A 144,179-nucleotide genomic window follows, 5' to 3' on the forward strand; every position below is an offset into this window, starting at 1 on the left:
TGAGACTATCATGTCAATGTTTGAATGAATTAGTGCTATTTAGACCTATCTGTGAAAAAAGTCTTCTTCTTCAGTCCATCACACCTACTGGGGCATTGGCCGCAGAAAGCAGCTTATGAGACTCATCTGTCTTAGGCAAGTCTTTCAAGTTGCTCCAGGTGTAGCCCATCTTTTGTCTACTAGGTTCAAAGTACAAAATTCAAATTAGATTTACGATAAAAGTACATATATATTACTGTATACAACCCTGAGATTCATTTTATTGCATGCATACTCAGTAAAACCAATAACTGTAATAGAATCAATGAAAGACCGCATCAACAGGCAGATAACCAGTGTGCAAAAGACAACAAACTATGCATATACAAAAAGAAACAAAAAGAAGAACTAATACTAATAATAAATAAATAAGCAATAAATAACGAGAACATGAGATGAAGAATCACTGAAAGTGATTCCGTAGGTTGTGGAGTGAAATTATCCCATCAGGTTCAACAGCCTAGTAACTGTTCCTGAATTTGATGATGTGAGTCCTGAGGCTCCTGTACCTTCTTCCTGATGGCAACAACAAGAAGAGAGCATGACCTGGGTGCTGGTGGTCCCTGATGAAGGGTGCTGCTCTCCTGTGACAATGTTCTGTGTAGATGAGCTCAGTGATGGGGAGGGCTTTACCAGTGATGGACTGGGCCATGTCAACTACTTTTTTGAACAATTTTTGGTCAAGGACATTGGTGCTTCCAAACAAAGCCGTGATGCATCCAGTCAACATACTCTCCACAACACATCTACAGAAGCTTGTCAATGTTTTTAGATGTCATGCTGAATCTTCACAAACTTGTAAGGAAATAGAGGCGCTGCTGTGGTTTCTTCATAATTGCATTTAAGTGCTGGGCCCAGGGCAGGTCTTCTGAAATAATAACACCAAGGAATTTAAAGTTGCTGACCCTCTCCATCTCTGATCCTCCAATGCGGACTGGTTCATGGCCCTCTAGTTTTGTTCTTCTGAAGTCAATAACTAGCTCTTTGCTCTTGCTGACATTGAGTAAGAGGTTGTTGTTGGGGCATCATTTGGCCAGATTTTCAAACTCCCTCCTAAATGTCGATTTATCACTGTCTTTTAATTGGGCCTATGACAGTGGTGTCCTTCCTCTCCAACGGTGATGTCTTCAACACTTCTGTTGGCATTTCTGTAGCTCTGTGTTTTTTTTATGGGATGGGGTTGTTAGCCCCATGCCCAACCCTCCTTCTTTCACAGCTGGGCTTGGGACCATGCATGGTGGAGTTGTGACAAACCTGAAGACTCAATAAATCATAGTTTGACTCTGAAAAGAAAATCACCTTTACAAATGTGCATTTAATAAATGTGGAAAATACATTATAATAAATAAATTATACCTTGTCCTTTCAAGCTGCCAACTAATATTACAAAGGTTCTCTTTATATATAATGCAGAGGTTAGAGGCAGTACTGAAACACGAGGATAATTAAACTGAACAAAAAAGAAAGAAAATATTGCACACCTCTGGCTGTTTATAGAAAAAAGTACTATTTCAGTAACAAAAGACAATTTATACGGTCCGATTAATTGCTAATATAGTATAAAATCCTAAAATAATGCAGTGACGTGTGTTAGATCAGTTAATAATCTTACATATAGCAAATTATTTTAAGTCTCAAGAGAGCTCAAGAATGATGATTCACATGAGCTATGGAATCTTTAAATTTTAGAATAACGAAAGCTGTCTGAGGACATACCTTTCATAGCAACTGCTTCCTTCTGAGGGATTTTGCTTTCTTAGACTTCAGCGGGAAGGAGAAATTAAACCAGGGGTGTTTGGAATTTCCAGATGTCAAGTTTAAGTTCGAGTTTATTGTCATTTAACCAAATGCATGTACGGTATACTGCCAAACAAAACGATGTCCCCCAGACCAGGATGCAAAATACAGAACATATAATTCACACACAACTCATAAAGTGATATTACCACAAATGAATTCACAAATAATAAAATATATTCCAGAAGATTGACATTTAACGTAAAGTGCATTTACAATACAAGTTAAATTGACAACACATGTTAAATTGACACATGTTAAATTGACATTTAACATAAGGTGCATTTACAACACAAGTTAAAAAGTAAAAAAAATAACACAACTGGCACTTCACACTTGATGAGACCTGGGTGGTGGCAGGGAGTTCAGTAATCTCTTGGGTTGGGGAAGAAGCTGTTTCCCATCCTAACAGTCCTTGTCCTATTGCTATTGTACTTCCTGCCTGATGGTAGGGGGTCAAAGGGATCGTTGGTTGGATGGGAAGGATCGATGACAATGCTAGGAGCTCTGTTCATGATAACTATTTTGGATGATCCTTTTAGCAGTCCTTGCAGTCAGATACCTGTAAAGATGGTGATGCAGCTGGTCAGGACATTCTCAAAGGTGCTTCTGTAAAAATTGGTTAGAATGAGGAAATGGAGCCTCGCTCACTGCCTCAATCTCTTCAGGAAGTAGAGACGATGCTGTGCTTTCTTGGCTAAAGAGGAGAGATCATCTGTTACGTGCACTCCCAGAGACTTTGCACTCTCTCTATGGAGGAGCCACTTATGTGCAGAATGGAGAGGTCAGCCTGCACCTTCCGAAAGTCCACAATCATCTCTTTAGTCTTGGTTACATTGAGACTCAAGTTGTTGTCTTGCACCATTATATCAGCTGCATTACATCCTCTATATATGCCATCTTTCTGTTGTAGCTGATGAGACCAACCACTGCTGTGTCATCAGCAAACTTGATGTTTCAGTTTGCACTGGAAATAGCAGTCAAGCGTCAACAGTGGGCTGAGCACACAGCCCTGGGGGGCACCAGTGCTCAGCGTGATGGAGCTAGAGATGTTGCTGCCAACACGAACTGTTTAGTCATTTGGTCAAGAAATCCAAGATCAAGTTACAGAGAGAAGCATTGAGACCCAACGAGGACAATTTTCTCACCAGCTTCTGAGGAATGATTATACTAAACACTGAGCTGAAGCTCATAAATGGCAGTGTGGTTTATGAGGCACCATTTTCCAGATGGGACAGGACAGAGTGGAAGGTAGAAGCTATGGCATCGTCAGTGAGCACTAAGTTGCATTGATTCACAAAATGGAGAGGCAACATGGTGTTGGGAGGCTGTACTGAGGACAAATGACAAGCTTAATCGAGATCTTTTATACTTGCACAACTTTATTTTGATCAGAGATGGTTTACTTCTGGAAGTGTACTTAGAACTTGATCTGTTTCCTTTGGAGGGTTTACCAAATACCCAGTAGACTTTACCTAGACTTGCTACTTTAGCGGTCTGCCTTTGACCATAGACCTTTTGCTTCTGGTCTCTACTTTTATTTGTGGATTCTGCTTTTAAGCAGAGAAGTTATCACACTCTGGTCACACTGATTACTTGGAATTCAAAGGTAACAATTCAGGTCGTCCATAGCATTTTATATTTTTACACTACTCTCGTAATAACAGTTTGCACGCTGTTGGAGCGGTGCTGCCAGGATAAGCAAGGACATGACCCACCCAGCCAACACAATTTTCGTCCCTCTTCCCTCCGGGAGAAGGCTCGGGAGCTTGAAGACTCGTACGGCCAGATTTAAGAACAGCTTCTTTCCAACTGTTATAAGTCTGCTGAACGGATCCTGACCCGGATCTGGGCCGTACCCTCCAAATATGCGGACCTGCCTCTCAGTCTTTTTGCACTACCTTACTTTCCATTTTTCTATTTTCTATTTATGATTTATAATTTAAATTTTTAATATTTACTATTGACTTGTAATCCAGGGAGCGGGTAGCGCAGAATCAAATATCGCTGTGATGATTGTATATTCTAGTATCAATTGTTTGGCGACAATAAAGTATGAAATATAAAGTATAAAGTATAAAAGTATACTGCTCACTGTAACTCGGTGTGGGTGGGAATACTGAGGTACCAGGGGTGCGTGCAGTAACAAGTGAGAGAAGACCAGAAAGTACGAGTGCATAGAGTGTCAGAACTGGATGCTGAGCAGAGAGATGACTTTACCTGGAAGAGGAAGCTTATAATGAGCAACATTACAACTGGATGCAGAATAAAGGCAAGTTAGGGAGGATCACACAAAACGCTGGAGGAACTCAGCAGATCGGTCAGTGGAGAGGAATAAAGAGCTGATGCTTTGGGCAGAGACCCTTCATCGGGACTAGAAAGGAAGAGGAAAGAAGCCAGAATAAGTAGGAGGAGGTGGATGGGGAAGGAATACAAGATGGAAGGTGATAGGTGAGGCCAAATGTGGGGGAAGGTATGATTATTATGATTATGATTATGAGGACACGCAGTCCCCTTTTATTGTCATTTAGTAATACATGCATTAAGAAATGATAAAAATGTTTTTCCATAATGATATCACGAAAACTCATGACAAACCGACTTAAAAACTAACAAAAACCATATAATTATAACATATAGTTACAATAGTGCAAAGTAATACCGTAATTTGATAAGAACGGACCATGGCACAGTAAAAGTCTCAGAGTCTCTCAAAGTCCATCATCTCATGCAGACGGTAAACCTCCAGTGTCGCCAACTTGCCGATGCAGCATCCCGGAAGTACTCGGCCACAGTCTGACTCCGAGTCCGCCCGAAAAACTCCGAGCCTCTGACCACCTCCTGACACCGAGGCACCGAGCACCATCTCTGCCGGGTGTTTCGACCCTGGCCCCGGCAACAGGCGATACGCAAAGCCGAGAATTTGGGGCCTTCGTCTCCGGAAATTCTCAATCGCACAGTAGCAGTGGCAGCGAAGCAGGCATTTCAGTAGTTGCTCCAGATGGTCCTCTGTGCTTTCATGGCTGTCCCCATCAAATCCGAATTGATGCACGGCCCCTAGTTACACATATCGATATCATTCGGAACGGCCGCGCGCGCTGCGTTGTACTGCCATCTTCTCCTCCTTCATGGGTTGGTGGGGAGAGGGTTGAAGAAAGAAGCTGGGATGTGACAGACAGAAGAAATAGAGGATTGAAAAGAAGGAATCTGTGCTAATGTTAGGAGGAACAGTGTCAAAGTGTTTACACTACCGAATTACTATTCTAGAGTCACACATTAAAAATCTAGAGCCATGAATTTGAATGCTATAATAATATTTGGAAATATGAATTTAAATTCTGCTAGTTAAGTAACAGGCCATTTTTCAAATGGCTTGAATCTGTAAAGCTGCTAATGATGTTGCTGGATTACTGTAAATAATGTATCTGGTTCAACTAAAAACCCTGATTAAGAGAATTTACCAGGTTTATTTGGTCTAAATGTGACATCTAATACACAAGTATGTGGTTAATTATTATCTTACTGCTGGTATGGTCGAGCAAGCCTGTCACATGAAGCTACTTTTACCATGGACTAAATTTTTAAGGATCAGTTTTTATAGTCACTGACTGAGAAAACATGCATTATTACTTCAGATCACAATCATGTAGAGATGAATCAGAGTGACAGAGTCAAACGGAATTGACACAAGCTCTTCAGCCCACTGACTCATGCTAACCATCAAGCACCCATTCATATAAATTTAAAACTTGTCCTATTTTATTCTTTCTACATCCCACTAACTCTACTATTTGCCTATCAGAATCTGATTATTTTTCTTAACACTGACATATGTTGCGAAATTTGTTGTTTTGCAGCATCAAGACAGTGCAAGACAAAAAAAATTGTAAGTTAGAAAAATAAATAAAAAGTGCAAAAGACATATAATGAGGTAGTGTTCATGGGTTCATGGATTGTTCTGAAATCTGATGGCAGAGCGTAAGAAGTTATTCTTAAAACATTGAGTGTGGGTTTATACACTAGAAGGAATTTAGTTTTAACATTGAAGATTCAAGATTCCAGATAGTTTAATGTTATGTCCAGTATACAAGTGTAAAGGTGAAGTAATAATTGTTACTCCAGATCTGATGCAGCACTAAAGAAACACAATAAGACAAAAAACACAATAACTAAAAAAAATCTTATAAATATATAACATAACTTACATACATAGGTTGATTGATGTCCATAAAGTGATGTTAGGCACAGGAGTGTCTGTACATAAGGTGACTCTGACAGGAAATGATAAAATAGTGGTGTTGGGGATGTGGAGGGATGGGATAGTGAGTGGAGGTGTTAATCAACCTTACTACTTGGGAAAAATAACTGTTTTTGAGCCCGGTGGTCCTGGCGTGGATACTTTGCAGCCTCCTCCCGGATGGGAGTGGAAAAAATTTAACCTAATAAATTTAGCTAACAGTAAATGAACTAAAAACCTACATCTTTGGGATGTGAGAGGAAATCTGAGGAGCTGAGGAAGCCAGCATGTTTACAGGGAGAATGCATAAAATTCTACCAGTCAGTATTGGAGGCTTCCTCTTACATTGTGAGAGTACCTTCAACTCAAAAGCAGCAACAGGTCAAGGGTCAGCTTTTTCCAAGAACAATCAGCAACCGGCTATACACGTACATACCTACTATTCTGGTGGTTCCTGTATTTGAAAATGAATAATGCAAAATAATTCCATACATTTTCTACTTGGAGTAAATAATTATGATTCTCAACTGAGATGAAATACTTTGACTCTTGCATATCTTACACTCACCTAAAATAAAAGCAATAATAACAACCTTAATGGCACAGTGTTTCGTGCAGAAGATGCATGGATGTTGAGATAAATGTGTTTTTAAGAAAATTTATTCTGATATTAGACTTCTGCATTAATTTCAGATCCAGACTGTAAAACCTGGTTGTTGTAGTTGGAATGTGTGATGCATTAATGTGTGGGAAATACTTCCAAGTGTTGTACAAAGGAGCAGGACCTGAGCACTTATTTGTTGCCACAATGTCCCTGGCTAATTCTGATGAGTCCTGAAGAAGACACAGTAATCTTTGATCTTTTCATTTGGAGAATGTTGTTAGTTCAGGGAATATTGCTGAGATGAGGATGAGGGTGGACAAGGGGGCTTAAGAAATGAAGTTATCTGAATCCAATAGTGAGCTTTTTAAATTTTAGGCATTGGGAGATGGCAATAGAATGGAGTAAAATAAGATTTGGATATAGGTTAGTAGGGGAGAAAGAAAGAAGACAAGAATTTTGAGAAAAAATCTGTAGAATTCTATTAATTTGGCACACTGAGGACTGATAGCGCTGGACTGATCAAGCTTGGACAGGTAGGCACCCCCCGGTATCCATCCAACTAACAGGAATCACCTGCCACCTGTTTCCAACTCATTACTTGCAGCCTATTTAAACTCAGCTTTCATCTACAGCTCTCATTCACTCATCACACCAACCAGCCACTCCTAGCCTTCAGTTATCTTGCTTGCTGTGGTGTTTAGTCCTCTCTTGTTTCATGGCCCTTCATGGCTTATTATCTTGCTGTTTATTATTAAAGTTATCGCTTACTGCTACATCGTTCCTATTGCTCTGCCTTTGGGTCAAGCCTCCTCTAAATGTCCTGACAGGACTAGCAAATGTTCTGGACTATTGGATGTTAAGCATACTTCTAATTCATTCATTTTTATGTATAGCAATGTGGGATAATAAAAATTATGGGAAGTGCAGGAATCAAGTCCCTGTGAAATTTTAAGGGAACATGGGAAAGAGCACCATTTGAGTTTCAAGAAAGAGTGGGGATAAAAACAGGATGAGTTTCAAGGAAGTGCAGGAGCATGGTAACTGGGGTGCTGTTATGATAAAAGTGGCACATAAATCAGCTCAAACGATAAGATTTTCAAATGGTTGGATGGAAGATCAGGATTACATAGGTAAGTTGGATGTACAGTATGGTTACTACAACTATGTTATTACTGTTCAAGTAATAATTTTAAATACCAATCTATAAATTAGACTAAACATTTTGAAAATGTGTATCATTAAATTTCATTTACTGTAATTTATTTATTTTCATCTTCTGTTGAAAGATCATCGAATTAATGTGTTAAATTTGTTTCTCACTTCATAGATGCTGACTGGCATAGTGAGTATGTCTAATACTTTCTGCTTCTATTTTCATGTCAGTCTGGTTTATCAGCATCTGTGATCATTGACTAATAGGGAAGCACATAGGTGGAGGCGATGTCAAATTGGCGCTAAATTGCAACTTCTTCTGGCTTATCTACAAAAACAACTTAATTTCTACCTTTGATGTCTGTCCTTTCCCGTTTCAGGGTAGATGGGGTTCTGTTGAAGACCCTGACCTGGAGTTACACTCAAACTTCAGATCTTTGCGGTGATGGGACCCACTCCTGGGGGTTCACATCCGGCTGCTTTTCGATATCCCAAAGACATAGCCTTTAAGATGAGCGTGTCTTCAGGGTTCCGAGGTTTTGCAGCCCTGTGGACGGGCTGATTCTAAGTCAGTGCTGCCAACTGAAGTGTCACGGGAGAGAACGGAACATCTGGAATGGCGAATCAGCTGCTGGAGGCTGTGTACTTGGTGAGTTGTGCTCTCTCTCTCCCCCACGTTAGTGGGCATGAGATTGTTTTCGATACTCGGATCACAGGACTCGGAAATAAAGCGGTGAAACAGATTTTTAACACCATAAGCAGTGAGTTGTTTTGTTATGTCTCTTGCTGTGGAAGCAGACACCTCATTTTCCCTTTATTGAGGAGAGAGAGAGAGAGCCTGTGGCATGTCAAATTGTCAGGTGAATGATTATTTTTTATTGTACTGCAGATCATGGGCTTTTCTAGGGGCTTTGCTGTTGCTTTCTTGGTGGGTGGAGGGTGTTGATGCACTTTCATGGAAGTTGTTGGGGGTGGGGGAGGGTCGTACCTTATTGCTGCTTGTGCATGGGAGGTGTCAGTAGGGGGGCTCTGGGGTCTAATGTTTTTACTATCACTCATTCTTTGGGGCACTCTTCTGTTTTCATGGATGTTTGTGAAGAAAAAGAATTTCAGGAGGTATATTGTATACATTTCTCTGATATTAAATGGAACTATTGAACTATTGTGCCATGTTAATTGAATCCATCTTGACGTATCTGCTAAAGATAGAAAACCAATTTTATGGAGCTCTAATGCCATCAGTTTGCATCAAAGGTACAACTTGTAATAGACTTTAAGCTTGTGGTCAAATTCTGCAATCCATCTAGACCAGGGGTGGCCAACCTCTTACATTCCATGCGTCAATTTTTTCATGCATGAGTTCAGATGCACCATACAACTCTTGTACCCCGACAATTCTTGTAAAAATATGTTAATATAGAACTCGTGCGTGAAAAAATCGCATCTGAGCTCATGCGTGAGAAAATTGACGCATGGAATGTAAAAGGTTGGCCATCCTTGATCTAGGGTATCCCACACACAAGGAATTTATAACAATAGGGCTACATGCTGAGCTTAATCTCACAATTAAACTAAATTTCCAGTACAGCCTCTGAAATACAATCCAACGAAAGAAGTAGAAAAGTTGACCAAAGAAATAACTGAACTTTCAAAACTGGAAAATGTGACTTAGTCTGGGCATAGAGAAAATATTTAAAGATAAAAAGGTCAAAATTACTCTTGTGATTGTAGCAGAGGAAAAGTTTTTTGTAAGATGATCTTTAACTACTTTGAAAGCTTTATTCTATGTAAATTGGTTTACATCGAATTTATAAAAGCAATTGTCTTACCAGGTGTAAGATATCTGAGTGTTTTTGCTTCTGCAAGGCTAACCTGAATAAATACTTTGTCTTCATGGGATTGATTTCACCATCGAGAATGAACTAGTCTTAATGATACCTCTGTGTTATAAATTAATGCTCTATGTCCCTCAGCTCAGTCTATCTTCAGTGCACTTACCTCAAGAAACCAACGAGGATTCTACTGCAAATCTGAGAAGTCCTTGGCTGAGTCCCAAGTTGCTTGTCCATAACAATTCTGGTATCAGAGGTGCAGAAGATATGGAACCTCCAGCACTGGGACTTTCAATATGTTCAGATATCTCCAACAGGTGAGCTGCACCATATGCATGACCAACATCTAAGTCCCAATGCATGAGCCCTACTCCAAGATCTAACAAGGAAAACATTTCCAGGAAGATTAAGAAAATATTTTGAGGCCTCTTTGAAAAAAGTGTAGCATCTTCACTGGTTCATGGGCATCCATAGCCTATGATCCCTCAACAGGTGATGAAACACTCTCTCCAGAATCAAGCACAAACAGTGGAAGATAGTGTCTGATAAAGCAAAAAACACATTTACATTTCTCCACCAAGATCCCTCTATTCCAGCTGTGGCAGATTTTCCAGTTCACATATTAGTCTCAGTAATCCCTTCAGAAACCATAGAACAACAATGAAAGCAAATCATCCTTAACCCTAAAGCACTGTTTAATAAAGAGAAGAATAAAATTTATCACTAACAACACACACAAAATACTGGAAAAACTCTGCAGGTCAGGCAGCATCTAGAAGTGAACAAACAGTCGACGTTTTGGGCTAAGACCCTTCATCAGGACTGGAAAGGAAGGGGGAAGATGCTTGAATAAGAAGGTGGGGGTGGGGAAGGAAGACGAGCTAGAAGGTGATAGGCAAAGCCAGGTGGGTGGGGGAGGGGGAATGAAGTGAGAAGCTGGGAGATGGTAGGTGGAAAAGGTAAAGAGATGGAGAAGAAGAAGTCTAATAGGAAAAGAAAATAGACCATGAGAGAAAGGGAAGGAGGAGGGGCACCAGGGGGAGGTGACAGGCAAGTCAGGAGAAGAGGTAAGAGGCCAGAGTAGAGAATTGAAGAAGAGGGAAGGGGGAGGGGGTAAAAATTATTGGCAGTTGGAGAAGTCGATCTTCACACCATCAGGTTGAAGACTACCTAGACAGAAGAGGAGATGGTGCTCCTCCAACCTGAGTGTGGCCTCATTGTGCAGGAAAAGGAGATTATGGGATTGGGGATTGGAATTAAAATAGTTGGCCACCAAGAAATCCTGCTTAATGTGGGTGGGGTGGATGTGCCGGACAAACCAGTCCCCAACTTATGTTGGGTCTCACCAGTGTAGAGGAGGCTGCATTGGGAGCACCGGATATAGTGCACAACCCTAAGAGATTCACAGGTGAAGTGTTGCCTCACCTGGAAGGACTGTTTGGGGCCCTGATTGCAGGAAGGAGATGAATACTCATCTGTAAAAGAAATGCATCACTTCTGCCACTTATAGGGATAAGCTCCAGAAGGGAGATTATGGGACAAATGGACAATGGAATCATGGAGAGGTTCCTGCAGAAAGAAGACAGAGGGGGAGTGTAATAATGTGTTTGTTGGTAGGGACCCATTGAGAATGGCAGAAGTTTTGGAGAAATTCCTCATTTGTTTACTACGACATTTATCATTAAAGTTAAGCACTTATCATTTGTTGTATTGAATGTGTATATACAAACATACTGCATTTTTGTTTTTTACAGATATGAAATAAACTCCATTGTGGAGAATATATTAAAAATTCAGTAGCCATTCTATATAGGACATTCCTGAACATATGCTTTGACCAAGCATTCAAAGAAAAGTTAAATTACCTTAGTCCATGGTCCAGTGGAACATAGTTTCATTTGGCAGTATACAAGTAAACGGTTGGATGAAAGCAAACTTGAATTTCAGCTAACTTACACTTACCAATCAGCAACCATGATAGAAAACACAGTATCTATCCAGAGCATTCTTACAGTAATACTACCAATATACTAAAGAATCATGGGATATTTTCTATTGTTTGTACAGCTTTGAAGTGTACAGTATCAGAATGATAGTAAAAGAAAGTGAATTGTTTAGAATCACTTAAGAATAAGTTAATGATCAAGATCAATCAAGTGAAAGTGGTGAATGTGGCAACTAGAACTATACTATTGGGGAGCAGAAATCCTGCAAGGTGCTAAAGCAATATTGGTAGATGTACACATAAATGGAGCCTAGTAGGTGTCTTAGTTACTGCATCATTTTTTTGATTAATTGCATCTTTCAGAGAAACCTCATGCTTTGTGCCAGTATCTGTGGGATACCATGGGTCCAATCTTCTTATAAGTTGGAAATTCCTCTCAGACATATTAATTTACTTTACTGGTGGAATTTGGGGATCCCAAATTAGACTGAAGTTCAGCTGTTTTCACAACTAAGTACCATACTAGGAGTAAATGAATTACACCATTGGACTCTTCATGTTGCCCAACAGGAATGTTTAGATCACCTCAGATTACCTAGTACAAAGAGCCAGTGAATCTTTATTTTTTCGCATTCATTTTTCAGGATGTAGACAACATCACCAAAGCCAACATTTGTTCATCCTTGAGGAGAAGGTGGTGGGCCTCTTTCATGAATTACCAGAGCCCTTGTTGGGAAGGGAGTTTCAGGATTTAAACTCAATATCCCTGAGGTAATGAGGTTTAAATTTGGGTCAGAATGATGTGCAATTTGGACAAGAAACTGCAGGGACTGATGTTCCTTTGTGTCTAGCCTCTTGTTCTTCCTGGTGGCAGAGATTGTGGCCTGTTGGAGTCACTGTGGTATATTTTGTAAATGGTGCATACTACAGCCACGATGCATTATTAGTAGCAGGGATATTTAGGATGGTGGATAAGGTAAAAATCATTGGGTTATCTTGCATGGCATTGAAATTCTTTGCAATTGTTGAAATTTCACTTATTCAGCATAATGAATAGGTGCACCACTGACTTAGAACACAGAACATGACAGTACATTAGAGGCCCTTTAGCCCACAATGTTGAACTGACCTCTTAACCTACTCAAAGATCAGTCTAACTCTTCTCTCCTACATAGCCCACCACTTTTCTATCATTCATATGCTTCCCGAAGAGTTTCTTAAATGTCCAAAATGTATCTGCCTCTTGCTTTGACTTTTGGTTTGTAGATGATGGAAAGGTGTTAGGATGTGAGAAATAAATTGCTCACCATATGAGACTCAATCTCCAATCTTCTTTTACAGATCAGTATTTGTAGTCATATCATTCAGTCCATCATGTCCAAGCTGACCATCAAGCACATATTTACCCTAATGCCATTTTTTATTGTCCACAGATTCCCAACAAACCTTTCTAGATTCCATCACTTACTCACACCCCACAGGACATTTACAATTATCAATTATCCTACCAACACATACATTATATACATATAAAAGGAAAACACAGCACCCAGTGGAAGCTTGTGCAGTCCCTATGACGGACATTTGCTTCCTGGGACATGGGGGATTCATGTTTTTGCCAAGCTTTCTAAACATGACAGCTGCCGCTTGTAAGATCAAACAGTTGTAAGTAAACTTCCAACTAATATTGCTTAGCTTCTGTGCCAGAGTTGCTTGGAGTATTCTTTTGTCTTCATGGTGTAATTTTTACCAATTATGACTTGGATGTATATTACTGATCTCTCATTGTCACTGGCTTTAAATCAGGGAATTCCCTAGCCCAATAGCACCATGGAAATACAGAATCAAGTTTAATAGCACTGACATATGCCATTACATTTGATGATCTGTAGCAGCAGTAAGGAGTAATGTTTAAAAATACTGTAAATTACATATGTGTATGATAAGTAGTACAAAAATAGTGAGGTAGTGTTCATTAGTTGATTCATTCTCCGTTTAGAAAGCTGATGGTGGAGCTGTTCCAAAAATATTCAATGGCTTCTGCAAGAGGATAACTCACCATCACCAACAGAGTCTTTTAGGTATACACTAGGGTCTTTTAAGAAACTCTTAGATAGGTGCATGGAGCTTAGAAAAAATAGCGGGCTATACGGTAGGGAAACTCTCGGCAGATTCTAGAGTAGGTTACATGGTCGGCACAACATTGTGGGCCGAAGGGCCTGTAATGTGCTGTAGATTTATACGTTTCTATGTTTCTCAAGAGCAATCAGCAATGGATAATAATTGGGGCATTCTTAATAACAAGATGAATAAAGAAACTAATGGCAAAGACAACACAGGAGATTGAAAAAAAAATCTGCAGAGGGTTGTAATCTCAGCCAGCTCCAGCATGGGAACTTGCCTCCCCATCATCGAGGACATCTCCAAAAGGCAATGCCTCAGGAAAGCAGCGTCCGTCGTTAAGGACCCACCACCCAGGACATGTCCTCTTTTCATTGCTACCATTAGCGAGTATATACAGGTGCCTGAAGACAAGCTTTACGAACAGCTTCCTCTCCTCCGCCGTCAGATTTCTCAATGAGTTATGAAAGCATGAAGACTCCTCACTATTTAGCTCTTTTGCGTCACTTATTTTTATATATTTCTTATAATAATATTTTATGTATTACTTCGTACTGCTGCTGCAACTTTCACCACATATGTCAGCGATAAATAAAATCTGATTTTGAATTCGAATTAACATAATATGCTGGAGATGCTGCCTGACCTGCTGAGTTCCTCCAGCATTTTGTATGTATTACACTGGATTTCCAGTATCTGCAGGATCTCTTGTGTTTCTGAACTAGCATTTGAGAAGTGGTAGAATGGAAAATGTAGAAGGACCACGTTGCAAATTCGGAAATTGTTATTTAAAGCTGCCTGGATGCAACGTTTCGAATGTATCAAAAAATAGATCACGACAGCAACAGATCAGGTCAGGTGCTCTGCAAATATTTTTTTTCGGAAAACAAAACATAGCAGGCAACTTTCCCTGATAGAAAGTGGAACGCAACGTTAATGGAAGATGCAGTACTTGGGCGTTTCGATTAGCTTCGTTTGGCATTGACGGAAGTAAATACAGCGAGTGTGAAGTTAAGGGACATAAACACCAGCTGGTACTGCGGGTAGTATCAGCACGAATATGTAAGACGTTACAACGTCTTATCTCTGTTTCACAGTGAAGTGCACCGCTAGAAGGATTCATATACAATATCACTGTAGAAACGCCAAATTAGTCTACTTCAGTTATGTAGGGGTTCACACTGAGAAGGGAAAGTCATATTCCCCGCTAAGGGGTCAAGACAAATTATTAAATATTTCTGGACCTCATTAACCCTGCTGGAGGAGAGTGGAGCATGCTGGTACTTCAGATTTCGCGGTACTGTCAAAAAAGCATTCTTGAAAGTCTTCACAATGCTCACCTAATCAGAACTAGCCAAAAAAGAACGACGATAAAAGAGTTATTTTTATGATCATCCTTCCAATGCTGACTTGCTTTTCGCAAGACCTTTCTAGTGCTTTACATTTTATATTGTTACTTGTAATTATGATATCCAATGCCTCGAACTGCCCTGTGGCTATGAATAGTTTAATGACCAAACTGGAGGAAACGTTATTTAGTTATCAAATATATACGCTTACGTTTCATTCTGGAAAGAACATCAGCAACGCGCAAGTTGAAGACTCAAGAAAACTAACCTTTAATAATCTTTCAGGTCCCACCAGCCAGAACCAATCGTACAACCTTATATCTGAAGTGATTCAAAAAATAGTACAAGTTCTATTTGCAGACTCTGACACGTGAAAAATGGGGGGCATGTGGTTTTCAAAGCACATTGGGACTTTAAAAAGACAATCTCCCGATACTTACACGACTCATCCTAGTTGAGAGTCGAATCTATGAAGATTTATGATATACAGACGTAAAGAATGTTCTGCATTGTTCTAGCACATGTAAGTCATTTTTATCAATGGATTCCTATACAATTTGATTTTCTTGTATTTTATTAAGTACTTTTGTTTTCGTTAATGTTAACGGGGCAAGAAAGTTCGACTGTCCTGCCAGATGCACAGATCAGGGCGGATTATTAGTTTCAGTAAATTTATTCCTACTTTGTGTAAAGTAGGAACAAGCTTACTGGACTTAAGTTGTGGTCAGTTTGGTTAAGAATCCATTGGACATGCCAGTGAAAAAAAATAACAATCCTTTAATGTTTCAATGGAGAAACTTTATAAAAGGATGGTCATACACTTTTAACATAGCGTCCGAGAGTCCTCATTCCTGGCTATAACTATCTCTGATACCTTATCAGCAATAAATGTTTATTTTGTCTTCAATGCATCGAACCCTCAGACAGACGCAGCGCATTGCTGATGTGAGGGATGTTTTAAAGCGCTTGTCCAAACAGGTAAGGGTTAGCGACTGAGTTTCCAGTTTAAACAGTTCGACTCGCCACCAATGGAATATCAAGAATGGTGTTCTGCTCGGTGGTTAAAATGGATGCAAACCAACATCAAATACGTTCTATGAATTCACATCCCTTGCCATTGTATAGGCATTAGTTATGTTATATAGAAATAACTCCCGGAGCTAAGGGGAGGAGACAGGCGGCTCCTACATACATCTAGTACAGACTGGACAGGCCAAACAAGAGAAAAAAAACATTTCTATGATTTCCCCTTATTCACTGAAATAATAAAATTACTCGTTTAATCGGAGCCCGCGAGTGTTAACAAATGTGATGGCAATAAATGTACGATAAAATTACGTCGGCAGACCAGAAAACTTAATTTTGATTGGGACACATATCAACTCCAAAGTTGCTTTGGGAAAGGATTGAACATTTGGAGGTGCATATGTATAGGGATAACACGCGGGAGCGAACTATTTGCAGGATTATGTTGCTCGCTTGCTAAAGCCGTATGCCTTTACCTGAATCCATGTCGAAAATGCAGAGGGCTAGTGAAAATGTTCACACCTTGTTTGAGAACGCTGGCGTGAAGCGTCTCGGGATACTGTAGCCGCAGATTTGTATTTCTTTGGCACTGAGAAGGCGGGCGATACAGCCCTGTCTCATTTATATCTATTGGTCTCTGTGTGATGCGATGTTTCGTGCCTTTAAAATCTGTCACGGTGGTAATAAGCAATTATTATGGAACCGTTTAGTGACGCGTCGGTGGTGTGTGTGCCCAAACCTGCGATTTAATATGCACGTTTAAATTACTGGAGCAGATTAACGCTGCAGGGGAGAAACACACGCGCGCACACACACACATACACACACACGCGCGCGCGCACCTATTAGGCAGAAATGGGGCAAACCGGAGAAACGTAGCGTTGTGCGGAAAGCCTCATTTGATTGTGTGTGGCCACCTACAATTTATTGCATTGTGTTGTTGTTTGCGCCTCTTTCCGCACAGCCTGAATATACGGGCACTTGGTTTACGGAGAAATAGCGAGGTTTGTCGAGCTACGGACGGCGCTGGGGATTGTAAGCAGCGAGCAGCCCTGCGGAGCGGAGATCGACAAGTCGGACCAATCGATTGCACTAATCGGCGGCGGCGTGTGGCACCGATCTGAGGACCGGACATGTCTTCTAAAGAAAGGCAGAAAGCCAAGCTGACCAAGGAGAGCGTTACCCTGTTGCCTTGCTTTTATTTCGTAGAGGTAAGTCGACGATAGCTAGGCAGCCGCAGGTAAGAAACGTTGGACCTAACGGTTCATGGATGCCAAAACTATGAACTTACAAGTAGTAAAATTCCCAGCCTCTCATTTCAGGGATACATGTTCTCAGCTTTCCTCATCCCAACATCCCCTGCACCGTTAGTAAAACAGGAGACGACCATTGGTACATTAGACCATCGTGCATGGAACTCGCGTCCGCAGTGACAGCAATGTAATTATTCATCAAACAGGCATCGATCCAAGGTAGCCGAGCCTCCAGTGAAGATAACATCTGGTGCAATATTTCCAGCGCTCCCTTTCCAGTTGTTAACATTAAGTGATTTGATTAATGCATAAGAAAAATAGGAACATTTGCATGTGGGCGCGGGATCTGGTCACTGAACGACTTGATTAATAAAAGCTGCAAGAGCGAACTATTCCCCTTTATATAATTTACTTAAATTGAAATAGCAGCATTTCGGGGTAGCTTTTATAATCATTTTACCCCGTATGTCCTGCTGTAATACATAGTATATATATATTTAAAACGCCATTTCTCGCAATCGTGCAATTAAGAAGATGCTGGAAGCCAACCTGAAGCCTTGTAGGGTGTGAAAAGACGCGTGGGCAGGGATGCTTTAGAATTGGCGAATTATTCTAATGTATAGAAAGTACATATCCTATACAAAAATTCCAAAAATAGTTAATAAAGTAAGCCATTATTAGGTGTAATCTTAACATTTTGAGGTGAAAATTAGCTCCAATTCATCCTAAATTGTCGGATGTTTTTGGATCTTCATGTGGTTAGTTTTACTAAGGCCAAATAAAATGTTGTCTTCCCATCTCCATGTTCAGACATGGAATTGTTGGATTTACCCCAGTAATAGGACTGAATAAATATGTTTTATGGCCCTGACATGTCATCGGACATTGGACCACTCAGCACTGAAACTGTGAAGTGTCACTCCTGTCCACAGAAACTCGTTCCTAGTTATTTTAATAAAACTTTCAGAATGGAAATAAATTATATGAAGATACTGGAAATTGAAATGAGAACAGAAACTGCTGGAAATACTCAGAAGGTCAGGCAGCATCTGTGAAAAGAGTAAAAAGAGGTAATATTTCAGGTCAAAGATCATCCATCAAAAATCCCAAACCATTGCCAAAATGACTTTGAATTTAAAAAACATAACATCCCTTTGACTTTCCTTTGCACAGATACTACCTGACCTCTTGAGTGTTACCAGCATATTCTGTATGCATCTTTGGATGCTCTTTTTCATGTTTCTCTCTTCCTCATTCTCTCTCTTAATGCATACAAAATGGTGGAGGAACACAGCAGGTCAGGCAGCATCTATGAAAGGGAATGGACAGTCCATGTTTTGTTTCATAACTCCTCATTGAGACCCAGTGAGGGTCTTGGCCCGAAGCATTGATTGTTTATTATTTTCCATAGATGTTGCCTGACCTGTGGAGTTCCTCCAGTAAATTATGTGTATTACTCTGGACTTTGAGCATCTGCAGAGTTTCTTGCATCTTTAATTTGCTCTCTCTTAATGTAATTTGTTACTCCTTATTTCAATTTCAATAGCTCATTTGGTTATATTCACACACTTGTATCTGTTACTTGCAATGTTCTGTCAATATTTTGGAATCTCATTGGTTATGGTGATGGATCATTAGACAGACTTGGACACATAATGCTTATTGATCTTGTAATTCATTTATCACTACCCATTTATGATCACTTGAGATGCAAACATAATTTTTCATCAATGGCAGGGAGAATAGCAAAAATGTTATACCTTCTCCAAATCAATATCACCAGAGTTGTTGGTCCAGCAAATTGGTGGCTATTTTTGTACTCAGTGAGTGAACGACTCAGTGAGTGTGGATTTGTACACAAGAATTTAACAGGCATCGAGAAGGGTACTTATTATAGTAATCTAATTCCAATTAGAAGAACATGCTTGCCTTTGTCATCTATTCAGATATAAATTTCTTCCCTCCCTTCTTACAATTGCACTGTAGATTACTACCAGATACAGGGCAAAAAAAAAAGCCAAATCTTGATTTGTAGAACATTGTTCCAAAAGGGTTGAACCAGCCATAGTGGTGCTGGTATATAATGATGCCAGCAGTAAATGATGTGTTCAGCATTGTACGTTAATATTCAATTCATTGTAACAGGAAAGTATCCTGGTATAAAAGACCATCTCTCCTTATTCTGCCTACAGTTATAAATTATAAATGCAATAAATTTTGTACGTGGAATCCACCTAACACTTCCCATAAATGCAAAATTTTCCATTGTATATCGGGTGCAATAATTTCTGTATGAAGTTCAGTAACTCTCTCTGGGAATTACTAGTGCTTTGTATAGGTAATGGATTTGACATCTTTGGAGTCCTTTTAGGACGTTCTACAGCCTGGTTGAAATATATAGTACCTTGAATTGCTTGTACAGTTGGTAGAGAATGATTACTGCAATAATTTTATTTGTAGGTGATAGAAGCAAAACTACCCATGTTTGTTTGTTTGTTTGTTTGTTTATTTATTTATTTATCGAGAGACAGCACTGATTAGGCCCTTCTAGCCCATTGAGCTGTGCCCCCCGGTAATCCCCCAATTTAAACCAAACCTAATCACGGGACAATTTACAATGACCAATCAACCTACCAAACAGTACATCTTTGGACTGTGGAAGGAAACTAGAGCACCTGGAGGAAATCCATGTGGTCATGGGGAGAATGTACAAACTCCTAATGGGCAGCGACGGGAATTGAACCTGGGTCACTGTACAGTAAAGTGTTGTGCTAATCACTATGCTCCTGTTCTCCTAATGTGACTGATCACATTTAATTCTAAATAGAAATGCACAATGTTAAAGTCATTGGAAAAGCTTCAAACACTTCACCATCTACAACATACGTGCCAGGTTGATTTAAATAATGTCCGATTTTGCTTCTGATATTTTGGCACACAGTGGCAACTTGTATGCTTATCACCCTAAGCTCCCTGTAAGATATTTAGCAGTATAAGAAATGGGATTTCTGTTTTGATGTCGGTGCACTTGCATTCACAATAAGCCAGAAGGATCTACTATGTAACCAGGAGACCCCCTTGCTGGAGTTAACAGTCCCATTCTGTATCGAACTGATGCTGCAAACCTTATTTTGCTAGGCAATCAATGGGAATCCTGGATCCACAACAGCCCACACAGTTTTAATGTTTTGGAAGTTCTAACATCCTTTTCATTTACAAATTCTTGCATTTACATGTGTAAAGAGATCTGGCCCATTAGTTATTTCCAAAATAAGACGATTGCTATTCCCATGAAGAGCTAAGATTTTGAGATAAATGTATCTCTGCCATGATGAACAGAAGTAACTCATGCCTGCAGCTTCAGGGAAGGGATACTATCAAACCCCTCAACAGGTAGATTTTCCAGTGAACATACTTCAATTCAATAGCAGGTAGTGCTCTGGTCCTAGTTCCACACAATTAAATGAAATGAATATACACTGTTTTATTTTTAACTCAATCCCTGTTGGAGCAACAGAATTAGCATTTGCTTTCCATTTCCCTTTCCTTGTGCCCTTGTAGTCCTTTAACTTTCTGAAGTGCCATCAACTCCACTTTGAGTTTTATTTTTTACAATAAGGGATAGTTAAAATTATTGGCTTTCTTTGAGATGATGGGGGAAATTAGGCACCGAGGGAGACACAGAAAGAAGATGGATGCTCCTATTAGATAGCACCACTGTCCTTGTCCTTAAAGCTATGAGACAGCAATGTTTACTACTCTGCCACTCTTGTGTGAAGTAACTTGAGAAAGTAATTAGCTGAAGGTCATTTATGATTTAGGGACCTAGAATGTGAGGGTCACCTGGAAATTGTCTTTCATAGGGTCATAGACTTTTCTGTGATGCATGTCCTTGAGGTTCTCAATACAACTGTGAATGCTTCTTTTCCAATTTGAGCAGTTGTGGGTTAGAGGTTATAAGGGATGAATGGAGATGTTCCATTACTTCAGAGGACATTCCTGAATCTTTACCTATCTCCTCCCACAGCAGAGCTCACAACAGATTTCAAAGTCTGGTGTCCATTATACAAGTAGCATAGCTTGCCAAATGTAGCTACCTAAAAGTAACTGGGGCCTTAATACAGAGAAGAAACTGATACTGGTTCACTTATTATTCCAGTGAAACAACCATGAGGTGTCTGTTGCAGCTAGAACAAGTCTCAGAAGAAAATAAGAGGACAGGTGTCACTGCTACCCTGTGGACCATAGGTTTCAAGAATATAAGAAGAGGAGCAGGAGGAGGCCATCTGGCCAATTAGATCATATCTGATCCGACTGTGGACTCAACTCCTCCTACCTGCCTTTAATCCATAACCCATAATTCTCCTGCTGTACAAAAATCTACCTAACTTTGCCATAAATACATTTAATGAAGTAGTCTCCACTGTTTCCTTAGACAGAGAATTCCACAGTTTCACTACTCTCTATGAAAAGGTTTTTCCTTATCTCTGTCCCAGATTTACTCCCCTAAATCTTGGGGCTAGGTCCCTAGCTCTAGTCTCACCTACCAGTGGAAAAAACTTTCCTGCCTCTATCTCATCTATCCCTTTCATAATTTTATGTTATTATTAGATGTCTTCTCATTCTTCTGAATTCCAGTGACTATCGTTCCAGGTGACTCAATCTTTCCTTGGAATGCTCTGCCACTGACTGTGGTGGAGTCCAAGTCCATGGGTAAATTTAACGTGACAGTCGATAGTTTCCCGATCGGTCAGAGCATCAAAGGATATGGCAAGAAGGCAGGTGTACGGGTTTGAGTGGGATCTAGGATCAGCTATGATAGAATGGTGGAGGAGACTCGCTGGGATGATGGCCCAATCCTTCTCCTGTGTCTTAGGGTCTTATGGCCTAATCGTAACCTCATAGGTTAACCGCTCATCTCCAGAATCAAAGGTTTTGCGTCAAAGGTTCTGAGTCTTCACCTTCAAAGACACTTCTCCCTGACTGATTGAAGGCTATGGAAGCACATTTAAGGTGATCATCAATTTTATTAGTGTTGTCTGCTTTCACTAAGGAAAACCTTATGGGGTATGGTAAACATAAGAGATTCTTCAGAAGCTAGAATCTTGATCAACACACACAAAATGCTGGAGGAACTTGGCAAGTCAGGCAGTATGGATGTTTCAGGCCAAGACCCTTCATCAGGACTGTAAAGGAAGGAGTTGGAATACCAAGCTCTGGTTGTAGGAGTCTGGGTAACCTCCAACCTAATGACATGAACATACAACTTCAGATAATTTTTCCCCTTCCTTCCTTCTCTCTTTTTCCATTCCTGAACTGGTTACTTACTCACCCCTCTCTTCTCCTCACCTATCCATCACCTCTCTCTGGTTCCCCTCCTCCTTTGTTTTCTTCCATGGTCCAATGTCCTCCCCAATCAGATTCCTGCTTTGTCTTGCAAATCCCCTCCCAGCTACTTACTTCGTTTCCCCTTCCTCACTCACCCACCTACCCCCTCACCCAATCTCAGTATTATCTGCCAGTTTGTACTCTTTCTCCACCTGCCCCCAGCTCTTATTGTTGCTTCTGCTCCCTTCCTTTCCAATGTTGATGAAGGGTCTTGGCTCGAAACCTCAAATGTTTATTCCTTTACATGGATGCTGCCTGACTTACTGAGTTCCACCTGTATTTTGTATGTGTTGCTTATGAGGTATGAGAATTGTCCAAGGTATTATCATGGACCTTTTTGTCAGAGAGCAGATTGGTAGGTGACCTTAACCTTGAGGAGATGGAATAGTTTCTCATTTGTTCAGAAGATCAGCTCTACTCACAGGGAAGTAAGGAGGAACAGAGCAGCATCGTCATGGTAAGAACGATTAAGAACGGGTTTGGGGGCCAAGATGTAGCTTTGCTTGACACAGATTGGTTCTGCTATAGACCCATTTTTAGGATCATGGACTGCATACTGTCATGCAGCGAGTATAAGTAGAAGCAGCAATTCAGTGGGTAGCTGAAGATGTGAGGGGCTATCCACAATCTCTCGTGCCTTTTGCTGTGGTTGATGAAAGCCCTGTGTAGCAGCTGGTGTCCCCTTCTAGGGAGTTGCAAGCAGTAAGCCCAAAAATATTGCACTATTTTGAAAACTGTACATCATATCAATAAATATTGCAGTGGCTTTAGAATCATTGATTGGGATTTAATTCCTACCACTGTCTGTAAGGAATTTGTGCATTTTCCCCCGACCGTGTGGGTTTCCTCCACATGGTCCATTTTCTCTCACATTCCACAGATGTATGATTAGGATCAGTAAAGGCTGTGGGCATACAAATTTGGCTCTGGAAGCATGGCGACACCTGTGGGCAGCCCTTGCTTGTTTGGTGGTTCCATCCGTTAGTCTTGCAAGACCATGGGTCTGCGCCTGGAAATCTCCAGGGCGCAGGCCTGGGCAAGGTTGTATGGAAGACCGGCAATTGCCCATGCAGCAAGTCTCCCCTCTCCACGACACCGATACAGCTTGGCACCAGTGTCATCGCAGGAGTTGCCAGAACGAGGTTGAAGGCAATGTCGGACTGCCTTAGGGACTCCAGCTCCGGATTTGTCCTCAGGGTTTACTCCTGAAGCCTTTCTCATGAGTGGGCACGGCCACAAGGCAGCGGAGGTTTGAAATCAGAGTTTTCCCCCTCTTAGATGGACTGCCTTCCCAGGCTGATGAACTCCATCTGCCCGAAGCACTGGTTTTAAGGCACCAGGACCCACCTTCGCCCCTTCTCCTGTCAGTAGAAACAGTTCTGCCAAGCTTAGAGGCTAAGCCACACGAGAAGGCCAGGAGTTGGACTTGGTTGTCAGAGGCTATTTGAGGCGCATGCCATAAGGAGCACTTTTAGGTAGTGGGAGCTTGTCCCCACTACTACCCCTCGGCTTGACAACCTTGGAACCTTATTTGATTTGACATAAATGACACATTTCACTCTACATTTCGTTGTCCCAATGTACATTTGACAAAAATTAAGCCAATCATAATCTTATCTTAAACATGGCATTTCAGCTCATTAAGATTTTGCAAAACTTTAGCCCAATTTGAATATCATCAACAGCATTTAGGTATTCCGGACCTGCCCCTCGGTTTTTTTGCACTACCTTACTTTCCATTTTTCTATTTTCTATTCATGATTTATAATTTAAATTTTTAGTATTTACTATCCAGGGAGTGGGAAGTGCAGAATCAAATATCGCTGTGATGATTGTACGTTCTAGTATCAATTGTTTGGTGACAATAAAGTATAAAGTATCCCAGTATTTTATATGAGGTTCAAAAGGAAGGATCTGTGTAAAATTATAAATACCTTGACATATTCTAACCTTTCCTGTCCTATTTCTTGCTCTGCATTAAGCGTAGCTATGGCTAGGTATCATAGCAACAGGAGAAAGTGATTTATTTCCCTCTAATGTGGAGTATGGATATCACTAGCAAATTGCTGAATTATTTTGGCTGAAGAATTTCCCTTGAGAAGTTATAGTGAGCTCCCTTACTCATCTGCTGTAGCCTGAATGTTCAGGGTATTCCTGTAGTAACATTCAGGAAGGAGTTCAAGGATTTTGCCCCAGCAGCAACAAATGACCAACCATCTATTTCTCAGTCACTTTGATGTATTACATGAAAGGGAAAGTGTAGGTGCTGATCTTCTACCTTGTGCTGCCGGGTGGTGAAGTGACAGGTCTATGAAGTGGTGTTGAAAAAGCTTTACTGAAAGCTGCAGTGATTTTTTTGCAGAGAGTGCACATTGTATTGGTGTTGCATTGTTGGAGGGAGTAAATGTTTAAGGTGGTGGATGGGGTGTGAATTGAGGAGGCTGCTTTATTCAGGCTGCTGTTGACCTGCAGCTGTGCTCTGAGCTGCAATGTCCACTCTGATGGGCAATATTCCATCACAATACTGATAAGTGCTTTGCGGATGGTGGAAAGACAGTGAGGATTCATGAGGCAAGTCACTCCCACCACCTAACATCGTGGCACTGACTATTTATGTGCTCAGTTGATGGCTATCAGGTTAATGACAGGGGCGACTTTCGCCATACAGGTACAACTACGCAGTTTGACCACTTAATCAGATCACAACAGATTTAAAGCCTCAGGATTTTTCTGCTTTTGCTTCAATTCTCTTGATATCCTTCCTCAATTAAAATCTATTAACCTCAATTTTTAAAATTTCAATTAATCTGCCGTCCACAGGCTTGTGGGAAGGGAGTTCTAGATTTGCACCACACTTTGAAGGAGTGTTGACATGATTTTTTTTTGCCTATGTAGCTCAGCTCTAATTTTAAGTGTATTCCCTCTTGTCCTCTCCTCACACGAAATAGAATTTTTGGTATTGATGCGATCAAAAGATTTCAAACGCAGCAGTGTGGACAGGCAGGGGAGGAGGGGTACAGACCAGGCGCAGGCAGATGTGATTAGTTTAAATTGGTGTCATGGTCAGCATGGACATTATGGGCTGAAGGGCCTGCTGTACCATCTATGTTCTATATATATTAGTGCTGTAGACCTTCTGACAAATCTCAGGATGTCAGAGCAGGACAGGCTTATGAGCCCTGTGTGATGTACATAAAATACTTTGACTCTTACACTAGACATCCCTTTCCTCTCCAAAGCCTCTGAAATCATTATAGTCACAAACATCTATCTCCATCTTTCACAGCTGCACTTGCTTGCAATTATCTAATGAACTTTAGCCCTTTGCCACAGTAACAAAACAACTGTTAGCATAATTGCTAATATCCATGTGATTGTGGCAATGGCAATGCATCTGTCCTTCAGATTCTGATTTACATATCACATCTATATCAAAATATACAGTCAAGTGCATTAACAGCCAGTGATGTGCCGGGGGTAGCCCACAAGTGCTGCTACCCATTCCAGTGCCAGCATAACATGCCGACAATATTCAACACACCAACACAACACGACACACAACATAGAACACGAAAAGCAGCAATGACAGCTTAATGAACATAGAACATAGAACAGAGAATAGTACAGCACAGTACAGGCCCTTTGGCCCACAATGTTGTGCCGACACTTAACCCGTCTCCCATATAATGCCCCACCTTAAATTCCTCCATATACCTGTCTAGTAGTCTGTTAAATTTCACTAGCATATCTGCCTCCACCACTGACTCAGGCAGTGCATTCCAGGCACCAACCACTCTCTGAGTAAGAATGCCTTCCTCTAATATCCCCTTTGAACTTCCTACCCCTTACCTTAAAGCCATGACCTCTTGTATTGAGCAGTGGTGCCCTGGGGAAGAGGCACTGGCTGTCCACTCTATCTATTTCTCTTAATATCTTGTACACCTCTATCATGTCTCCTCTCATCCTCCTTCTCTCCAAAGAGTAAAGCCCTAGCTTTCTTAATCTCTGATCATAATGCATACTGTCTAAACCAGGCAGCATCCTGGTAAATCTCCCCTTTACCCTTTCCAATGCTTCCACTTCCTTCCTATAGTGAGGTGACCAGAACTGGACACAGTACTCCAAGTGTGGCCTAACCAGGGTTTTATAGAGCTGCGTCATTACCCCACGACTTTTAAACTCTATTCCTTGACTTATGAAAGCTAACACCCCATAAGCTTTCTTAACTACCCTATCTACCTGTGAGGCAACTTTCAGGGATTGTGGACATGTACCCCCAGATCCCTCTGCTCCTCCACACTACCAAATATCCTGCCATTTACTTTGTACTCTGCCTTGGAGTTTGTCCTTCCAAAGTCTACCACCTCACGCTTCTCCGGGTTGAACTCCATCTGCCACTTCTCAGCCCACTTCTGCATCTTGTCAATGTCTCTCTGCAATCTTTGACAATCCTCTATACTATCCACAACACCACCAACCTTTGTGTCACCTGCAAACTTGCCAACCCACCCTTCTACCCCCACATCCAGGTCGTTAATAAAAATCACGAAAAGTAGAGGTCCCAGAACTGATCCTTGTGGGACACCACTAGTCACATCCCTCCAATCCGAATGTACTCCCTCCACCATGACCCTCTGCCTTCTGTAGGTAAGCTAACTCTGAATCCACCTGGCCAAACTTCCCTGGATCCCATGCCTTCTGACTTTCTGAATAAGACTACCATGTAGAACCTTGTCAAATGCCTTCCTAAAATCCATGCAGATCACATCCACTGCACTACCCTCATCTATATGCCTGGTCACCTCCTCAAAGAACTCTATCAGGCTTGCTAGACACGATCTGCCCTTCACAAAGCCATGCTGATTATCCCTGTTCAGAACATGATTCTCTAAATGACCATAGATCCTATCTCTAAAAATCTTTTCCAACAGCTTTCCCACTACAGATGTAAGGCTCACTGGTCTATAATTACCCAGACTATCCCTACTACCTTTTTTGATCAAAGGGACAGCATTCGCCTCCCTCCAATCCTCCGGTACCATTCCCGTAGACAACGAGGACATAAAGATCCTAGCCAGAGGCTGAGCAATCTCTTCCCTCACCTTGTGGAGCAGCCTGGGGAATATTCCGTCAGGCCCCGGAGACTTATCTGTCCTAATGTATTTTAACAACTCCAACACCTCCTCTCCCTTAATATCAACATGCTCCAGAACATCAACCTCACTCTTATTGTCCTCACCATCATCAAGTTTCCTCTCATTGGTGAATACCGAAGAGAAGTATGTGTTGAGGATCTCGCTCACTTCCAAAGCCTCCAGGCACATCTTCCCACCTTTATCTCTAATCGGTCCTACCTTCATTCCTGTCATCCTTTTGTTCTTCACATAATTGAAGAATGCCTTGGGGGTTTTCCTTTACCCTACTCACCAAGGCCTTCTCATGCCCCCTTCCCCACCCTCCCACCTCCTCACTTACACCGGCCTCTAAACCCAGGGCAAGCTGCCTCTGGACCTCCAGTTCTTGGCCTCATACTATCATGCTCATAGACATTTGGCTTCCAACCTCCAGTGTCTGGCCTGGACTCCTTCTCTACCTTCGGACTTGCCAGCTTTGGTCATTGACCTTTGCAGCTCTCTGCCTTCGGACTCTCAGAGCTCTGAACTTTGATATTTGGCTTTGCCCTTTGGACCTCACCAACCTCTGGGTATTGACTTTAGGACTTGTGGATCATGAGTTCAACCTTTGGGCTTTATATTTGCCAATTTGGGTTTGATCTTAGAGCCTTGACCGACCTGACCTCCAGAACCACGGTGCATTTCAGGCCTCATCTTCCGGACTCACATGGGAAGGGTGGCCCTCGTGATTTTGACTCAGGAGTTGGCAATTTGAGGATTGCTGGTCTCTTCAGCACCTGTCAACCTGACACAACCCTACCTTCCTTATCACTGACCATTGACTGCGGAGCATTCCAACCTGGACTCTGAACATAGGCTTCTACCTTTGACTCTTCATTCTCCTTCATCTCCGTCCCTGAACCTTAACCTGACCCAACACTATCCCCAGCCCATCCCTATGAATCCTAAAATAAGCACTAAGACTGAGATGCAACATCAGGCATCACAATTCGGTACCAACTTAGCTCAAACACTGTCTCCTGCTCTTGGCTGTTCATTTACTATGCATAACCTCTAACTCTTCCTTATGCCTGTCCCTAAACCTTAATCTGATCCCTTATTCCCCATGATGATCCCCAAACTATCACTGCAAGCCTAATAAGCAACTGAGCCACAATACTGATGGACATTACAGTTCTGTGCCATCTTTACAGAAAGACTCTTAATCCTTGTCACTCTTAATCTTCTTTAACACACAGTTTGGTTAACCAGAGCATCATCATCCAATACATCTCTCCCCATTCAGCTGGCTAGGATCACCTTCCATGGGTTTCATTCTAGTCTATCCAGTCATAGCTGGAGAGTCTGGTGACTTCCCTTGCCTTCTCTTCTCTTAGCTGTACTATTCTTCCCCAAGAGTCATTCTCGCTTGTCCCCATCTTCATACTACCCCATCAATCATTCAAAAATACAGCTTCAGTTACTCAATTTATGCTGAAAATACCTGTTTCTACAGTGGCATCGCCTTTCTTATTTTGTCCACTGTCACTAGATTGTCATGCCACATGTCTTACAGCAACTACTGAAGGAAATCTTGAGCAGATGAGTGTTCAGATAACTGAAGACATTGCTTGTTGTCTCTATCAGAAATTACTCTTTCTAGCCACAGACTCCATCCCTCTTTTTGGCAACTCCATTGAAGTTGCTCTGAACTTTTCAGCTGGGATTGGATGTTATTCCCTGAGATGTGACAATCCTATGACAGCATTAAATGCTATCTCTGTAATATTTCATTTCTCTATTTCTGTCTCAACTCATCTGGAAACTTTCATCCTCTACTACTGCGATGAAACCACACTCAGGTTGAAGGAGCAACACTTTGTATTCCATTTGTGTAGCCTCCAACCTGATGGCTTGTAATCGATTTTCCAAACTTCTGGTAATTAGCCCAAACCACCCCTTCACCATTCCTCATTCCCATTTCCCCCTCTCACCTTATCTCCTTATCTGCCATCACCTCCCTCTGGTGCTTCTCCCCCTTCCCTTTCTTCCATAGCCTTCTGCCCTTTCCTATCAGATTCCCCCTTTTCCAGCCTTTCATCTCTTCACCAATCAGTTTTCAGCTCTTTACTTCACCCCTCTCTTTCTCCCGGCTTCACCTATCACCTACTACCTTGTACTTCTTCCTCCCCTCCTCCCCACCTTCTTACTCTGACTGTCATTTTTTTTTCTCCAGTCCTGATGAAGGGCCTCGGACTGAAACATCAACTGTTTACTCTTTTCCATTGATGCTGCCTGGCCTGCTGAGTTCCTCCAGCATTGTGTATGTGTAATGTATATCCTTGCCCACTCTGGACTTCATTGCCTTATCCAGTAAACTCTCACATCCAAAAATTGCTAGCATTATATGCAGTGAGTTCCACAGCATAACTATTACCTGGTGACAGAGGGCTTTTCTTCACATTGTTACCATTTTCATTATTTTAAGTCTTACCAATTATTTTTTCCAGTCAGATCTATGGAAGTAACTGTGTCCCTCTTATCGAAGGGTATGTTCACTAAACCTTTCAAATATATTTGCTTTTATGCATACCTTTTTATATTTCCCTTCCCCACCTTCTCCAGATGCGTGTGTATCAATAGATGCTGTCTGGCTTGCCGAATTCCTGCAGCATTTTGTGTGTATTGTGTGTATCAACTGTCCTTTGCTCCAGTCCACTTACACTGATGAATTTTAAATTTTGGTATTTAGCAGGGGATGTGCTCTTTTACTCCTTTGAAGAATAAATAACTTGTTGCAGGTCATAGTGTGTCAGCTATCGAAGGAAAAGATTAATGTTGACTGAAATTAGAGAATTATATGTAATTTACCGCAATAAATTGGTCATCTGGTCCAAGTCAGTGTTTATGCACCAAGTGAGCTGCATAAAACCCAATCAAGCACAATCTTCTGTTCCAGTTGGTTCATTTACGTATAGATATACCATATTGTTCTGCGGTGAAACATGGATTAAAAGAAATTACAGATTTTTTTTATTGTGGATTCTTGTGTTGAACAGTATCAAGAAAATCACTGCGACTTCAATTAAAATGAAGTTATTTATGTATCAAAATAATTTAATATCCTTACATACATCCCGTTCATTTAGTTTTTTAAGGACTTAGTTGGAACAGTCCAACTGAAACTGCTTCAAATATTAAATTTACACCCTCAGATTAAAAATAATCATCAATTGCATGATAGCAAATCATCTTTGATCTTCAGAGTTAAAGGGGATTAATACCAGTTGGAATTTTGTAAATCATACTTGTGCATGAGCAAATGAAAGGGTTAACACATGATGGCTCTGTGCCTGTACTCGCAGGAGTTTAGGAGACTGAGGAAGGATCTCATTGAAACCTACCAAATGTTGAAAGGCATAGCTAGAGTGCAGGTGGAGATGTTGTTTCTTATAAAAGGGTAGTCTAAGATCAGGCACAGCCTCGGAATAGAAGGATTCTCATTTGGAACAGAGATGAAGAGGAATTTTTACAGCCAGTGTGTAGTGAATCTGTGGAATTCATTGCCACAGGTAGCAGCAGGGGCTGAGCACTGGGTATATTTAACGTGGAAAATGATTAGTAAGAGCGCCAAAGTTTACAGGGGGAGGAAGGAGAATAGAATTCAGAGGAAAGTAAATCAGCCATTATGCAGAGCAGACTCAGTGGGCCAAATGACCTAATTCTGCTCCTATGTCTTATGGTTTTATCAGTTTTCAGAATGAAAAAGTAGCCCTGACAAGAAATGTGAGATACGTATGCTTGTTGTTGTAAGCAGTAACAGACGCATATGCATGTGCTATTTAGTGATGATAAGTGACACGCATGAAGAAATGTTCAGGTTTGATAAAGGTATCTTTAAATAATTCTAATAACTTTGACTATGCAGTGCCAGTAATATATCACTTCAATATATTCTAGGCTTGAAGTGAGATTTCAGATACAAGCATATGGCACCATTTCCGCCTTACCCACTTTCCATTTCATGAATTCTGTAGTGTTAATTGTATCATATAATAATGAAGTACATGTGATGTAATAAGATTTTGCCCATGGTAATATCCAAATTGGAACCAAAATTATGATTATACTTATGCCCACATGATTCAGTGCAGCAAAGACTGTTGAATGACAGGTGCCAAGCTGGGAATTCTCAAAAACAATCACAATATTAATCTGTGGCTTTACTTGTTTCTGAAGAAAACTACTATAATCCACATCAGGAAACTATAGAATAAAGCTGCTTCCATCTGAGATGGTAAACAAAAACGTAAAGTTACTCATACATAAATAATAAATAATTGCATCTGTCAAGACATGCTCTGAAGACAATTATAGTAACTTTGATGATCCAAATATGCCATGACCCATTTCAAAGAGGACACTAGGGAGAGTCATAAAACACTGGTATATGGAACATTCATTAACTTATAATTGTAGGAGACAATTTTACATTTAAAAGGTGATACTACAGTTACCTATAATCTAAACGATAAATTACAGTATCTCTACCACTAAAATGTAGAGAAATTGGAAACAATGAAACACTTCTTTAAAATGATTTTCAGAATCATAATTCAGTATATGGTCATTCTTTCAGAAGTCTCAAAGTGGGGTCATGGTAGAACTTACAATTCCTTGAGAATACCAGTTGAGGAGGTGCTTGAGTGTAAGAAAACCAAATACCAGGAGCTGGTCGAGCAGTACTAGAGGCAGGAGTGGAGGGCATGTTGCAAGCCAGTAAGAGGTGGGGTGCAGAGGTTTTGCTGGCTGCTTACTATGCAGAACCCACTCTCTCCTTGGTATTACCGGGGCTGCAATTAGAAGAGCCATCAGGACCATCACAGCGGCTGCTGAGTGAGCCTCCAGGTGGCTATGGATCAAGAGATGTGACCTATGAACTAGTGCTCCTGGAACACAGGTCAGGGCCTGATCAACCTGGCTGAGTTGCCTGGGTGAGAGTGTCTGATTTTGAGAGGCCCATAACACCCGATGACCCAGGATACATCACTGATGTGTCTCAGTGCATTCTGGGATGTATGTCAGCATAGTAATTGAAATTGTTGTATCAATATATTTTACAGACTTGTGTCTATTTTTCTGCCATTTTCTCACTGTGTGACTGTCTCAATTTTCAAATTCTATGCTGTTACTGAGTTTGGTTGGTGCACATGAGGTCCCTTCTCTGTGTGTATTTGTTAACTGAGTCAATCACTTTGGGACTAATTTTCATACTGTGCCCTGTTGTATGAAAGGTGGACAGAGAATATGCAGTGGTCACCAGTAGTCAACCATGAACTTGAATGACTTTCAGCTCAGGCTCTTCTTGTAATGTGGTGTGAGCTGATAGTGGAAATTGTCATACAGTCTGAAGGTTAAAGATCTGGAGGTAGGGGCTTGAGCTTTTGTGAAATTAAAGGATCAGCGTATTAATATCAAGAATTACAAGAAGCAAGTAGTTTAGCATGAAAATAACACTTGCCCTTTAACTACATCATTTGGTTCTGATTTTTCAATCAGTGGTTATCAATCATAATTTTCATTGGGATTGCTTTGGACATGTATAAACCTGGACTGCTAAAGCAGCTTTATAGAGGTTGTGGCAGACGTGGGGAAAAGAGTGGTGGGAAGGAATCTGAGGTAATAATTGGATGGAGGTTGGAAATGACTTGGTCGATTGCAGTTACTTGCAACAGGGACTGTGGGATCAGGTTGGAGTGGCGAAAACACCATAGACATATGGTTTGCTGACTGCAGGAAGAAAACTACTGATGTATGCATATGTGGCTTCTGCTTGCTGTCAACCTGGAAATCAGTGTAGATGAGAATGGTGCAGGCAGTTGGCATAGTTATATCATGCTTGTTCATTTCTAGATGGATTAAAGTCCAATCTTTTAAAAAAATGTCCCCACTTTCTCAAAATATTTTACCTTGGCTGATCAATTTTATCATTGGATCAATTACAACAAGGCTTCCATGAGAGCTCATTACATTGCTCCACAGTTATATAATGGAACACCTGTCTAATTATAATGGATAAATTCTTTTGCTATTTTTAAATGAATTATACATTATTCACTGTAAACAATAGATTCATTGACTAATTGTTGCATTTTCTTAAAGCTGTCTTTTAACTCCTATTCTGCACTTGCGATTCCTTCTTGAGTAGAGTTGGAATTGCCGAGGAATGCTGCTGAAACTGAGAGTTGAGCATCGACACCACAGTAAGGTAGTGGTTAGCATGACACTACTACAGCTCTCGGTGTTCTGAAGTTCGAAGTTCAATTCCAGTGCCATCTGTAAAGAGTTTGCATGTTCCACCTGTGAGTGTGTGTGTTTCCTCCCACAGTCCAAAGACATACCGGTTAGTAGATTAATTGGTCATTGTAAATTGTCCTGTGATTAGGCTAGTGTTAAATAGGTGGGTTGCTGGGTGGTGTGGCTCATTGGGCCGGAAAGGCCTGTAACACACTGCATTTCTGAAAAAAATAATAAAACAAGTCTGCAAAAAAGATAAGGGTTGTGTGGGGGCAGGGGGAATAAAGGAGCCATGGATCATGTTGACATATTAGAGAAAACAACATACTAATGGTAAAACATTTAGTTCAGGCAGCAGAAATCTTGAAAAAAAATCAGTCATTATTGGTCATCTTCAGACTCCCTCATAAAGGAAGGGCGATGGACCAGAAAGAAGAATGCAAATAGATTAAAGAGGTGAGAAAAAAGAGAGTAGTTATTCTTTAGGGGTGTTGTTCTGTGGCTAAGTTACTAACCTTTAGGTCAAGGGCTTGAATTTTTGAATCAGAGACTTGAGTTCAAGTCCCAGTACAGCACTGGGGGAATTCAGACTAAATAGATTTGGAACTATACAGCATGTACAGTAATAAAGACCATGAAAAATCTGGACTGTCATTAAAAACCCAGCTGGTTCACTTCAGAAGAGGAAATCTGCCAGTTTGGCCTTTCTGTGACTGTTAATTCCTTTTTGAAATCGCTATCCATTTCAGGAATCACTTGGGGATAGACAACAAACTATTATTTTTACAATTATTGTCATGAGTAATTGTCTATCACTAATTGACACATGAATGAATTAAAACAATACAAGAAGACTGAAAAAGGAATACTCTCTGTTATATGTCAATGACTAAAGATCTAAACTGGGCCTAAATTGGCTGTGGATGATCTGGGTCCCAGTGAGTACTTGTGCTTTCTTCCATGATCTCAGTAGCAAGAGGATGGCAGTTCCATGCTTGATATTTACATATGGGTGAGTCACCCTAACAATGATAGGCATGGATCTGCTGGCAATGCGCAGCTCAACCTAATCTCTGATTTCAGAGTTCATTTCAACTGGGAGCATCCTGTCAGGTTCTGTAGTTTAGTCGGGCTCTACAGACAACTCACTTAATGCAATACATAACCAGGATGACAAAGAAATCTTTAGATCTAATGATGAACTATTGTAGATAAAAGAAGTTAAAGCACAGAAACCTTAAAGCAACTTTGACCATAATATCAGACATCCCACCTCTCCTGGAAGTTCCGGAAGTCTCCCGCATATTAATTGTGGCTCCCTGATGCCTGTAAATTATATACAATATTATGGAAATCAACCTTTTTGAGAGAGAGCGCGTGAGAGAGAGCAAGCACAAGAGCAAGAAAGCAAGCGCGAGTGAGAGCAACCACGAGAGAGAGCGTGAGAGTGCGCGCGCGAGAGAGTGAGTGAGAGTGGCCACGAGAGAGAGAGAGTGGCCACGAGAGAGAGAGAGAGAGCGCGCGCGAGAGAGAGTGAGAGCAAGAGTGAGAAAGCAAGCATGAGAGAGAGTGAGAGCATGCGAGAGCAAGAGCAAGAGCAAGAAAGCAAGCGCGAGAGAGAGCAACCATGAGCGAGCGCGCGCGCGTGTGAGAGAGAGTGAGGGCAAGAGCAAGAGCGAGAGAGTTCCAAAGAAAGTCAGAGTGGCAGAGTGTTCCAAAAAAGAAAATATAAAATGTACATCACCCCAGGCTACACTAAAGTGTACCCCTGCCTAATAGGGGTCAAAAATAATGACAGTGTTGCTCGCTGCACTGTTTGCAACAGTGACTTTTCTATTGCCCATGGTGGATTAAGACTGTAAAAGCCATGTTGAGGTGAGTTTAACAGGTGTCATTCGTTCATTAGCATAGCCAACGTTATTTAAACTAGCTGGCTAGCTGCTAAGGAGCTACTCTATTGCAGACATCCCACCTCTCCCAGAAGTTCCGGGAGTCTCCCGCAAATTGATGGTGCTACCTCCCTGAAATGAGTTTTTGCAGGGTGGGATGTCTGTAATATGATAATAGTGGAGAATAACTTTAAGGTACAGGAGCCTCAGGACCTATGCCACTGGGTTCAGGTACAGTTATTACACCTCAACCATCAGGCTCTTGATTGTTACAGTTATTATTCTATAGATTTGTTGAGTACGCCCTGAAGCAGATGAATCTTGGGGTTGGATATTGTGACATTTTTTGATAATAAACTTATTTTGAACTTTAATGCTGGAGGGGGAGATGTATAAATACTGTTAGTGATGTAGCAACTTCTAAATAGTTGCTCTACAGAATTCATGAAAAAAATACAGTACTGTGCAAAGATCGCAGGCACATATATATAGCTAGGGTGCCTAAGACTTTTGCACAGTACTGTATATTCTGCTGAAGCAAAACAACCTAAATATTGATGAATACTGTGGACAAATAAAATGGTGATATGGAACCTAGGTTAAGGAAGTTAGGGAAAGAAGCAAACATTGAGTATGAGCAAAGGGGATCATAACAGATTCTTTTGAAAGAAGAAAAATAAAGAGGAGCTATGAAATGTAGTCATGGGTCATCAGTTAATATACTAAATAACACTGCAGTGAGCGCATGAGGCTTCCATCGACCAGGGTCGATTATGGATGTTGTGTCCTACCTTGCATGTCTATTCTGCAGTAATGTAATTAAGAGCAAGGAAATTAAGAAGGAGAAAATGGTCTCCAAATGATGGACAGGCTAAATTATATACAGAGATATTAAATAATTGCTTTGGTCCAGTAATTCTGAGAGGCTTGGAACAAACAGACATGGTGTGACATGGGATCAACCCACATACAAATAAAAAAAAGGAGAGTAAGACTCTTGATCTAAAGCTATTACTGCACATACGAGAAGAATCAAAGGCAAAGGATGGTAGGTTGATGGCTGGCCCAGACTCAAGGGGATAAAGGACCTGTTTCTATGATATATCTCTCTATGAAGGAGAAGTAGTATTGAATATGATAGGTACAAGGATAGTAGGGATATGGTGGGCTATGGTTCCAATCAGGTAGATGGGAGTAGGCAGTTCAACTGGCTTTGCAATGGACTAGATGAGCCAATGGCCTGTTTCTGTGCTGTACTTCTCTATGACTCTATGTAATTATGGTTTAGCATAATTTGGTACAGTTGGCTGGCAGATAATTAACATAATAGCAATACTTTAGAAGGGGGAATAGAAGATGTCCAGTGAGCTGCAAATTAGTGAGAGAACTTGATTGTTTTCCTGTGCGTTCACTGCTTATTCTTCTTTGAAAGTAGAAGTTACAGGATTGGGAAATTCTAGTTAAGATGCCTTGATGAGTTTTTATGGTGGAATTTTATCCTGGTGGAGTGAGCAGGTCCATAAGGTGATGAACGAAGTGGACTGACCTATCTTGAATGCAGTACAATATCTTGATTGTTGCTAGAGGTGCTATCATAAATGCAAATAAAGAATATTTCACCATTCTGCTGCCTCAAGACTTACAGATGGTCAGAAAAGAAGTAATTCTCCACAAAGTACCAAGTCTATTTGTAACTGAAACTCAGATTGTTGGCTGGTCCAGTTTCTAGTCAGTGAAAGCAATCAAAATGTTGATTGTAGGTGATGGGAAAGAAAAGAGATTTCAGAATTCAAATGCTTAAATCATTTCAAGTAGCCACATGGACAGTACATCCAGCCTGTGTGCTTCTTTCTTTTTGGATAGGTAGAATTGAATAATAGAGAAATTGTGCTTAACTTGTATTGAATATATATATAGTTGGATAAAAAGAGGACACTTGACTTACCAGTTTGGGCACTGAATATAAAAATCAAAATGTCATGTTGCAGCTTAGGCCATATGTACATTTCTGGTTGTCACCTTCCTGGAAGGATATGAAGGCTTTGGGGAGGTGGCAGAAGTGGTTCTCTACTTTTCTTCCTGGGTGAGAGAGTATTAGTTAAGAGGAGAGGTTGGATAAACTTGGATTGTTTTCCCTGCATCACTGGAGGCTGAGGGGTGACCTGATGGAAAAATACAAATATATAGATAGGACAGATAGAGTTTTCTGCCCCACCCCCCCACCCCAGAGCAGGATGTTGAGGGTGTAGCTTTAAAGTGAGGAAGGTAGGGTGAAGTTTAAGGAAGATGTGCATGGTAAGTTTTCTTTTACAAAGAGAGTGGTAGTGCTAGGAATGCACTGCCAGGGGAGGCAGTAGAATCAGATATAGTAGCAAAGTTTAGGAGGCTTTTAGACAAGCACATGAACAAGCAGCAAATGAAGGTATGCAGACTATGTGCAAGCAGAATTACAGTTCACATTGACATCATGGGCTGAAGGGCCTATGCAGTTCTATATTCGTTGTTTTTGTTCATATGTAGAGGATATTGAGTCAGAAGATATATTGTAGAAGTACATGTTTATGCATACAGGGAAATGAGTTCAGGGTAGGTCACTTTTTTGAGGAACTTTTAAGATCTTTAAACTTATTGAAGGGTGGTGGGCTTAGACACAGTAAACATGAGTATAGTTGAATGAACTTTTCTCGGGCTTCCAGCTGGATCCAGGTATAGATTTTAACTGACGTTTCAATGACAGATTCTGCCATCTTCCTCATGAATGATGCCTGGGCATGTCTAGTCTAGTGGTATTTATACCACGGCTGTCCCATCCCTCCTGATTGGTTAGATATCATCCAATCAGGTTTCCGCTGTCCCACCTTGCTTACAATTGAATTCCAGTTCCTACTTGGAGTGAGACCTTCATCTTTGTGAAATTGTTTTTCCTCTCGTTTTACTTCAATGGTCTCCTTCAGCAAATGGTCCCAAAAGCCAAAGGCGCGGCACATTAGTTCTGTGCCATCAAAGTCAATCCTATTGTCATTGTGAATGCAGTGAATCTTGTGTTTCCAATTGTGGAGTAGAGCAAAAGTAGAAACTATCAACTTAAGGTAGTCAGCAATAGTTAGTATCGGATAGTCAGCCAGAAAACACTTTAGATGGAATATGGAAATATCCTGATTCTGATTCTCCCATGCCTCACCAAGTAGTTGAAAGGAATAGTGCAAATGAATTTTTTAAGGGCAAGAAGGAAATGTAGAGTTACTCTAATCAAGTTGCATTAGGAAGTTCAAGTGAAACGGTGGAGTGTGAATAGGCTGTGGACATCAGAGACATATGACGGGTGATGGATAAGTTCGTGGCTTAAGGTAGAAGGAGTCAATTTTAGAAAACCTAGCACATTTATTTTTCAACATAATCCCCTCCTACATGTACACACTTAGTCCAGCGGTCGTGGAGCATACGGATCCCCTCTTTGTAGCAGTGGTCCACAGCGGGGGTGATTGATAAGTTCATGGCCTAAGGTAGAAGGAGATGAGTTATTAACTTCAAACTTTCTGCATTACCACTCAAAGAGCTAAACTGCACGTGCATGTAACGAGAGCGTCTTGGACCTCCAGGTGGTCCACAGGAGGGGTGATTGATAAGTTAGTGGCCTAAGATAAAAGGAGGTGAGTTATACACTCACTGTACTTTCAAGTAAAAAAAAAACAAATTTATGGTTGCTTGCTAAGGAAATGTCTTCTCTTAGTTTCAAATGGTTGGTTCCTTCTCGTGAGACTATGACTATGCTCCTTGCTTTATGCTCATTGATATTATATCATAAATTTACTTGGTACCCAATATGTAATCCTGCATTGAATTTGATCTTCACTAACAGAAGTAATAATTCCCTCCCAGTCCCTGTCTCAATATTCCCACAAACCATCAGTAGCAGTATGTTTAAGTTCCTAGGTTATCATACATGCAGCCTGACAATACCTTCCACAAACCATAGCCTCCACGTACTAGGGTCCTTGAACAGTTGGAGGTTCATTGGTTTACCTCTTAAACCAATCTAGCAATTTAGTAGCATGATTCACATGATTAATCTCCTAAAGTGTGAAGAATATTTCATTGAATTTGCGCACAGCGTTTAATTTTATCAATAAGAATACTGATGTGCCTGTTGTGTTTCTCAGTTTTTCTTTATTCTGAGTTTTGCTTTCTGGCCTGGTGTCAGGATGCATGGGAAGACGCCTTTCTAGTGTGTTGCATAGGAACCAAGGAAGCAGATGTACAAGTAGGCCATCCGGCCCCTCATTTCTGCTCTGCTATTCAATTACATCATAGCTGATCTTTTACCTCAGTATTACTTTCCTTCCATATCCAGGAATCTTCAGTAAAGAATCTCAAACCATCATGGCTGAACCCCTCAGCATGTCACTGAACCCCAGCTAAGGAAAACATAATTTGTGTATCCAGCAAGACAAACACTTAAAAATTATACGTTTCAATATGTTCACCTCTCATTCTTCTCCTTATAGGACAATCCTTGAAGGTACTCCACTGATCATAGCCTCCCAACCTGAAAATGATCTGCTTCTCCATCTGCGTTCCAATCACTGACTATCCACATTTTTCACTTATTGGTTTTCTTCCCCTTCTCCACCTTGATTTAGCTCTATCTGCCTTTCATTCTCCTCTAATGGTTCCAATTTATTGCCTTCCTTATTATTAGACTTTGTGAGCTCATTATTCTCCTTCACCCTCCTGGCTCCATCTTTTTTTGTCTGCCTCTATATTATCCACATGCCTCTGTCTCCCAACTTATACATTCATTCACACCCCCCCCCCCGCCTTTTCATCCCACAATCCTGGGGTTACCCATTGTCCAATACCCCTTCCCCTCATCAGTGTGCTAATTACCTCTGGTCTTTGTCTCACCACTCCCATAGTCTTTTTTGTACTGATTATCTCCTCTCTTGACTCCAAAATGTCAACAATTCCTTTCTACTCACCGATGCAGTTCAACCCACTGAATTTCTCCAACAGGTTGTTTGTTGCTGTAGCTAGGTTCCAACATCTGCAGGCTCTTATGTCTCCAAAACAGATGTTTATTCCTACTCTCTGCTTTCTGTCCTCAGCCCATGTCACTATATCACACACAGCACCAAGTTTTCCTTAATGACATCTACAGAATGTGACGCCTTATAAACACAGGAGATTCTACAAATATTGGAACTCTGGAGCAAAACACAAAATGCTGGAGGAACTGAGCAGGTCAGGCAGCATCTATGGAAATGAATGTTTCAGTTAATGTTTCTGGCTGAGACCCTTCATCAGGACTGGAAAGGAAGGTAGAAGAAGCCAGAATAGGAGGGATAGGAAGGAGTACCAGTTAGAAGGTGATAGTTGAAGCCAGATGGAAGGAGGGGGGATAAGTAAGAAGCTGGGAAGTGATAGGTGGAAAAGGTAAAGGGCTGGGAAAGAAGGAATCTGACTGGAAAGGAGAGCGGACCATAGGAGAAATAGAAGGAGGCACACTAAGGGAGGTGATAGGCAGGTAAAAAGAGGTAAGAGGAGGGCCAGAATGGGGAATTGATAAAGAGGAGGAGGATTAATTGATGTTCATGCCATTAGGTAGGATGCTACCCAAACCGAATGAAATTTTGCTCCTCCAACCTGAGAGTGGCCTCATCATGGTAGCAAAGGAAGCCATTGACTGGCATAAATGAATGGAAGTGAGGATTGGAATTAAAAAGGTTGTCCACCGGGAAATCGTGCTCCTTCTGCGGATGCGGCAAAGGTGCTCAACAAAGCGGTCTCCCAGTCTTCGTCACGTCTCACCAGCACAGAGAATGCCATGTCAAGAGCAGTGGAAACAGTAAACAACCACAAAAGATTTGCAGATAAAGTATTGCCTCACCTGGAAGGATTGTTTGGAGCTCTGGATGGAGCTGAGGAAGGAGATGAATAGGCTGGTGTAGCACTTTGGCTACTTGCAGGGATAAGTGTTGGAGAGAGACTAGTGGGGAGGGACGAATGGACAAGGGAATTATGGGGGAATGATCCCTGCGGAAAGTGGAGGGTGGAGGTGAGGTAAAGACATGTTTGGAGGTACAGTCCCGTTGAAGATAGCGGAGGTTGCAGAGAAGGATGTGCTGGGTGCAGAGGTTCATAGCTGGTAGGTGAGGACAAGAAGAACTCTATCACTGTTAAGACAGTAGGAAGATGGGGTGAGCACGGATGTCCAGTAAAATGGATGTGGGTGAGGGCACCATCAATGGTGGAGGTGGTGAAACCATATTCTTTAAAGAACGAGGATGAGCTGGAAAGGAAAACCTCACCCTGCAAACAGATGTGGCAGATACGAAGGAACTGAGAAAAGGGAATGTCACGTTTACAGGTGACAGGGTAGAAAAGGGTAGAGTCAAGATAATCGTTAGAATCAGTAGGTTGATAAAAGCTACTGGTAGACAGCTTGTCTCTAAAGATGGAGACAGAAAGATCGAGAAAGGAGAGAGAGGTATCTGAAATGGACCAAGTGAATTTAAGGGCAGAGTGGAAACTAGAAGTAAAATTGATTCAGTTGGTGAGCTCAGCATTGATGGATGAAGCAGCACCAATGCAGATGTCAGTGTAGTGCAGAATGTGCTACATTGTGCTAATATGACAACTTATGTGATGCATGATAAGGTGTCACACGTGACTTCTGAGAATTCAAAAGCCCCACATCTGGTTCATCTTTCTTGATACAACCTCCAGTTTGTTTTCCTCAGAGGAAAGTTTGTGACTTTAGGGTAGAAAAGTTTTCAAGCCCTGTTGTGCATTGCTGACGTCAAAATATAGCATTGGAGTTGTGCTCCTTCAGAAAAGAAGTTATACCAAATTCATTAATTATGGTAGAATCATGCTGATATTTCAAGAAGAACTATGGATTTGTAGTAGGTTAGAATCATATTTTACCATGAAAACAGGCCCTTTGGCCAACAAGTTGATGTTAATGATTTATACTAATCCTATTAAATTTCCCCCTATTCCCATCAATTCTACACAGATACTACAGCTCACTTACACACCTGCAGTTGTTTACAATGACTAACTAACGTGATACCCACACATCATTTACTTTTATTTATTTAGTGACAACGAGGAGTAGGTTTTCCGGCCCTTGGAGCCGTGCCGTCCCAGAAAACCTCGACAAACCTGACTAACCTGAACCTCATCATGGAACAACTTACAATGACCGATTAGCCTACCCAGTAGGTCTTTGGACTATGGGAGGAAACCAGAGCACTCAGGAGGAAACCCATGCATTCAGAACAGCACCTGAACTGAACCCTGACTCCAGAGGGTCCCAAGTTGTCATAGTGTGTGACTAATAGTTACGCTAATGTGGCATTCATATTAATTATTCAGGAATGGGAGGAAAACAGGGCACACAGAGAACACTTGCATGGTCACAGGGAAAATGTGGAAACACCTCTCGGATAGTGTTAGCATGCTGCTCTGAACCTTACCCAGTCCTTTAACCAATGTCCTAAAGTTGATAGAGTACCCAGTCATTATCTCTTTGTTGCTGCTTGCATATTAGTTGTTAAGATTACAGTTCTTTTATTGAGTGTTCTGGACTCCAGCTCTCACTGCTTGGTTACACAATTGTTCCCCTCTTATCTTGAAAATATCAGAAAAAGAATTAATTGCTGGATAACAGCATGTTGGACTCAATAGGCAAGACACTGCCCAGATATTGTAATTAGGTCACATGGGTGAGCAAGGTCAAACCTCCCAGCTCTCCTTCAACAGAACTGTTAAGAACATCTCAAATCTGGGACGTAGATTTGCCTTTTACTGGCCATTCACAGCTGTGATGATTTTTCAATGTTTCTGAATGTCCCTGGTCTCCAGAAGTAATCAGAAGCAATGTAACTGCTGAAAAGTCACAAAAGAAATGCTAACACTTTAAAATGATTAAATCAATTACAATAGACAATAGACAATAGACAGTAGGTGCAGGAGTAGGCCATTCGACCCTTCGAGCCAGCACCACCATTCACTGTGATCATGGCTGATCATCCACAATCATCCACAATCCTCCCTTACCACCATTCAGGGCCCCAAACAGTCCTTCCAGGTGAGGCAACACTTCACCAGTGAGTCGGCTGAAGTGATATACTGCGTCCGGCGCTCCCGATGTGGCCTTTTATATATTGGCGAGACCCGACGCAGACTGGGAGACTGCTTTGCTGAACACCTACGCTCTGTCTGCCAGAGAAAGCAGGATCTCCCAGTGGCTACACATTTTAATTCCACATCCCATTCCCATTCTGACATGTCTATCCACGGCCTCCTCTACTGTAAAGATGAAGCCACACTCAGGTTGGAGGAACAACACCTTATATTCTGTCTGGGTAGCCTCCAACCTGATGGCATGAACATCGACTTCTCTAATGCCCCACCTCCCCCTCGTACCCCATCTGTTACTTATTTTTATACACACATTCTTTCTCTCACTCTCCTTTTTCTGCCTCTGTCCCTCTGAATATACCCCTTGCCCATCCTCTGGGTCCCCCCCCCCCGTCTTTCTTCCCGGACTCCTGTCCCATGATCCTCTCATATCCCTTTTGCCTATCACCTGTCCAGCTCTTGTCTCCATCCCTCCCCCTCCTGTCTTCTCCTATCATTTTGGATCTCCCCCTCCCCCTCCAACTTTCAAATCCCTTAATCACTCTTCCTTCAGTTAGTCCTGACGAAGGGTCTTGGCCTGAAACGTCGACTGCACCTCTTCCTAGAGATGCTGCCTGGCCTGCTGCGTTCACCAGCAACTTTTATGTGTGTTGCTTGAATTTCCAGCAACTGCAGAATTCCTGTTGTTTATCCACAATCAGTATCCAGTTCCTGCCTTATCCCCATAACCTTTGATTCCGCTATCTTTAAGAGCTCTATCCATCTCTTTTTTGAAAGCATCCAGAGACTTGGCCTCCACAGCCTTCTGGGGCAGAGCATTCCATATATCCACCACTCTCTGGGTGAAAAAGTTTTTCCTCAACTCCGTTCTAAATGGCCTACCCCTTATTCTTAAACTGTGGCCTCTGGTTCTGGACTCACCCATCAGCAGGAACATGCTTCCTGCCTCCAGCGTGTCCAACCCCTTAATAATCTTATATGCTTCAATAAGATCCCCTCTCAGCCTTCTAAATTCCAGAGTATACAAGCCCAGTTGCTCCAATCTCAATGCAATTAGTTATAGAATATAAGTTAAACTAATCTTATTTTTCTCTGTTGTAACCACAACATCTCCATTTAACTGAATAGACTTGTATATCCATGTATAGTGGCAGATTCACTGGTAGCAACCTGTCAGCAAGCTATGAACTGCTGCATTCAAATACCTATACAGCAAAAACCCAGATTTACTGTAAAAACAGATGGCTGCCAGTCGCTCATTGCAAAATTGCTGGGCGATGGAAGCAAAATCTGGAGGACTAAAATAGTAACTAAATAAAATCATGAATATCTGATTGCTGTTATACAGACTGTTCAAGACTGTATAACAGTAAAGCATAGGAACAGGCATTGTCTAAACTAATTAAGTAGAAATCAGATACCCATCTAAAATATCCCTCCTGCCTACACAATGTCCAGCACTCCCCCAGGCAGCACATTCCAAGTGCCCATCGCTCTCTGTGTAAAAAGAAATTTGCCTCTCACATCTCCTTTGATTTATTCCCCACCACTTTAAATGCCTGTCCCCTGGTATTTTCAACCACACGAAAAATATACCAGCTGTCTTATCTACCTATGCATCTCATAATCTTCTATCTAACAAGTCTCCCCTCAGCCTCTGTTGCTCCAGAGAAACAACCTGAGTTTGTTCAACCTCTCTTTGTGGCATATGCTGTCTAATCCACATGGCATTCAGGTTAATCTCTTCTGCATCTTTGTCAAAGCCTCAGTATTGTTCCTATAATGGGGCCAGAACTGAATGCAACATTCCAGAGCTTTATAAAACTGCAACATTTCTTCCCAACTCCTGAACTCAATCCCTTGGCTAATAATTGTAAGCATACCATATGCTTTCTTTATCACCCTATCAACTCATGTAGTCACTTTCAGGGAGCTATGGACACGGACCCCCAAAATCCTTCTGACATCAACATTGCTATGTGTCTGGTTATTGCTAATGTATTGCCGCTTTATATTTCATCTTTCCAAGGGTAATACTTCATATATTGTTAGGCTACAGTCCATCTACCATTTCTCAGACCATATCTGCAACTGATCTATATACCCCTCTGTACTCTTTGCCAGTCTTCTATGCTATCCACAACACAGTGAATCTTCGTATCATCTGCAAACTACATTTTCCTCCAGGTCATTTATATACATCAAAAACAGCAGAGGTCCCAGTACATATCACTACAGAACACCACTAATTGTGGATCACCATTCGGAACAAATCACATAAATGACTACCCTGTGTCTGCTGCAGTCAATTCTGAATCCAAATGGCCAATCCACCATGGATCCCAAGCATTTTTCTAAATGAGTCTCCATGACGGAGCATGTCAAATGCCCGACTAAAATCCATGTAGACATCACTTAGACTATGTAGACATAGGGATAAGATGGTTAGGAACAATATAATTAGGAACAAGCTAATAGGGATAAAATTATTAAGAATAATGAAAAATGTGTCAAAATCCACACTATTCCCTATGTTTCAGTGGGGAGAAAAAGGATCTACCTGCCATAAAGGGAACACAGAGAAGGTTCACCACACTGATTCCTGGAATATGAGGGATGTTGTATGAGCACATTTAGGGCTACTACTTCCATATTCTCTTGAGGTTCTCCTGGCTGAAGGGGTCTGGAACAAGGGATTTTAAGATTTTAAGACCAAGATGAAAGGAAGTTTCTTTGCAAGGAGAACCTTAAGTCTGTCAATGTGCTTATCATAGAAGGCTGTGAAGATGAAATCACTGAATATATTTAAGGAAATAATTTTCCAGAAACTAAGCTATCCAGGGAAATGGGGGAAGAGAGAGAGGGTAAATGCTCTGAGACATAGGATTAACTAGGATTGTATTGAATGACAGAGCAGACTTGAAAGACTTAATGACCATCCCTGCTCCTATTTCTGCACATTCTTATGTTATGATTGGTGAAGTGTATTACAAAATCACAACAATCTCTTTGGCTGGTGCTGTGGGTCGTATATGCTGAAAGAAGTGGTAGTAAGCCTCTATGGTATCTTGCTTGAACACAATGCTGCTATATTACTGCATTGGAAGACTATTTTGTATCCGGACATTCAGAATAGGATTTGACTTCACCAACTTCACAATCAGAGGCAGAAATGTAGTGATATAAATCACAATTCACAGCCAAAAGAAGCTCTGGAAGCAGGCATTCTTTTCCTTTCAACTTACAGTATGAAATTTACAATAGGGCAATGTAGAGAAGCCTCAACGATGCTAGTAAGAACATTTTTTTAAAATTTCTATCCTTCCATTAGATTGCAATAAACAATAGATGGTGAATTTTGCTGTGTTGTCTACAAAACCAAGTTATTCAATTAGCTTTACAAAATATAATTTCCTAGTTTACTTAATTCCTATTGTGACCATTTAATTAAACATTTCTAAACCATACACTAATTACATCAGAAGGGATTAAGAGTTTAATGCAAACAGCATTACAGAGTTTTCATATTCATCTATCACAGCAATACAAGCTTGCTCAAATAGAATAAGATCAAAATTGGTTTTAAAACATTTTTTTTGGCCTGGTGATCGGACCAGAGGGTAATGGACTAAGGGTGTTTCTCTGATTAGAAATCTGTGAAAACTGATCAGTGCTGGGACCATCTAGGGGGTCTGATGAGCAAGTTTTCAGATGACGTTAAAGTTCGTGGAGCCATAGGTGATAAAGAAGGTTTTCTAAGGGTAGCATGGGACATAGATTAGCTGTAAAGTTGGGCGGACAGGTGGCAGATGGAAGTTCATCGAAAAAAGTGTGAGTTAATACATTTTGTGAAGTCAAATTCAGGTAGTACCTACGGAATAAGTGGCATGGACCTCAGGAATTTTTATGTATAGAGATACTTCTGGGAGTAAGTACTTAGCTCCCTGAAAGTTGTACCATTTTTTAAAGAAAAGGAGCCTTTGTATACTGGATGGCATCCGTTAAGTCTCGTGAGACCATGGATCCGTGCCTGGAAAGTCTTGCTTCAGTCTCTCCAGGGCGCAGGTCTGGGCAAGGTTGTATGGAAGATGGGCAGTTGCCCAAGCAGCAAGTCTCCGCTCACCACATCACCGATGTTGCCTAAGTGAAGGGCAAGGGCCGATACAGCTTGGCACCAGTGTCGTCGCAGGAGATGCCAGAGCAAGGCTGAAAGCAACGTCGGACTGTCTTAGGGACTCCAGCTCCGGATTTGACCTCAGGATTTACTCCCAAAGCCTTTCTCATGAGTGGGCACGGCCGCAAGGCAGTGGAGGTTTGAAATCTGAGTTTTCCCTCTCTTAGATGGACTGCTTTCCCAGGCTGACGAGCTCCATCTACCCGAAGCACTGGTTTTAAGGCGCCAGGATCTGCCTTCGCCCCTTCTCCTGTCAGTAGAAACAGTTCCACTGGGCTCAGAGGCTAAGCCACACGAGAAGGCCAGGAGTTGGACTTGGTTGTCAGGGGCTATTTGAGGTGCATGCTGTGAGGAGCACTTTTAGGTAGTGGGAGCTTGTCCCCACTACTACCCATCGGCTAGACAACCTCGGAACCTACATAGACTGAGTCATTAAGTATGGGAATGGGAATCAGAATCAGAATCAGGTTTATTATCACCGGCATGGGATGTGAAATTTGTTAACTTAGCAGCAGCAGTTCAATGCCACACATAATCTAGCAGAGAGAGAGAAAAATAAAACATAATAATAGATAAACAAGTAAATCAATTACATGTGTTTGATAGATTTTTTAAAATGTGCAAAAACAGAAATACTATATTTAAAAAAAAGGGAGGTAATGTCCAAAGCTTCAATGTCATATTGCAGTGGTACAAAAACATTGATTAGACAACACTTAAAGTATTATGTACAGTTCGAGTCACCACTCAACAGGAGAGATGTGGTGGAAATAGAATGCAGAAGAAGCTGGATTGGCTGGGTTGATCCTTACTGGCAGAAGGCTGAAGGATCACGTTAAAAAAGTTTATAAAATTATGGAGGGGATAAATTGGATGGAAAGTCAGAATCTTTATCCCAGGGCAGGAGAGTCTAGAACTGATGACACAAGTTTAAGGTAAGCAGAAAAATTTAAAGGAAAGCGGAGGGGTAGATTGTTCCACGCTGAGAATATTGACTACTTGGAACAAACAGTCAGAGGAGGTGTTGGAGGCTTGTACAATCAAAGCATTTGAAATCCATTTTGGACAGATGCTTGGGCAAGAGAAGAGAGATACAGGTCTAACGCAGGCAAATAGGATTAGTGTTGATAGGCATCATGGTCAGCATGGATGAGGTGACCTGTTCACGTGCTACATTTTTTATGATTACATATAAGATTTATCAGGGACTGAACAATTCTCACAGAGGCTAACTAGTTTGTGCACTTTATTTCTCAACTCTTGAAAACACTGTTTTGCATTGTAAGTATTAACCTAAGCAGGCAAAGCTTGAGAGATGCATACAACATTCTGGAAGAACTCAGCAGGTCAGGCAGAATCTCTGGAGGAGAATAAACAGACAATGTTTCAGGCTGAAACCCTTCATCAGCGGTGGAAAGGAAGTGGAAAGAAGGTGAATAAGAATATGGGTTGAGGGGAAGAATTACGGCTGGCAGGTGATAGGAGAAACCAGGTGGGGGTGGGATGGCAAGATTAAGTAAGAGGCTGGGAGGGGATGTGTGGAAGAGGTGAGGAGCTGTGGAGGAATCTGATAAGAGAGGACAGTGAACCATGGAAAAAAAAGGAAAGGGAGGTAGGGTACCAGGGGGAGGTGATGAGCAGGTAACAAGAAGAAAATGGATGAGAGAGTAAGCATAATGGTTAATGGAAAAAGAGAGGAGGAGGAGAGGGGAGAGATTACCAGAAGTTTGAGGAATAGATGCGCATACCATCAGGTTGGAGGCTAGTGGCTCTCTGGACAGAATATGACGTTTTGCTCTTCCAACCTAAGTGTAACTCCTTTGTGGCAGTAGGGGAGGTTATGGACCAACATGTCAGAATGGGAAGTCGAATTGAAAGGGGTGCCCACTGGGAAATCCCATCTTTCGTGGCAGACGGTGTGAAGGTGATTGACTAAACCATCCCCTAATCTATGTTGGGTCTCACCAATGTAGAGGAAGCTCTGAGATTAGTCTTGACATTTTTGATACATATGTTGTCAGAATTTTTGCCTTCAGTTACTGTCAATGTGAATTTTCCAGCAGCTTCTGTGCTATTTTCATTTGAAATCAAAATTGATAAAAAAAAAATCTGTCAGGAAAGAAGGAGTATAACTGAGGAATATTAGCAGAAGTACGTGTTTTGCAGCTTGTGTTAGGTGCTTGTGTTAAGTTGCACCATGGCAACTGTGGGCAATGGAAACAGCAGAAAGTCCTTGGCATGCATGGTTGCTAAGGGAACTGATCAGTCAATCAAAATTCTTTCCAGGTGGGCTGAGGGATTTCATCCTCAGTTCAGTCGCCTTCAGGATGACAGTTTCTTTCCTCCCACAGATGCTGCAGATCCGCTATGTTCCTTAATCACTCGGTTTGTTGCTCTAGCTTGCAAAAATAGTTAGGTTGTAAAATAGTGTCATTCAACAGCATTGTAGCTTAGCACTTAGCATAATGTTATTACAGTACCAGTGACCCAGGTTCAATTCTTCCACTACCTCTAAGCTGTTTGTACATTCTCCCCCATGACCATGTGGGTTTCCTCCGGGTGCTCTGGTTTCCTCCCATATTCCAATGACATACAATAGGGTCTTTTAAGAGACTTTTGGATAGGTACATGGAGTGCTATGGGTAAACCTAGTAATTTCTAAGGTAGGGACATGTTCGGCACAACTTTGTGGGCCGAAGGGCCTGTATTGTGCTGTAGGTTTTCTATGTATGTTTCTATAGGTTAATAGGGACCATTTACACTAATCCAATAATAATTTTATTCTATTCTTCTCACATTCCCATCAACACAATGCTGGTCTCTTACAAAAACTGTTAAACTTTAGATCATAAAGATAAATGAAATGAGTAAACTAATATATGTTTGTATTCGTACAAATGGCCTTATGAAGAGCAGTGGAATGTTGTAAAAGGATGTAGGGATTGAAAGGAAAAGTGAATTCAAATCAGAGATTGAACTTGATTCTGAAAAATGACATTGCACGCTCAGGAGAATGAATGGGCTATTCTGCTTTTCTTTCTTATATCCTTAAAGAAACTGGGAGTTGAGTTAAGCTCCTACAAGCAGGCTTTGGCATTGCATTCTATGTTGTTTGCAGACCTGCAATTTGAGAATGACCAGTGCCTATTAAACAAAAGCACCAATTGTGATACGCCAAAATTGCCAGCCCTTAGTTGATCCCCCAAGTCCTCCTCTCAAACATTTGAGAGTCGGTGCCTAAACTCATAACCATGTCCCATATGCTAGTCAGGCAACAACCTGGCATATCTATACCTGTAAGATGGTATCTAATGCACAGAATGCCAGGTTCCTTCATCAAAATTCTTGGCGACCTCTTGGCTCACTGGCAGAGCAGACTGACCTGCAGTGGTAGCATAGTAGGATACAGGGAGGAACAAATAAGAATGTCTGCTTTTGACATCAGTGACAACTCTTGTCTACCCTTGACAACATTCAATCAAGTATTTTATCTAGAGTGAAACTGAAGCCAATGGCCATCAGCAGGGAAGCAGTCAAGTTGTTGAAATTATAACTTGAAGAAAGAAAATGGTTGCGGTTGATAAAGTCAATCATTCTAGCCCCAGGACATCACTGTAAGAGTACCGTAAGGTAGTGCCTTAAGCCCAAACCTCTTTAGTTGCTTTATCAACAACATTCCTTCCATCACAACGTGAGGAATGGGGATGTCGGCTGATGGTTACTCAATGTTCAATTCTATTTGCAATTCCTTGATAAATGATACACCTAACTTTAACGTTCATTGACATCGCCATTTCTTCATACACAACCATCAATCACCCTGGCAGGGGCTGACAATTATTTTTATGCCACGGATCAATACCATCAAGGAAGGGGTTTGTGGACCCAAGGGTGGGAACGCATGGACCAGATACTCAGATGAACCAGCTGTATAAAAGAAGGTCAGAGCCTGGACATGCTTTAGTGAGTAACTCACCTCGTGACGTCACAAGGCCTTTCCACATAAGTCGGCAATGTGATGGATGATCTAGCTCCTTCAAACTCTCCACTCTTCATTTATGATTTATTCACCAACAAGAAGCTTCACTCCACCGTGGACAATGTAGTCTGCTTGAATGTCACCCAATCTACCAGTTTACACTTCTATTCTCTCCACTGTTAGTCCACCAGTGCTGCAGTGTGTGATATTTACAAAATGCAGTGCAGTTGCTTACCCAGGATGTCCTCCCAGCATCTCCCAACTCCAGCCTCTATGACCAAGAAAGCCATAGGCAGGAGGTACATGGGAGCACCATCACCTACAAGTTCCTCTCCAAGTCACATATTATAACAACTAGGAAATATATTGCTGACCCTTCTTTATCACTGGGCCAAAAGCCTGAAACTTCTTACCCAACCGCATTGTGGGGGAACCACTAAATACAAGGATTGAAGTTGCTTAAGAAGGCCACTTACCACCTCTTTGTCAAGGCTGATTTAGGAAATGTAATAAAAGCCAGGCTTGCTAATGATGCCCAAATCAAAAAAATAAATTAAAAATAGCTCTCCTCTTGAAAAAAACTTATCCTTTTGGATTCCTCACCATGACACTGCAGAACATTTCCCCTGAACTCCAAGATTGCTCCAGTCTACACCCCAACACTATCCCTGAAACGTTTCCATCCCATGAAGCATAGCAAGTAATGTGCTGTCCTCCACTTGTGGGGTACTGTTTCTGTGCTGATTTTAATTACCCCACACCAAAGCTGTCCCCACCCACCATTTCTGTCTGCCTAACTGAGGTCTCTTTCTGTAGATCAGTTTTAAATATCGTTTGTTAGCATGCCTTGTGTTAGTTTAGTACATTTGAATCCAGCATCCTGGAACAAACTAACAGGAACTCTGCAGATGCTGGAAATTCAAGCAACACACATCAAAGTTGCTGGTGAATGCAGCAGGCCAGGCAGCATCTGTAGGAAGAGGTGCAGTCGACGTTTCAGGCCGAGACCCTTCGTCAGGACGAAGGGTCTCAGCCTGAAACGTCGACTGCACTTCTTCCTACAGATGCTGCCTGGCCTGCTGCGTTCACCAGCAACTTTGATGTGTGCTCCTGGAACAAACTGTTGGAGATTGATTTTACTTATCTGCACTGTATACATTTCTAATTACTTCTCGTAATGTTTACAATGTAAGTACATGCTGATATTTATCTATGTGCATTCTACTCCATATTTATCCTTTAACATCTAACCTTATTAGCTTTTTAATGTATACTGTATATAATTCTTTTCATATATAATTCTTTATAATTATTAAATGTCATTTTGTTTTGTTGCATGTCACGCCCTGACTAGCATACCGCAACAAAATCCTAACAGAGTGGATTCCAGTTAATTGGGACAGCTGCTTATTTGGGACAAATAAACAACAAAAACTAATCGACAAAATTGACAGGATTTCACTTGTTTATTTAGGCCACCATGTCACTGATAGTTGGCAATAAATAAGCAGTAAGAGAATTCAAACTCTTGCTCACTGCGGTTTCCAAGTACTCAAGTTTAGAGATGCCAGAAATGACCGGGAGTAAAAATGAAACAATTTCACTACTTCAATACATTAGGAACTATGAAGAATTTGAAATATGGATAATCATCTTGAGTTTTACAATGAACATAAAGATTTGGAGGATGGAATTGTTGATAGCATTGTATGAAGGCAGTCCATTATCTGTATTAGGTGTCTGTGCAATTTTGTTCTTTTACAGTCAATCAAAAGAAAATGGCAGCATATGTTTGTCAAGAACTGTTACAAATCAATACACAGTTTTATAGTGCTGTAGTATTTTTGTAGTGTTGTTATTTGTTCTGTATTACATTTGAATACTGTACGTATTTGAAAAATGATCTAGTGCCTTCCCAGCATGTATGATGAATAAATTCTTCTTAGGCTTCCAGCCGGGTACAATTATCAATTATAACCAATATTTCGATGACCAACTCTGCCATCTTCATCAGGGACTGTGCATATTTAGTTGCTCAGTTTTTTTTTCATACCTTTTTAACTATTTCCATGAAACTTTTGCTAATTGGGGTAGCCGCCTAATTGGGCCAAAATGTGTCCTGATGTGTCTCAGTTAACTGGAATCCACTGTACATTTAAAGGTATATGCCGAATAAATTTGCCCTTGATCATTGATTTGAATTTTTTTTCACCAAACAGACCTGCAATATTTTCTGATTGGGTGAATTTTCTTCGCAGAGCACAAGTATTACTGATGTTGACAAGTATATTCTAATTATATGATATACCCACACTTTTCAAGCTAAATCAATCACTTCCTTGGACCTGTACAGCCAAATGCCATTACTCAGTATGGGAGCTGCAAATCTATAACTGAAAATGCCTTTTACCCTTACAGAGTAAGCATGGGTGGTCAGCACTGCATTCAATCTTTCTTGACAGTATTATTGACTTGGTGTCCTCACTGCAGAAGTAAATATGCCTTTCAATTGGCTGCTGTCCTCAGTTTTGTCTTTATTATCTGCAGGCTACGGTTTGACTATCAGAGTGAACAAGGTCCATTTTGCTGCTGGCTGAACAGGAGAAAGAAAACTGATCAGTTCTGATAGAATTCTGCATAGCTGTTATGAGAAGGAGCAAAATACATTTCTAGATGACTTGGTGATTCATATCCTTTGATTTTCTCACTGTATCCAGCATAACAGACTACATTGTCAACTATGTGAGCGAAAAATACATCATCATAATTCCCAAAATTCCTGTGGGTCTTTGCCTTAATTTCATTGTGGATAACAGGAGAGGAACTTCAATGTTGAACAACAAAGCTAACATACTCTGCATTGACTGATAGCTATTGAAGATAATTTGAGAGTTGGTTGTCTTTTTTATGTCTCAAGTTCTGATAAATAAATAAATAAATGGAAAAAGACAGAAATATTCAGGTTGGTATTTCAGGTCAATAATCTCCCAACAAAAGTGGTAAAAAATTAAAGACAGAGTATTCATAAGGGGTAGGGAAAGGCCTTTCTTGATCCATCTAGAAAAATGCAAAACTATGTACAGATTCATCCCATAATATTTAGGATGTGTTCATGTACCTCTCCCAGAGTCAGTAAGTTGGTGAATAACCCCCAGGATTATGGTGGAGAAAGATTAAAAATGCAAAGATAATGGTGAAAAAGGGAAGAAACATATAAAAAGTAAGTTTTAATGCCTGTGAAACCCCTGAACATTGTAATAACTGGAAGTAGGAACAACATGCCTTTGTGTCTTGAAAAACCTGAGAGGGAAGAAAAATAACTTGTCAGTGTGTTTCTCACTTAGGATTCATTAACTTGTCTCCAAAATACAAGGAGTAAGACTGATAGAAACACATTCTTTGAAGGCTAATGATTTGCTTATTGCACCTTGTCTGGGCATTTGGCAATATGAAAAATTATGTGACTCTCTTCCTCTGAGGGAAATTAAAATCACCAGGTTGAAATTAGCTTCCCTGCTTATGGCGTTAATGAAATACGGAGGTGGTCATGATGCTGACAAAGAAAAAGACTTCATTACGGATGCAATTGTTCTGTTGTTCCATAAATGAGTTTAGTATTGCTGCTGGTGACTGATGTGGAGCTTCCCTGACAACTCCTGTTGTTAGCTTGTTAGATTTGTTTTCAATGGAAAACTACTGAAAAACCTTGAAACATTAATATTGCATATTTTATTCTCTTTTGCTGGATTTTGAAATTTTCAAACCTAGGATGCTTAAAAAAGTCTCAAACTAACTAATAAAAATATTTGGCATAGAATTTTTTAAATCAGCCTACAAAGCACTCTTAATGCTAGATCAGTAATTGCGTTTAGTTTCAGATTTACAGAATTAATGCACACAAGTTAGCCAATCAGCCCATCCTATTGATTATTTACTAACTGCTTAGATAGATCTGTCCTGACTTTTGATGCATTCTGTGCTTTACTTTCGAATACTTCAGCAGCTTAACTGCGTCAGTGACTCAACATGTGCCCTGTAAAATGTTCCACTTTCCATAATCCTGAGAGTCGAAAAAAATTCTTCAAACTTCTCCATCAAAAAGGTCTCAACATTTTAATAATTATGACTTCCCTCTGCTAGATTTATTTAAGAAAATCTATGCTTCTTTTCCATAGTGTAACTATTTTGCTGACAATGACATAGCTTGTTTAACATGATCATTGCTGGTAAAACAAAAATCAAAAGGTTGACTCCTACAATGGATCACTAAAGTTATTAAGAGTTTGACAAAATAAATGATACTAGTCTGTGGTTTCAAATTGCAGCATTCTTGTTTTGTTTTTGATGCTTCCTCCATATATTTGATAATTATATTTCTTAAAGTGTATCACAATCATTCAAATATATTAGTACCTTTCAATATACAGAGTAGTCTATCATATTCTGAGATCATCTTAAGTTATTAATATAAAATACAACTTAGTATTTATACACTATGTCTTGGCACATTATGATATATTTATTAAATGCTTTATCCCTGATAGGTCCTGATGGTGGTAAATAACTGAATGTTAATACATGTAACAAATGAAAGCTAAATTATTTAGTTTGTAGTGTTTCAATAGCTTTATTTTGTTTTCCAGAGTAAGTTGCTTGCTTATATACTTGGTACCTTTTCTCATTTCTTTTCCTCAGCTGCCGATACTGGCCTCCTCAATTGTCAGTCTATATTTCCTGGAGCTCACAGATGTCTTCAAACCCGTTCGCTCAGGCTTCAACTGCCATGACAGGACACTCAGCATGCCGTATATTGAACCCTCTCAGGAAATCATCCCCTTTCTCATGTTGCTTAGCTTGGCATTTGCTGGACCTGCAGCCATGGTTCGTATGATATGAGTTCTTAAGAAATGCATTTTTCATTTTGAACATGATATTTAATATAAGATAAATTTATAGAGCTCTTCCCAACTCCCTTTCTATTTAATTGTTCATTAAGATAGTCTTTGAGATTGCTTCCAATTCCCTGTTATTCTGTCAGGTTAACCTTTGGTTTTGCTGTACGTGAGGCAGTGATTTCAGGCATGAGCATTCCAAAGGTTAATTTTTAATTAAAATAATGTTAAATGATTAGTAGAAGCATTATTTTTCTGTGCCTTCTTCAGATGCGGGTGTTAATGTGGGCTTGTACAAGATGTATACTGGTTACATAAATAGATCCTGTTGGTGGGCTGCTGGCATAGCATTATATTTTTCGTGGCATCGGATGTGCAATTACATCTGATTCTTCCAGTAACAGCTTTACATATCCACTTGTACAAGAATTCATTGTTGGCCTGGATACACTATTATTTTTTATAATTCCAAAACATAAAACTAATTGAAATAAAACACGGAGCTGGGAGATGTGTGTGCTTAGTTTTGTTTTTACTTTAAGTGAGGGGAGCACTTCTGATGTGGTGGCATGATGACGTATGCCATTCACATACTTTTACATATAACCTGTAATGAAGTATGTAAACAAAGAATGCCTGATCAAACAATATACTGTATTTACAATATTACTCAAATATTAAGTAACACAAAAACGATTCATACAGTGTCTTCGTCGTTGCAGAATTACAGAGAACAGTTTTTTCATAAAACCATAAGATTTAGGAACAGAATCAGGTCATTCAGCCCATTGGGTCTGCTCTACCATTGAACCATAGCTGATTTATTATCCCTCTCAATCCCATTCTCCTGCCTCCTCCCCATAACCATTGATGTCCTTACTAATCAAGAAACTGTCAACCTCCACTTTAAGTATACCCATTGACTTGACCTTCACAGCTATCTGTGGTAATGAATTCTACAGATTCACCACCCTTCAGCTAAAGAAATTCCTCTTCATCTCTGTTTAAAGCAGGGGTCCCTAACCTGGGGTTCATGGACCCCTTGGTTAATGTTAGAGATCCATGGCATAACTCTTGGTCTGAAGGAACATCCTTCTATCCTGAGGTTATGCACTCTGGCTCTAGACCCCCCCGCTATAGGAGACATCCTCTCCCCATCCACTCTATCTAGGGTCTTTTAATGTTCAGTACGTTTCAATAAGATCCCTCCCTCATTCTTCAAAACTCCATTAAGTGCAGGCCCAGGGTCATCTAATGCTCCTGACACATAAGCTTTTTTTTCCCCCGGAATCATTCTTGTGAGCCTCCTCTGGAACCTCTCTAAAGCCAACATATCCTTTCTTAGATAAAGGGCCCCAAACTGCTTACAGTAAGTGTAGTCTGACTAGTGCCTTATAAAGCCTCATCATTAAATCCTGAGATGTGCAATTTTACCTCATTCTTCCAGAAATGGCTTTCCATATCTTCTTATATAACAATTCCTTGTTGTGCTGGATACACAATTCTTAGGTAACAGAATTACTGATAACTAGTTTTCCACATTCATTTTTTTGAGTCTAGAGCTTTGACTTCCTGACACATTTAATACTGACCCATATTTTACAATTTCTTTATTGGTGCAAAAGGCTATTAGGATCTACATTTGATTGTCCTTTTATCTTCACTGAAGAATTAATGATCACTGTTGAGATTTTCTCTTATGAGTCTGGCATGCTTCATTGTTGGTTTTACATTGGGTCCATTTGCTCAGATACTCCAGGTTAGCAGGGGCGGTTTTCCCAGCAACCAAACTACATATTGAGGGAAGTAATGTATTCACTTCAGATCTAAAAATCACCAGCTAACGCCTGGTTGTCAGGTTTGGAAAAGTTACAAGCAGAGAAGAGCTCATTTTAGTCAGTTCCTACATCGTACTTGAATCCACATCTTAAGAGAATGTCTGCCTTCGAAGAAGATGAAAATACCTGATAAATTGGGATTGTTTTTTCATTTCACATATTAGCTGGGGAAACCATTACTCAATTAGAGAGACAATTGAAACTGAAGACTGTAGCGGTCTGATTTATGTCCAGTTTCTCCCTCCGAAATCTCATCGAGAAATCACAGAATAGAACTAGACCTGGTCAGATTCCTGAAGCATCTGGTGATCTTGAGTTCTCTGTCTTGGAGACCAACATCAGTACATCTTTCAAAAGCCCTTGAAAACTGTCAGGCCCTGATAATGGACCTGGTAGGGCATTGAAAACCTGAGTCAACCAGCTGGCTGGAATGTCCAAAGACATCTTCAATCTCTCACTGATGCAGTCAGAGATTCCCACCTGTTTCAAAAGGGCAACAATCATAGCAGTACCCAAGAAATGCAGGTGAGCTGACTCAAAAAGACTATTCCCCAGTGGCACTCACACCTACTGTGACAAAGTGATTTGAGAGGCTGGTCATGGCTAGAATCAAATCCTGCCCAAGCATGGTCCTGGACCCGCTGGAGTCTGCCTATTGCCACAACGAGTCTACAGTGGACTCAAACTCACTGGTTCTCTACTCAGCTTTGAGTCACCTGAACAATAGCAATACTTATGTCAGGCTGCTGTTATTGACTACCGCTCAGTGGTCCACACAATCATACACTTGATACTAATCAACAAGCTCCAAAAGCTGTACCTCTGTATCTCACTCTGCAACTGATCCTTGACTTCCTCACTGGGAGACCACAGTCCATAGAAATTGGAAATAACATCACCTCCTCACTGACAATCAAGGATGCAAGCATTACCCTCTGCTCTACTCTCCTCACCCACCAATCTGTGACTAGGCACAGCTCAAATGTCATCTGTAAACGAAGATGAGACAATTGTTGTTGGCAGAGTTTCGGATGGACCCGGCAGAGGTGTACAGGAGCGAGATAGATCAACTAGATGAGTGTTTATCACAACACCAACCTTGCACTCAATATCAGTAATACCAAGGAATTGACCATGGAAGGAGAAGTCGAGGGAACACACACTAGTCCTGATTGAGGGATCAGAAATGGAAAGGGTGAGCAGTTTCAAGTTCCTGGGTGTCAACATCTCTGAGGATCTATCCTGGGTTCAAAATAATGATGGAATTACAAAGAAGGCACAGCAGTGGCTATATTTCATTAAGAGTTTGAGGAGATTTGGTATGTCACCAAAGACTTCTGCAAAATTCTGCGGGTGTACCATGGAGAAGTTGTACAGAGGGGCCACTGCGCAGGATCGGAAAAGCAGCAGAAAGCTATAAACTCAGCCAGCTCCATCATGGACACGAGCCTCCCCAGCACTGAGGAGACCTTCAAAGCATGATGCCTCAAAAAAGCAGCATCCATCATTAAAGACCCCCATCAACCAGGACATGCCCTCTTCTCACGGCTACCGTCAAGGAGGAGATGCAGAAGCCTGAAAACACACACTCAATGTTTCAGGAACAGTTTCTTCCCCTCTGCCATCAGATTTCTGAATGGACACTGAACCTTTGGACACTACCTCAGTTTTTGCACTACTTATTTAATTTTTTAATGTATTTCACATTGTAATTTATAGGTTTATTATTATGTATTGCAATGTACTGGTGCTGCAAAATGACAAATTTCATGACACATGCCAGTGATATTAAATCTGATTCTAATTCAAGGAATTTTCTCCTGTCTAGTCATAAAGTGGACCAAGGGGATTTACCACTTTATAGCTTCTTGCCAATTCCAGAATTCCCAGAGACCTTGTAGAAGGTGGGATCTTAGCTTGGCTATTTTAAGTTGGGACTCTGCACTGTAGGAAAGTTTCTTGGATGAGCTGAATTTGAGCTACTTAATGTCATTAGTTTGAAAACCCAGGGAATGAAGGACAATGGGGATCTGGCATTATACACCAGTCATTGAAAGTAGGCATGCAGGTACAGCAGATGGTGAAAAAGGCGAATGGTATGCTGGCACTCATAGCAAGAGGATTCGAGTACAGGAGCAGGGAGGTACTACTGCAGTTGTACAAGGCCTTGGTGAGACCACACCTGGAGTATTGTGTGCAGTTTTGGTCCCCTAATCTGAGGAAAGACATTCTTGCCATAGAGGCAGTACAAAGAAGGTTCACCAGATTGATTCCTGGGATGGCAGGACTTTCATATGATGAAAGACTGGATCAACTAGGCTTATACTCGCTGAAATTTAGAAGATTGAGGGGGGATCTTACTGAAACGTATAAAATCCTAAGGGGATTGGACAGGCTAGATGCAGCAAGATTGTTTCCGATGTTGGGGAAGTCCAGAACAAGGGGTCGCAGTTTAAGGATAAAGGGGAAGCCTCTTAGGACTGAGATGAGGAAAAACTTCTTCACACAGAGAGTGATGAATCTGTGGAATTCTCTGCCACAGGAAACAGTTGAGGCCAGTTCATTGGCTATATTTAAGAGGGAGTTAGATGTGGCCCTTGTGGCTAAAGGGATCAGCGGGTATAGGGAGAAGGCAGGTACAGGGTTCTGAGTTGGATGATCAGCCATGATCATACTGAATGGCGGTGCAGGCTCGAAGGGCCAAATGGCCTACTCCTGCACTTATTTTCTATGTTTCTATGTTTAAGAGGAGATGAGATACGGGGCAAATAGACCGTGATCATATCGAATGTCAGGGCAAACTTATAAATGGCCTGCTCCTGATAAAACTTTCTTATGTTCTTATGCTCCTAAATAAGGTGAGGAGATTAATACTGGGGACTGCAAGTTTGGTATTATAGGTCCAGATGAAAATATCTTTTTTCAGAAAAACATAGCTGGAAATTCTACCATGTATGTTTTGGGTATTGTTGATCATGCATGGAATGTTTGTATCTATAGCTGATTTGATCAGAAAGTCAATAAAATGATCAGCAACTCAGTATACATATGGGACACTTATGAAAATTGTACTTTGGGTTTCAGTATGCACAAGGAGACTTTCGGGCACGTAGCAGTGACATCAGTTAGCCTGCAGTATATAGCTGTGATACTGGCAATGGTGTGAACAGAGGAAAGATCGGATTTCTAGAGCTATGGATCCAGATTTAGATTTATTTATCATATGTATGTTGATACATGCAGTGAAATGTGTCATTTGCATTAACAAACAACACACTCAAGGATGTGCTGCAGGAAGCCTGCAAGTATCACCACTCCTCTACTAACATAACATGCCCACAAGGCTTGGCAGAACAACACAGAATACAACAAAATAGAAAATACACAGCAACAAATCAACAATAGCGAAATAAGGCCCGTTTCTTCTTCCCTCCCTTTGACCCACCCACATACATACATAGCCCTCTAACCCCAGGACAGGCTCACTTCTTCAACCTCCAGCCTCCAATTGATTTGTGGACTCACTCACATGAGGCCCTGACTTCCCCAGCAGACTCACAGAGGTCCACATCCCTAGGCTCTGGCCATCGAGTCTCGACCTCTGGATTTCTGATCGACCTTCAGGCTTCAATCCGGACTCCTGATCGACCTTTGAGCTTTGATCTTCAGTATCAACACAGGACTCACAGACGATGATAAATGAGGATCAGAACTCCAGGCCTTGAATGTCAAACTCACCAATGACTGGACTCTGAAAACCAAGTATTGAATTCCCGTCTCACCCAAGATGGAACATGAAATATTATCCCTGGTCTGCAGCCCAACGCCCAACCACTCCCTCACCACTTGCCTTTGAACACAGAGCAGAGGCTTAGATTCCAACCTGTCCTCTAATTCCCCAGCATTTCTGTTCCTAAGCCCTAACCTGACCCCTAGCTCCCCTATCAGCCCTCAAAACCATGCATCCAAACCTAATAAAGGTCTAAAGGTAAGAAGAGAATCTGTGAGACACAGTGAGAAGAGAATCAGGGAGAGGTTGATGGGCATATGAAAGAGAACCAAGCAATCAACATAGAAAGATACTAAACAGAAAGAAAACTCTATCAAAGATTTTAACAAATCCAATTCACAGAAGTTATGCTTATGGACTGCGTCTTAATATATCAAGTGCCAAAGAGATCTGATTACAATGATGGATTTTGGGAATTCAAAATTCTCCACGCTCTTTACATCAGATACAGAACTGAGCACTTGATGCAGTCCATTGAATTTAATTTAGTGGAAATTAAGATTGTTTACATGGTCACAGACTGAATTATATTGGCTTGGAAAGGGAATTAAATTCACAGCTTGGAAGAGTAATATTTCACTTCCCAGCAAAATCACTGTAGACAAAGTTACTGCAGGCTGTTAGAACTCATTTAAAATGGTTGCTTCTTTACAAATGAAAATGAAGTGAAGCTTTTTAGATATGTTCGAATGCTAAGGGTTTTGATAGCTTTAATGGTTGATAATGTAAGCAGAATTAAGTTTTTTTAATAGCATAATAGACAAATTGATTTTTCAATGGGCAATCAGAAGATATATGGTCTAAAAGCAGTATCACAAAGCACAACATTGTTGTTGCCACGCTATTAATTTTATCAAAGAAAACACAAATCTTTACATGGAACAGCAGCAGCACACTTCCTGATAACAGGGGAGGGTCCTCCAAGCCTGTGACATATGGAGGCCTCCATGCAGGCCAGCAACATGAAGCAGCACACAAGGCATGTCACTCATTCTCTGCATGATAGCCCAACAAACAGGGAGCCTGAGGAGTCCATCATCTGTCAGCAACATCTCCCTGTAAGTGGCTGTCTTAGTGTTCGCAGTCACTCTTCTTGCTTTGAACTCCAGTTGCTGACAATCCTCTGTTGCCCTCCCTCGACAGCCTGTTCCGTGCACTCATAATTTCCATTCACCGCTCTGCTCAACCCTGCAGTTACCTTTTAGCCTGATCAATGAATGGTACAGTACCTAAATCACACTACCAACAACCATCCTCCATCACATTTCTGTGCATTGTCCCACCAGATTCTCTCTGAATCATAGCCAACCTTGCCTCCATCCCCCATTAAGCTTCTGTACTCCTGCTCCCCTGTTTTCTCACTAATCCCCAATTCACTTTCTTGCACCTGTGATGTGCAATCTAAATGATTCCCTACACTAGTTCCACAACGGCACCATCCAGTGATCCTCACATAAAAATGGTGCAGGCCTCCCAAATGGAAGCAAGTTTGAAGACTTTTCCTGCAGCTATACAATTTTAAACCTATTATTTCATAATTGTGATTTTCCTATGTTGAACCTCTGAAAATCTTACACAAGCACAAAAACTGAGGTATCATACACTAATAATGCATGTCCCTCGGTGAGCTACATTCCTCTTTCATTAATTTTAGTTAAAACTCCCAATGCAAGAACTTCAGAAATATTAAATTGGCACTAAAAATCCAGCGAATGGCAGTTCTGTGGACAAAAATGCCTTGTTAATAAGAGAGGTCAGAAAAGAGTAACCAATTCAAATAACCATATGTTGCAACACTGGGTGTGCAGAGGAGTGTCTCTGAACACAGAGCTCATTGAACCTTGAGGTGGATGATTACAGCAGCAGAAGAACATAAACATATACCTAGTTTTCACCTTAGTAGGTAAAGGAGTGTATTACTTAAGACCCAAAAATGTGATGATTACATGGAGCTGATCATTATGAGCCAGCATGTAAGTGTCATCTATATCTCCTGTACACATTTTCTCTTCTATTTATTTTCTATTTCATCATCATTTCATCCTGTGATATCTAGATTTTATTTAAGTCTATAGCTGAGTCTGTGAATCATCACGTAATTTATTTTATACCTCAGAAGGTATGTCATTTGTGCCGAACATTTTGGGTGGGATTTGCATCAGTTCCTAACAAGCTAAAACTAGTTTTGACCTTAAATAATTAATAAATATAAATAATTTTAAAATATCCAGATATTATTAAAACAAGGATGGACTTTGAGTGATGTTGTAGAAAATACTAGTAATTTTAATAGCAAACAGAATCCATATATTTGCAGTGTAATTGATACTCCTTTGACTTCATGGTGAGAATATTCCAATGACCCACACGGTGTAATTTTGACTGCACAAATGGTGCAGATCTAGGGGAAATTCCATACCATGGCAGAAATGTTTATCCTGTAGGCTTTTAGCATTTCCTAGCCAAATTGCATAGGGAAATGCAAAAAAATAGACGACAAGCTTCTTGCACCATCAGACTCTTGCCGAATCTTAATTTCTCTGCTCTGTCCATGCAATAAAATAATAATCCACAAATTGAAATTAACACAAACAGTTAATTATTAATTTCCCTGCATAATTGGGCTGCAATAATATGAAAATAGCTGTCCTTTAATGAAGAAAATTCTTACCCTTTCTCCTGCTTTATTAATTCATCAATAATACAGTAAATTAATCTTTGCTCTGTCACAACAGTATACCTCTGTCCCTATATTTCATACATATATACATATGTATACATATTTATAATCTCTTCCCAACCATTTGTGTTGTTCTAGAGTTCAGAACTTGTTCCAAATTAAGCAACTGTTTTACATTCATTAGGAAAGCATGGTGGTGTTTGGGTGTTTTGGCCTAATGACGTCTGTAGAAGTGATCAGCGAAGTGGAAGCTGGCTAGGTATGCTGTGACCCTTTACAAAGTGCAGAAGCTGGCCTCATAACCCAGGTGCAACCTGTTCCTGTGTTTGAGCCCAGAGCACTTGCTGGCTTTATCTACTCAGTACAATTTCGCACAAACAACATCAAAACAAGTCATTTGATGTTATGGCCAACAATTTCCTTGCATCTGCCTGTGGTACCTAAGGAGATCGCTATCAGCACTCAGATTTTTTTTATAATGCATTGCTCTTATCATTAGAATTCCTGCACCATTTTTCTTTATCATTGTGAGCTACATTCCTCTTTTATTAAACTTTAGTTGATACTCCCAATGCAAGAACATCAGAAATATTAAACTGGCACTAAGCCAACCAGAGTTAGGATCTAAAGCTAAAGCACCAGTTATTTCTGCAGAGCCTTCACATTTAAAACACAAATAATAAGGTTTTAGATGATTTCTGTTGAAAGCTTAAGAGATGCCATTTTACTTGAGTGAAGTTCCAATATATAAATGTTATTGTCCTTTTTAGTATTTAAATTACATGGTGAGTAGATTCATGCATTAACATTTCTTAAAAAGGCAGTTAGTCAACCTTGTGCAGTCAGCCACCTCAGGAATTTTAGCTGTAAATAAGTTAAATAAGTCTCTTTTTCCATGTGTTCCTAACACCGCATTCTGCTATTGATAAGATTATAGTTACTACGATACTAAAGAGTTTAAATTCTGCAGTTTAGTTCATACTAGGCACCGGTTAGTCCATTTTATGCTGAGTGCACTAATTCCATTCAAGTTTCTTCAGAGTTTGAGGAAGTGACCTCTGCATCAAGAGTTCAAAGGCAATACATTCAGAGCCATCATCTGTCAGTCTGACTCCATGCAGCTAATGTCAAAATAAGCATGGGGAGCATATCAAGCAGTCAAAATTATCAGTAGTTTTAGGCTGTAAACATGTCCACACTTATTGTATGAGAGGGGAACCTTGCATTGCTTTTCCCTCAGTAGACAATTGAACTAAATACACTGCTTCTTATCCTAGGAATAATAACTTAAAATGCTTGCTTTCTAGCACAGAGTTACAGAACTTCCAATGGAATAACTTCTTCCTTGAGATATGGATGAGCTTAGTGGATATGGGGATAAAGTTAGAGGATACTGGAACTTTCTGCTATATCTCAAGATGTGTCTTCTGATATTGTCAGGTGTTTTGAAAAGGAACATTAATGAACATTGTGTATGAAAATCTGCTGGTGACGGTATGCAACAGGCAATGACAGTTTATGAAATCAATCTTAATGTTTATACTACACATGAATTATTTGTGTTGCCTCAGGGAGTGACTATGAAGGTACCTTTATTCATCAATTTATGACAAATTGCTTTTTCTCTCCCTACTGCTCCTTCCTTCTACAATTCACATTATTTCCTCTATTACAATGTGCACTTTAACTAACCGCTGGCAAATTTTACAACGTAACATTCTGCAAAATTCTCTTTGGGTTTCTAGAGATACAAATGCCCAATCAGGATCTTCAGTGTAGAATAGAGACCAGAAGCAATCAGCAAATGGTATCTCCACCTGCTAAAACAGATTACTACAGTAGCTGGCAACCTGAAATAAAAAATATAGAAAATGCTGATGATAACACTAAACTTGAAAGCTTTGGATTTCTGTACACCATTTTGGAAACCTAGGCTAAGTTAAATGAGAGGCCCAGATGCAACAGATTTTACTGATAAGTCATTTATATGTGTAGATTCATCTCTTTTAAGAAAGGAAGTGAGTGTCTACTTTTCAGTTTTCATGCTTGCATATATTGAAAAGAGGTGTACTTTTAAGGTAACAGATAGCAAACTGAATGATAAAACTGAAGAATGTAATTTCAATTAAAATCAAGTTTTAACCTTGTAACAGTGCTGGGGTGTTCGGAGGAAGTGTAGATCTTTCATCTCCTCAGGGTTGTTTTGTCATTCAGTAAGATCATGACTACTTTGTGATCTAATTCTGTACACCTGGCTTTTCTTTAAACATCTTTGGTTAAACATAATAAGGGAAAAGCCAGATGTACAATTAACCTGTCATGAATTGCCATTTCTTAGTGGTCAGTAAGTTTTTCTACAGAACAACTATATCTCAAATCAAGGAAGAAGCCTTCTGAACTAAAGAGTGAACAATCAAATAAGGTATTCACATTGAATCAGAAACATCAGTGTAAATGCATACATCGGCAAGTTCATGAACACACCCTTTCTGGCGTTGAGTGGTTGGTCAACACTGTCTGGCATGGTTGCCTGATGAGGTTTTCTAAGGTACTCAACTTTTTGAGAAGAACCAAGGAAAAGAAAAGTGAAACTGAAGTTGAGTAAACTCTTGAAACATTGCTTTGAGAAATTATAGGGAACGTTTCTCAAGGATTTTCAATTGAAGTATGCAATCTGATGACTTGCATAATACATCTAACGATCCTTGTCATTGCAGATTATGATAGGTGAAGGTATTCTTTACTGTTGTCTGACAAAAAGAAGAAATGGAATAGTAACCGAGGCGAACATCAACGCTGGAGGCTGTAACTTCAACTCATTCCTCCGACGTGCCGTCAGATTTGTTGGTGGGTTCAAACACTGGTTACGGCATTTAGGTTCAAGTAGCACTGAATAATATGAAGATAATCTAGAGATATAGAGTTCTGATTGCATTTTTTTGCTGCCAAAAAAAAGAGGTTGATAGGCTTTGTGTTCACCAATTGATTCAATGCAGGAAAGGATCCTCTATATATTCAAACATATTTGGATTTGGCACTAGCTGAGAAATTAGATTCATCTGCACCCCTGTTTCATGTGTAAATTGTGCACAAACCACATCATCATTTCTGGGTGAGATTATACATGTGGGGAATATGATCTGAGCAAATATGTGTGTGATGCACATTGCTGCACATGACATTTTCTGGTATCTATTTTAGTTCACTTTGATGCTATGAATTGTGCACTTACAGATTTACTGCATTCCTGTCATAAGCTTGCAACTGATGTCTTTTGCTTGAATACTAGCGAAACGTCTAGGGGTAGGATTAATAATTAAAGATTTATGTTTTGATATCAATGTCTTGCACACGGCATCTGCTGGTATCTGTTTTTGTTGCTGAGGTAATGGAAGCATCACAAGTTGCCCCTTCATTTTTGGAGCTTTTTTCTACATTCTCCTCAGAGCTACATGCTCTCTTAATGATTCCACTTCAAGTGGTTCTAGATGGAAACTGTACAGGTCCCATCATAGAATACATTTCTGAGTGTAAAATTCCTTTTCCACACCACAAGTCTAAACCCAATAGACTCTGCAGATGCTGGAACTGTAACATACTTTTAACAACAGGAATGCTAACATAAGCAGAATTCTAACATAACTTTTTTCCAACTTCTTGAATATTTGCTGGAGATTTGACTAGGTTTTAGCAGTGCATATTTTATGCACATAAAGAGGGTGAAATCTAATTAGTGGCAGCTATATTTTCAAAGTAATCTACAATCATATATTTAGATGACATTGAGAGAAAGCTGCTATCTCCTGGTAAGTTAGTTTAATACAATTTGATTCATGTTTTACTTTTCAATGGCATCACGGTCTAAGCCAGTTATTCCATTGAGTAGCCACACAGAAGACTTTACCAGCAGGCTGTTTGGTAATGTGGCCCATTCTGTGGGTCTGCCCTCATTTACGTAAATCCAGTGGACAATAACCATCATCTGGTAACATGATGGCTCACTCACAAAATCTTAGGCTCCCCCCTTTGACCCATCTGATACAGACACAGTGTACATGTCCCACGTGCTGCAGGTTTCACCCCCATACTCCTGTTGATGACTTTTCTTCATCCACCATTTATACGTTTGATACACTTTCTCTGGACCCCTCGGCAGATACTTTTTCAAGAGTACAGTGCTTGCTGCCTAACCACAGTCTTGTGAATTCTTGTAGACCATGTGAAAAGTGTTCTACGTTAAAAATCTTGTTGGGCTGACTATTATGTATTTAAATCTGAAAAATGTGCAAGAATGCCCCTGTTCTGTCAAAATAGCAGTATGCACATACAAACTGTAAATTATATACTACTTTTACAACAAGAATAAATTAATTTAAAAAGAATATTGATTAGATTTTATCAAAGGGCATGTGCCTATATCAGTATTATAAGAAAAGATTGGAAATGCAAATGAGAAATTTGGTCCACGGGTTATGTGTGCAGCAGAGTAATGCCAAAATTTCTGGAGGGCTCTTTGGACAGGGGTTAGCACATTGGGCTAGGTCTCTTGAAAGATCAATAACTGTCATGGTTTCCATTCCCTTTAGTTGCCTTGCCAAAGACTCTTCAAGTATCTTGAATGCACTGTGCACCATGTACAGTAGTGAATGTAACTAGTTTTCACTTATGCTTATCAAGTCCATGCGTGTGTGTGTGGTGTGTATGTCCACTCACATTTTCAGATATAATGCTTAAATTTGCATAATGATTTGTGCATGGCGCTCTTAAAGTGCAAATAAAAGCAGAAATCAACATGGTTCTTCCATTAGCATTAATCATTACTCTGCTTCACTGGAAATTAGCATCCATTTCTCTGGAATTGCCACCAAACGTTAACTCTATCTCAGTAACAGCAAACCTCATCTGCTTATTGGAAGCATTGGAAACAATTTTGCTTTTCACCCTTTTCTGGATTTTCAGTTTTAACCAAATCCCTTGATCAAATCTTATGGGTTTCCAATACTATCCTTTCTCTTGATCCTCTTCCCCTTCAGAACGTACAGCTGAGGTATCATTTCCAGTATTATTCAGCCTTTCATTACCTCAGTAGATTAGAGATTCTTTTTGCATGAGAGTGAACAGCAATAATGGATGACCTGAACTCTGTCCTTTCCTGTCCTTTCCAACAGCGATTTTTCTATGGGGGCTAGGAGAAAAAAGATGAAAGATGCCTAATTATTTTATTCTTTGCAGCATAGCGGTACTGTAGGTAATAATGAAACAAATACAAACCTTTTTATGGTGTGTTAATCTGAATTTATACGAGATAATTTTGATTACCTAACGAATGAATGTGAATTTTTGCGCTAAGATTAGGTGATCAAAGGAGTCCGTTACCTATTAGCGCACATTACGTTGGTGGCTTTAATTGCTGTTTACCACCTTTGTATTGTTCCCTACTGAAAGACTCCACCCCTTCCTGGCCTTTCAGCAATCCAGAGGCCTCCCATTATTTCACACCCCATTTGCGTGTTGCCAGTGGAAGAGGCCACTAACTGATACAAATCTGACTTGGATAATAAGCTCTAGAATGAGGAACCAGCAGCATTGTTGTCCAGTGATATCAGAATTTCATTGTTTCAGTGGGGTGCACACTCCCATAGAGCCACAGCTTCCTGACATAAAATGCCATTAAGTACTGGCAGTTACAGCTATGGCTACTGGCAGCATCTCAAACAATCCAGAATGTTAGCTTGGATACAGAATTAGTTCAGGGAGGAAAAACATGGAGTAGAAATAAATGGGTTAGCTTGACACACTTTTGTAGCTGGAGGATTATAGGAAGCAACCCTGGCTTCTCATCATTCACATTAACGGCTTTGGTGAAATGATAAATTCCATGCTTCCACTTTCAATGTGGACAGTTTACTGTAACCACTCAACCTACCAAGCAGCACTTATTTAGAATGTGGGAAGAAACCAAAACACCTGGAGGAAACCCACATGCTGAACTTGAAAACCCTACATGTTCTGACCTACAGACAACGTGGGGATTGAACTCTGACATCCTGAGCCATAGTAGAATTACGCTACTGTAATAGCATTACGCTACTGTGGTGGTCAGATAAAGCAATTCAGCAAGTTGGAAGCTGGAGTAAATTACAGGGAAATGAGAGGTTATTCACTTTTATATAAGATAAGAATTGTTTTTTGTAATAGTGATTTATTTACTGACCATTGAGCAGACTCAATGGGCAAAATGGTCTAATTCTGCTCTTGTGTTGTAAAATGCTGCTGGTGTTTAGGGCAGCAATGAAGGTCCTCCATCTCTGGTGGTGTTCCGGGCTTCCTTCATTATGTCAGTGGGTTCCTCTTGGTCTTTATCACTGTTAGTCATGCAAGTACTGAGTGGAGACTCAGGTATACCATTGTGCTCAGGTGTAGAAGGAAACTTGCTGTTTCCATAACAATTTTGTTTTGTCAGTCAGGGTTGTTAGCCCTGAGCTGAACCCCTGAACCAGGAGGACCAGTGGCCCACTATTAGTCTGACCTCTACCCTTTGACCTGTTTGGCATGGGTGATCCTACCAAGAGCAAAACCATAAAGCCCTGCTCCACCCAACATAGCTCTCTGGGTCATTGAGGCATGCAAGGCTCCAAACACTACTACAAAGTTGTGGTCCTCTTGGGGGTTTTGTAATGGTGAGAAACTATTAATGTCAAAGTGTACAGTGATACCAGCATGCTGCCTTATGAGATGTAGAAAGTAAGCATACAGTATAGCAAAGAATTAAGAAGGGTTTGAAGTGTTGGGTATAGATTCCATCTCCATAACTAAAGATGGATATATACAGTATCTATGTAGGCAGCTCAATTGGCTGAATGGCCTATGGTCCTGTCTTATGGTCCTATATTTGTCTTGAAGTTAGTGCATCATGAATTCAGTAGAATGATTCCAGGTATGAGGGAATTGCCCACAAAGGTGAGTTTAAGGGAGAATCTGTAGTCATTGGAGTTTGGAAGAATGAGAAGAAATTTTAATGTGGGTTAAATGATTGGAATTCTCCATTTCTGAGAGCTGTGAATGCAAAGCTGCTATCAAGTAGTCTTTTGGACTCTAAGGTATTTGTAAAACAAAAAAATCTTAAGCCCATTAGACCATAAGATATTGGAGCAGAATTAGGTCATTTGGCCCATCAAGTCTGCTCCACCATTTCATCATAGGTGATCCAATTTTCCTCTCAGCCCCAATCTCCAGACTCCTGCCTTCTCCATGCATCCCTTCATGTCCTGACCAATCAAGAATCAAGTCTTTATAAATATACATAAAGACTTTGCCTCCACAGCTGCCTGTGGCAAAGAATTCCACAGATTCACCACTCTCTGGCAAAAGAAATTCCTCTTCATCTCCATTCTAAAAGGGCAACCCTCTATCTGAGGCTGTGCCCTCTGGTCTTAGACTGTCCTATCATATTTAACATCCTCTCCACATCCACTATCAAGGCCTTTCACCATTTGATAGGTTTCAATGAGGCCACCCCTCATTCTTCTGAATTCCAGTGAATATAGGCGTACAGCCATCAAATGCTCTTCACATGACAAGCCATTCAATCCTGGAATCATTTTTGTTAACCCCTTTGAACCCTCTCCAGTTTCAGCATATCCTTTCTAAGATAAGGGTCCCAAACCTGCTCACAGTACTCCAAGTGAGGCCTTATGAACGTTTTATAAATTTTCAACATTACATCCTTGCTATTATGTTCTAATCCTATTGAAATGAATGCTAACATTGTATTTGCCTTCCTCACTACAGACTCAACCTGCAAATTGAATTTAGGGAATCCTTCACAAGGACTCCCAAGTCCCTTTGCCCCTCAGATTTTTTTATATTTTCTCTCCATTTAGAAACTAGTCTACACTTTTATTTCTTCTACCAAAGTGCATGACCATACCCATTTCCCAACACTGTATTCCATCTGTAATTTCTCTGCCCATTCTCCTAACTTAAGTCCTTCTGTAGCCTCTCTGCTTCTTAAAAACTACCTTCCCCTCTACCTATCTTCATATCATCTGCAAACTTTACAACAAAGCCATCAATTCCATCATCCAAATCATTGACGTATAAAATAAAAAAGTATTGGTCCCAACACCGATCCCTGTGCAACACTACTAGTCACCAGCAGCCAGTCAGAAAAGGCTCCCTTTATTCCAACTCTTTGCCTCCTGCCAATAAGCCACTGCTTTATCCATGCTAGGATCTTTCCTGTGATACCACGGGATGGTAGATTGATAAGCAGCCTCACGTGTGGCACCATGTCAAAGGTCTTTTGAAAATCCAAGTATGCAACATCAACCAATTCTCCTTTGCCCATCTTGCTTGAAGAATCTTCTTCAAAGATTCCAACAGATTTGTCAGGCAAGATTTTGCCTTGAAGAAACCATACTGACTATGGCCTATTTTATCATGTGCCTCCAAGTACCCTGAGAACTCATCCTTAATATTCGACTCCAACATCTTCCCACCCATTGAGGTCAGACAGATTGGCCTGTAGTTTCCTTTCTTCTGCCTCTCTCCCTTCTTGAACAATGGAGTGACATTTGTAGTTTTTCAGTCCTCTGGAACCATTCCAGAATCTAGTGATTCTTGAAAGATCATTACTAATGCTTCCATGATCTCTTCACCCACCTCTTTCAGAACTCTAGGGTGTACTCCATGTGGTCTAGGTAACTTATCTACCTTCAGACCTTTCAGTTTCCCAAGAACCTTTGTGTCTGAGTCAGTTATCATCTTAAGAATACTGGAGAAAGTACACAGAATTCCATGGCCAAATCATGTTTAGTTTTATTATCATAAATAGAATCAAAATTTGGAAGTAAATTACATAGCATAGCTATAATTATTTAATACAAGTGACTGAAGACGAATTTCTACCCGAATTCAAAATTTTGGAAGCATTCTCCAGGATCAAGTAAAATAATTTTAATTGCTATAGACTTATAGACCCATCTATTCTGTGCCGAGTTACAGAACGTACATTTAAATCTATTTATTTTATACTTGGAAACATTTCCTTTAACATACATCTAGATTTAAGAGCCCAATTCAAATATTCTAAAAACTTTTCATGAAAGTGAAACTTATCATGCTATGAATAGTTATCCATGTTGTTTAAATCTGCTGCACTAAAGCATTATATTGTGTCCCAGGGTATAGTTTGAGTGTAACAACAACAGATACACAGAGATCACAATGTTTGCTGAATGTTCTTTGAAATTTTTCTCAGTGCTGTATACATGATTGTAAACATCTGAAATATATAAATGACTTACAACATCCTAAACAAAAAAACGTAAGGAGATTGACTGTTTTTTTTCCTGTGATTATCCTAGCATTAAATATTAATTAATGCAAATAAATAACACTTTTCATTTGGGCTCAAATCCAATTTAGTTTTTCTTTCTTTTCAAGAAAATGTTGTTTGTCATACAAATGTGTTGTTCAAAATTTATTCCTATTTTAGCAGGCATATTTTACAGTGAGCAATATGCTCAAAGTATTGTGCTTTGTCTAGTGCTTAAAGAGGAAAATGAGAAATGGGGAAAATTATTTAATGGAGAAACTTTCTACACCAAACTGATACATACAGATGTAAATAAGTAAAAGTAATTATTTTCTAATTCTTTAGTTGTGTTTCTTATTTTTGCTGGAATTCTTAATGAAAATAAACTATGTAAAAATATTGTAAAGACGTCCTTTGTGTGTAATATATTTTAACTTTTTAGCTGAGTTTACACAGAACGTCGCAATTCCAATCATTACTTTTAATAAGAAAAATTGTAGAAGAAAATATATCTGGCTTAACATAAAATATTGCAGTAAAATTGCATAGAAGCAGGTATATGTCTACTTTGCACAATTTAATATCAACTCATAAATTCTCTCTGGACTAATAATGTTTCCAAGTGGTATTTCGGTATCTTTGATATTATTGCCATTAATTCACTGCTATTTTGGGTAAAGACAAATGTGCAAGATGATTTTGAGTTAGCACCTGGAGATTAAAACGCTCATGCTAATTATTTTTGATTTCTCTTGAGTGTTCTAGGAGTTCATGTGTTTGGCCTTTGTGCCACTGCTCTCATCACCGACATTATTCAGCTGTCAACCGGGTACCATGCCCCATATTTTCTTACAGTGTGTAAGCCTAATTATACATCGCTAAATACCTCCTGTGAAGAAAATCCATACGTTGTGGAAGATATCTGCACAGGATCTGATCCTTCTATCATTAACGCTGGCAGGTTAGAATTCACATTTTATTTTATCTATCAGGAAGCTGCTTATTTTCTCTGTGCTTGATATAAGAATATTATACACCACTGATTGCCTCATTTCAAAATTAATGCACAAGAATGAGGCATCTTTCACTTCATGGTTATTAAAGTATTAAAACACACTTAGATAGGTTCATTGCAAGGTTTTCTATAATAAAAATGACCTTACCCTTCTCTCAGGAGAGCTCTCAAGTACTGTATATTGAGAAATTCCCCACTGTTCTTTTTCAATAGTTGTAACTCACTTAGGTAAATTCAAGTCAGAACTATTCTGTGTTTTGGGGAATGTGGTCTGAATATTTTCTTTACTCTGGGCTGCACTGAAGCCTGTAGCAGTGGTGGCCAGGAAAATCTCTAAATGTCAGGCATCTACATTTCATTTTTATTCATCTCTCCTGTCTTGAGACATTAAAATCAATGTCATTGTCAAATTAGTTCTGAAAAATCATTATTATATGTCAAATGTCCATGAAGAAAATTTCTACTGTAATTTGTTATCCTCACTGAGCCGAAAGGATAGATTGCCGTTCCATCAAGTGTACAAAATGAACAATATCTCCAGGAAGAATGATTAATACAACTTATTTAAAGCCATTGTCCATACGGGTAGATGTCAGTATTGGAAACAACTATGTTTCATTTCATTAAGATGTGTGCCAGGCTGTTCCACTTACATAAACTAACTGGCAGTGTGAGGAAAGAATCTGTAGAAAGATTATAACAGTATCAGCTTCTGACACCAAAGCTCAAAAAAAGTGGTGAAGAACTTTGCTCCTGTTCATTAATGATTGAGGAGTGCAGAATGTGAAGTGTACCTTCGTCTCCACAATCATTTCCACTGACTTACTAAATTAGAAAGTGCAGAGCGACAACCACGGGTGGTCCTTATTCAACATGTTCAAGGCAAACAAGACATGATAAACTTAGCTAGCAGTAGCTTGAAATGATTTGAATAGAGCCTGAATTTTGCCTTGATGCAAACAGTAAGAATGTAGCAATGACTCTGTCACTGGCAAATTTCCTTTTTCATTTGCAAAATTAGTCATAATTAGTGGTAGCAATGTAGTCATGAAACTGAGAGGAAATCTTCATGCCAAGTATTTGAATGCAGTTAAAATTTTAATTATCAAAACTGAAAAAAAAGAGAGAAAAAGTTGACTTGGTGCTCATCCGTTGTTATTAAAGCTGGAACTGAGTAATGTCAACAATTCTATACACGATAACTACTGAAGAAGATTATGATTTAATTGCAACAACATTTATTCATTTCTAAATGTGACACTTCGTCACTGTTAAAATGCAATCAACCCTTTTAGACAGTAATTAAGTGCAAGTAATATTATTTCTCTAAATATTGGGACTATGACAGGATGAAGTTACTGATAATACTGATAAAGGCTTGTTTCCAAGTGACTGCCTACTTCATTCATGATATCAAGTATGGAGACAAAATGCATTCCTTTCAATCCTTCCTCCTGCAGACCCATCTTGTTACATTCTAGATGCAGGGATTCAACCTATGTTTGCAGAGCCCTCAGCATTGTCAAGGACCCTTCCCATCTGCCCCACAATCTCTTTGACCTTCTACCAGCAGGCAGAAAGTACCACAGTGTATAAGAGTAAGGACTGTTAGGCTGGGTAACAGCTTCTTCCCTCAGGATGTGAGATTTGTGGTGGATCCTGCTATTACCCATACACAAGTTATGACAGCACTATTAGCATTATACTGTTTTAAAAAAAAATATGTTGTATATGCTCTTTATGTCAACATGTACATCTACAGGGCACTTTTTAAATCTGTTAATATTAGTTTACGTGCTGTATATGACTATGTTCTGTGTTTTCCATCTTGGTCCCAGAAGAACATTGTCTCGTTTAGCAGTATACATGTTGAATGACAGCATCTGCAGAATTTCTCTTGTTTGTGATTGAAACATCAGCAAATTGTTTTCCCTTCACAGATGCTGCTTGTCCCTGTGAGTTTCCCAGCAGATTGTTTGTTGGTTAACAGTGGTGTTTGACAGTCCAGTGTTCCTAATTCAGCCCTGTATCAGTGCCAGTGCAGTTAAATATGCAAATGATGCTACTTAAGTATATTGGGAAGAATACCATGAAGTAGAAAGAGTGCATAGGTTCTTACTCTACCGGATGGGAACAACTTACACTGATGAAATGTTGTTTACTCTTTCTCTAATGTTAAGGACCATGTTTCTCCTTAAATGTTAAAGACCAGCAGTATCAATAATCATGTGACTTTAATCAATAATAGCCAAGTTATCCATATGAGCGAATACTTTGTTCTGTCTCCAACCAGAAGAGAGTTCACTTAGTTCAGCGAACGAGACATTTGCAAGTGTAACAGTGGGTTCTAATGTCTCCAGGGCGGAGAAATATGAGACAACAATTTAGCCCCTGCTGGCTGTCTGAAGGCTAATAATCTGTTCAGATATACCAGAGGAGGAAGAACCCCTGGTTAACAGAATGCACACTGCTCTGTCTCAGCATCTCTCTGCATTTGGCATCTTAACTGCAGTTTGTAAAGTCCCCAAAATTCTGGAGACTTGGCATGACCAGATGTCTTCTGAATAGTGAAGGGGAACATTAATCAGAACCTGCAAGAATCTCAGTTTGATAATGAAGATGTACGACCTGACCACGCTAATCACAATTAAGATCCAGACAGCAATTACATTTTGTTTCCATTAAACATGAACAATACCAGGGATTACCATTTGTTGATCATATTTTAATTTTTTTCCATCTTTACATATACTTTTCTACTTTTAAAAAATTAAACCAGACACAGATTCTGTCTGATTCTACTGTAAAAAAGAAGAGATCATATTGACATGCTCATCTAGGAAATGGAACATCATGCTGCTACATTAGAAGATGCTCTGTAATTAGCAATAGGACATAGTCATTGCTGTCTGGAGGGAGCTACTCTCCATATTTAACTAATTTGTTCTTGTCTGAGGCATGATTGTTTCAAAATAGACACATTCCTGGTTTCCCATCATGCTTTTTCAGTAATAAGTTATACTTTATTGCAACTTTAATACTCAATTCATCCCAAGGCATGAAGGGAATAGTCATTTCACAAAAGAAGATACATTAGATGAGGCAAATGAGAATCTGGTAAAAAAAAAAAACAGGTTTTATGTACAGTTATTATTAAGAGGAAATGTTAATAGGGAAAGATTATAAACAATGTAATAGAGAGAATATTGACAGTTACAGGATTGCATAGGCTGTATAAATTGGAGAAGAACAGTTTAGGCCAGAATAATGCAAAATATATATAGAGAGAGAGAATGAGGCTCTGGAGAGATAGAGTGCAGAATAAGTTCTAAAAATTTATTAATCTTAGCAATTTGTTAAGCTAAGTTAGCTGGAACAATTCAATAACTGGTGGAATGTATTTCATTTTTAGAGTAGAATGATAACTTTTACTCAAGAATTGTCGTAAAAATTTTCATAGCAGGGATTCAGAGGAGCAGAGGATTATGAGTAGAGAAGGATGAATAATGAAGGGCAGCTCTGTCTTCTCCTCCCACTTCTACTTCTTGGGCCCTTAGCTCCCAGTGGATCATAAGCCATTGATGACCTCTTGTTTCCATCATCCAAAGTTGATGGTATGGTTGGAGTTCATCAATGTTTCTGTAATCCATTGTATCTACTTTACAGGGGAGTGGCCGATACAGCTTCACCAGAAGTCTGTTGACCAGCCTTACCTGTTTCTATCTCTCACAATGGGGATGTAGGGTTGGACTTTGAGAAGCACCTGCTCCCCAAAATTCACCTTAGATTCTTTGAGGGAAAAATTTCTCACTGGTTCAAAATTGGCAATAGGTAATGGTTTGGCCAAAAGCTGTACTTGCATCATTGATGATGGCAAAAGGGAAAACATGATCCTCAAAGAAAGAGGACATTTGAGATGTCCTGGAACGGAAAGCCTCATCCTTGGAGCAAATGCGGCGGAGATGGAGGAACTGGGAATAGGGAATGGCATTTTTGCATGTTGCAGGGTGGGAAGAGGTATAGTTGAGGTAGCTATGAGAGTCAGTGGACTTATAAAAGATGTCAGTGGACAGTCTGTCTCCAGAGATGGAGACCAAGAGATCGAGAAAGAGGAGAGAAGTGTACGAGATGGGCCAAGTGAATTTGAGGGCTGGGTGGAAGTTTGAATTTGATTAAATTGACGAGCTCAGCATGGGTACCGGAAGCAGCACCAATGTAGTCGTCAATGTAGCGAAGGAAAAGTTGGGGAGCAGTACCAGTATAGGTTTGGAGCATAGAATGTTCCACATAACCAATGAAGAGGCAGGCATAGCTGGGGCCCATGCGAGTGCCCATAGTTACACCCTTGGTCTGAAGAAAGTGGGAAGAGCCAAAAGAGACGTTATTAAGTGGGAGTACCAGTTCCACCAACCGGAGGAGGGTAGTGGTGGTGGGGAACTGGTGAGGTCTATTATCCAGAGTGGAGGGCTTTGAGGCCATCTTGGTGGGGAATGGAAGTGTATAAGGATTGGACATCCAGAGTGAAAATGAAGTGGTTGGGACCAGGGAACTGGAAGTTATTGAAGAGGTGGAGGGCATGGGATGTATCCCAGATGTAGGTGGGGAGGGACTGAATTATGGGTGACAAAATGGAGTCCAGGTAGGCAGATACAAGTTCAGTGGGGCAGCAGCAGGCAGAAACTATGGGTCTATCCGGAACAGTCAGGCTTGTTGATCTTGGGGAGGAGGTAAAACCAAGCAGTGCATTTTGGCAAGCTGTGTGTGAATTTCATTAGTTTCTGTTAGATCTCTTCTCATTATTTTAAATGCTAGAGAATATGGACTTGGTCTACTGAGTCTCTTCTCATCTGACAAACTTACCACGTTCATAAGACCATAAGATATAGGAGCAGATTTAGGCCATTTGGCCCAACAAATGTGCTTCACCATTTCAGCATGGCTAATCCAATTTTCCTCTCACCCCCAAGCTCCTGCCTTCTCTCCATATCCCTTCATGTCTGGAAACAATCTGATCAATCTTCCCTCACTACTTCTGTGACATGTATATCCTTTTTGTATTCTTCAAGGAATCAAAACTGTTCGCAGTATTCCAAGTATAGTTTCAACAATACCTTTTTAATAATTGTACCTAGATATCTTTATCCCTGCATCAACCCTTCACGTAATAAACCCTTGCATGTCACTTGCAATCCTAATCAATTGTTCCACCTGCACATCATCTGTCAGTGATTTGTATACAAGGTATTCATCTGTTTTAATCAACGGGTATCTTTGAACATCAACATCACCAAATTTCTCATCATTTAAAATTTCATTAATTTGGATAACTTCACAATTTGTTCATATTATATTGCATCTGGCATGTTCTTGCCCACTCCCACTCACTCAGTGGGTCTATATTCCCTGCAGGCTCTTTGCATCCTCCACTCTTTTCACAATACTACTGAGAGTCATAGAGGCAATGTTTCATGCAGTCAACAAAGCTGGAAATATTAAATTTGGTCCCCATACTCAAATCATTCACATAAATTGCTAAATTTTTAATAGTTGTAGGATGTTATATCCATATTTCTCCAATGGCAATTACACTACCATTGGCTCAGTATTTATATTCATACTGAATGCTGTGAGATCAAGCACAGAGTCTGCAGAGATGGGAGCACAATCTGAGATACTATACTGGTAAAGTGGTACATTGCTTTATTATTGTCTCATGTACTGAGGTACAGTGAAAAGCAGACAATAAGGTGCAAGGCCATGATGAGGTAGATTGTGAGATAAAGAGTCCATTTTATCATGCAAGAGGTCTATCAATAGTCTTATAACAGTGAGATGGAAACTATCCTCAAGCCTGGTGGTACATTCCTTTTGGTGTTACAATGGGTGACTGGGAGCGGATCCAAGACACGTAAGTAGCATTAACAGAAGTGTGTTTATTAATAGTTGCCAGGAAAGCTGAGGAGCGAAGATAGAATGCTTATGCGGACAAGGATGCGGGACAACAAACAGGAGCCTTGGCTTGGACTTCGATTCGGACGTGGAGCCTGGACTTGGACGTGGACTCGGACACGGAGCCTGGACTTGGACTTGGACTTGGAGCCTGGACTTGGACTAGGACTTGTCAGAGTCCAAGTTCAAGTCCAGGCTCTGGGTCCGACATAGAGAGACAGAACACCCAACTTGGAGTAGCGGCAAATGGCCTGACCTTCTCAGCGGGAACCGAGACAGCCAAACCAAACAACAACACACAGCCCATACCTTGACACGGAGTAGCTCATGAAGCGGCAAACGGCTGGCAATCACTCAGCTGGACACCAAGAGACAGAATTCCCAACTCGGAGTAGCGGCAAACCTACTCAGCTAGAAACAAGACGACAAAAAACAAACAATGACAGTCCATTTGTATCTTGGCTCGGAGTGGCGGCAATCGGCCAGCAAATCTCAGCCAGACATGAAAATGACAGAATTTGCATCTTGACTCAGAGTAGCGGTAAAATGGCTGGCAACTCAGCTGGACACGAAAACGACTGAATTCACTAAGCAGCCACAGGCACCGAAGCAACTTAGAGTCCACGATTCTCGGCGGCTCCGGGACGAGCACAGCCACACTGACTACGGTGACGAACCAGCAGCGAGTAGATGTAAGCTGGAGTTTTGTGCTGCCGGTTCGAATGAGGATCAGGTGCTCTAATCAAGGAGCCCAGTGGAACACGGGGGAAAGGAAATTAACTGAAATGAGGAGTCAACCGACCAGACCGTGACATTTGGCTTTTGTATCTTCTACTCAATGAGAGGGCAGTGAAGAGAGAATGCCTGGGGTGGGAAGGGTCTTTGGTTATGTTAACTGCTTTACTCAGGCAGTGAGAGGGAACCTAGTCCTTTTGATGTGCTGAGCTGTGGCATGACTCTCTGCAGATTCTAGTGGGCTCAGGCAGGATAGTTTCTATAGTGCATCTACAGTATAAAAATCGGTGTGAGTACGTATCAAATTTAATTGAATTTCCTAATGCAGGAGAGGCACTGGGCACTTTCTTGGCCATTACCAGTTTACCAATTTACAAGGAGGTTCTGGTGAGCTACCTTATGCTGAAGCACTCCTGGTGATGGCTCTCCCACACACCTATTGCCCAAGGAGTTCCAGGATTTATGCACAATAATGTTGATGGAACACAGATATATATTTCGTGTTCCTAATTTTCATGTTTGCAATGGTCTTGAGATGTTGCTGTGAATCGCTATCATTGTTAGCATAGTGCTTCCATGGTAAAGATAATTGACTGCTGCAAACTGGTATGGAAATTACTTATTCGTGCTCTAGGTGGGTGGCAGGAAAATCAGGCGAATTACAGGCATGTGAAAGAGAGCAGAGTAGAGGGAAGCAGGTGGAGGAATGGGAATGATTCAATTTTTATGAGAGCTGGCATAGATAAATGGCTGTGTGGCCTCCTTCTGTGCTGTATGCAGGAATAAGTGAAAATCATTGTGCATTGTTCAAAAGCTACAGTACAGGAAAATAGACCATTCTCACCATTGATATCTCTTTCCTTGCTTAATACACAATATTTGAAATTAAAGAAGACTGGCTTGATAAATAGGAATTTTACAGTTTCAAGATGAGCAATTTTTCATTGATTCAAAACGAGGATAAAGTTTAATTAATTGATGTACTAATGATGAATTGGTATATTTGCATTTTTTATAATGCATACCTACATTTTTCATAACTTAACCAATACTAACTAAAAAGACACAGGTTATTTTCTTATAGAATAAATTAATTAATTCTTAAGAATGTATGGAATAAATAAATTAATTTTTTAGCTATAATTTTTTAGCTATGTGGATGTATTTTATGGATGCCAAGCCACACCATGTCAAAAGTAATATCAATTACTTTGCCTCTGAAAGAAATCTACAGTTTGATTAGATTAAGATTATTCAGATACCAACCAGAATTCTCTTGATGGGTTGGTGAAATGTTCTTTCCTGATTATGTAATTAAAGGCAAAATTTAGAGAATAGTTTAGAGGCAAGAGTAATAGCTTATTTTAAAGTGACACCATTTACATAATTATTATGCCCATATATTCCTTCAACCGGACATTGCTGTGTCACAATTATTTTGCAATCATGATATTTTTTAGCATTGACCTTTCAGAATATTGTAGTTAAAAAGTATTGGTCATTGTTCAAATCCAATATTTAAAATAGACAAACATAAGGTTCAGTAATAGAATCATTGAACCAGATACTATCTTAAATCCAGACTTTAGCTATTTCACATTGCTACTCCAAGTAGAAGGAAGCCTACAAATTCAACAATAATGGCATGATTGAAAATATTTTAATCATTATTTTGTTTCTTGTTAGAGATTTTTTCAATGTCATATTAATTGCTAATAAAGATGCGCAGTGTGAAAACTGTATTATCTTTAATGATCAATAAACTCTACATGTAATGGTAAAATATTATTAGCATCTTTAGTAAATCATATTATATTTTTCAAGTTGCAAAAAGTAATTAATTGTCACAGCAAATGATAAGTTTATTATCGAAAAAATATGCCCTACATAATTTACAACTAACCAAAGAATCATTCATTTATTTCCTATGTTCTTCAGAATTTATGAAGTTGATTCTTAAGAAAATAATCTGTGTTTTTTAATTAGTAGTTAAGTTTATGTAAAATATACACATACATTATAAAAATGTACATAATCTAATATATCAGGTTAATATTAGATAAATTAATTAAACTATTAAGTTTAGTGCTGGCATTTTATGCAGCAATTAAGTAATTGTTTCTCCTTAGGCTACTGCACAGTTAAATGTTTGGACCACACGGGGCAAACACAATGTGGCTAAAAAAACAACTTATCCCTGAAGAATAAATTGTTTCAACCACTATTAACTTTCTAAATGAAACTATAATAGCAGATAGCAGGAGTTTCCATTGATATTTTTAAAATAGAGTGCCAATCAATGTTCCATCAATTTTTTTTTTTACAGCTGCTCGGGCCAGCAATTGTTCTGAGCAGGACATTTTTACACGTCTTGAAAACCGTGGCGCTTTAAAAGATCTTTTTTTTGTAATAGGCACATCAAACAAACACAAACCACAACTCAGATCATAGTAAATGATGTCAGGCAGTAAATACAACTGACAGTCACAATGGCAAATGTAAAATTTTTTGACCAGATGGCATCTGCATTCAGCGGGCCAGCAGTTTATTAACAATGAGCTACTGACTTCCATTCTGTGCTTATTGTTTCAATTTGTGACAGTGTTGTAACTTGAAACACTGACAATGTAAGTATGCTGAAGCTCTAAAATAAAGTAAAGGTTCTGGTACATTTATTATTTAGAAAATCTATGGATTATATCATTAACACAATTAATTATAAGAAATTTCACAATTGAGATAGATTTCAAAATTATATTAACATACTTTTCAAAGTTCTATTAACATAATTTCAAAATTATATTGACTTTATACAGAAGAAAATTCCAGTTGCAGAGCAGCAAAGGCTATGTGCGGGGAACATCTTAGTTACTGGGCGGCTGCACACTTGCGCAGCTTAAAAGAAACAGTGGTGTCAATCCCGTAGAAAGTGTGTCTGGGGAAATTAATGGAGTACAAGGAAATGGCCAATGAATAAACAAGTATGTTGTATCAGTTTTGCTACTGTACGGAGGATGCAAGTAATATCCAGAAATAGTTGTTAATTGGGAAATACAATTGAGAGATTTGGAGGGTCAGCTCGGGAAATCTTTAACCATTAGGGAGGTGGTGCTAAGTAAGTTGTTGAGATTGATAAATCTCAGGAAATGGAGAGAAGATATATATTCTTTCTCTAATTGTCAAAATATAAATTACTTGAATGAAAGTAATGAAGGAGTGATTGCAATCCTAACTGCCTACTCAAAGATTAGCAGGATAATAAATTGTCAGGAGAATTTAAGAAAACTACAAGGGGATATAGGGGGATTAAGTGAGTCAGCAAAGAAGTGGCAATTGGAGCTGAAAATTAAATTGTCCATTTTGGTAGGAAAATTAGATAAAAGCAAGGCATGTTATTTAAATGGAGAGGTTGAAATGCTCTGAAATGCAGAGGACGCTGCATGTCTTAATGTATGATTCTCAGAAGGTACAGTGCATAATTAGGTAAGTTATCATAATATTGAGGTTTTATTGCTTGGGGTGGATTACAATGATTCAGTGAGGACATTAATGCATGGGGAGCAATTCAGAAGTTTACTACACTCATACCCTAGTATATGTCAGTTATTTTATGAAGAATTCTTTTGTTTGTATCTGTTGGAGTTTAAAAGAAGAAGAGGAGACTCAACTGAAACATGTAAGATCCAGATGGGTCTTGACAGGTTGAATGTGGAGAGGATGTTTCTTGTGGTAAAATCTAGAACTGGGAGGGGGGGAGGGTCACTATTTAATTACTGGTTACCCATTTAAAGCAGAGATGAGGGACAACATTTCCTCAAAGGTTCACAAGTGTTTAAAACTTTCTCAATGGTCATTGAAAGTAGATTCTACAAGGCAAAGGTAGTTATGTGCTTGATAAACAAGTATGCAGATGAAAACGCAGAGCTGGGCATACATCAGACAGCCATGGTCTTATTAATTGGCAGAGAAGGCTTAAAGGGAGATGTAACCCATTCTTGTTCCTAAATCATAAGCATGTTCATATGTACATGAATATGTAAGACGTCAGGAGTATTTTATTTTCTCTTTGCAGGAAATCCTTTCCATCACAGCATGCCACACTTGCAGCCTTTGCAGCTGTATATGTTTCAGTAAGTAACTGGTACTGCCTTGCTTGGTTTGAAATGAAAGAAACATAACCTAATTGTAACGTGTGAATAAGATCTTAATCTGCTTGTGAACATTAATTGCTTGCCTCACTCGCAGATTGCTGTGCAAATTGAAAGAATTACAACCCATGTTTAAAAAAACGAATAGGCAGATATTGAATAAGTAGTTCACCTTCCTGTCACATGCTATGAAGTTGGAATCATTATGCCTCTTCCATCTCCAGATTGATCACACCCATTCCCCACTATGAAGGGTTCAATAAAATATCAGACTGAATAAAAATGCTCCAAAAAAAAAATCCTCTGAACTCTACAGTTAGTAGAAACCAACAGGTTCCATTGAATAAGTACTAGCCCGAAAGACACTTACTTTCTGTATATTACAGTCTCTTCCTCCTCAAGACTGACCCAGCTCCAAGCTTGGAGAATACAGAATTAACACTAGTCCAAGGGAAATAATTACTCATTAGCAAGCATATTCCCTTTATAACCTTGTTGAATCTTGTGTCCCTTGATTCTCCACATCAGTACTACTGCTGTTTATTATAGATGATACAAGAAAGACAGTGACCATTTGGCCAATTATGGCATTATGACAACATTCAGACGGAGGCAAATAAAAGCCACGCTTTGATCAAAGATATGCTGAAAGTCTTCCTTTGATATTCAAATCCATTACCAACTTGAAGCCACCTATCCTTCATATCCTAAGGTCAGCATTGACCAAACACCCAGCTAGACTAAGTACATAAATACTGTGGCCACAGGAGCAGATCAGAGATTGGGTATCCTGTGGAGAATGAATCACCACTCTTCCACCATCTATAAGGCATGGGTCGGACTTGCCTGGATGGGTACACCCACACAACATTTAAAAGGCTTGACACTATTGGGGACAAAGCAGCCTGGTTGGCTGATACCTCACCCAGCACCATAAATATTTCCTTCCACTGCCACTAGAGTGTAAAATTGAGTTTGTGTCCTCTACCCTCAACCGAAAGAACCTCACAAACCCACAACTTCCATCATCAAAAACAGCATGAGCATTAGGTACCTGGGAATACCAGCACTTTCACGTTGCCTTCTAGGCTGCACCATTTCTTCACTTAGACATGTATTGGCATTCCTTCATCTTTGTTGCAACTCCTTATTTAGTAACAATGTGGGAGAATCTTTACCAGGATTAGAATGGTTTAAGCAGATGGTTTACAAGAAAAATTAGAGGTAGCAACAAATTAGAGGTAGCCAATGATACCAATATTCCAAAAAACTGCTCACTCCCAATCAGTCTGCACCATATTCTATTCAGGTGCTAAAGCCTTTTGATAATTAATGTGGAGAAGCACCATGATTCATCAAGACAAATCCTCACCTCACTTCCAGTTGCCCCTGGTAAGCAAGAGTTCTGCTAATGGAAATAATTTCACACTATCAAAATCTTAAATAGTTTGGAACTCCTCCATTAAATCTTCTCTTAACTTGCCTCCCCTTTAATTATACCACTTGTGCTCGTGCGATTTATACAACATCAAAAGGTCAACTAGCAAGAGGCCACAGTAGTTAATGCTGATTTGAAGGTCCTCGTATGGTTTTCCTGACTATATTTAATCATTCAATACCAATTTGTACCAACAGAAGTTTCTTTAACTTTTCAGAACTGTGCAATTGGCCCTGGAGACCTGAAGTATGGTTAGAGTACATAAACACATGGACTTTTGATTCTGTCTGAAATTTCAGGGATGAAAGCAGTCTTGGAAAGAAAAAGATCCTAAACTTCCATTGTGGAAAAATTGGGATAGTCAAATATTTATCCAATACTAGCATTAATTGCTGAAAAAACTATCAAGGACACTTGAAAATGATTGCAGTCAGTGGACAAGTAATCGCATGTTTAACATCTGATTTTATGAAGGCACATGCCTCTAGGTTCAAGAGCAGCTTCTACCACTCTGTTATTGATTGGTTCCTTAGTACACTAAGATGGACTCTTGGTTTAACAATGTACCTCGTCATGCTCTTGTACCTTATTGTTTACCTGCACTGCACTTTTACCACAGTTGTAACACTTTACACTGCATTCTGTTATAGTTTTAGTTTGCTCTACCTCAATGAGTAATAATTTGATTTGTTCGAACAGTATGAAAGACAAGCTTTTCACTGTATCTCACTAAATGTGACAATAACAAACCAATAATAAAATAACTCCAAATATGATTCAGTTTCCATATGTCTAGATGTAGATTCATGGGCAATTTACCAGGTAGTACAGGGGAAGAAGATGGATGCTATTCATATATTATTATGATACAGTTTGAGTAACAGAAACAAATGCTAAATAGCAAGAGTGAAGAAACAGGAAGATTAAAATGTCTAGATGTATTTTGCGTTTGGGTATAGAAGTTGTTATGACAAAAATGGAATCAAATTTGATTCTAAGTTTTTGCAAAGAAATGCTGAATAAACAACCAATAACATTAAGCTGAATATATAGATGTTAATTACCCAAAGTTAGATTAGATGAGTTCTGCACCTTCTGTGATAAGAAGAGAATAGATAAATAGAAAAGACACAAAGGTCACCATTATGGTGAACTTCCCCAGAATGGGACTGCTAGGCTTAACAATATTACCTACAATTATTTATGAAATTATCAACATCATTTAAATCTTTGAGAGGGTACATAATTAAAACTCAGTTCTATTTAATTGTGAATTGATAATAAATAGTGCAGGCATATGATCATCATTAAAATAATTTTAGAAGACAATTTTGACATGACCCATAGAATAAAATGTACTCTATCAAATGTTGGCAAGACAGCCAGAAGCTGTGTATGTAAAATAGTATCAGATATACACTTATATGAAGCAAAAGCATTACAACAAATTGCAATGATAGAAAAGCAGCTGAAGATATCTAGGTGAACTCATTCAGTGCTGTAAGTTCTGTTCCTCTTGTATGCAGTGTAATGAGACTGCTAAAATATTAACAATTTATATATTTAATTACACAGGAATACATAATTTTTGTTGAGAATAGAGGATGGTTTGTTCAGTAATTTCACAGCTGAATTAGTTTTTTTTTCTGTTTTCATATTATTTAGATGTATTTTAATGCAACACTGACTGACTCTTCCAAACTCCTCAAGCCGCTCCTGGTCTTCACCTTTATCATATGTGCAGTCATCTCTGGTTTAACTCGTATTATCCAGTACAAGAATCATCCGATAGATGTTTACTGTGGATTCATGATAGGAGGAGGAATCGCTGTCTATTTGGTAAGTGACTCACCTTAGAGGAAGTTATGAAGATGACACCCTAATGCTCTCAACAAGTTTTTGTTTGACTCAAAAGACTGAGAATCTTCAGTTAGAGCCATGAAGGCTGAAATAAAAATGCAGATAATGTTGGTAACACCTACAGAAAGGGAAATAGAATTAATAATTCTGATTATAAACACGTTGTCAGACCCATTATGAATTTGCTGTGTAAAGGTATATGATGATTGACATAAATTGTACTGCTAATGATGATACAGTTCTGTTTGCAACAAACAGGGACATACCTGGATCAGACAGTCTGCATTTGCTGGATGAAACTGTTCCTGTGCTAGGTGGTACTCAGATCCTTGTGAGGTGTCATCTTCCAAGCTCTCGCCATGGAATAGTCCCAAAAAAAATTCACTTTTGCAACACACCCACATCTTTAGGCCACAGCAATTATCAAAATCCTAAATAAATATTGAAAATTAATGAGAAACTACCAATTATTACATAATCAAACTTATAGTGTATAAATATTGGTGTGTCCAAATCTTACGTTATTAATGTTAGGGTGTTAGCTCCATGTCTAATACTACATTTAGTTGAATTAGTTGACTTTAATTTGTAGACATTTAGTCTTGACAAATTGGGCTAAGTGCACCATGTAGCTGAAATATCAGTTGTAGTCTGAATATCAAAGCAAAATCTCCAAATACTAGAAATCTGAAATTAAAGCAGAAAATGTTAGGAAAACTTAGCAGATCAGGCAGCATCTGTGGAAAGAGAAACTGCCAATGTTTTAACATTCTGACAAAAGGATCACATCCCTAAAATATTGAATGTTGCCAATCATGCTGCCTGGCCTATTGAATTTTTCCTGTAATTTCTGTTTTTATTTCACACTTCAGTCTGCCTCTTAGCTTTTCTGATCTGTGTCCTGAGTTATTGAGATTGCTCTTTTCTAAAGAGCACATTGAGCATGATGATTAAGGTTGAATTTCCACATATACTGTATGCTTTTAAAATGAGAAATAGGAGGAATTTCTTTAGGTAGAGAGTGGTGAACCCGTGGAATTTGTTGCCACAGGTGGCTGTGGAGGCAGAAGTTGTTAGATTCTTGATTACTCAGGGCATGATGGGATACAGGGAGAAGGCAGGAGATTGGGGCTGAGAGGGAAAATAGGTCTGCCATGATGAAATGGCGAAGCAGACTCGATGGGCCAAATGACCACAATTCTGCTCCTATATCTTATGGTATTAAGGAGCATATTTGTTAAGATCTATATGGCAATATTCATATTTCTGACAATTATAGCCAACATTTTATTTATTAAATCGAAATTGATACATGGAGTATTTATTCCAACTCAGCACACAAACTCCTTAAAGGATTTGTAATTTATTGAGTGACTCCTAAGTGCTTTGATATTTGACACTTCAGCCAGGCAGTCTGCTGTGTGTTATAATATCCTGACTGACATTTTATGGGCTAGTTTGTCCAGCTCAATTTTGGAGAGACAGATCTGTTCTTTGATACAGGGTTATTGTTGGAAAAGCTGCTATAAAATCCATCATAGTTACTGGTGTATTTTGTAGCAGGAGATTCAAAGAAAAGTATAGAAAGCTAAGGCTTTACTAAAACCAATGTGTTTTCACATTCACTGGAATATTCACCAATTTCTACTTAATAATAAAGGATTAAAACTGTTTATATTGATTTTCCCTGTGCTTCAAATTAAAATGACATATCTTCCAATAGTTTCTGATGTCTCTAAGTGATACTTGGTTAGACATGGAGAAAATCTCCTCAAGGCTATGAAGTTCACCATCATAAAATACTTATGCTGCATATCTAGATAAAGCTTTAATGCCCATTTCAATTGGATATAAGGTGGGTTGAACAAACAGCAGCTCAGCAATTCCTGTTAACCTAGGGCTTGACCTACTTTCCGGGCATCACGTGGTACATGGAACAAAACAGGATCATTGCTATATTTGCTGTTCATCTGGCTCAGGGGGAGCAGTGCAGAGGCAGCACTGGCAGACAGACACCAGTTTCATTGAAATGTAAAACTGATTTGCTGCCTACCAATAGGAAAACATGAGGCATAAAAAATACATTTAAATTGAAAATAAAATTCAATTAAACCATAACATGCAAATAAAAAGCTAAAATTTGTTAAAAGAAAAGTTGTGCAGTGAGGAGATGTTATCTGGAATGGATTGCCCGAGGAAAGGATAATAGAAGTAAATTCTATGTAACTGTCAAATCAGCTGTTTAGACCATAAGCAAGAATCCATTGGGGTGTGAGAAAGAATTGTATGATCTCTCAAATGAATTGCACTTTGGAATTAAAAATTAACTTTCTTGATCTCAGGTTGCATCCAAGCACTTTGCAGCCAATGAAGCATTTAGAAATTGTAATCACTGTTGTCCATCAGAGGTACAGTAGGCCATTGTTCACAATTGGTGCTTTTGTTGCTTAAGGGTTTAACTACATTATTGCCTACTTGGTCAACTTTCAGCCTTTCTGTCTCCATGGATTTAAATTCATCCAGTTATCTGTTCTCTGCATTCTACCTTGAACTAACTCCTGCTCAGTCATCACCGTGACTCCATGATCTATGTTTTTTTCATGAAACATAGAATAGTGCAGCACAGTACAGGCCCTCTGACCCATGATGTTGTGCCCATCACTTAACCTACTCAGAGATAAACCTAACCCTTTCCTCCCACATAGCTCTCCATTTTTCTTTCATCCATGTGCCTATCTTAAAGTCTCTTAAATTTCCCTAATGTATTTGACTTTAAATGACATTCAAAAATGTGTTCCACTCACCTACCACTCTGTATAAAAAGAGGTGCCTCTGACAGGCCCACTGTATTTTCCTCCCAATACCTTAAAGTTATGTTCCCCTGTATTATCCATTTCTGACCAGGGAAAAATTCTCTAACTGTCCACATGCCTCATATCATCTTGTACACCTCTATAAAGTTACCTCACGTCCTTCTTCTCTCCAAAGAAAAAAGCCCTAGCTCGCTCAACTTTTCCGCCTAAGGCATGAACTCTAATCCAGGCAGTATCCTGGTAAATCTGCTCAGCGCCTTCTCTAAAGCTTGCACATCCTTCTTTTAATGAGGCGGCCAGAAGTGAACACAATAATCCAAGTGTGGTCTAATCAGCGATTTACAGAGCTGCAATGTTATGTGTGGCTCTTGAACTCAAAATTATGTCTCTTGATTCTATAATTATCTCCTTTTTGCAATTCCCTCTGCTTTCTCACACCTTCCTATTGTTATCATCTTCACCAGCTCTCCAACGTTGAATAATGCTTCCACTTGACCCTACTTGCACATCGCCATTTACTGTGAATTCACAAGACTATGGTCATGCTTCAGTTAATTTGACTTAAGGATCTGTAATTCCTTCTCCATGTTTCTCTGTCTGCCTATTCTCTTCCATTTTGATGCTCTTTGAAATCTATATTAACTCTCCTATTATTTTCTCTTGAAGCCCCATGGGATGATTTTTCTATGGTAAAGCCACAATGTATTGTTACTTTTATTGAATGACATCATGAATTAAATAACCCTGAATTTCAGAAGCCGGATATGATGTATAGTTGCATCTATGAGGAGCATTTAGCACTGTTGACAGGATTTAAATTTCTAGATGGTAAGTTTTAATGTGTATTTTTTGTTTTTTTTCTAGGGTCTTTATGCTGTAAGTAATTTCCAGCCTAGTGATGATGGTTTATCCCACCAAACCTATCACAGAGAACCTTTGAGGTCACTGACAGACCTCAGCCAGGAAAGCAGTAGACAGCTCCAAGGAAAAACTCCCAGTAGCATTGATGGAATTTCCTCACACCATTCTGAAAGTATACTGAATCGAAACCACAGGGAGTCCAGCTCCCTTACTAACCTGAAGAGAACAAGTGCTGACGTTGAGGTCATTACCCCTCGCAGTCCAATGGCAAAGGAGAACATGGTGACCTTCAGTAATACTCTGCCTCGTGTCCACACATCATCAATGGATGAGGCCGCGAGAAGGAATGCATCAATTCACGCATCTATGGACTCGGCCCGATCTAAACAACTCCTGTCACAGTGGAAATCCAAGAATGAAAGTCGGAAACTGTCCCTGCAGGTTATGGAGACAGAGACAGGTCACTCACCACCGAAGTCCATTGAGATGCGATCCAGCTCAGAGCCAGCAGGGGTAGGACTCAATGGAGACCAACAATCCCAACTCACTCAGTATCTGAAGATGCAAACTGGTACTATTCCAGGAAGCAACAACACCAGTAACATGGGTGGTGGAGCACGAGTCTGCATGCAGTCACGGCCTGGTTCTTCGCAGCTCGTCCACATACCCGAGGAAACACAGGAGAACATAAGTACCTCTCCAAAAGCCAGTTCGGCAAGATCAAAGTGGCTGAAGGTAGCTGAGAAGAGTGGAGTTGGTAGGGCAAGCACCCAGCCAAGAATTATGCAAGTTATCGCCATGTCCAAGCAGCAAGGAATGTTGCAGAGCAGTCCAAAGAGCACAGATAGTAGTACAGTAAGCTGCACTGGATCTATAAGGTACAAAGCTTTAACCGACCATGAGCCTACTAATATTGTAAGGGTGGAAGCTCACCCAGAGAACAACAGACCCCTGGTGCATGTACCTTCAGGCAGTGAGGAAAGTGGTTCATGGAAGTGGAAGGCCAGTGAGAAGAGTAGTCTCCGCCAAGCATTTGAGTTAAATGACCTCAACAGGGACTCCGAGAGCAGTGATTCACTGAAAGATAGCTTTGCCTCATCCGACAGAAAGAAAACCAATCCAGACATTGGCGAGCACCATCACCATGGAATCACCACCATTAGGGTAACACCAGTGGAAGGAGGCGAAGCTACCTCTGAGACGCACTCCGTGTCCTCCAGTCGGGACTCAACCCTCAGGCGGAAAGCTAACATCATTTTAATACCCGAAAGAGGAAACAGCCCGGAAAACACAAGGAACATCTTCTACAAGGGAACATCACCCACTAGAGCGTATAAAGAGTGAATATTTACCCCAGAAGCCTGCTGAAAGACAATCCTTTCAAGAGAGTTAAAGAATATCTCTACTTTCTGATAACAAATACAGCCATTTTAATGTGCCATTCAGCTGTAAAATGAATTAAAATGTTGCCAATAGTTAAACATCTTTGCATGAATAAGATATTTTTACATCCTAATCAAAAGCACATGGGCATAGCCTGAGCCTTGTGGATAAAAAGTACTTGCTATGTTGCTATTTCAATAAACTGTGAATGCATTTTCTCCCATATTGAACACCATTCATATATTGATCAAATGATAAATTTTCAGTTAGCTTTTGCTGTATAGCCATAGTCTGTAATGGACAATTTAGAATTTCTTTCCTGACTACTGCTCTAGATGGAACTTGCATATCTAACAGTTAATATGAATTTTGCCACTTTTTATGTGTTAAAATGTTAATGAGGTTTCAATGATTAATTGGTTGACAGTAAATGACACTTTTAATTCCAGAAGTATCTTCAAAGGGATCACATAGATAATAAAACCATGTAGCCTTTATGGAAATTACACACAAAGTGTATCTGAATACATCCAAATATACACCACATATAATACAAATAATAGATTTTTCTCACGGAATGTAAAGTGGACAGTAATTGATAACTGACAATGATTTATATCATAGATTTTTTATACTTATTGTAGCCTTAGCATATTGATATATGCCTTTGAAGAAAATGTTTTTTAAGTGATTAAAGACTGCATCCTTTTTTGTAAGCTTACATAGCTAGTACTTCAAAACTATTAAGATATATATAAAATATGCCTTTAATCATGTGGTGCAGGCTTTGTACCAATGTCTTTTTACATTAACTAATGAATGGAAGTGTCCAATACCACCGTGTTTTACAACCTTTTCCTCCCTCAAGTGGTGTATAAACCTGTACAATCCTACTGATTTGCTACAGGAAGGTGTTTTGTTATTTATTACTAGATCCATATGGATAGAAAGATGTGCAGCTTTTATTAGGTATTTGTTGTTTTGGATACAGCTTAAATATAGGAACTCAACAATCTTTCAAGCAGAAGCTCATATATTATGATATCAACATTGTTCTTTAGTATCTTTGTTAAACTTTTGTTAGAATAATGACTTTTAAGGAATCATCATGTTTCAAAGAGCCCTTGGCTTGAATGATTCCAGTGGATGAAGTGAAAACGTTCTTCTTATTGCATAATGATATAGTTATGTTTTATTACAGTTGTTATTTACAATGGAAGTGTACTGTTCCTGGTACTGTACAAGTGGCTGTAACACTTTGGATAATGGGGAAAATATCCAAGCAACTGCATGTATTTTTAATTAAAGTATCACCTGTAAAAAAAGGAAACTTTATTTTCATTGCAACCGGTACATTAAATATTTATTATGGAATTATTTAACAAATCATTGTATAGAATCACTAGTTGGTACAGACTGTGATACCTCGTGGAAGGTTGTTACTTGCCCAGTAAAATTATATTTAAGTGGTTTGTATGTTAAAAAGAAAACCATTTAACCAAGGTATGCACAGATGTATAGTTGCCTGTGTGCTTAAAATGTTCTGTTAACTATTTTTTCATAAAGTGTTTTAAAAGTGGGCACTAGCTCAGTAAGTGAACATAAGACATAACTTTGTGCAAGTTCCTAAGTTGTGCTATACAAGAGTCTTGTGGAAACAGGCCAAGGTCGGGGCTGATTTCTCTTAAAAGTAAATCAGTGGCACTATTATCTTGTGTGAGATTTCAGCCACACTTAAGCAACATACTTCTTGTAAGTTAATTTACAGAATAAATGTTTCTTAATTGAACTGGAATCAGTTTTGTTTTCATTCGGAGTACAAAAGTAGAAACTTAAGTATAATTTATACTCTGGCCATTTTATTAGGTACCCTGGCTTGTTAATGCAAATATTTAATCAACCAATCATGAGGCAGCAACTCGATTGATAAAATCATGTCGGCATGGTCAAGAGGTTCAGACCAAACATCAGAGTGTGGAAGAAATGTGATTTAAGTGACTTTGACTATGGAATGATTGTTGATGACAGACAGTGTGGTTTGATTATTTCAGAAGCTGATGATCTCCTGGCATTTTCACACACAACAGCGTCTAGAGTTTACAGAAAATGGTGCGAAAAGCAAGAATCATCCAGTGTGTAGAAGTTCTGTGGGTGAAAATGCCTTGTTATTGAGAGAAATTTGAGGAGAGTGGCCAGACCGATACAGGCTGACAGAAAAACAATAGTAACTCAAATAACCATGTGGTACAACAGTGGTGAGCAGCAGAGCATCTCTGAAGGCAGATCTCATCGAACCTTGAAGTGGGTAGGCTACAGCAGCACAGATGGTCATACCGGGTTCCACTTCTGTGGCCATTTTAGTAGTCACTCCTGTACCTAATAAAGTAGCCACAGAGTGTAATTTTTCTACTGAATGATGCACAAAAAAAAACAATTCCATCATAATGCAAGACATCGCTGCATTAATACAAATAATGTTCTGATATTTTAAAATTTCAAATGGTCATGAATTATCACAAAAATATAAACTAGAAGTGCTCGAACATTTAAAGCTCATAGAACATGGTGAAGGCAGTTATCCCTTCATGAACGTGATTGGCTTATGTCACAGGAGTCTAAAATTATCGCTATTTATATCAACTCAAAAAACATTTTACTTACACCATTCTCCGCATCAAAAAATCCTTGCAGAATAATATTCCATTGGTTTTTGGTGACTGCCATACTGTAAATCTTTCTACCAATATCTTCACAATTTTATATTTGAATTGAGACACCTCAGTTACTCTACCAAATGTCCAATCCTTGGAATATTTTCATCATTTCCAATTTGTTCTTTCATCTTGTTATTGTGGTGAACTTGGCATTGGTCTTGCGGCTTTATTAAAACACGTATTCAGCAAAAATAAATGACATCTTTCAGCTATTCAAGAACAAATATTTTTCTTTTCGGGATAGGTAGCAGCAGTCAATACAAGATCATAAAACATAGGAGCAGAATTTGGCTATTCTACTATAGCTGATATATTAGTCCTCTCAATCCCATTCTCCTGCCTTCTTCCTGTAACCTTTGAGGCCCTGACCAATCAGGAACATAGCAACCTCCACTTTAAATATTTTCAATGACTTAGCCTCCACAAACTTCTGTGGCAATGAAGTCCACAAATTTACTACCTTCTGGCTAAAAAACTTCTTTATCTGTTGAAAATGGATGTCACTCTATTGTAGACTGTGCCCTCTGGTCCTAGACTCACCCACTGTCAGAAATATACTCTCCACATCCACTCGATCCAGACCTTTCAATATTTGATAGGTTTCAATGAGATCCCCTCCCTTATTCTTCCAAACTCCAGTGAGTACAGTCCCATGGATATCAAACACTTCTCATATGATAACCCATTCATTTTCACGAACCTCTTCTAGACCCTTTCCGTGCCAGCATATCTTTTCCTAGATAAGGAGCCCAAAACTGCTCACAATACTCCAAGTGCGGTCTGACCAATGCCCCATAAGCCTCAACATTACATCCTTGTTTTTATATTCAAGTCCTCTTGAAATGAAGGATAATATTCCATTTGCATTCCTTGCCACCAACTCAACCTGCAAGTTAACTTTTAGGGAATCCAGCACAAGGATTCCCAAGTCCCTTGGCACCTCTGATTTTTAAATGTTCTCTCTGTTTAGAATATAGTCTATGCCTTTATTTCTTCTACAATAGCACAAGACCATGCACTTCCCTACACTATAGTCCATCGGCTATTTCTTTCCTCATTCTCCCAGTCTGTTTGAGTTCTTTGGCAAACTACCTGCTTCCTTAACACTATCTGTCTCTCCACCTACCTTCATGTCATCTGCAAATCTGACCACAAAGCCATCAATTCCATCATCCAATTCGTTGACATTTAACATGAAAAGAAGCCTCAGCACTGACTCCTGTGGAACACAGCTAGCTACCAGCAGCCAACCAGAAAATGCCCCTTTATTCCCATACTCTGCCTCCTATCATTCCGCCAGTCTTCTACTCACGTTTCTATCTTTCCTGTAATTCTATGGGTTTATATCTTGTTAAGCAGCCTCATGTGCAGCATCTAGTCAAAGGCTTTCTGAAAATCCGAGTAAACAACATCCACTGTTGGAGAGAAAAGATAACATCCTTTGTCTATCCTGCATATTATTTCCTCAAAATATTCCAACAGATTTGTCAGGCAAGATTTTGCCTTAAGGAAACCATGCTGACTTCAGCATATTTTATCATGTGCCTCCAAAACCTCATCCTTAATAATAGACTCCAACATTTTCTCAATGACTGAAATCAGGCAAACTGGTCTATAATTTCTTTTCTCCTGTCTCCCTCTCTTCTCAAGGAGTGGAGAGATATTTGCAGTTTTCCAGTTCTTTGGAACCATTCCTAAATCTAGTGATTCTTGAAAGATCATTATTATATGCCTCCAAAATTTTTTCAGCTACCTCTTTCAGAGCCTTGGAGTCCAGGTGACTTATCTACCTTCATACCTTTCAGCTTCTTAAGCACCTTCTCCTCAGTAACAACAACCACACTCATTTCTGCTCCCTGATGCTCTCCAATTTCTAGCATACTGCTCGTGTTTTCCATAGTGAAAATTGATGCAAAATACCTCTTAACTTTGTACGCCACTTCTTTGTCCCCAATTACTACAATACCTCTGCAGTGTCATTTTCCAGTGATCTGATATTCTCTCTCACCTCTCTTTCACTCTTTATATATCTTGAAAAAAACATTTGGTATTCTCTTTTATCTTATTAACTAACTTCCCTCCTCTCATGCCTTTGTAATTCCCTCTACTCCACTGTAATATTGATACATCTGAATTTATTTTCTCTCTCTCAAACTCCAGGATGAATTCAATCTTATTATGATCATTCCCCTAAGTGTTCTTTTTCCTTATGCTCCCTAATCAAATCTGCTTCATTACACCACATCCAATTTAGAATACCCTTTCCCCTAGTGCTCTTAACCACACAAAAGCTGGTTGTAGGTTTTCTACAAATTCCCTCTCCTGGGATTCAGTATAAATCTGATTTTCCCAATCAACCTGTATATTGAAATCCCTCATGTTTATTGTAACATTGACCTTTTTACATGCCTTTTCTATCTCCCATTGTAATTCATATCCCACATCATGTCTACTGTTTGGAAGCCTCCATATAACTCCTGTCAGGATCTTTTTACCCTTGCAGTTTCTTAACGCTACCTACAAGGGCACCTGAACCACTTTGCCTACCTACCTGTCCTTTTGATACAATGTGTATCTTTGGATGTTGAGCTCCCAACTATGATTAGTGATGAACACAACATATCTGTCAATCTCTAACTGCGCTACCTTATTCTGCACATTGTTCTGTACCTACCTTATTCTGTACACTGCATCCATTTAAATATAACAACTTCAGTCTTGCATTCATTGCACTTTCCATTTTACCCCCATAATGCACTTCAACTCATCACACAAACTGCAATTTTGCCTGTCCTTCCTCGCAGTCTTACTACATACCGCCTCTACTTGTATACCAGCTGCCCCACTCTCAGCCTATCACTCTTGTTCCCATCCTGCTGCCAAATTAATGTAAATTCTCCTCAACAGCTCTAGGATAGTGGTCCCACTTAGGTTCAGGTGTAACCCATCCTTTTTGTACAGGTCGTACCTACGCCAGAAGTGATCCCAATGATCTAGAAATCTGAAAACTTGTCCCTCGCAGCAATTCTTCAGCCATGCAGCCATCTGCCAAATCATCCTTTTCTTACCCTCACTGGCATGTGTCACAGGCAGTGATCCAGAAATTACTGCCCTGGAGGTCCTGGTTTTCAACTCCCTATATTCCCTCTTTATGACCTCCTCCCCTTTCCTACCTATGTTGTTGGTACCAACATGTACCATGACTTCTGGCTGCTCACCCTCCCCTTTTAGAATGTTTGGAGCTGATCTGAGACATCCTTATACCTGGCACCTGGGAGGCAAAATGCCATCCGAGTGTTTTTATCACATCCACAGAATCTCCTGTCTGCTCTTCTAACCATGGGATCCTCTATTTCTACTGCACTCTTCTCTCCCTTCCCTTCTGAAGCACAGAGCCAGACTCAATGCCAGAACTGCTTGTTGTGGCTTCCCCTGGTAGCTCATTCCCCTCCTCCCCAAAGAAGTATATTGATTGTGAAAGGGAATAGCCACAGGCAAACTCTGCATTGGCTGCCTATTCCTTTTCTCTCTCCTAACAGTCACCCAGGTACCAATCTCTTGTTACTGAGGGTGACTACCTTCCTGTAGCCCCTATCTATCACCTCCTCATACTGTCTTATGAGCTGAGTCTATCCAGTTGAAGCTCCAGTTCCTTAACATGGTCTCTAAGGCACTGCAGCTCAATGCACTTCATGAAGATGTAGCTATTTGGGAGACTGGAGGTGTCCCAGTGTTCTCACATCTCTCACAAGAAACATACCACTAACTCTGCGCCCATTCTCAGTGCATTAACTATGTACTAATGGGATGTTGAAAGACAGAAAAAATACAGAACTTATCAGAAACTTACTTTGAACTTCCGGTTGTGCTTGCCCGAGCCTATTCTCACTGAAGCCTGTTGAGCCAAATCATCCCACTTTAACACTGGCCTATTCACAGAATGGCCACTCCAGCAATGTCAAAGTTGTCCATGTACAATAGGAAATGTCAAAAAAAAATCTGTAACTTAGAAAATGTTTAGAATGCCTTTACAATACTGTACTCACTTAAAGGCATAATAATTACATTTGGGCAGATGTTGTTCCTGATCTCAGTAAAATGGATTTCTATCATTTGTCCTGAGATTATCTACCACTGCAGATTTGTAGAATAACACATAAGCATCAAGCTGTTAATGCAATAAATCATTGTGGTTCATCTGGATGGAACCCACATTATATTTAACATGTTATTACAAGCAACAGTGTCTGAGTACCCACTTTTGGATCTTCTACCATTTTAGCAGAGAAGACCTCAATTGAGAGACACTGGTCACATATTGTCATTTGTGTGGGTTACAAAGATTCAGATGGTGTTGGTGTAAATTCATCTAATTATCTCACTAGACATGGTGTCAGTCCAGCTCAGGACACTTCAGATCCAAATATGCAGCTTCGGTAAAGTATGGCACAGATTCAGAGTGGCACGGTGACATGGCGGTTGGCGTAACACTATTACAGCGCCAGCAGTCGAGGTTCAATTCCCGTGACTATCTGTAAGGAGTTTGTCCGTCAGTTTCTTCTGGGTGCTCTAGTTTCTTCCTGCATAGGTTAGTAGGTTAATTGGCCACATCGGTGTAATTGGGTGGTGGAAACTTGTTGAACCTAATGGGTCTGTTGCCTCTCTGTATCTCTAAATAGAATGAAATAAATAAAAATCAAAATTAATGTTCAAAGACTTACAAAACCATTTTCACATGTTCAAGCCCAGTAATGGAAGACAGAACAAGGTCAACCTCAGAGCCCTGGGGAGATCTCATTTGCCTTCTTAAATCTTCTCAGTGTAATGAAAACAAATTCCTGTGAACAAGAATATTGACTAATAGATTATTTTCTTTACATAAGACACTCAATCAACACCAGAATCCTGAAATTATGATTGTTCATAACCCACACAAATGACAATAATAACATGGTTGAGGACAGGATCAGCAACTCAGTGTTCCAAGGTACAGAAACGCCAAGCATGATGATTGGGTTTAAGGGGATGTCAGGGTGGGTGAGGATCATGTAAGAGGATGAGGCATTACCGAATTGATTGAGGAGACCATCGCTGCAGGAGAATGTCATAGAAGAGCCTAAAGCCACGGAGGCGTAACAATTAGCAAGTTGCTGTTATAGCTTGGTGTGTTCCGGAATTCAGAGTTCAATTCCAGCACATCTGTAAAGAGGTGATATGTTCTCCCCCGACCTATAGGTTTCCTCTGGATGCCCTAGTTTTCTCGCACAGTCCAGTTAGTAGGTTACCTGATCACTGTAAATTGTCCTGTGATTAGTTTGGTATTAAATAGGCAGGTTGCTGGGCAGTGTGGCTTGTTGGGCCGGAAGGGCTTGTTTCGAACTGTATCTCTAATAACAGATTCTTCAAAGGAGGCCCTTGGCTTGCTGGTAATCATTTTGCTGGGGTAATACAATGTATATCTCGATAATCAGAGGAAGTAGGCACATGGCCAAGTGCTTAAGGTGTTCGTCTAGTGATTTGAAGGTCGCTAGTTCGAGCCTTGGCTGAGGCAGTGTGTTGTGTCCTTGAGCAAGGCACTTAACCACACATTGCTCTGCGACAACACTGGTGCCAAGCGGTACTTGTGGTAAACGGGAAGAGGCGAGAACGAGGCACCAACTCTTTTTTTCTCCCCCCCCCACCCCTTTCGCGAATCGGCCTGGACAGACAGGAACAGCAGGGCTCTCATAGCTAACGGTACGAGTTAACAGTTTAAAAAGTTCGTCTGTTTGGTGAGGTAAGTGGGTGAGTAGACTTATTTTTCCTGTTTCATTCCTGTAGAATTAGGTAGCATGCCTGCAGGGTTAGTGCTTTAAGGGTGTCAGATGTGGGAATCCTGGAAGACCTCCAGCCTCCCTGATGACCACATCTGCTCCAGGTGCACCGAGTTACAGCTCCTCAGAGACCGTGTTAGGGATCTGGAGCTGCAGCTTGATGACCTACTGCTTATCAGGGAAAGTGAAGAGGTGATAGACAGGAGCTACAGGGAGGTAGCCATCCCTAGGTCAGAAAACTGGGTCACTGTCAAGAGAGGGAAGGGAAATGCCCGGATAGTGGAGAGCACACCTGTGGCTGTCCCCATCAGCAACAAATATCTTGTTCTGGGTGCTGTTGAGGGGGATGACCTGACAGGGGATGCCCACGGTGACCGGGTCTCTGGCACTGAGCCTGGCGCTGTTGTACAGGAGGGAAGGAGGGAGAAGAGCAATGCAGTAGTTGTAGGGGATTCCATAGTCAGGGGAACGGACAGGAGATTCTGTGAGCCTGACAGAGATACCCGCATGGTGTGTTGCCTCCCAGGTGCCAGGGTACGGGATGTCTCGGATCAGGTCCTGAATATTCTGAAGGGGGAGGGTGAGCAGCCAGTTGTCTTGGTACATGTTGGTACCAATGATATAGATAGGACAAAGGAGGAGGTCCTAAAGAGAGATTTCCGGGAGTTAGGAAGGAAGCTGAGAAGCAGAACCTCCAGGGTAGTAATCTTGGGATTGCTACCTGTGCCACGTGCTACCGAAGGCAAGAATAGTCGGATCAGGCAGATGAATGCGTGGCTGAGAGACTGGTGTAGGGGGCAGGGCTTCAGATTCTTGGATAATTGGGATCACTTCTGGGGGAAGTATGACCTGTTCAAAAAGGACAGGTTACACCTGAACCCGAAGGGGACCAATATCCTGGCGGGAAAGTTTAATAGAGCTGTTAGGGAGGGTCTAAACTAATTTGGCGGGGGGATGGGAACCGGAATGATAGAGCAGAGGAAGGGGAAAACAGAAATAAATCTAAGATGGTGAGCAGTAAAGATGTCAGGAAAGACAGGCAGGTGATGAGGCAAATTTGTAGCCATTGGGATGAGTTGCAGTACAATAAAGTTGCAGTGAAATCAAAGCAAAAAGTATCAAATACTGGTCTTAAGGTGTTGTACTTAAATGCACGCAGCATAAGGAATGAGGTGGATGATCTTGTTGTACAGCTACAGATTGGCGGGTATGATATTGTGGCCATCACTGAGACCTGGCTAAAGGATACATGCCTCTGGGAGCTGAACGTCCAACACGGTGTATCGGAAGGATAGGAAGGTAGGCAGAGGGGGAGGCGTGGCTTTATTGGTAAGAAATGATATTAAATCATTAGAAAGAGGTGATATAGGATCGGAAGGTGCAGAATCTTTATGGGTTGAGCTAAGAAATCGCAGGGGTAAAAGGACCCTGATGGCAGTTATTTATAGGCCTCCAAACAGCTGCAGGGATGTGGACTACAAATTACAACTGGAAATAGAAAAGGCTTGTCAGAAGGGCAGTGTTATGATAATTGTGGGGGATTTTAAAATGCGAGTAGTTTGGGAAAATCAGGTCAGCACTGGATCTCAAGAGAGAGAATCTGTAGAATGTCTGCGAGATGGCTTTTTAGAACAGCTTGTTGTTGAGCCCACTAGGCGATCGGCTGTACTGGATTGGGTGTTGTGTAATGAACCGGAGGTGATTAGAGAGATCGAGATGAAGGAACCCTTAGGAGGCAGTGATAATAACGTGATTGAGTTCACTGTGAAATTAGAAAAAGAGAAGCCGAAATCTGATGTGTCGGTATTTCAGTGGAGTAAAGGAAATTACAGTGGCATGAGAGAGGAACTGGCCAAAGTTGACTGGAAAGGGACACTGGCAGGAAAGACAGCAGAGAAGCAGTGGCTGGAGTTTATGCGAGAAATGAGGAATGTGCAAGACAGGTATATTCCAAAAAAGAAGAAATTTTCGAGTGGAAAAAGGATACAACCATGGTTGACAAGAGAAGTCAAAGCCAAAGTTAAAGCAAAGGAGAGGGGCATACAAGGAAGCAAAAATTAGTGGGAAGACAGAGAATTGGGAAGTTTTTAAAACTTTACAAAAGGAAACCAAGAAGGTCATTAAGAGAGAAAAGATTAACTATGAAAGGAAGCTAGCCAATAATATCAAAGAGGATACTAAAAGCTTTTTCAAGTATATAAAGAGTAAAAGACAGATGAAAGTAGATATAGGACCGATAGAAAATGGCGCTGGAGAAATTGTAATGGGAGATAAGGAGATGGCAGAGGAACTGAACGAATATTTTGCATCAGTCTTCACTGAGGAAGACATCAGCAGTATATCGGACACTCAAGGGTGGCAGGGAAGAGAAGTATGCGCAGTCATAATTACGACAGAGAAATTACTCAGGAAGCTGAATAGGCTAAAGGTAGATAAATCTCCTGGACCAGATGGAATGCACCCTCGTGTTCTGAAGGAAGTAGCTGTGGAGATTGCGGAGGCATTAGCGGTTATCTTTCAAAAGTCGATAGATTCTGGCATGGTTCCGGAAGACTGGAAGATTGAAAATGTCACTCCGCTATTTAAGAATGGGGCAAGGAAGCAAAAAGGAAATTATAGACCTGTTAGCTTGACATCAGTGGTTGGGAAGTTGTTGGAGTCGATTGTCAAGGATGAGGTTACAGAGTACCTGGAGGCATATGACAAGATGGGCAGAACTCAGCATGGATTCCTTAAAGGAAAATCCTGCCTGACAAACCTATTACAATTTTTTGAGGAAATTACCAGTAGGCTAGACAAGGGAGATGCAGTGGATGTTGTATATTTGGATTTTCAGAAGGCCTTTGACAAGGTGCCACACATGAGGCTACTTAACAAGATAAGAGCCCATGGAATTACGGGAAAGTTACATACGTGGATAGAGTGTTGGCTGATTGGCAGGAAACAGAGAGTGGGAATAAAGGGATCCTATTCTGGTTGGCTGCTGGTTACCAGTGGTGTTCCACAGGGATCAGTGTTGGGGCCGCTTCTTTTTACATTGTACATCAACGACTTGGATTATGGAATAGATGGCTTTGTGGCTAAGTTTGCTGACAATACGAAGACAGGTGGAGGGGCCGGTAGTGCTGGGGAAATGGAGAGTCTGCAGAGAGACTTGGATAGATTGGAAGAATGGGCAGAGAAGTGGCAAATGAAGTACAATGTTGGAAAGTGTATGGTTATGCACTTTGGCAGAAAAAATAAACGGACAGGCTATTATTTAAATGGGGAAAGAATTCAAAGTTCTGAGATGCAACGGGACCTGGGAGTCCTCATACAGGATACCCTTAAAGTTAACCTCCAGGCTGTGTCAGTAGTGAAGAAGGCGAATGCAATGTTGGCATTCATTTCTAGAGGAATAGAGTATAGGAGCAGAGATGTGATGTTGAGGCTCTATAACGCACTGGTGAGACCTCACTTGGAGTACTGTGGGCAGTTTTGGTCTCCTTATTTAAGAAAGGATGTGCTGACGTTGGAGAGGGTACAGAGAAGATTCACTAGAATGATTCCGGGAATGAGAGGGTTAACATATGAGGAACATTTGTCCGCTCTTGGACTGTATTTCTTGTTTAGAAGAATGAGGGGAGACCTCAAAGAAACATTTCGAATGTTAAAAGGCATGGACAGAGTGGATGTGGCAAAGTTGTTTCCCATGATGGGGGAGTCTAGTACGAGAGGGCATCACTTAAGGATTCAAGGACGCCCATTCAGAACAGAAATGCAAAGAAATTTTTTTAGTCAGAGGGTGGTGAATCTATGGAATTTGTTGCCACGGGCAGCAGTGGAGGCCAAGTCATTGGGTGTATTTAAGGCAGAGATTGATAGGTATCTGACTAGCCGGGGCATCAAAGGTTATGGTGAGAAGGTGGGGGAGTGGGACTAAATCGGAGAATGGATCACCTCATGATAAAATTGCGGAGCAGACTCGATGGGCCGAATGGCCTACTTCTGCTCCTTTGTCTTATGGTCTTATGGTCTTATGGTCTTTTGGTCCTAATGACCTTCCCTTGGACAACATCGGCAGTGTGGAGAGGGGAGACTTGCAGCATGGGCAACTGCTTGTCTTCCATACAACTTTGCCCAGGCCTGCACCCGGGAAACCTTCCAAGGCGCAAATCCATGGTCTCATGAGACTAACGGATGCCTATATCAATCAGCGGAAGATAGAGGAAAGGAATGGATATGTAATCAATACACATGGAGGCCTCACACTCAAAATGCTGGTGGAATGCAGCAGGTCAGGCAGCATCTATAGGAAGAGGTACAATCGACATTTTCCAAAGCGTCTCGGCCCAAAATATCAACTGTACCTCTTCCTATAGATGCTGCCTGACCTGTTGCGTTCCACCAGCATTTTATGTGTGTTGCTTGAATTTCCATCATCTGCAGGTTTCCCTGTGTTTGCACATGGAGGCCTATTCACACAGAGGTCTAAGAGGAATAGGGTTATAGTAGTAAGAGATTTTAATTTCCCATTACAAACCAGCATGGCCGTAGTGTGAATGGCACAGGGGGATGGTATATTTAAAATACTTCATGGAGAGCATTATGAGCCTATAGATAAGGGATAGTTTTGGATCTAACCTTAGGGAATACGACCAAGCATGTGATTGAAGTGTCTGTGGGTGAACATTTTGGAGATAGTAACCATGTTAAGTTTCAAAGTAGTTATGGAAAAGAATAAGGGTAGTTGATAAGTCAAGTTTCTGAACTGGGAGATGGTTAATTTAATATTAGAAGATGTACTGGGCAAAGGTTAGGATTAATTACCTTTGGAAGTCCTTTAAAAGTGAAATAGTGAGATTTTGGGCCAATGTGTGCATGTAAAAGTTAAAGGCAGGAAGGTGTGTACAGGAAATCCTGAATGTTAATGGCTGGTTGAGATGTTGAGCATTTGATGAAGAGAAATGGAAGCATGTGGTAATATAGAGTAATGAAAAATGGTAAGATCTTCAGGAGAATAGGATGTGTATGGGGGGTACATATAAAAAGAAATTAGCAGGGCAATGAGAATCCACAAAATACCAATGAAATAGTTATGGTATTGTAGTAAAAGTTAGTGTATTTGCCTCAAGACAAAACAGACTTATTCAACATCATCCATAATCTCCAGTAATGAACACATTGACTTTTTCCCTGTCTCAATTATTGTCACCCTCTAGATTAATAGCAATACTGTAGTTGCCAAACTGAGTACTAAATTGTCTTGATAAAGGACGCCCAAAAATTTCTAGAATTTTTACTCACACACTTTCATATTTTTTAAAATGCACTAATTCATGCTAATGATTAAGAAGACAGTCGCATTAAGATTTGGATTATGAAGTTTAAAGTTTTGACAGAAACAGCTTGACAGATGAAGTACTATTAACAGCAACAATGATTGCATTCCAGCTCTTCAGTTTTTGCATCATCCTGAAAAGAACTTACTTTGAATGCAGCCTTACATCAGATGTAATTGTGTCCTTACATCTCAACTACAATCCACAGTGTTTGCTCGGGGTGACAGGCCTAGCTCTTTATATTATTGCTGTGAGTGCCTGCAACTGGAAATGATGTTCTATGATATTTTATCATTAATACAGTCATCGCACAACCTGACAGTGAAACTAACGATGGTAACTGGAACCCTTTACTGACCTACTAAATATTACACACATAGGGTATAAACTAGAGAGGGCTCATTTGAACTTAATGGATCCTGGCATGAAATATAAATAGTATTTGTGAAATTTATAGCCATCTAAATGCATAACATTGCAGAAAAACATAGCTAGGTAAAAACTAACCAGAATAATTTTTAGGCTATTAAACTAAATTTTAACAGAGTGTGCACTTCTACATGTTATTAAATATACTTGGAAATATGAGTATGATGCTCACATTGCCAATATTGTTATGTTATTGTTTAAATCGATTTACCTAAAAGAAATAACAGCAACTTGGTCTACAACTCTCCCGTAGGAGGAACAGGAGGTAGTACAGCTGCTTCACAGCTCCAGGCTGTCTTTAACCCTGACCTCTGTGCTGTCTGTGTGGAGTTTGCACATTCTCCCTGTGAGAATGTGGGTTTGCCCCTCTGCAGTCTGGTTTCATTCAGCACCTCAAAGGCGTGCTTATCAGTCTGTCAATTGGCTAATGTGTAGGTGGCTGGAAGGAGATCTGGGAGTGGGTGGCGTTAATAAACATGTTTGAGAGAATGGAAATTAATGAGAGAGTAGATTTGCTCTGAGATCTGACATAGACTTGACTTACCAAATGGAAATGTTGTAAAGAACAATGAGAAATAAATATGAAATTATCTGATTATTGAAAAATGATGTGTGATAGAATGTTCATAACGGAAATGGCAAGTCAATCTTCATATACTGGAAAAATGCTAAATACCGGAGCTTGTGTTAGCTGTCACTAATCATTGGTGCCATTACATTCAGAATAATATGCACAATTTTTTTAGTTGAAGTAAAAACTAAACATATGCAGTATAGTGTAATGCCCTGGGTAAGATTTCTACTGCTATGCTGCGAGGCATTTTTATTTTAGCAGTTTTCTGTAAAAGTGGTATGTTCTGCCAGCAAGAGTGTTTTGGCTTTGGCTAAAGATTAGGAGTCATACTGTCCAATTTAGGAATGTGGAGTTAGTCAATTGGAGTTGTCTTAGTATGACTACTTTGGAAACAAGCTCCAAGGATTGGACATTGCACATTGGACTGGTTTATTTGTATTAGGCCCTTTTATTTTTCTTTCCTTTTTTGTGTAACTGTAAATTTGGTAAATATATTTCTTTTTGCTGATGTACAATCTGTTAATTTTCTGGTGAATGATAACTTTCCATGGAGCAAGATTTACACAGCATTCACTACAACTGATGTACATTAATCAGAACATCCCAACTTTCCTGTTTGGTTCAACCCCAAATCATTCCAACCTCAGACGTATATTGCTTATGAGTTATGTGGCTGTTAGCAGAGTTAGCTAACCAGCCAAGTTTGCATACAAGCTTCGGTGAGAGGGTTACATTTCTGGGGTGTTCGCCTGGGAATCAGAAGCTGTGTGAATGCTGTTTAAGGATTGATTAATCAGCTTATTTATAAGCCAGTGTTTAAACTAGTGTTTGTGGAAAGTGAGGTGCGTTGTAATTAAGGTACTTTTTATGGATGCCATGGAGATTATGGTTTGGTGTGATTTGAAGAGAATATCATAGGTAATACTTGTGTTCTGAGTGGGGTGGATATTAGAATCACTGATGAACTGCTACCTAGAGTGCTGAATTCTGTAAAGGTATTCAGGAAAATTAAGCTGATTGTACAGTGTTTTGACAGTCGTCCAGGCTCTCAGTGACATGACTGAAGTCACGCTGTCTGATAAGATAGGAGAGCCTGACGAGGAAGAGTCATGGGCAGTTGATATTTTTAGAGGGAGGGAGGGAATGTAGCTGAGGATGAAGACATTAAAGCCAAATTGTATGTAGCTTAGGGTGAAGACTTTAAGGACAAGTTGTTCTTACTTCTGCAAAGTGAGGGAAAGGACCTGTTTGATGTCAAAAGTCTAGTAAGTCTTTCAGCTGTTGATTTAAGTTCTATGCTGGCTTTGGCTATTCCATCACTGGTTGATAAATACTAAGGTGTACCTGCAGAAAGCCAAAGTTATCATAGGCTGAGAATGTTCTCTAGTGTTTAAGCCCACACTCAATGGGGAGGAAGAATATGAAGATTGGGCTGAGCAGACACCTCAGTTACTGGACTTATGGCAATGCTCAGATAACATGAAAAAACAGAAACTGGTAGAGAGTTTAAAGGGTTCGACAGCTGATACAGTGAGGTTCCTAAAGGCAGAAAACCCATTAGCCCCATCAGCTGATTACCTGCAAGCCTGGAAGATGCTTTTGGCACTGCTGAAAGTTCAGCTGATCTCAAGATGAAGTTTAGACACAAATTCCAGGAAGAAAGAGAGAAGCTGTCTGCCTACGTTTTCAAATTGGAGAAATTGCTGTAATATGTGTGCCACAAAGGGGGCATTCAACTGTCTGAGAGAAATTCCTTCAGGGTGAAGCAAGTTGTGAAGGGCGCACTCTCACATGACACGAGTATTCGAGTGGCCCACAAAATGCGCCCTCCTCCATCTTATACTGAGTAACTCAGATGAGTTAGAGAGGAGGAAAACATGATTGAGAAGCAGAAGATTTCCGAAAGCTGAATAATGTCTTCAGTGGTAGCCTCTGTTGCTAAATCCGATGCCACAGAGACAGAGCTTTTGAAGAATGAGGTGAAAAGCCTTCGAGCCGAACTAACTTGATGGATGTCTGCTAAACGTTTCAGCTAAACATGACATATCCATTGGGAAACCCGAGCAACCCAAGGATTTACTAAGCAGAGGAATGCTGCTGAAAAGGGTCCTTTGACTAGAGAGGTGACTGGTATTTTCAGTCACAATTGTGGAGAAGATGAACATTTCAAGCAGAACTGTGAGGGACACGGAAATCTGTAAAATGTAAGTCAGCAGTTAATCAAACAGAGAAGGAAAAAAGCAAAATGTCAGAGTGACCCAAAAAAGGAATGGCCTGGCATCTTGGAGAGAACACATTCCAGTCAAGGTATCAAGGAAAATACTAAAGTGCAAAACCATATTCCTGAAGACTTAGTGGAACCAAGCTCAGATGTATCCATACAGATTGAAGGCATTTATGCTTGAGTCATACTTGATACAGGCTCTCAAGTTACTTTAATTTGCAGATCCTTTTACAGCTGGTATTTGACACACTTACCATTGATGCCACTCAGTGCCCTAGAAATCTCTGGGTTTAGTTCTGATGATTACCTGTATGATGGTTACTTGTCATTGCAACAGGAGTTTTCATCAGGTGATGTTGGAGTAGCTGATCAGGAGCACTGGTTATTTTGCAATGTGTCACAGAGAAGACTGTTGGGGGCATGAACCTGCTTGAGGTACTGGTGTACTGGGATGATCTCAGAATGTTCGGGTCAACACTGGAGGAGCATGAAACAAGGCTACTGAAGGTGCTAGACTGCCTGAAAGTTGAAGATTTGAAACTGTCACTGGAGAATTGCCATCTCTGTAAAACATTAATAAACTATGTTGCTTGCATAGGATGGAGTGGCTATGGATCTGTCCCAGATAGAAGCGGTCACCACATGGCCAAGGCCCAAGAATGGGAGCGCCCTATGTTCATTCCTTGGATTCTGTGGGTACTACTGGAGAATCAACTTCTGTGTGGTTAACCTCCCTTGGAGAAGAAAGGGAAGAGAACGAAAGGAGAAGAAGGCAAGGTTTATCATAGCCCTTCGGAACCTTTCGGGGAGAGATAGAATGCAAAGTGTGAAGAGGTATTTTAGCTGCTGAAAGAGGTGCTGAATAAAGCTCCTGTGCTGGCCTTTGCAAACTCCCAGTTCAGGATCAGAATCAGGCTTATTATCACTGGGTTCTGTACCTCCTACCTGATGGTAACAGTGAGAAAACGGCATGCCCTAGGTGCAGGAGGTCCTTAATAATGGATGTTGCCTTTCTGAGACACCGCTCCCTAAAGGTGTCCTGGGTACTTTGTAGGCTAGTGCCCAAGATGGAGCTGACTAGATTTACAACATTCTGCAGCTTCTTTCGGTCCTGTGCAGTAGCCCCTCCATACCAGACAGTGATGCAGCCTGTCAGAATGCTCTCCACTGTACAACTGTAGATGTTTTTGAGTGTATTTGTTGACATGCTAAATCTCTTCAAACTCCTAATAAAGTATAGCCGCTGTCTTGCCTTCTTTATAATTACATTGAAATGTTGGGACCAGGTTAGATCCTCAGAGATCTTGACACCCAGGAACTTGAAGCTGCTCATTCTCTCCATCCCTGATCCCTCCATGGGGATTGGTATGTGTTCCTTCATCTTACCCTTCCTGAAATCCACAATCATTTCTTCCGTCTTACTGATGTTGAGTGCCAGGTTGTTGCTGTGGCACCACTCCACAAGTTGACATATCTCACTTCTGTACGCCCTCTCGTCACCACCTGAGATTCTACCAACAATGGTTGTATCGTCAGCAAATTTATAGATGGTATTTAAGCTATGCCTAGCCACACAGTCATGTGTATATAGAGAGCAGAGCAGTGAACTAAGCACACACCCCTGAGGTTCGTCAATGTGAACTGTCAGCGAGGAGGACGTGTTATTACCAATCTCTATAGATTGTGGTTTTTGGGTTAGGAAGTCAAGGATCCAATTGCAGAGGGAGGTACAGAGGCCCAGGTTCTGCAACGTCTCAATCAGGATTGTGGGAATGATGGTATTAAATGCTGAGCTACAGTCGATGAACAGCATTCTGAGGTAGATGTTTGTGTTGTCCAGGGTCTAAAGCAGTGTGGAGAGCCATTAAGATTGCATCTGCCGTTGACCTATTTTGGTAATAGGCAAGTTGCAGTGGGTCCAGGTCCTTGCTGAGGCAGGAGTTCAGTCTAGTCATGACCAACCTTTCAAAACATTTCATCACTGTCGATGTGAGTGGTACCGGGCGATAGTCATTAAGGCAGCCCACATTATTCTTCTTAGGCACTGGTATAATTGTTGCCTTTTTGAAGCAAGTGGGAACTTCCGTCATAGGCACTGCATACAGATGCCATATCATGCCCCTACTGATGAGGGAATGGGACAAACTGGAGTTGAGGAACAAAGTTTTATACAGGGTCATGTCTCCTTCAGACAGACCTCAACGTTCCCAGTTAGTTTTACCTGAGAAGTATTGGAAGATGGTGTTGAAGTCACTTCATGATGATTCAGGTCATTTGGGGTTTGACAAAACCTTCGAGTTGGTCCGTGATCATTTCTATTGGCCTCCAATGAAGTCTGAGGTTGAAAACTACTCTAAGTCATGCATTTGATGTATTCAAAGGCAAAAATGCTGCCTACAAGAGTTGCTCCATTATCTCATTTACAAAGTATGGGACCATTCGATTTACTGTGTATGGATTTCCTTTCCATAAAGCCTGATTACAGTAATGCTGCAAATGCCTTGGTCATCACGGATCACTACACCAGATATGCTCAAGCCTTCTGGATGAAGGATCAGAGAGCGTCCACAGTTGCCAAAGTGTTATGGGAGAAGTATCCCAAGAAAGATATACAGTGATCAGAGAAGGGATTTTGAGAGTCAGCTCATACATGAGTTACTGGTCATGCTTGGAGACAGGAAGTCAAGGACTACGCCATATTGCCCTCATGGTGATCCCCAGCCTGAAAGGTTCAACCAGACATTGTTAGACATGTTCAGAACTCAGGATATCAGCAAAATGAACAAGTGGTGTCAGCATTTTGGGCATTTGGTATACACCGCTACAACTGTACACAGAATGAAGCCATTGGCTACTCCCCATACTATTTGAAGTTCGGACATGGAGTGAGATTACCTGTAGCTCTCTGTTTTGGAACCGGCAGCGAAGATCTGCTGCAGAAAACATATCTCAAGTATATGTCTGACATGAGGGAAGAACTGCAAAAAGTTTATGAGCTAGCAGCAGTTTCTGCTACCAAGCAAATCCAAGGAAACAAGAATGGATATGATCAAAAGATTAGGTTCCATCAACTGATGCCTGAAGACAGAGTTCTAATAAGAAATTTAGGGTTACAAGGGAAGCATAAGTTGGCCATCGCTGGGTTGCTATGCCTTACGTAGTGGAGAGCCAGATGCCAAATTTGCCAGTTTTCCGGGTGAAGCCAGAGGATGGAAATCAAAATTCTCCATTGGAATCATCTTTTACTCCTAGGGCGGGACGTATGTGTTGACCCAGAGCCTGACATCTAGGAGAAATCTGCACAGAGGAAGAACAGAAAAGCAAACAGCTACAATAGTGTGATTTCAGTGGAAATCTTGAAAAGGAACTAACCACTGAACATTGTACAGACTCAGAGGATGAGGAAATGGGAGTATGGTATGCACACAAACTCCTCAAGAATTGATGAAGAGATGTCTGAATCTCCCTGTCCTGACTCAGATAAAGTGGGGAGAAGAAGAAGTGAGCAGTCAAACGTGATAATAGACAGTGAGGTGAAACTGAGCTCCAACACAATTGGGGACGAAGTTGATTTCTGTCAGGTGGCAGGGGGACCTGAGCAGCTGGAAGATACGAGTGAAGGACAGGGGGAGGCATCCTCTAGTTGAGAGGAATGGTCACAAAGAGTGATTGAAGTGGAAGAAGCTGAAGATGAGATAAGGAGGTCTCAGAGAGTCAGGAAACCGCCAGGTAGGTTGGCATATGAGGCACCGTGGAAACAGAGTATTGCATCATATGTGAGATATGATACCTCCATCAAAAAATAGGTTGGGGTCATGAAATCATGAAATTCTTTTGACTACTGTGTTATTAATAATGGTTTAAGAAGTCCCAAAGTCATGAGGGCTTGACAATTTTCGGTGGGGAGAGAATGTAATTCCCTGGGTAAGATTTCTACTGCTATGCTGTGAGGTATTTTTATTTTAGCAGTTTTCTGTAAAAGCAATGTGTCCTGCTAGCAAGAGTGTTTTGGCTTTGGTTAAAGCTAAGGAGCCATGTTGTCTAGTTTAGGAATGTGATGTTAGCTGATCAGGGTTTTCTTAGTATGTGTTGTAATTTTCTGCCCAGAAGAACATCCGAGAGTACTGGGCAGGAGCAAATTTCTGAAGGATAGTTTTTGTGGCAGATGGAACCGCTCCGCATTTCTTTTCTATGCAGAGCAGCGTACGATCTGCTCCCAACACCTGCCAACCTCAGCACCTGGTATGAAGATAAGACAGACAGGTGTGCTGCTTGTGGCGAGAAGGAAACACTTCAACATATTTTGAGTGCATGCAGAGTCAATCTTTCCAGCGGCATGTACACCTGGAGACATAACAACGTTCTCAAAGTTGTAACAGAAGCGGTTGAGCAGAGAGTACTGCAGCACAACTTAACTCATGCCCCATGCTGCACAGAACATCACATATCACTTGTGAAAGAAGGCTCCAAGTCAAGGGTGTACAGCGCAGGCTCACGATCAAGCATACTTTCTTCAGCCAATGACTGATGTGTCAAGGCTGGCCTGGACGGGAAAGGCAATGTCCCGAAGCAAATAGCTTTCACCACATTGCGTCCAGATATAATCGTATGGTCTGACACCAGTAGAGAAGCGGTTATTGGTGAAATCACAGTCCCCTGGGAAGACAACATCGATGAAGTCCATCAGCGCAAGTTAACCAAGTATGCAGAATTAAGATCAGTGTGCAGAGACAGAGGGTGGAAGGTCTCATGTTATCCATTCAAAGTAGGCTGCCGTGGCTTTATTGCGTTCACTTTCCAGAAGTGGCTGCGTGACCTTGGCTTCACTAGAAGAGAGATCAAGTCAACCAGCAGGGCTGCATCTGAGGCAGCAGAGAAAGGATCAACATGGGTGTGGACCAAGTATGTCCAGAGGGGCAGATAGCCAGACAGTGTATACATATCTTGCAAACCCTTCAGTAGTTGCATGGACACCTGAAGAACAGACCATCTGTTGGATGGAAGTGACCAACAACTCTGATAGAGGCAGATGCCAAGTTTTTAAGCTCAGCAGTGGGAGGTGGTGCTTTAGCACTGCTGGCCCACCACCTTGAGGGAGTCTTGATCATAAGTGGGCCGAAAATCCTGAAGACAGGTGGCAGATCAACTGATGATCCCACTGGTGATAGCACAGGACCGTTAACACCTTAGTCCACGTGTACTTTCAGTTCAATTCTAGCTTGGGCTCTTCTGATTTTGGTGGGAGCTGCAGGGCGGGGCACAAAGGAAGATGCCGCAGAACGCCGCTGGATGGAGAGTCTCCATTGTAAGAAGTGCTTTGTGCTAATGAATGGCTCCAAGGAGGAAGGACCAATACTCCTGAGAAAGCCAGTTCATTCGAGATGGTCTTTAAGGGAAGTTCAGGCTGTGGCAGGTGCTTTTCATGCAGACTACTGGTTCTGGGCGCGAGTAAATCGATATACCCCCGACTACTCCAGAAATGAGCTCCAGTGCTTATGTACACATTGAACTGGTTTAACTGTAATGGGCCCTTTTAATTTTTGTTCCTTTTTTCTGAACTGTAAATTTGGTAAATATATTTCTTTATAAGTTTATACCAGAGTAGGATCTGTTAATTTTCTGGCGAATGATAACTTTGCATGGAGCAGTATTTACGCTGCATTCACTGCTATCAATCTTCCTTCAGTGGAACTTTCCTGTTTGGTTAAACACCAAATCATACTGACCCTAGACATATATTGTTTATGAAAGGTGGCCTTCTAACCGCTGAGTCATGTGGCTGTTGGCTCGTTAGTTAACGAGCCAAGGTTGTATATGAGCCCCGGCGAAAGAGTTACAAGAGCATCTGAACGCATCACCTTATGATGAATGACTGTCTCAATTAGAAAGGAAAAGTGGATATGACAGCTTTATGTTCAAGTTGTTCGGTTAGTGGACACCTATACAAGCTGTTTGTCCTACTTAGCAACAGAAGACAAAATGGTTGTTGAACTCAAAACTCATTTACGGAAACATCAATTCAACAAACGTAGAATGGACTCCCAAGGGAGGTGATGGAAGCAGATGGTGTTGAGCAATTCAAATGCAAATCATATCGATCCCTTTCGAAAAATAATAATCACTACGGGACTACTTGACTAAGTAGGGGATATTTTGTGTATGTGCAGTACAGATTTAAATGAAAGAATATTGACTCCTAGTCTTTAGGAAGGCGTTGTTTTCTTATTTTCAAATCCCTCATGGAATCACTCTTCTCTATCTTTGTAATATCTCTGATATTACGACGCAGCATTTAATTTTGTCCAGTAATCTTCTTTCAGAATACAATAGAACATACTGTATTGCTACCTTACAGCCACAAATTAAAATTGTGAATGTTATCATATGTGACTGCCATGAATATGAAGGAAAATCATAACAGACCAGCGCATTCTCTTTTCTGGGAATTCCTGCTACAAATTGATCAGGTATACAGTATGTATGGAAATGAAATGTAAAACACTGAACACAAGCAAAGGTTTGGGCTTTATAGTGCAATATTTTGTATCCGTAGGAAACAATTAGGCCAGTAGAAGTTTTCCAGTTAAACTGATTTAAATCTTCAAAGTTTTGATTCGAAAACCTTGATTATAAATTAGTAATCTAATTGCCCTTGTAAGATAAATTAGTGTGTTCCTTGAGGGTGATGGAAACATGCATTTGTACATAGAAACAAAATTATAAGTAGATAGTCAAAGTAAAGAAAGTTCCATCTCTATTATTCTTCTCTCTTCCATTCTCTGATAACTTACTTCCCCCCAAGGCCACTAGAGAGGAGTAGCCTATGGCAACATAAAAGGATTATCTCAAACCCTCAGATAATGATACCCCAAACACAGTTGTAGGATAATACAACTGAAATACAAAATGATGTTGCAGGAGTTTTCTAGCCCATTGGCTCACTGTCTTATGAGATCTTCTTTGTCATTTTAAAATGATAATGATAATAACAAAAATGTACAAATAATGCAATATCACCTGGCATCACTTTATCCACATACAGTCCATAAGACCCTAAGACATAGGAGTAGAATTAAGTTATCTGGCCCTTCGAGTCAGCTCCGCCATTCAATCATGGCTATTCGTTTTTTTCTATCTCCTCCTCAACTCCAGTTTCCAGCCTTCTTCCTGTAACCTTTGATGCCACGTCCAATCAAGAATCCATCAATCTCTGCCTTAAATGCACCCAATGACCTGGCCTCCACAGCTGCATGTGGCAACAAGTTCCACAAATTCGCCACCTTTTGGCTAAAGAAATTTCTCAGCATCTCTGTTTTGAATGGACGCCACTCTATCCTGAGGCTGTGTCCTCTTGTCCTAGACTCTCCCACCACGGGAAACATCCTTTCCACATCTCCTCTGTCTAGTCCTTCCAACATTCGAAAGGTTTCAATGAGATCCCCCCTCATTCTTCTGAATTCCATGCGAGTACAGACCCAGAGCCATCAAACATTCCTTGTATGATAACCCTTTCATTCCTGGAATCATCCTTGTGAACCTCCTCTGGACCCTCTCCAATACCAGCACATCTTTTCTAAGATGAGGAGCCCAAAACTGTTCACAATACTCAAGGTGAGGCCTCACCAGTGCCTTATAAAGCCTCAGCAACACATCCCTGCTCTTGTATTCTAGACCTCTTGAAATGAATGCTAACATGACATTTGCCTTCCTCACCACCAATTCAACCTGTGAGTTCACCTTCTGGGTGGGCTCCACAAGGACTCCCAAGTCCCTCTGCATCTGTCTGTCTATGTATATAACAGATACTTGTATTTTGTGTTTTATAGGATTGCTTCTATTTATATTCATTGTGTCGTGTTTTTTTATTGTGGTTTTATGTTGATAGTGTTTTCTTATGCTGCATTTACGAGGAATAAAAATAAACTTGCATTCAAAGTGTCACTGGTTCATCTGTTCTATACCTGAAAAAATTTAACTTATGCATTTAATTTTGTTTACTTGTGCATAATTCATCTGCAGATTTTATACTTACCTTCCTAAGATATTACGTGTTATATGTGTGTTATGTGTACCACTGTGCTTTACGCCCTGGTTCAGAGAAATGTTGTCTCATTTGACGATGTACATGTATATAGTTAAATGACAGTAAACTTGACTTGATTTTGGTCTTTAAACACATGTACTGAAGAATGACAATAAACTATATTAAATCTTGAATCAAGAAAAGTTTTTTAAGTTGCTCCTGACTTTGACTTAGTGAAATGCTCAGACATCTTTTGGAAGATTATCATCAAATAAATTTCAGATATTAGCATGAATATAGAACGCAAAGATTGTGAACAAAAGTTCATTGTTAGTTACAGGAAGAAATCAGAAATTGTGTCGATGAAATGAAGTTGGTGCTGGTGGGAAATGAAGACAATGGCTTCACTTGGTTAGTGCTAATTGATTACTATTGTTCAGTTTCATTCAAGAACCTGACGGTAGTAGCTCGTAGAGTTGCGTGGATTTTGAACCTGTATCAAAAGGTAGTGGAGGTTGAAAGCCTCATCATACTTGGGAAGTACATTGATGGGCAACTGATCTGTAAACCATAGGAGCACCTACCAAAATCGAGCAAGTAGATGAATGTCAACTGGTCACTTTTAGTGAGCTTTGAGGGGTGACTCTAACTTTCTATGCTCTTATTCTGTGAAACTTTCAGAAGTGTGCACAAGGATGTCAAAAAACAGTTAAAGAAAGACCTGAAATAAGGGAACATATTTGTCTAAAAAGGATTGAACAGGACTATTAAATCAGGATTTTGTCTTTCATATAACTGATTAGTTAAGTTTTCTAGGGAAAAGTTTATATTTGAATAGATTGTACATTGTGAGTTAAGTTGAGGCCTTAGTGTCAGAGTTGACCACGGATATTGCGTCACAGCTGCCTAGGTACACAAGCCTGGGCAGTACGAGATGTAAAGCAAGCTGTTGCTCATTTACCAAGCTCCCCCCTCCACACATCTGATGAACCCAAAGGAACGGCAGAGACCAATACAGTTTAGTAGCAGCAGCATCACAGGAGCTGTCAGTCAGCATTAAACTCAATGTAGAACTGCCTTAGGAAATCCAGCTCTGGATTTTTCCCTCGGAGCTTACTCCCAAAGCCTTCCCCATGAGTGGGTAAAGCTGCAAGGCAGTGGAGGCTTGAGTTCAGAGTCTACCTACTCCTAGATGAACTGCCCACCAAAGCTGACGAGCCCCATCTGCCTGAAGCGACTGGTTTTAAGCTGCCAGTAATCCGCCTTTGCTTCTTCTTCTGTCAGTAGAAATAGTTCTGCAGGCTTAGAAGCTAAGCCACACATGAAGGCTAGGATCTGGACTTGGTTATCAGAGGCTATTTGAGGCTCCCACTACCTATTAAATGCTCCTAATGGCGTGCGCCTCAAATAGCCTCTGACATTGTACATTAATGCTGGCACTAAGCCTTGAAATAAATCATTTAATGACTGGCAGAGATTTATTGCTAGTGGTGAACTTTTTGTTTTCTGTGGGGATTCTGCTCAAGTGTTTGGAGCTGCAGATCAATGGCATATGGTAAAGGAATTTCATAAAAGGGATATTTTATTTTAGTGCCTCATTTCTGCCAGACTGAAAGGAAAACAGCAATTTAGTAGATAATGGGGAGAATGAATACCAAGAATAGTGCAGTTGGTTTCGCAGTGATCCTCCCAAACTAAGTGTCTTGGCAAAGTCATTAGCTCACCTTGAGGAGAATTAATGACAAATTTAATCTTTTGCATATCACAAACAACATGTATTTATTCCCATATTATACAATTCACTTATGTATATTTTACTTCTGTTTATTATAACCCTCTGACTAAACATATTGCCAGAATATATTATATTATTCCATTATATCCATCACGGTATTACAAGTAAAGCTTAGAACACAAAGTGATGACAATCATTTATATAGAATTTTATCATATTCTCAGGATTTTCTAATGCAGTAAATCAATTATATCTGGTGTATTTATTGTCATTATATGGATAGGGCCTGAATCTTTTTCAATTTATTTGATAAAAACCTAAAAGTCACCTCCAATTTGCACGTATTTTCTTTAGACTGATGCAACTGTCATTGCTGTAAATGATGACCATAGAACATTTCTGTTTTTAATCATTTTCCTTTAAGAAGATTTTGTGTGGGATTTATTTTCTATCCAAGCTGGATGCCTTAGCTTAATATCCCAATGCAGAAGATGGATTTTATCGAGCATTTCTATTGTTTCCGGTTTCAAGTGTTATCCTCATATGTGAACCCTACAGCAGAATGCCTGGCCAATATGACTAATTGATTTGATGATCACAAGATTAAGATCACATTTCTTAAAATCTTCATTCGCCATTCCCAATTGAATCAGGATTTTTAACTTTGCTCCTGCAATGCCAACGCCCCAGCGCAAATTTAATGACTTTTAATTAGGACATTGAAGGGATTGTAATTCTGGACACAGACAGCACTCCCCCTGGGGAATTGTTCTGCCTTAGCTCCCGGGTAGGGGAGGAAAACATTTGAAAATCCAGTTTATCAAGCTCAGGTCTGCAATTAATCATTAATTTTTAAAATATAGAGCTTTAAATGTCAGGTCTTATGATTCCCAGCTGGATGCTGTAAGGATTCATGTGCTGAAAACCTTTCACCATTGAATCACAGTAGTCTGAGGTATCTATGCTTACAGAATACTTGCGCATGAGTGCATAAGAGTTAAGTCGAGACAGTGGATAAAGGTGCCAGTTGCCATATGGAGCTTAGATTGGCAGGGCGATTTTACTTGTCGTGCTTCTAACCAGAAAAAGAATTCACGTATTAGGTAGTATTTAGATGCTCCTGCCAAGTTCTTAAATGTTATTAAATGATAATATCCAGAAGGTAAGCTCCTTATTAATTTTTGAGTTAATGAAGAGTATTGCTTTATGCTGATGAACCTGAATGTGACACTTTCTGAAGCCTTCCTTTCAGTGACCTGTATTTGATAATGCATCTCTATTATATGCTTGAAACTCTCCATACTGAAGAGAACAGTTTTGTTTTGGAGGGGTTAACCAAGATCAAAGTTTTTGAACTCAGGTTGGATTAACACACTTAATTAACTTCACAAGCACTATATTATGCCCTAACTAACTATTTTTCATGTTTCATTCCTAAATAGTTAGCATCACCAACATAGCTGTAATACCATTTGGCTTGCATTAGCTTTTAAATCAGTTCCAATGTCTTTTCTTTCGATTTTAATGCTTAATGATACAACTGAATGAACTACGACCTTTTCTAAATACCTGCGACTCCTCTAAGCTCCCATCACAAGGCTAATGATTTCAGCCTTGACAACCTGTTTATCAACTCGAATTTGAAGTCTTTCTCCAGCTCCATCTCTCATTAGGAGTATCTCCTTCCTTCTGGCTGATTACCCAATTCACATTCACCACCATCCTCCTCCACCTAGCTGAATTTTTTGTCACCTTGAACAGCCCTGCTTTCAATTCTGCTCACCTCCTCCAACTAAGATATGTCGCCATGGAAACCCATATGGATTTCAGCTATGATTTGCTTCTTGTAGGAGGTGCAGATAATTCTTTCTCAAAATCTCCAACCTCCACAGCTACAACTACCATCAATCAAACTGCATTCTCTCCACCCTGTCCCACTCCTACCACCTCAGCCCAGCTTCTGACTCTTTTGTTTCATTATTTGCTCACTTTAGACAATAGAATAGTACAGCACAGTACAGACCCTTCAGCTCATAATGTTGTACTGACCTTTTAATCTACTCCAAAATCAGTCTGACTCTCCTCTCCCACAAGGCCCTCCATTTCTCTATCATCTATCCATGTGCCTATTTAAGAGTCTCTTAAATAAACCTAATGTATCTGACTCTACCACCACCCTGGCAGCATGTTTCACACATCCCCTATTTGTTATGTAGTGTGATGTATGACATGGACCATTCATGGTCTTTCCATCACCATGCTTGTTCTTGGCAAATTTTTCTACAGAAGTAATTTTCCGTTGCCTTCTCCTGTGCAGTCTTTACAAGATAGGTGACCCTAGCCATTATCAATACTCTTCAGTGATTGTCCGCCTGGTGTTCGTGGTTGTATTACCAGGACTTGTGATATGCACCAGCTGCTCATATGACCATCCACCACCTACTCCCATTGCTCATGTGACCTGATCGGGCGGCGGGGGTGCTAAGCAGGTGCTACACCTTGCCTAAGGGTGACCCCTAGGCTAATGGAGGGAAGGAGCATCTGACACTTTCGTTGGTAGAGATTTATCTTCATCCTGCCATCCACCATGCTGTGTAAAAAAAAAACTACCTCTGATATCCCTCTATACTTTCATCCAATTACCTTAAAATTACACCCTCTTGTATTAGCCATTTTCACCATGGGAAGAAGGTGCTGGCTGTCCACTCTATGCCTCTTGTAATCCTATACGACATTAAAAAGTACCTCTCATCCTCCTTCACTCCAAACAGAAAAGCCTTCACTCACTCAGTCTTCCCTCATAAGACATACTGTCTAATCCAGACTGTATCCTGGTAAATCTCCACTGCAACCTCTCTAAAGCTTCTACATCCTTCCTATAATGATGTGACCAGACCAAACACAAGTATGGTCTAAACAGAGTTTGACAGAGCTCTTACATACTTCACAGGTCTTCAACTCAAGGTTGACTAATGAAGGCCAACATATCATAAACCTTCTTAACCACCCTATCAACTTGCACAGCACCTTTGACAAATATACATATGGACTGGGAGCTCAAGATCTATCTGTTCCTCAACATTGCTAAGAATCCTGCTATCAACCATGTCCCCTATTCAAGTTCGACATTCCAAAGTGTATGATGGCACACTCTTCTGAATTTAACTGCATCTACCAACTCTCAGCCCAACTCTGCAGCCTACCTATGTCATAAACGCAAGATGCTGGAAATCCAGAGCAACACACCAACATACTGGCGGAACTCGACAGGTCAGGCAGTATCCATAGGAAAGAACAAATAGTCAATGTTTCAGGTGAAAATCTTTATTACACTTGCCTTCTCAATTCTTACAGTATTTTGTGTGTATCCTCTTGTCAATGTCCTGTTTCAACCCATGACAACCATCAACTCCAAACACAATACCACCAACCTTTTTGTTCATCATCTCTTTGCCTTCCACTTCTCCCTTTCACATTCCTTACTCCCTTCTTGGAGTTTCCTTCCCTCTGGTGCTGGACCTGCCACATCTGTGAATTAAAATCTTATTGACACCTACAGTTGAGGACTTGGAGCCATTCGTTTCTCATGAGTGATGCAGCCACCACTGCCCCACTTTTCCATGCTGTTTGTCACTCCTTTTTCCTTGGTCTGATTTCAAGTCTGGGCATACATGAGACATTGGTGAATTGATGGGTCTGCAAACTAATAATGAAAGCTGATTGAGCAGCCAATCCCATTAAAGGGTTCTCGGAGAGAGATAAACAAGAAATAAACAGCACAAGTATTAATTTCATAAACATTTGCATGATAGGTAATATATTAAAGGATTCTCAGATACAGAAAGATCAAACTCATCTTTAGGTAATTGCATAATATTTTACACAGTTCCGGATACAAGATTAAGGTAGAAAATGAAGTATCCCAGTTCAATCTATTAAATCACAACTAAAAAATGACAGGCTGGACCCCTTTGGCTTTGTTGCTGTCATTGGCTGTCAGCAGCCAACACTAAAAGACCTGTTCATTGCCAGAGCAAAGACAAGAGCTGAAAATTTTACTGCTGACTCCATCCATCCTATTAACCAAATTGCCATCAGAGAGAGGCTACACATCCATCACCACCAGGGCTACATGTCACCTCTGAAACTTCTTTCCTGTAGCTCTCCAGCTTCTTATCAAAACTGTCCCTGCAAAGCATCCATTAAATGGTCTTCCCAGCTCTCCTTGTTCCGTTGATAATTATTGAGTCTGTTCATTTGTTCACATTTATTTAAGCTTAATTATTGACATTTGCACATGTGATCGCTCTGCTAATTGTTGATTGCTCATGGTTGTTTGCACTATTGTCTTGTAAAATGTTGGTTGCTATTGTGTTGTCTGTTATGGTATTGAACTGTGTTTTATGCCTGCCATCGAACCACAACCACTTTCACATACTAGCAATAAAGTGACTCCGATTCTGATTACCTTATGCTCTCCTGTAAGTTGGGCTGGAGGTGGAAGTGGAATTGAAGCCTAGACTTGGTGTGAGGAAAGAGATTCATTTGGATGCTAAGGCCAGCAGCTGGTAGTTGCAAAGAGGGGGTGGCTGGGAGGATTGCTGGGTGTTAAGATGTTTGGGATTGAAATACAGCCTTATATTAATAGGCATCCGGCAGTGTGAGGCAGTGTGGGCAAAAGGGTTGCAGGTCAGTGATGTTTAGTTAGTGACTGGGATGGATGCCTCTGTGAAATAAGGTGATCCTAGTGGTGAAGGTAATTCACATACAGTACTTGACAGCTGTTCTAGTCTGGCACTGTGCTAGACTGATCACATTGTGACTTCAGTGCCCAGTGGAGTGTGATCCTAGGATAACGTACTCCAAGTCTCTCTGGGATGCTCAGAAAAGAGAAATATTGCATATAGTGAATGGCATCAACCTAATTATAGCTGAAGCACAATGAGGAACATTAACCACATAGCATCTGATCAAAGGGAAGAGTTGAAAATTGTAGTTATTGTACTTCATTCTGCCAAACAAAAAAAAAACAAAATTTGTCTGCATAACCTTGATAAAAGTGTCATCCAACTGAATTTCCAGCATATATGGTGAACATCATAGTCACCCTCAATGCCATATTTGCGTAACACTTCTCAATTCAGACACCCCACCCTCTCGCTTGGCATCAGCCCCATTTCTGCTCTTTCTCACTATGAATAGTGTTAAAAATTAAATCGGATGAAGAACTTAGCAGCCAAGCAGCATCTGTGGAAACAAAGGGATGATTGATCTTTCAGATTAAGACACTGTGTCAGAACTGGGAGTGTAATGGGAAGATAGCCAGTATTTCAATGAGACTGGTTGGTGACAGAAGGAACTAAATAATTGACTGATGGCGCCAGGTGGGGAAGGCAAAGGGAGTTGTGATAGAGACCGGCAGGTAATTGATGGGAATTTATAAATGGGTGAAACACCCTGGTTTCCTTGGCTATGTAAGTCCAGGGAAGACAACCTCAGGCCCTGCCAAACTTTAGAGATTGAAGCTCACCTGATACCACCCCAAATCTCAGTTTATGTGGATGCTGCGTCATCTGCTACCCTGTACAAATTAATGCCAGGAAATAGTAGACAATACACTGTATACGATTAAGGGAATTATATTTATGAATTTTAACTGAACGGTTAGTAAAGAATAGCAAAAAGTAAAGGGCCCATTCTAATTAAACAGTCAAATGTGCACAAGTTGGAGCTCATCTTGAAATTCTCTGTCACTCATGTGTTGGGCCCTTGGTCAACGTGAAAAGACACACCACTTTCCGAGTGTCATTCGCAATCCATCTCGAACAAACCAGTCTCCCACTGGATTATATGCTATGACCGGTTCTTCCCAACATCTTCTCTCTTCATCTCCTCTCCAAGAAAAACCCAAGACCAACCTTATTGTCCCTCACCAAGAAAAATTTCCAGCTGATTGGATGGCACACATTCCACATCATCCTTTATCTTCAACAATAACCCAAACAGGCTGAAAGCAGAACAAACAGCTCTTAGAGCTGCTAAATGAAATACCTACAGCATAACAATAAAGATACGAACCAGGGCATTACATGGGAATAGGAGAGATGATTAGGCAGTGTTGCATTAGGTCTAAATTGATGGTTTGCTTGTAGTTTAACTTTCTTTATGCTTGCTTATATCTTTGTATAATCTCCTGTTTGTCTGTAAAGGATCAGTGGATTTTAAGTTATTTGTAGTAAAACTGGTTTTGTATTTTTGTAGCTCCTTTGTCTGCAGCCTGTATCATGATCTAAATTAATTGTATCGGAGCAACACACCTCAAAGTTGCTGGTGAACGCAGCAGGCCAGGCAGCATCTCTAGGAAGAGGTACAGTCGACGTTTCAGGCCGAGACCCTTCATCAGGACTAACTGAAGGAAGAGTTAGTAAGAGATTTGAAAGTGGGAGGGGGAGGGGGAGATCCAAAATGATATGAGACCTCCCCCCTCACTTTCAAATCTCTTACTAGCTCTTCCTTCAGTTAGTCCTGATGAAGGGTCTCAGCCTGAAACGTCGATTGTACCTCTTCCTAGAGATGCTGCCTGGCCTGCTGCGTTCACCAGCAACTTCGAGGTGTGTTGCTTGAATTTCCAGTATCTGCAGGATTCTTCGTGTTTGTGATTGTATCAGAGACCGTTCTGGCCAAAAGAATTTTCTTATCTGTAGAGCTGGTTCTGTTTATGATAGTACAAAGTGTGGAAAATGAGAGAGAAACTTGGTGGACTGATGGGAGTGAGAAACAATACTGAGAGTGTGGGTTACCGGGGCTGAAATATTCTATATTCATACCATTGGTTTGCATGCGACCAGGGTGCTGCAATTCTAGCTTGCATTAGACCTCACTGTGGAGTGGACAAGGCAGAAGACAGATAGTCAGTATTGGTGTGAGAGTTTACAAACTGAAAATTAAGACTAGTCCTCATAGAGGGATCAGAAGTGGAGAGAGTAAGCAGTTTTAAGTTCCTGAGTGTCAAGATCTCTGAGGATCTAACTTGGTCCCAACATATAGGGGGGAGGGAACGTCGACTCAGACAATGAGAGACCTGCGTCGGGCAATTTCATGCTTTACAAGGTGCAGATTGGAAGTCTGTGTGGGGCGCCACTCTTCGCACAGACACTAGAGCAATGTGTGGTTAAGTGCCTTGCTCAAGGACACAAACACGCTGCCACAGCTGGGGCTTGAACTAGTGACCTTCAGATCACTAGACAAACACCTTAACCACTTGGCCACGTTATAAAGGCCGCAAGTCAGTGGCTATATTTCATTAGGAGTTTGAAGAGATTTGGTTTGTCAACTAAAACCCTTGAAAACTTCTATAGATGTATCGTAGAGGGCATTCTGAGAGACTGCATCACTGCCCAGTAAGGGGGGGGGGGTGGCTACTGCACAGGACTGAAAGAAGCTACAGAAAGTCATAAAATTAGGCAGCTCCATCTTGGGTACTAGCCTCTGTGGAACCTAAAGCATCTTCACGGAGTGGTGCCTCAGAAAGGCGACGTCCATTATTAAGGACCCCCATCACCCAGGGCATGCATACCCTCTTCTCATTGTTACCACCAGGAAGGAGGTACAGAAGCCTGAAGGCACACACTCAGCAATTCAGGATCAGCTTCTTCCCCTCTGCCATATGGTTCCTAATGGACATTGAACCCATGAACACAACCTTACTTTTTTTAAAAATACATATTATTTCAGTTTTGCACTATTTTAAAATATTCAATATACATATAAATACTTACTGTAATTTATTTATTTATTTATTTATTTATTTATTTTTTCATTCCATATTATCATGTATTGCATTGTACTGCTGCTGATAACTTAACAAATTTCACGACGCACGCTGGTGATAATAAACTTGATTCTGATTCTGATTCTGAACTTAAGACCAGAAGATGAGAAGATATATGAACATAATTAGACCATTTGACCTATCAGGTCCACTCCCCATTCCCTCTCAGCTCCAATCTCCTGCCTTCACCCTATATCCCTTCATGCCTGACTAATCAATAATCTGTCAATCTCTGCCTTAAATATACCCACTGACTTGGCCTCCACAGCTGCCTGTGGCAACAAATTCCACAGATTTACCACTCTCTGGCTGACGAAACTCCTTCCCATCACCATTCTAAATGGATGTCCCTCTATTGTGAGGCTGTGTCCTCTGGTCTTAGACTCCCCCACGATAGGAAACATCGACCCAAATCTAATCTATCAAGGCCTTTCAACATTCAATAGGTTTCAATGAGATCACCCTAATTTTTCTGAAATCCAGTGAGGATAGATCCAGAGCCATCAAATGCTCTTCATATGATAAGCCATTCAATCCCAGAATCATTTTCGTGAACATCCTTTGAACCCTCTCCAATGGCAGCACATCCTTTCTTAGATAAGGGGCCCAGAACTGCTCATCATACTCTAAGTGAAACCTCACCAGTGCTTTATAAAGTCTCAACATTACATCTTTGCTTTTGCATTCTAGTCCTCTCGAAATGAATGCTAACATCGCATCTTTCTTCCTCACCATTGACTCAACCTGCAAATTAACATTTAGGGGATCCTGCATGAGGGCTTCCAAGATCTTTGGGCCTCAGATTTTTGAATTTTCCCTCCATTTAGAAAATAGTCTATGCTTTTATTTCTTCTACCACAGTGCATGACCGTATACTTCCTGACACTGCATTCCATCTGCCACTTATTTGCCCATTCTCCTAATCCATCTAAGTCCTTCTGTAGCCTCTCTACTTCCTCAATACTACCTCCATTTCCACAGATCTTTCTATCGTCTACAAACTTGGCTAAAAAGCCATTAATTCCATCATTGACATATAACTTAAATGAAACAGTCCCAACACAGACCTCTGTGGAACACAACTGGTCACCAGCAGCCAATCAGAAAAGGCTCCCTTTATTCCCGCTCTTTGCCTCCTGCTAATCAGCCAATACCTTCTGAAAATCCAGTTACACAGCATCAACTGATTCTCTTTTGTCTATCCTGCTTGTTATTTCTTCAAAGAATTCCATCAGATTTGTCAGGCAAAATTTTCCCTTTAGGAGACCATGCTGACTACAGCCTATTTTATCATGTTCCTCAATCGACTCCAACATCTTCCCAATCACTGTGGTCAGGCTAACTGGTCTGTAATTTTCTTTCTTCTGCCTCACTCTCTCCTTGAAAGTTCAAAGTACATTATCAAAGTACGTATACATTATACAACCCCAAGATTCATCTCCTTTCATCATCATCATCAGGTGCCATGCCCAGTTTGAGCTTTGACTGCCATGGCTCACACACTCCCGTTTCGGGTCAAGTGGATCAATTCATTGGTATTCATTTCCAATTCTCTGGCTGCTATTTCCATCATCATTTGTCTTTGTCTTCCTCTTGCTTTCTTCCCTTCAATCTTTCCTATAATTACCGTGCATTCTAACTCCTCTTTCCTAATCACATGTCCAATGAAGTTACATTGCCTTTTCATGATCTCATACATTATTTCCCTTTTTGTGTTTGCTGTGTTCATGACATCCTTGTTAGATATTTGTTTCATCCATGATATTCTTTGCATCCTCCTCAAAAACCACATCTCTGTTGCTGCAATTTGTTTCCTCATGTTACTAGATATTGTCCCACATTCTGAGCCATATAACATAACTCTTTTACACAAAGAAACCCCAAAAGAACCCATTTAAAAAAACATCAAACACCCAATGCACAGAGAAAAACAAAATCATGCAAACAGTGTCAGCAAGCAAATAACATTCAGAATGAAGCCAGACATGACAGAAGCTGGAGCAACCCACAGCCTCAGTTCATCACAGGGCCAAATAAATGTTGTAGGACCACATACACAAAGCCAGGCACCCCTGTAGCTGGAACGAGTCACAGCCTCAGTTCAGCGCAGATCTGAGTAAACTTTGCGGAGCAGTGAGCAGAACTGGCCCAACCATTACCTCCAATCCCGAAACCCTGATCTTTACAATCTGCCCCGGCGCTCGAATCAGCCAAACACTCTCAGACAACTCTGGGACCTGGACCCTGCCACCACGATTTGGCCAATACCTGACCTTTCCAATTTGGCCTGGCACTTATACCGACCTGACAGCGAGACTTTCCTCAGTCCCACTTCCACTTACCTCTGCCATGCATTGTCTTCCACCTCTACCTCCCTGTCCACCTGCCTAGTCTCACCTCTGCACACCTCCCCAATATTAGTGGAGATCGTTATTAATGAAGTGTTACTTATAAGGTGTTCAGTAGTTTTCCTAGTTCTGTATTTTGCTATCAATAAGTAGGACACTGGGCATCACCAGCAACATCTTAAACAGGAGCAAAGTAACATTTGCAATTTTCCAGTCCTCTGGAACCATGCTGGAATCCATTGATTCTTGAAAGATCGTTAATAATACCTCTAGAATCTCTTAAGCCACCTCTTTTAGGACACTGGGGTGCAGGCTGTCTTGTCTAAATAACCTATCTACCAACAGAACTTTCATTTTCCCAAACAGCTTCTCCTTAGTAATGGCAACTTGGTAGACTTCTGCCACCTGGCACTCTTGATCTTACTGCTAGTGTCTTCCACAGTGAAGACTGATGCAAATACTTATTCAGTTCATCTGCCATTTTCTTGTCCCCCATTGCTACCTCACTAGCATCATTTTCCAGTAGCTAATATCTACTCTTGCCCCTCTTTTACACTTTATATAGCTGAAGATATATATCACTCTGTACTTCCTTTAATATTATTGGCTAGCTTACCTTCATATTCCATCTTTTCTTTCTTTATGACTTTTTTAGTTGCCATTGCTACTCTAGCATAACCCTACTAGTGTTCCCTTCCAAACAATTCTGCCCAGCTCTTCTCTCATATAGAAACATAGAAACATAGAAAACATGCAGCACAATACAGGCCCTTCGGCCCACAAAGCTGTGCAGAACATGTCCCTACCTTAGAACTACCTAGGCTTTACCCATATTTCTCTATTTTTCTAAGCTCCATGTAGCTATCCAGGAGTCACTTAAAAGACCCTATCATTTCCACCTCTACTACCGCTGCTGGCAGCCCATTCCACACACTCACCACTCTCTGCGTAAAAAACCTATCCCTGACATCTCTTCTGCACCTAATGCCTCTGTAATGCCCTTTACTCCAATGTAATACTGACACAACTGACTTTAGCTTCTTTTTCTCAAATTGCAGGGAGAATTCTATCATATTATGATTATTATAACCCCTAAGGGTTCCTTTACCTTAAGCTCTCTAATCAATTTGGGTTCATTGCACAACACTCAATTCAGAATTGCTGATTCCCTAGTGGACTCAACCACGAGCTGCTCTAAAAAGCCATCTTGTAGGCATTCTACAAATTCCCCGTCTTGGGATCCAGCACCACCTACTTTTCCCAATCTACCTGTATATTGAAATCCTTGATGACTACCATAACGTTGTCCTTTTCACATGCATTTTCTATATTCCATTGTAATTTGTATATAACATCTTTACTACTGTTTGGAGATCGGTATATAACTCCCATCAGGATCCTTTTACCCTTGCAATGTCTTAGCTCTACCTTCAACAATTCTCCACCTTCCAATCCTACGTCAACTCCTCCTAGTGATTTGATTTCATTCTTTACTATTAGAGCCACCCATCCTCTCTGCCTGCATATCCTTTTGATACAACGTGCATCCTTGGACATTAAGCTCCCAGCTATAATGTTCTTTCAGCCACGATTCAGTGATGTCCATAACTTTACACATGCCAATCTGTAATTGTGCTACGTTCACCTACTTTATTTTGTAAACTGCCTGCATTCAAATGGAACACCTTCAGTCAGCCTTTTCGATTTTGTCCCTCTTTTACATTGTACCTCATCCTGTTCATTGCAATTTTGCAATTTTGGCCAATTTTCGGCCTCTCCTTGCTAGAAGTCTCACTACACACTGAGTCTGCTCATCATCAGCCCTATCACTGCAGTCCCTGCCAAATTAGTTTAATCCCTCCTGAACAGTTTGTCCCCAAGGATAAGTACTTTGTGTCAGTCTTCATTTTATTAACAACCTGGATGTGGGGGTAGAAAGGTGGGTTGGCAAGTTTGCAGACGACACAAAGGTTGGTGGTGTTGTAGATAGTGTAGAGGATTGTCGAGGATTGCAGACAGACATTGATAGGATGCAGAAGTGGGCTGAGAAGTGGCAGATGGAGTTCAACCCAGAGAAGTGTGAGGTGGTACACTTAAAAAGGACAAACTCCAAGGCAGAGCACAAAGTAATTGGCAGGATACTTGGTAATGTGGAGGAGCAGAGGGATCTGGGGGTACATGTCAACAGATCCCTGAAAGTTGCCTCACAGGTGGATACGGTAGTTAAGAAAGCTTATGGGGTGTTAGCTTTCATAAGTCGAGGGACAGAGTTTAAAAGTTGCGATGTAATGATGCAGCTCTATAAAACTCTGGTTAGGCCACACTTGGAGTACTGCGTCCAGTTCTGGTCGCCTCACTATAGGAAGGATGTGGAAGCATTGGAAAGGGTACAGAGGAGATTTACCAGGATGCTGCCTGGTTTAGAGAGTATACATTATGATCAGAGATTAAGGGAGCTAGGGCTTTACTCTTTGGAGAGAAGGAGGATGAGAGGAGACAAGATAGAGGTGTACAAGATAATAAGAGGAATAGATAGAGTGGATAGCCAGTGCCTCTTCCCCAGGGCACCACTGTTCAATACAAGAGGACATGGCTTTAAGGTAAGGGGTGGGACGTTCAAGGGGGATATTAGAGGAAGGTTTTTTTACTCAGAGAGTAGTTGGTGTGTAGAAAGCACTGCCTGAGACTGTGATGGAGGCAGATACACTCGTGAAGTTTAAGAGACTACTGGACGGGCATATGGAGGAATTTAAGGTGGGAGGTTATATGGGAGGCGGGGTTTGAGGGTCAGCACAACATTGTGGGCCGAAGGGCCTGTAATGTGCTGTACTATTCTATGTTCTATGTTCTATGTTCACTATGGAAGATGCTAACAGTATAGTGGAAGTTCCAGGTATCAGGGGTCATGAAGTGTGTGAAGTTGCCATTTCTAGAGAGGAGATTCTTGGGAATCTGAAAGGTCTGAAGGTAGATAAGTCACCTGGACCAGATGGTGTATTCTGCAGGGTTTTGAAAGAGAGGGCTGAAGAGACTGTGGAGGCATTAGTAATGATCTTTCAAGAATCACCAGATGCTGGAATGCTCCCTGAAGACTGGAAAATTGTAAATGTCACTCCACACTTTAAGAAAGGAGAGAGGCAGAGAAAAGGAAATTATAGGCCAGCCAGTCTGACCTCAGTGGTTAGGAAGATGTTGGAGTGAATTATTAAGGATGAGGTCTCAAGGTACTTGGAGGCACGTGATAAAATAGGCCGTAGTCATCATAGTTTCCTCAAGGGAAAATTTTGCCTGACGAATCTGTTAGAATTCTTTGAAGAAATAACAAGCAAGTTAGATAAAGAAGAATTGGTTGATTTTGTGTTCTTGGATTATCAGAATGTCTTTGACAAGGTGCCACAAATGAGACTATTTAACAAATTATGAGCCCATGGCATTATAGGAAAAATTCTAGCATGGATAAAGCAGTGGCTGATGGACAGGAGGCAAAGAGTGGGAATAAAGGGAGCCTTTTCTGGTTGGCTGCTGGTGAATAGCAATGTTCCACAGGCGTTTGTGTTAGCACCGATTCCTTTTACATTATATGTCAATGATTTGGAGGGGCATTCTTTTAGAATGGAGATGAGGAGAAATTTCTTTAGCCAGAGTGGTGAATCTATGGAATTCTTTGCCACAGGCCGCTATGGAGGTCAAGCTTTTATGTATATTTAAGGCAGTAGTTGATAGATTCTTGATTGCTCAGGACATGAAGGGATGCGGGGAGAAGGCAGCAGATTGGGGCTGAAAATTAGATCGGTCATGATGAAATGGCAGAGCAGTCTGGATGGACCAAATGGCCTAATTCTGCTACTGTACCTTATGGTTTTACAGTCTTATGATATTGGACACCCTCGGATTCAGGTGTAACCTATCCTTTTTGTACGGGCTGTACCTTCCCCAGAAGAGATGCTAATGATCCATAAATCTGAAGCCCTGTCCACTGCACCAGTTCCTCAGCCATACCACAAAAATTATGTACTGATTCTAGGTGCTCTGCAATTTATGGCTCACTTGACTATTATGCTCCACAGGTCATTGAATGTTGTCATCTGTGAATCTTCAACATTACTGTATTAATACACATTTTGCAGTGTGGAAGAATGTCTATGTTGAATTATTAAAGTGAGAGAATTGCAATACTCATACAGAGATTTATCTTGATAAGGGGCAGAGAATTTGCTAAGCGATTATAATAGCTCAGAATCTTATAACATGTCTAACAAAGTATAGGATTTTTAGAATAATAACCACCCAATACATTATCTTCTCATCAACAAATAATTTTCTTCAATTACATTGGAAAATACTTCTGGAGGAAAACATTTTCTCACTAAAACATCAAACTTAGAATTGCTATTTTCGTGGTCTAATGGCAACATCAATCATCAAAGATCTTCACTATCAGGCCTTGCTATCTTTTCACAACTACCATTGAGCTAGAGGTACAGAAGCCTGCAATCCCACCTCACTAGTTTCACGAACAGTTATATTCCTTCAACCATTCAGAGTAAAGCACTAAACACTCCAGTTTAGCAACACTATGACTACTTCATTCACTTTGCACAAAAATGGACTTGGCTTTTTTTCTGTAATTTTCCTCTTTCTCAACTTTGCTGTTGACAATGAACGATAATAAATCTACCTGAATTACCCAGATCACAACATCTTCCCCCAATGTTACTTCATTTACGAACTAATGAAGAATAGTTTAAAAGGTCCTAATTGTTAACTGTTTTATTCAATGGCAGACTTCTGAGCAATAAAGATATACTTCCACTATGTTTCACCAAGAAATGTCTGTATTAGTTCTGAGCATGTTCTGATTCCATAATCACGTTGCTCAAACATGTGCTTTACTTCAAACATTCGAGACTTTTCTTGAATGCAATCCTAATGAAAAGTCTCAGCTGGAAACTTGTCAGCCTGTAATTCATCTCCATAGATGCTGCCTGACCCACTGAGTTCCTCAGCATTTTGTGTTTGTTGCACTAGATTTCCAGCATCTGCAGAATCTTTTGTGATTATTCAAGATCTTTAACTGACATGGTTTGAAGGAGCAGGACTGAATCATATGATTATACATTGGCTTTTAGACAACATATGCACAGAGTAGAACAATAGATCTTTCTTTCTTTATTAATCTTTTTATTGATTTAAAAGAAACATAAATACAAACAAGAGGAGAATTATCTATATCTATATCAATAACAATACAAACCGAAATTAAGATAGACATTATCAAAATCATACATATTGTTAAGGTGGTATAAAATATATAATTAAAAAAAAGAAAACAGCGATTCTCCTCTTATCACTTCATGAAAAGGAAGGAAAAAACATTGAATTTTAAATGAAGGAAAAAAACAACCCCACTACCCTATGTAAAAAAAAAGAAACTTAAAAAAAAGGGACTGGGCATCCATTCTGAGAATACAACCAAAAAGAAAAGAAAGACTTTTCTGATCAAATCTAAAACTTCAAAAAAATTTGGAAGAGTAATAAATCAAATTAAATGAAAATATTCCCTGTGATTAAGTCCAGTTCCCTTTCAATTCTATGAGTTCCATTTAATATCAGAGAAATATGTACAATATACATCCTGAAATTTTTGTTCTTCGCAGACATCCGCAAAAACAGAAGAATGCCCCAAAGAATGAGTGACAGTAAAAATGTTAGAAACCTAAAGCCCCCCTATATCCCCAAAGCACAGCAGCAGCAAAGCAATGACCTTTCCCCTACCCACTTACTTCAGTGATAAAAAAAGCATCAGCACCCTCTGCCCACCAAATAAGCAATAGCAAAGCTCCCAAGAAAGATCATGATCTGCGATACAACAAAAACTAATCATTCACCCAACAATTTGACATACCATGATCTCTCTCTCTCTCTCCCTAACAAAGAGACCAAGTGGTGTCATCCTTTCACAGCAAGAGGGAAGACCAAGAAAAACAAATAACTCGCTGATTTATAGTGCTTAAGTCTGCCATGTTGCTTTGTTTTCCCTGAGTTCTCCGACTCGAAATTTCGCAACCAACTCTCCCTTATCAAGGAGAAAGAGAAAGCACACACTTCACCAAGTACAGAGCCCCCTAAAGCTGATCCGTTGTGTTTCTGAAGTAATCCTGTAGAAACAGCAACTTTGTACAAGATATGACATTCTCTACTGCTGGCTGAAAATCGAGAATTTGCCAGGCACTGCAGGAATACCAGCACCATGATTTATAGAAATAATGCTGTGTAAAAAGAAGTGTGATATCACTGCATTACATGTTTGCTTGTATGTTGTTGTGTGCATGGATGCAATCTGACATGAACTTAAAGAAAAGATTCAAAGATGCACTCAAAGTATCCACTGACTACTGGGAATATCTGGCCTTTGACAGCTCAACAGAGAAAAAGAGCATCCAGGATGATGTTGAAAACCTCAAAGCCATGCATTGGGAGAACAGAGATCCTGCAGTGCAGACAGCCTGGGGTCATGGTCAAAGAGTTGCACAACGTAGGAACAGGTCTGTCAGCCCAATGTGTCAAAGCAATCCAAGGTAGTCCCATTGTCTGTATTTGGTCTTTATTTGAGGAGGTCCTGAAAGGTGAGTTTAGGGAGTTAGGTGCCAAGTTAAAGGACAGGACCTCCAGGATAGCAATCTCAGGATTGCTACCAGTGTCACATGCAGGCGAATTTAGTAATAGTAAGATAGCACATATCAACACGTGGCTGAAGACATGGTGCAGGAGGGAGGGTTCAGATTTATAGATAATTGGACAGTTTTCCAGGGAAGTTGGGACTTGCTCCGGTGGGACGGTTTACATCTGAACTGGAGGGGGACAAATATTCTTGCAGATAGGTTTGCTAGAGAGGCTCCAGTGGATTTAAACTAGATACAAGGGGGGAGGGGAACCAGAGTGTAGGAACAGATGTAGGGGAGAAGGAAGAAAAAGAAAACAGTAAAGTTGTTTGCACCATTAGTGATAGAATCAGAGGGACAAGAGGGGGAGGTGTTGCATTACTTGTCAGAGAAAATATTACAGCAGTGCTCTGGCAGGATAGATCAGATGGCTCGTCTAGAGAGGTTATTTGGGTGGAATTGAGGAATGGGAAAGGTGTAGTAACACCTATGAGGGTGTATTATAGACCACCAAATGGGGAGCGAGAACTGGAGGAGAAAATTTGTAAGGAGATAGCAGATATTTGTAGTAAGCACATGGTTGTGATTGTGGGAGATTTCAATTTTCTACACATAGACTGGGAAGCCCATACTGTAAAAGGACTGGATGGTTTAGAGTTTGTAAAATGTGTGCAGGGTAGTTTTTTGCAGCAATACATAGAGGTACCAACTAGAGAAGGGGCAGTGTTGGATCTCCTGTTAGGGAATGAGATAGGTCAGGTGACGGAGGTTTGTGTTGGGGAACAATTCGGGTCCAGTGATCACAATGCCATTAGTTTCAATATAATTATGGAGAAGGATAGGTCTGGGCCCAGAGATGAGATTCTTGATTGGAGAAAGGCTAACTTTGAAGAGATGTAAAAGGATTTAGAAGGAGTGGATTGGGACAATTTGTTTTCTGGGAAGGATGTAATAGAGAAATGGAGGTCATTTAATGGTGAAGTTTTGAGGGTACAGAATCTTTATGTTCCTGTTAGGTTGAAAGGAAAGGTTAAAAATTTAAGAGAGCCATGGTTTTCAAGGGATATTGGAAACTTGGTTTGGTAAAAGAGAGATATCTATAATAAATATAGGCAGCATGGAGTAAATAAGGTGCTCGAGGAATATAAAGAATATAAAAAGAATCTTAAGAAAGAAATTAGAAAAGCTAAAAGAAGATATGAGGTTGCTTTGGCAAGTAAGGTGAAAATAAATTCCAAGGGTTTCTACAGTTATATTAATAGCAAAAGGATAGTGAGGGATAAAATTGGTCCCTTAGCGAATCAGAATGGACAGCTATGTGTGGAGCCGAAAGAGATGGGGGAGATTCTGAACACTTCCTTTTCTTTGGTATTCACTAGGGAGAAGGATATTGAATTGTGTAAGATAAGGGAAACAGGTAGGGACGTTATAGAAACTATGATGATTAAAGAGGAGGAAGTACTAGAGTTCTTAAGGAATATAAAAGTGGATAAGTCTCTGCATCCTGACAAGATATTCCCTAGGACCTTGAGGGTAGTTAGTGTGGAAATAGCAGGGGCTCTGACAGAAATATTTCAAATGTCATTAGAAATGGGGATGATGCCGGAGAATTGGCGTATTGCTCATGTTGTTCCATTGTTTAAAAAGGGTTCTAAGCGTAAACCTAGCAATTATCGGCAGTGAGTTTGACGTCAGTGGTGGGTAAATTGATGGAAAGTATTCTTAGGGATGGTATATATAATTATCTAGATAGACAGGGTCTGATTAGGAACAGTCAACATGGATTTGTGCATGGAAGGTCATGTTTGACAAATCTTATTGAATTTTTTGAAGAGGTTATTAGGAAAGTTGACGAGGGTAAAGTGGTGGATGTTGTCTATATGGACTTTAGTAAGGCCTTTGACAAGGTTCCACTTGGAAGGTTAGTTAGGAAGGTTCAATTGTTAGGTATTAATATTGAAGTAGTAAAATGGATTCAGCAGTGGCTGGATGGGAGACGCCAGAGAGTAGTGGTGGATAACTGTTTGTCAGATTGGAGGCCGGTGACTAGTGGTGTGCCTCAGGGATCTGTACTGGGTCCAATGCTGTTTGTCATGTACATTAATGATCTGGATGATGGGGTGGTAAATTGGATTAGTAAGTATGCAGATGATACTAAGATAAGTAGAGTTGTGGATAATGAAGTAGGTTTTCAAAGCTTGCAGAGAGATTTAGGCTAGTTAGAAGAGTGGGCTGAAAGATGGCAGATGGAGTTTAATGCTGATAAATGTGAGGTGCTACATTTTGGTAGGATTAATCAAAATAGGACATACATGGTAAATGGTAGGGCATTGAAGAATGCAGTAGAACAGAGGGATCTAGGAATAATGGTGCATAGTTCCCTGAAGGTGGAATCTCATGTGGATAGGGTGGTGAAGAAAGCTTTTGGCATGTTGGCCTTTATAAATCAGATCATTGAATATAAGAGTTGGGATGTAATGTCGAAATTGTACAAGGCATTGGTGAGGCCAAACTTGGAGTATTGTGTACAGTTTTGGTCACCGAATTATAGGAAAGATGTCAACAAAATAGAGAGAGTACAGAGAAGATGTACTCGAATGTTACCTGGGTTTCAGCACCTAAGTTACAGAGAAAGGTTGAAAAAGCTGGGTCTTTATTCTTTGGAGCGTAGAAGGTTGAGGGGTACTTGATAGAGGTATTTAAGATTATGAGGGGAAAAGATAGAGTTGACATGGATAGGCTTTTTCCATTGAGAGTGGGGGAGATTCAAACAAGAGAACATGAGTTGAGAGTTAAAGGGCAAATGTTTAGAGGTAACATGAGGGGGAACTTCTTTACTCAGAGAGTGTTAGCTGTGTGGAACGAGCTTCCAGCAGAAGTGGTTGAGGCAGGTTCGATGTTGTCATTTAAAGTTAAATTGGATAGCTATATGGACAGGAGAGGAATGGAGGGTTATGGGCTGAGTGCAGGTCAGTGGGACTAGGTGAGTGTAAGAGTTCGGCACGGAGTAGAAGGGCCGAGATGTCCTGTTTCCGTGCTGTGATTGTTATATGGTTATATGGTCCATATCCGTCTAAAGTTTTCCTGTCCATGTACCTGTCCAAACATCTTTTAAGCATTGTAACTGTACCTTTCTCTACCACTCTCTCTGAACGCTTGGCCAATACACCCACCACCCTCTGTGCGAAAACCCCTCTCAAACTATTGACACCACCTAACCTAGCGGCTACCTCATGTCCATCTGCGGAAGAGTCTGCAGTTGGCTTCACCAGTCATCTCAAAACCCACAAAGCTGGAGTGAAAGCAAGTTATTCTGAATCCAGAAGGATTGTCTAAGAAGACAAAGTATAATGAGAAATTGTAATATTAATGCTACAAGAGTGAACTGTAGCAAGAGTGAGTGCTCAGATATGCAGGCTGAACTATCTGAATGAATTTAGCTTCAGGTGGGACTGTTGAGAAAATTTGTATCTGATGTGCTGAAGGTCATCCATCAGCAGGTTGTCAGTAGTGCACTGCTTCCACTGGAGAAAGAAAAGGCATACAACTTCAGCATACAAAGCTAAATTGTGGATTGCAAGCCAGAATATGGGTTCTCCATTACTTATAATGGAGGCACACAAAGTTGCTGTACTAAATTGTAGCTGATGAGCAGCAAGAACAGCAACCATGCCACTTGTACGCATAGAGGAAAATGCAGCAATTATAATTCAAGTGGAAGTTAATGATCATTATGTCAATATAAACATAATTTATATTGGGGTGTATGGGGTGTCAGGGAGGGGTAGCACCTCTGGTGGGGGAACATGTCGCGTCCTTTTCGGGGCGGTTAGTCCACCTTTGGTCCTCACCTGGCACTCAGCTCTCACCTGTGGCTCCCCGTAGCTGTTTGCATGCGACAGCTCCCACACCCCGGGCAACGGCTTCGACAAGCCGGCTAAACCAGGTGAGAGTAGCCGACGGGTCTCAAACACTCGGTGAGATAGGGAGTTGTCTATCCCAGCATGTGAAGACAGACTCCGGCGGATTGAGCGGACGAGACCAACGGAAGGTCCAACGGTCAAGAAGGCGGTCTCTGCAAGCGTCATGGAACGTGTAGAGCAGGACAAGACACAGAAGACGTCCTGGTCATCCACTGCGCCTAGTCCCATCTCCAGCCGTCTAGACTCTGTCTTGCCGCTGGATCCAGATGGGAATTGGGAAGAGAGAGTGAGGCTGACGCTGCGCAACTCTCCCTCACTTAAATCCAAATCACGTGCTAGTCTCGACACCATCATAGTGGTGTCGAGGTCCTCATCGACGTCAATGATGGACGAACAACAACAATAAACATCAATACAGCTTATGACAACTTGATTATTGGCAGGGTCTTTTTTGTATGATTTTTCTTCTTTTGCACATTGGCTGTTTATCAGACTTTGTTGTTCATAGTTTTACAGAAATTCTGTTGTATTTCTTTACTTTCCTGTCAATGCCTGCAAGAAAATGAATCTCATGGTAGCATATATGTACTTTGATAATAAATTTACTTTGACCTTTGAAATTTTATGTACGTTAAAAAGTTCAGCAAAATGCCATTAATAAAAAAACATGTTGAATCAAAAATGCCTATGTTAGACTGGATATGCATTTTCTCACAAGGATCAAAAACTGAAATTACCAAACATAGGGGCTAGCTACACCAACCACTCTATTGGGAAAGACGGAATCAAAGAATAAAAATGTAGCATAGAACATGTAAGGACTTTTCAATCCATATGGATAATGTTCTAGAGAAATGTTGAAAGATTCAAAGCCAATTATTAAGCAACACAAGGCTCACATGTGCATTAAGACAAACACCAAATCAATTCATGACCAATACTCTATTAATTAAAGGCTGAAGTAGAGATGGATTTGTACTACACCGAGTTAACATTGGGCCATGTCCTTTACCAAACTGAACTTGTAATTCATTGACACTACGGACAGTTTCAATATGTCTGAATTCCATCCTGACTTTGGATGCTGCTTGTGTGGGTAAGTCTAGTTAACTTACCGACAATGGCTTGCAAAATTCAACACAGCAGCTTTGCACTATTAACATCTTTTGCGGGATTTGGTTATGGCAAAAAAGGTTAAAACCTCCTTATATAGTAAAGTTGCATTTTGCATTGTGTAGCAGTGATAAACGTGCAAGGTTATGCCACTGATAAATAAAATATAGGCTAAGGATTGAATACTCAATAATGAATGGGAGTCACTTTTTAATATAAACGTTACCAGTTGACTAAACTTTGAACTAAGGTTTGTATCCTACCACTGACTGTGTAAAAATTTGCTCCATGAAAATTTCCCCTTCACAGCTTTAACCTTTGACCTATAAGAATCGTATCTGGAAACTATGCGGCAAGACCAGGATTAACTTCTAATTCTGAATTTTGATGTAGCACAAAAATTA

At 40.4% G+C, this 144,179-nt stretch overlaps 1 protein-coding gene across 2 annotated transcripts; it reads left to right on the forward strand.

The window, feature by feature from the left end:
* The first annotated feature begins 17,235 nt into the window (after positions 1-17,235).
* Positions 17,236-95,116, forward strand: LOC140206278 (phospholipid phosphatase-related protein type 4-like). Of its 2 annotated transcripts, XM_072274606.1 has the most exons (7): positions 17,236-17,313; positions 57,040-57,225; positions 68,262-68,391; positions 75,629-75,824; positions 86,635-86,692; positions 89,814-89,987; positions 93,686-95,116. In XM_072274606.1, exons 1-7 carry the CDS (start codon positions 17,236-17,238, stop codon positions 95,024-95,026), a joined length of 2,163 nt encoding a protein of 720 aa, XP_072130707.1. In that variant the 3' UTR covers positions 95,027-95,116. The 2 variants fall into 2 exon arrangements, with proteins under 2 accessions (XP_072130707.1, XP_072130708.1); XM_072274607.1 differs by lacking the exon at positions 89,814-89,987.
* Positions 95,117-144,179: the final 49,063 nt, after the last annotated feature.

This window comes from Mobula birostris, chromosome 12 (assembly GCF_030028105.1).
Source record: "Mobula birostris isolate sMobBir1 chromosome 12, sMobBir1.hap1, whole genome shotgun sequence".
Taxonomy (NCBI): Eukaryota; Metazoa; Chordata; class Chondrichthyes; order Myliobatiformes; family Myliobatidae; genus Mobula; species Mobula birostris.

Coding starts and splice junctions, on each gene's coding strand:
- LOC140206278 (XM_072274606.1), top strand. CDS start 17,236: ATGTCTTCTAAAGAAAGGCAGAAAGCCAAGCTGACCAAGGAGAGCGTT. Junction 75,825..86,634: donor TCTATCATTAACGCTGGCAG/GTTAGAATTCAC, acceptor TTCTCTTTGCAG/GAAATCCTTTCCATCACAGC. Junction 89,988..93,685: donor GAGGAATCGCTGTCTATTTG/GTAAGTGACTCA, acceptor TTTTTTTTCTAG/GGTCTTTATGCTGTAAGTAA.